We start from the raw sequence: 144,179 nt of genomic DNA, 5'->3' as shown, positions 1-144,179 counted from the left end.
AGAGGAATATTTAGATCATATTTATTTTTTGGTTTGATCTGAAAGAGGAATATTTAGATCTCCCACTAGTATGGTTTTACTATCTATTTCCTTCTTGAGCTCTGCCAGTTTCTCCTTTATGAATTTGGATGCTATGCCACTTGGTGCATACATATTGAGCAGTGTTATTTCCTCATTGTTTATACTGCCTTTAATCAGGATGTAATGACCTTCCCTGTCTTTTTTAATCATATCTATTTTTACTTTGGCTTTGTCAGAAATCATAATAGCCACTCCTGCCTTCTTTTTCTCATTTGACACCCAAAAGATTTTGCTCAAGCCCTGAACCTTGAATTTGTGTATGTCCACCCATCTCATATGTGTTTCTTGTAGACAACATATGGTAGGATTTTGGTTTCTAATCCACTCTGCTATTTGCTTCCATTTTATGAGCAAGTTCATCCCATTCACATTCAGAGTTATAATCATCAGTTGTGCATTTGTTGACATTTTCGTATCTTCCCTATTCCTGCCCCCTTTTTCTTATCCTATTTCCTTTTAAACCAGTGGTTTGCTATTAAGCTGCTATCCCTTATCCCCTCCCTTGATTAACTTCCCTTTCTAACCCCTCCCTTGTTATTCCCCTCTTTTTGTTTTTAAAGGCCTTATGAATTCCCTCTCTCTTTTTCTCCCCTCCCTTTTTTTGACCTCCCCACTCCCCTGCTACCCTTGGTTTATCCCTTCTTACTTTCTCAGTAGGGTTAGGTAAGAGTTTTATATCCCAATGGATAGTATAGCTACTTTTCCCTCTCCAGGTTGATTACACTGAGAGTAAGGTTTAAATATTACCTCTTAATGCTCTCTTCCTCTCCTTCTTATAATAGTATTTGTCCCCTCTCCTTCCCATGCCCTCTTTGTGTGTAATAGAATATCCTATTTTTCTTCTTCTCTCAAGTTTCTCTTGGTGTCCCCTGCTATTCACCCCCCTCTTTCGCACCCCCCATATCATCTTAGAGTATTTAGTATTTGCCCCTCTCCCTATGAATTATTCTTCTGATTAGTATAATAGTGAATACTTTAATAATGAATAGAGTTCACTATAGAAAATTATACACAGCATTTCTCCACATAGGAATACAGATAATTAGATCTTATTGAGGCTCATAAAAAGGCAAATTTAAAAATTATGAGTTTTCTTTCTTTCCCCTCTATTTCTTATTTATCTTTTCATGTTTCTCTTGATTTTTGTGTTTGGATATCAAACTTTACATTTAGTTCTTGTCTTTTCTGTGCAAATACCTGGAATTCTTCAATTTTGTTGAATGCCCATACTTTCCCCTGGAAATATATAGTCAATTTTGATGGGTAGTTGATCTGTGTTTGCAGGTCCAGCTCTCTTGCCTTTCTGAATATCGTATTCCAAGCCTTGCGGTCTTTTAGCATGGAGGCTGCCAGATCCTGTGTGATCCTGATTGGTGCTCCTTGATATTTGAATTGTCTCTTTCTGGCTTCTTGTAAGATTTTTTTCTTTTACTTGGAAGCTCTTGAATTTGGCTATTATATTCCTGGGCATTTTCTTTTCTGGGTCTGGTGTAGAGGGTGATCTATGGATCCTTTCAATGTCTATATTGCCCTCTTGTTGCAGGACTTCAGGGCAATTTTGCTGAATATTTTCTTTTAGTATGGAGTCCAAAGTTCTATTAATTTCTGCTTTTTCAGGGAGACCAATGATTTTCAAATTGTCTCTTCTAGACTGGTTTAGTTGGTCTGTCACTTTCTCATTGAGATATTTCATGTTTCCTTCTATTTTTTTTTAAGTCTTTTGACTTTGTTTTATTTGTTCTTGCTGTCTTGAGAGATCATTAGCTTCTAATTGCTCAATTCTAGCCTTTAGGAACTGGTTTTCCTTTTCAATCTGGTCATTTCTGGTCTTCAGGTGACTTGCCTCACTTTCTAATTGTGAAATTCTGCCTTTTAAACTGTTATTTTTCTTGCCTGATTTCTTTTTGAGCTATTTCCCATTTCTCTAGCCAAATATTTTCCAAGTTTCTTGTCATCTCAGATTTGAACTCTTCAAGAGCTTGTGACCAGTTTTCATTATTTTGGGAGGGTTCGGATGTGATTGCTTGTTTTTTCTCTTCTGTTTGCTTGGTTGTCCGGATTTTCTCTGTGTAAAAGTTGTTGAGTGTTAAAGATTTCTTCTTCTTGTTGTTAATCTTTCTCTTTTGGCCTTCCTGATTTTGGGTTGCCATTGTTAGCCCAGCCCGTTCTCAGCTTTATCCTCACTCTCAGAGTCTGCCTGCACTCAGGGTCTGTCTGCACTCTTTTGGTTGCTGAGGTGTCAGGTCTGGTTGTTTTCAAGGCCAAGCCCCCTGGTGGACCCCCTTGCTTGATCCTCTGCCAGAGGTTCCTTTACAGGTCTCAGGGAGCTGCTTCCACAGTCATATACCCATCTGCACTGCTTCCCCACTCAGGGTTTCAGAGCCTTCTCTCACACCTGTGTCTGCCTCCTCCCGTGCCTGAACTCCATTTCCACACTCAAAGTCTGTATGCATTCTTTAGCCTTTTGGGGTCCTAAGTCTTGCTGCTCTCAAGAACAGGCCCTGTAGCTGCCAATGACTCAATGGGTGCCCCAAACTTACTCTATTTCTTTTGAGCTGGCTTTGGTGTTGTAGGTGTGTGTGTGTGTGGGGGGGATTGCTCAGCCGGCAATTTAGTGAAGGCTGTTTCACCCCTTTATAGCATGGAAATGCCCCAATTCCACGTACCTTCCATGCTGTGCCCTGTTTAGGGTCCCTCCGTTCATCTGGATTTGTTTTTATGTCCCCTTGAGGAGTCCTGTATGTTTCAATTAGGAGAGGTTAAGCACTGCTTTTTACTCTGCCACCATCTTAACCTGGAAGCCTTAAATTCTTCTTCCGGGGCTTTGGTTTTATATAAGTATTGTCCTACAACAATGAACAATATGAAAATGTTTTGCCAGATAATAACATTGTACACCAGATCAAATTCCTTACCAACTCCAGAAAGGAGGGAAGGAAGGGTGAAAAGGTGACAATTTGGATCTAATAACTTCAGAAAACATATGGGGAAGATTGCTATTATATAATTGGAAAAATAAAATCTTTTTTTAAAAAGAATCTTCAAAATTCTCTTCATATAAATCTTGTCTCAGGCAACAAACTCCTTTAGTCTTGTTTTTGTTTTTTGGTGGGGTTCTTTCTTCAATTATCTCAGGAAAGTCTTTCCCCTAATATATTGAACTTACCATCACTTATAATAATGAAAGAGATGTAAAATGTGGTTGTCTGAGATAAACCAATATTTGTAAGGTGAAAGTTCCCAGTTTAAGCATTCTAACCTGAGATGAAAGAATGTATAAAAGGGAACTAGGTAGGTATTTTCCTTAAATCAAGCCTTTTGGTATGCCTGAATAGACCCCAATTGAGAGTTTTAAATCTTTAAATACTCTTTGTAATGTTTATTTAACTAGGATGAGCCTGGGAAGAGGATAAGAAAGGAAGGTCCTCTTCCAAGGACTGTCAAAGGCTTGGCCACTTATCTTTTTGAATATGTCAAAGGATGTAGAAGATGTTAAAATGTAAATCTTTCCCCTGGAACATTTTCTTATCTCATCTAACTTAGGAAACCAAGTAGTTAGGGTGTAATGTTATAATTTTAAGCTAAGCTTTGAAAGGAAGGGAGTGGCAGGGAGGTTTTGATTAGAAATCCTATAAATTAATTGGCCTTTTGAATTCAATGCATTGGCATCTCTGATCATTCAAACTAGAGATGTTCCCCTTTCAAAAGGTATAATACACTGCTGTCTTGTACTTTGGTTTCCTGACTCCAAAATTGTGTTCTCCATTGTTCATGATACCCACCCCCAATCCCACAGAACAACAATTAAGACAGTTCTGAGAACAAATTATACATTCTTCATCATTCTCTTCTTCACATATTCCTCCTATAAAAAAGTATTTCATAGCAAGCCATTTAAACTGTTCAAACTTCCAACAGAAAAAGCCTGTTGTGAAACTTTCCATTTGGCTCTAAAAGATATAGCAATTTCATCTATAGTCTCTGTAGAGATCCAAGTGAAAAAAAGGTATTACATTTCTTTTAGGCAGTACTATATTCAGGTTTGGTCTCAATAAAAAGGGTGCGGGTAGGTGGTGGGAAATATAGGCAAAAGGAACTATTTATCCATCTTTTGAAAGAATACTAAATTGAGCAAGAGGTCAAGGAAACTTGGTATCATTATATTCTAGTTTCACTTTCCTCATCCCATAAAATTGAGATGATATTTGTACAGCCTACATCTTAGGGTATCATCAAATCTTTAAAAATCAAAATAAAGCACTATGTAAATATAAGGTTCCATTATTCTTTGTCTAACACTTCCTGTGAAGTCATCTTGGGTGTGTAGTTTATTGATGAAAAATCCCTTTCACCGGGAATGTTTCCTGTAGCTATCATATACCTCAGGATGAGACATGCCATGAAATAACCTTATGACAGAGAGGATAAAGGGCAGAGTAGAGTATTTGGCCACTGCTACAAGAGATTAAGGAAAAAAGAAACAAACTGATACCTCTGGGGATTAATCTGTTGAGGCCCAGTAGGTCTATACCTTTGAACATAGATCCCAACCTTACTCCTAATCAGCTTGGAAAACCAATGGTCTATAGAACTCCCTATCCCCAAAATGGGGGTGGGGGCCTGGAATACAAAGGAGAGAATACTGAAAGAAAAAAAAATACTTTTCTCCTCTGGGCAAGAGATCTGATTAGTTAAATTTAAGATTATATGCAATCTGGCCAGTGGTGATGTGGGTCATCATCTTATTGCAGTCTGTGATTGATACTTGGTGATTCTTTTGTACCCACTATCAACATCTAAGTAGCAGCAGGATGCTTCAAATGGAAGGAGTTTTCTTCAATGAAATTCACACACAAGGCAATTCTAGGAAAGATAGTAAGCGGAAAATAATGTCACTATCCATTTGTAAATCCATGCTTCCTATAGCTTTGAGAAACTGGGCAAGTTTTGTTTTTCTTTTCAGTAATTAGCACAGAATAAGTTCTTAATAAATTATCTTCATTGCCTTCTATAGTGTTTCCATGGTACCTGCCACAGTGAATTGGACTCTTGGCATTCTGGTCTCCCACAATGGGGAAAAGAAATTCAACCGATTGTTATGAGAAGATAACTTTGTAAACTTTAAAGCATAAAAAAATGGTGACAGTGTTTCTTGAATGGATTAATTTGTTAATCACAAGCATCCAGATGCTTCTCTAAAAGTAATGTACTGAGGATTGTGAATTAAAAAGTAAGAGTCCCTCCTAAAAGGCAGGAGTCTCTTCTCAGAGGAGTTGTTCCTGAGAAATTCTATGTTTAAAGATCTTAATTTGTTCATTAGTCTCAGTATGGAAAACTTCAGCTCACAAGAAAGTTTGGTGAAGTGTTATATATAATGGACGTTTTAAGGCAAATTGGTGATAACTAAAAATCCCATTCATTTTTTAATCTTACAGAAAATCCTCCAAAGAATAGTAAAAAGAACATTACAGACTTCCTCTGAAACTTGAGTCATGGGAAATGGCTCAGTATTTTTATTCTGAATATTAATTCCCATAGTACAGAACTAGAGATAAAGGTATAAATGGAGATATCTGTGGACATAGAAGATAAAACTGCACCTGCATATAGACAAAGGCAAACTCTAGAATTTATTTTTTAATCTAAAATACACATGGAATTATTGTACAATATATGGTTGCAGCATTAACCCTCCCAAAAAACCCAACTATAAAATGTTTTCAAGAGAAGAAATGTGAAATATCATCATCCTAATCACTAATTGAAAACATGCAGATTGTTTCAGCATATATTCATATTGGTAAAGAAGGAAGACACATGCTTAAAGTTAGGACTCTGAGATGACAGGCAAACTAATAAATTAATGAGAAAGTTGCAAATTGAACTTTGGAATTATAGAATCAAAAAAGTAAAGAAGAGACTTCATTGGTCATTTGGCTCAAACCCTTGATTTCATAGATAAGAAACTGAAAGCCTGAGAGAAGAAATAATTTTCCCAAGTAGTCGAAGTAGAAAGAGAGGAAGGTGGGATTTGAACTTCCATCTTTAAATCAAGAAGTTTTTCCTTTGTCACAACTCACTTCAAACATTCTGAAAAACAACTTGTAAATATTCAAGAAAAGTATTAATCATTTGGCCCAGTCAACCCCCTGCTCCTATGCACATTTGCCTAGGAAGTAAAGGACAGGAAGAAAAGTTCCATAAATACCAACATACTCATTGCAGTACTTTTTGAGGTTGTTTGTCCTTTGTTTTCAAAGAGGACCAATGTGGTCCAATCAAAAATTGATGTTTTGACCAGCCCGTGAAGTGGATTTAAGTGAGGCAGAGTTGTACTTCATTCTCTTTTCCAGATCCCTTAAAGTCCAGTGGCAAGACAAAAAACAAGATGACTGGACATGTCACATTCAATGTTTGACCAAGCTCTGAGTGTTCTACAGCACCTGCTTCAGCCAACTTCATGGCTTTTGGAACAAATTGTTCTCCTCTGCCCATTCCAACAGGGGATGTCTTTGCATGCTTGACATAGACATCCCCTTAACTCACTGACAGTTTTGAAGTCTGTCTACCCTCAACCTATTTTTAACCTATCTGCTTTTAAGGGTAAATATTAAACACTGAGTTCACTGGGGTTTAGAGAAAGGGGAAAAGGAGGACTGCTTGGGCAAGGGATAACTGACTAAGAACAAATACCAATGGAGAATCACTTTCCCACCCACAACAGAGGACTTGGGAAATGAGTAACACCTATATGGAAAAATGGCAGTTAAATCAGTTAAGCAGTGAGCCAGACTCCAATCAGCTGGGAAATTACAATAAATCCTTATATAATTTAACTAAGGTACTTCTAGGGTTAAGGAGAGCAGACAAGAAGCAGGAAAACAATAATTTATTAAAGTTAGGGAGATGGGTAAACAGGGATTCCTTAACTGGGGTTAACTATGGACCGGAGACAAGGGAAATGGATTACTACACTAAAATCCTGACACTAACTACATCCAAGCAGGATGGGATCTCACTCCTTGGGTCCTTGTCCCTCCAGTGGTGATCTCAGATGTCCTAAGGTCCCAGATGAAAAACAGCCAGTAAATTGAAAGGGGTCTCCAACCAAGAACTGATCCAGTAATGGAAGTCCACCTTCCAAACTGCAAACCAAGCTCCAGGCCACACAGTAGATGGGATGGTCCTTGAGGAGTACAAAAACACCTGCTTCCTCTCCAGTGGCAGCAACCAACAAACCCAGACCCTTAAGTTTCATCTGCAGAGTTCCAAGGCTCCCAGGATGTTATGCTCATCCATCCTGCTTTGCACAACTTTTCTCTATCTATACTTAAAATTCTATTTCCTTATTATACTGCCAAGTTGGTTTTACTGGGATGTGGTCATTGTGCATGCTACAGTATCTTAGAGCCACAGGTTTGAGTTTGAGTTGAGTGAGAGGTAGACACCAAACTTGTATTGTTGTACCCAAATTTTAATACCTAACCCAGGTTCATGGCCGAAGGAAGAATCACACTGACAATGCAATATGCAAGAAGAGGCTCATTCTTTACTAGCAATAATAGCTAGGGTCACTAGGCAGAGAGGCGTGCCTGAACGACCCCTTGGAATTCTCAGCCAAGAGTTTATATAGAAATGTTTGGGGAAGGGGGTTGGTACATACATAATTATCAAGGTAGTGTCAGGGACAGGTGGTCAGGAAGCATCTGGGGAGGGGGGTTTCAGGGTCAGGGGGCTGGAAGCATTTGGCAAACATACATTAAATAGGCAAATATTGTAAAGCAGGCAAACATAGACAAACATTCCTCAAGACATCAGATAAGATAGCTTCAGTTTTAGGTTTATGATAGGGGGAGATAAGGAAGACTGTGCTGGGAAACCTTGGGGGCTGGGGGTAGCTTGTCCAGGCCAGAAATAGTTCAGTAGACTGCCAGACTGATTTTTAAATCCAACAGTATAAGCAGCCCTGAAAAGGGTGTGGCAATCCTTCACACTATAGGTGCTAGTCCCCTCCCTGCATACCTCATATAAGCTAGAAATAGTAGGTATTCTTCCACTGAGGAATGACTAAATAAATTGTGGTATGTAAAACAATGGGAAATCAGAGGATAAAAAACAATGAGGGATTCTGAGAAACATGAGAAGACCTCTATAAAACTGGTCACTCAGTCAATAAGCAGTTATTACATATGTACTGTTAACTTAGAAAAAATGCAGAACTATTAAATAGTCATAAAACCACTCTTTAATCAAGGGAAAGGGGGATGAGGGATACTTGGCCTCTTATGCAGAGCTGCGCCTTGTGCAGAGTCTAAATGAACACTGCTTGGCTTTGCTCCCTGATCCCCCTGGGAGTGCCACCACGCTAGATGAGGACTCCTAGGAACAAAGGAAATTGGGGAACTTATATACCTTTTGGGAAGATCCAAGGGCTGGGAGAGATGATTGACATTATACTGGTAAGGATACAATCAAGCTAGAGAAAGGGATCATAGCTAGAGGCTAGGGTGTAGGGGAAAGGGACTGCTTACACAATGGATACTAAAGGATAGTTCCTGCCCAGGTGTGTCTTCCTGGGAAGGGTCTCTGATACAAAGGGCAAGACTACCTAGGACAAAAGGGTATTTAGCATTTACCCTAGGGTCCATTATTCAGTCTGCAACTGCTAGCCTGAGATTCCCTTCAGGGTGGATTCTCATGGGAACTGGGAACAAGCACAAGCTTTGGGGGTCTCCAACCTACAAACTATTTCTAAACTTGGGGTTCATCATACCTCACTAAGCTACAAGTTTGGGAACTCTAGATTCCATGTCGACACCACTATCTATGAGACTCTGTGTTCCAGGGTGTGGGAATATAAAAGGAGAAAAAAGGTAGTCCTTCCCTCAAAGAGCTCATGATTTAATAGGGGGAAAAGTAACAAATAAATATATACAAACAAATTAAATACAAGAAAGATAGGAAATAATTCAGAGAGGAAAAGAACTAGAAAAGGAGTTGGAAAAGGCTTCCTGTAGAAGATAGGATTTTAATTGAGACTAGAAGGAAGCTGAAGAAACTGTGAGGTGGAAATGAGGAGGAATAGCATTTCAGAAATGAGGGACAGTCAGAGAAAATTCCAGGAAAACTAAGACATACAATGTCTTATTTCTGAAACAGCAAGGAAGCTAGTGTCACTGGATCAAAGAGTATGAGGTGGGTAATAAAGTGTAAAAAGACTAGAAAAAATGAGGGTAGGAAGGTTGAAGTGCTTGGAATATCAAATAGAGAACTTTTTATTTGTAGCAATCCAGATATACATTAATCTGTATATTATTTTAAGAATGCTCAAAAATTGACTCTTGTACTGCACATGATTAATTTTCTGTAACCTTGAGTTAAATTGAACCTCAACCTTGCCAAATTCCTAGCCCTTCCCTAAGGCTACACTCCAGAAGACTAGTCAGTTATCCCAGTCTCCTTATTTTACTTAAAACAATCAATTAACATATGTATCAAACAACTGTAGATGCCTTAGGCCATATGAACTCCTGATCTAGGTGTTAGCTCTACCTATTGTTTTAGGTTCCAACAGTTTGTATCTCTTGGTGATTACCTCATAGGGCCAATGTATCAGACCACTTGTTTTTTCCCAATAAAAGTAGATATATGGCTTAAGCTCTTAACCATCAGAGCTTCATCACAGTGAAGCTCTGAACCTTCTAAGCTCTTGACCATCAGAACTCCTAACCATGGAAGCTCTTGTCCACCAGAGCTTACTCACTGTCACCTTATGCCAGAACTTACTCTGTCTGTGTGTCTTTTTTCTCACCTTATGTTCTCTTTCTATTAGTCCTTAACCCGTAACCCATTTTCACTCAGTCCTTAGTTCCCCTCTCTGAGTGTCCTACCCACTAGGAATCTTCGTGGAGCTGCTGGACAGCTACATTATTTAATCCCTGGTTGTGACAGGGATTTTACTGAACAGAGTAGAATATAATGGTCAGACCTGCATTTTAAGAAAGTCACTTTGATGGCTGTTATGAAATAAAAGGGAAATATATTAAGGGTAGCTAATCAATGAGGCTTGTGCTTGAGGGCACAGGGAGGTATAAGCTGGGTCTTTCAGGCAGGGAGGCTATCTCTACAATATAAGATGAATTCGGTCAGCCAGAGATTGTATGAGTCTTTGCTGAAGATTTTATTCAGCCTCCTGCTGTTATTCTAAACTCCCTTGAGGGGAGGAGTAAAGAGGCCCCTCCCTGCCAGTGAAACTGAAACCTACCGGAAGTGAAAGCTGGCCACATCCTGCCCAAGATGGATGCCTGGTTTAGCCCTCAAGAAATAAAGAAAGTTATTCCTTCCCTCTTCAGCCTTTGCCCTAGTAGTTGGTACAATGATTCACCAGAAACTCTTTGTATAAAAGCCAAGGGGTTTATTAATGCCAAGGGTAAGCTGAGGGGAAAAGGGGTTGAGGTCTGGTAACCGCAGCTAAGAGAGAACTGGTGCTGGGGGTGGGTCACAGTAGAGGGGGTCAGACTGAGGGAGGCTGACTCCCTCAGTGAGGGATAATTTTACTGCCCTGAGGTAATAAGGTTTAGCAGATTGTTAGATGAAGTGATGGTTTGATTTAGGTTGTCCCTGCCTGCCTACAGAAGCTAATACCCACAATCTCCACCCACCAAAATGCCCTCCTCCCAGGGCCCAGTGGGGAAATCCAGGGAATAGCAGGATGTCAAGGGAGAGATCAAGGGAAATCAGGCAAAGCCCCAAATGCCCCAAAAGCAAAAGGCCCCTCAGTTGGTTCTTCAGGAATATTTATACCCCCAGGCTCCAACAGTTTTGCCATGAGGCCAGCATCAACATCCTATTCCTTCCAATTGTCAGGGCTGCTAGAGTTTCAACCCTGCATTACAATCTGCTCATTTGTCTTTTGGAAATTTGCACATTGCAACATTTCTTGGTTTCTAAGATCTCAAGGAATTCTACTCTTACACTAAACTAAATTATAACTATGCTCTTATCCCTAAGTTTTTGCAAAATAAGAAAAGGGTTTCTAGCTCCTAATCTGTGCTAAGACTAATCTAGGCTAAAACTAAGACAGGTTATGGGAAAGGCATAGGAAAGAAATGGGGATTTAAGTTTTGCAAAAATTTTGAACAGAAAAGAAAAACAGATTAGATGCCAACATTCACAAACAGACTTAAAAGCTAACATTAGCTAACTAAAACAAAGTAATACATCCTATCTATGTACTTTTCTAATTTCATGAACTAACAACAAATGTATCAACTAAGAAAATTTCTGCAAGCTTCTAAATTCTAATTAATATTCCTAAAGTTAATATATCAATATGTTAGTACACTTATGCCTATGTTAGAAGCATTAGTAAGAATAAGTAAGCCTAATCCTATTTATAAGTCCTTTTGGTTAAACCATATACTTAATCTATGTACAATATTTACAAAGAAAATTTAGACAATTCTGATACTGTTCTAACTTATCAGACTAACTAAGCTGACCCTGTGTGTCAGTAAAACTTATTGCTAAGGATTAGTAAGCAAACATTTACATATTTACATTCTTTAAAAAAGAAATGTCAGATGGGTTTGAGTGGAAGGTGTCTGAACGAAAGTAAGAGGAAAACTCAATGCTAAAGTACACAAACCCTTCTCTCTTAAGTGTAAGTTAGTGTTTCACATGTAGATGTGAAGTCAGAAAATGTTTTATGTGTTGTCCAGTGTGACCTACCTTGTAATGAAATGTTATGTACTTACTCCTCTGGAATTCTTCTGCAAATTGCATGTACTATATGGATGGAATCTCAAGTGTTGGGTGCAGTGAGAATTCTGTTGGGTGTAAGTTGTGTTCTCCAAGTGCATGGGTCCAACGCTGATCCGATGCTCTTCTTCACAGTGCAGTTGTCCCATACATTGATTGCGTATCAGGTCACAGTTATCTTTTGTAGTCCTCAGGGTTGCTGTTCTTGCAATGATCCGCGAAGTCAGCAACACCTTCCTTGTGTTGTTCGTTGTTACCACACGTGTTTGTCAACTTGCACTGGAACTGATGTTCTATTGTGTTGACTTGTGTCACAAAGTTGAATGTCCATGAAACATGATTAATCTTTTCTTCTTTCTGTTTTTCTTGCTGTTAAATAAAGATGATTACAGGTAACAAGGAGTTTGTCATAATGTCTTTTGTGCTTTCATTTATTCATCGATGCCACTGTCTAGGTTTTGGATTGATTAGAAATTTGATGTTGTGTCTTCTTCTGCCGCTGATTCTTCTTCATTGTCATGATGGTTTATGGATGTTTCTTCTAGGTTGTAATTGGGTTTGGGATAATCATTTTGGTATAAAATTTGGTATAATATCTGGCTGTTCACTGGCTCTTGGTCTAACTCTGGTTCTGATTCTTGCTCTGATTCTTGTTTTGATTGCTGCTCTGATTCTGTGGTCTTATTTATAGGTCGTGGACTTGCTGTGGAATTATTTGGCTGGCTGGTTGGTGCTAATTGATCACAATGCTGTTTAATGACTGGGTCTTGCTGTTGTTGTTGGTGGGACATATCTTTTGCTGACTTTACATGAGTGACATGGAACCAAGGATCCCTCCCTTTAACCTTGATAGCACCAGGAGTCGTCACTATTACTTGGGATGGACCATGCAACTTAGGTTCTAACACCGACTTCTTAGTGAAGTTTCTTATGTAAACATAATCTCCAGGTTGGAAGTTGTGTAGACTAAAATCAAAGGGATCCCTTTGATGTATCCAGCCTAGTTTATGAAGTTGGTTTAAACACTGTTTGAGTAATTTAATGTACTCATAGAGCTTGCATTCCATACCCAGATGTGATAGTTTATGGATACTTTGAGGTGACTTGCCATGGTACGGTGTATGGCCATATATAATTTCAAATGGTGATAAGTGAATTATGCTATTGGGTTGGCATGTAAGATGGAATAATGCCAATGGTAATGCATCTGGCCATTTCAGATGTGATTCTGCACAGATTTTAGCTACTAGGGTCTTCAAAGATTGATTCACTCTTTCAATCTGTCCATTTAACTGTGGTCTGTATACTGAGTGAAGATGCTGTTCGACTCCGAGGGTCTCATAAACTGTAGCTAAAATCTTGTTCTTGAAGTGAGAACCAGAATCTGAGGCAATGTGTAGTGGAATAGAGAATCTTGGTATTAATTCTCTCAGTAAGACTTTCACAACAAACGTTGATGTATTGCGTCTGGCTGGGAAAGCTTCTGGCCACTCAGTTAATCTATCCACTATCACTAATGCATATCTGTAACTGTGACACCTTGGCATGGTGATGTAATGGATTTGTAAACATTCAAAAGGTGTATAGGCTAGTGGTTTGCCTCCCAGATTGTGGACTTTGGTAAATCTGGTTGAATTGCATACAAATTCTGCACCTCTGAGAAACTCTCATTGCAACTTTATATATGCCCCTTACATTCTAATACCTAGTTATAGAATCTGCCAGGCCCAGACTTCCATAATGCCCTTTTTGGTGTAATGCATTGCACAAGGTGAAATACAGGGATCTGGGCAACATAGGTTTTCCATTTGCCCCCAGCCAAACTCCATTAGCTAAGTATGTACCATAATGTTTCTTCCAATCCTTCACTTCCTTTGGGGAGTATGCATTTTTGAGATCATCTTCCTCCACCAAAGATAAGTTTAGAATTGTAGGTGGTCCATACCTCACCCCAAAATTGGCTGTAATGTCTGCACGTCCATTCCCTGATTCCACTGGCCCTTGAGTTTTGGTGTAATGAATGACAGATAGTTGGGCTGGTAGTTGGACTGTGTCTTGTAATGAATGACAGATACTTGGGCTGGTAGTTGGACTGTGTCTAACAACTGATTTATTAAATTCCCATATGCTATCTGTTTGCCATTTGATGTTATGAAGCCTCGATTCTTCCAGAGAGAGTTCACCAGAATGATGCACCACTCTGAAAGCATACTGGGAATCAGTAAATATGTTAGCCTTCTGGTTTTCGGCAAGCTTCAGAGCATGAATCAATCTGACTAATTCTGCCCCTTGAGCATTCATAGTGGATAGCAATGGTGAGTACCAGAGGGTTTCAGAGGCTGTTACTATGGCTGCCCCAGTAAATCTCTGATTGTCTACTAGATATGATGATCCATCTGTGAACAATGTCAAATCAGGGTTTTCCATGGGCTTTTTGGATAAATCTTCCCTTGTCTTATGCACGATGTTAAGTGCATCCTCACAGATGTGTAGACTTTCTCCTTCCAGAGGTAAATCTGGGATCAGAGTTATAGGATTTAAGTTTCTGCACCGGTGAAAAGTGATGTTTTCATTAGCCAACAAGATTGCTTGGTATTGTGATAGTCTTTGGGAGGTAAATGCTTGTAGTGTAGTGTTTCTTAGAGTAGATTACACTTGGTGTGGTGAAAATACTTTCAGCTCACCCCCTCATACCAAGGAAGATGCTTTTCTAATCATGATGGCTACATCAGCAATAGGTCTCAAACAGCTTGGCATTCCACAGCTTACTGAATCTAGTTTCGAGCTGTAATAGGCAACTGGTCTGTATTCCCAAATGACTGAGTGAGAAAACTAGAGGCTATCCCTTTGTCCTCATGTACATAAAGGAGGAATTGTTTATCCTAGTCAGGGATACCTAGGGCTGGTGCTGATAGAGTGAGTGATTTTAGTTTCTCTATAGCATGTATATGTTCTTTAGATAATTTTAACAGTTCTGGAACTTCCTGGTTAGCTCTATCAGAGGTTTAGTGATGAGAGCATAACCTGGAATCTGGTTTCTACAGAAACTCGTTACTCCTATGATTTCCCTGAGCTGCCTCTTGGTCTTAGGCAAGTTCAGCCTCTGTATGTCTTGTGTTCTCTTTTGGGAGAGAGATTTTGGAATTCAAAATTTTTTTAAATGATAACTTTTTTTTACATATAATTGGAAAAAATAAAATATTTAAAAAATAAAATATGAAGCAAGGTTCTTAGCTGAAACAGTAGCAGAGAGGGGGAGTCACAGAAGATTTGAATAGGGATAAGAAGCTTAGAAAAGCCACTGTGGAAAATGGGGTAGAAAGTTGACACGGAAGGTACAGTAGGAGTACCTAGCAGCACTGAGAGTCCAGGTGAGGTTGTATAACATAAATTTGTAGTGAACTCAGAACTGATGAGTGATTTTCTTATTTTTCATTCAGCAGCTGTGTTTAGGAGCTAAGCCAATGAATGGTAGCAAATTCAAGGCTGAGGCTTGTCTGGGTGAAATCAGCAATAGGATAGGGATTAAAGAGAAGAGAACAGTGTAGAGTTTAACTGGTTCATGAAGGAATCAATGGGGAAAAGAGGAGAGAATGACTAGTTGAACAGAGATGACCAACCAAACAAGACATTCAGGGGTGGAGCCAAGATGGAAGAGTAACAAGAATGGATGTTCTGTGTCACCATGAATATCGCCTCCAACCAAGTATAAAATATTGCCACAAAAAGAATATAGGAGTGGAAGAACCAACAAAGAGAAAGAGTGAAACAACCTTCAAGAAAAGAAAACACCCAAAAGGTAGGCAGAGACATCTGGGCAACTGAGGTGAGAGGGGAATAGAACTAGCAGGAGGTTATAGCAGGGAGTGAAGAGCAAGCCAAGAGCAAACCACAAGCTTCCTCTCCCACCCCACATCTGCTGTCACAGGTTCCAAACTTAAGCTCTAGCTAACATACAGACTCAGAGATCCTGCCTGGGTAAATAGTGGTCTAAGACAATTCACACTCCATGAAATTTCAAACCTGTGGAGAATACTGGAGTCCCAGACAAGGGCAGTCTGGGCTTGTGAAAAGCCATTCAGAGAAATAGGGTCCTTTCATAGAAATTTTTATCTGGACCCCATAAAGATTAATGTATCCAGAAAGGCCCTATATTGATTCGTTTGGCCTGAAATGTTCAGGAGGCCAGACAGTGGACAGCATATCTGAGATAAAAATCTGGACCCCTTTTGGTGGCTCCTTCCATTATTGAAAATATATCAAATTAATCTTCTAGGATAGCCTTAAGTTTTATAGTAAACCTCTAAGTACCAAGTAAACCAACAGTTAAGGAGTTAACAATTTTTCCCCAAGTCAAAAAAAAAAAAAAAAAAAGCAGAAATTAGCAGAATCTGCTCTGTATCTTTTTGCCTGTTCCAGACATTTCAAGGACAATGTAGGCAGGCCACAGAAATTCTACACTTACTTAGGTACTTTCCAAGAACTGAATACATCATGAAATATTAAAGGCTTATTCTTCATCATATCTCTTGAAATATGGAAGCTTCTACTAAAATAACATTTAGATAAAGTGAGACTCATTTTTAACATTGGACCCTTGTCTTATCTGGGCATAATCTACCTATGAAAAAACTTGTGTGTGAGGTAATTCTGTAACCTTGGGTATTTCACAGCTGTACCTCTATTGTGCTTTGTAAATGGCTCCTGAATACTGCATAAACATCAATCTCAATGCCTGTCAGAGCAGCCTTGAGCTAACCATTAGCCTGGCTGTTTTCAATTTTTTACTCATCCTTATTCATCTGATGCCACTTACATAGCATTCTAATCCCTGTTGATATAGAACTGGACCTCTGTATGGGCTGAAGGGGATTGATTCTTGTGGGCCCAGAGCAAAGCCAGGAATCCCAATCTGGACATGAAATGAAGACAAAATTTGTGGTTTGGGGTGAGGACATAGTTCTCAGGGGGTATCCTCCTCACCCATCATTTTGCCTAGAACTAAGGACAAAGTTCCATGACAGGACAGGGCAATAAACCATGTGCCTGATTGAATCAAGAACACATTGAGACCAAAAACTTGAGCCTAAGCCTAAGGCTAGAATTTAATCAGCCCCTGACCTGATCAAGTTCAGAGTGAGATCAAAAGCTTACACCCAAACCTGAGGAAAATCTTTAACTTACAGCACCACAAGGGTCAATTGAATCTGCAAGGAGAGGGGAATCTTAGAGATCTCAGCCCTCAGACCATTGAGTAAACTAGTAACAACTCAGAAAATAAGCTGAAAATAGCATCAAGGAAGGACTGTAGTTTAAGAGGGTACCCCAGCTTCCCAGAAAACAGAGCCTACCTATAGTTAGTTAGGAAAAACAAGCAAACAACAAAAAAGCACCTAACTCTAAAGAATTTTTATAGAGACAAACAGCAAAAGCAAAAGAAACACACCCAAAGTACAAAAGAAAAAGACGGATTGGACACAGAGTCTGGAAGAGCTCAAAAAGACTTCAAAAAACAAGAGAATCAGAGAAAAAATAGGGAAGAGAAATGAAAGTGATGCAAGAAGAAAAGAAAGTGATGCAAGGAGAAAGTAAAGTGATGCAAGGAGAAAGGAAAGTGATGTAAGAATAAATGAAAGTGATACAAAAAGAAATGGACCAATTGAAAAAGGAGAATTAAAAACTGACAGGAAAACCAGGCCATAAAAACAGAATTGACCATCTAGAACAGGGGTCAGCAATTTATGGCTCTTGAGCCATATCTGGCTTTTTTGAGGGCCAGATATGACTCTTTCTGCAGGAGCCATAAAGTCAATTTTTTTTCAGGCACTGTTACAGGAGCTCACAATGTTACAGGAGTATGCACTGTGAGCTTAAAATTACATTTTAAAAAATGTGGCATTTATGGCTCTCACGGCCAAAAAGGTTGCCAACCCATGATCTAGAAACTAATGATTTCATGAGAAATCAAGAAACAATAAATTAGAATCAAAGGAATGAAAAAAGCAAAGGAAAATATAGAATATTTTATTGAAAAAAACCAACTGACATAGAAAATAGATCTAGGAGAGACAATTTGAGAATTATTGGACTACCTTAAAGCCATGATCAAGAAAAAACCTTGGATATAATAATACAAGAAATTATCAAAGAAAACTGCCTAGAGATTCTTGAACAAGAAAATAAAATTGAAAACAAAAGAATTCACATATCACCTCCAAAACGAAATCCTCAAATGACAACTTCCAGAAATATAATAGCAAATTCAAGAGGCACCAAGCAAAGGAAAAAAAAATACTTCAAAAAGCCAGAAAGAAATCATTCAAATACCATGGAGCTATAATCAGGATCACACAGGACCTAGTGGTTTCTATATTAAAGGATAAAAAGGCATGGAATATGATATTCAGGAAAGCAAAGGATTTGGGTTTATAACACAGAGCCATTAATCCAGAAAAACTGAGTATGTTTTTTCAAGGGAAAAAATTGTCATTCAATAAGCTAGAAGATTTCCAAGCATTCCTGAAGAATAAACCAGAACTGAACAAAAAATATAAAGTCTAAACATGAGACACAAGAGAAACCCAAAAAGTTAAATAAGAAAGAGATAATTTAAGGCACTAATTCATGTCAAAATGTGTATGTGTCTACATGGAAAGAGGATTTCTATAATTCTCAAAAATTACTCTTAGTAGTAGAAAAGATAGAAGGAATTTAAGTGTAGTTAAAAAGGTGGTTTGCAGAGGCTAGCATGACTACATTCTAGGAACATACTCTCAACTCTAGCTATGCATTTTCAATCGGCCATACAATAGGATTGATTTGGAAACAGAGAGGGTTTATAATATCTGGAGGGAAGCAGATAGCTCATGTTGGGATTATAACAGACTTATTGGCAGCTATAAATCTGTAATATATTGTAAAGGGCATTCTTTTGGAAAAGATCCACTGTCAAATTATAGTTATTGTGCTGATGTCAAAGCAAAATTTGCAGCACAGTGTGCTTCAGCTTATATTATTAATCTCTCAATCATTGAGTCAACAGATGTTCAAAAAGGATATCTGGACTCTGAGATTCAAAAATGGAAGTGGGAATTTGGAGCTAGGGAAGAAAATGGAATATGGGTGACATCCACCTAAAAAGCTATCTTACCAAAAGATTTTTACAATCATATATGCCAGGCTATACATAACAAAGGACATTTTGGAACTCAAGCTATCATCAATATAGTAAAAAGAGTATGGCTTTGCCCCAGGGATTACCATTATGGCTAATAAAGTCTGTTCAAGCTGTTCTCTCTGAGAAAGATTCAATCAGGGCGTATTTAAGAAAAAAAGGTCTAGAGAGGAGGTTGTTGGCATACAGCCCTTTTGAAAATTTGGAGGTAGGCTACATCAGCATTTCAAAAGCAGGGAAATGCAAATTTTGCTTAGTTTTGGTGGATAAGTTGACTGGATGTCCAGAAATATTCCCATTGGCTAAAAATATATCAGCATTTGTAGTTAAGATCTTGCTAAGGGAAATTATTCCCAGATTCAGAATTCTAATTAGACTTGACTTGGATAAAGGTTCCCATTTTACAGATGGGATTCTAAAGCAGGTATATGAGAATTTAGGGATTAAAGCAAAATATCATGCACCATGCCATCTACAAAGTTCAGAACAAATAGAACATCTGAACAGGGAAATCAAAATGATGATGGGGAAACTTTGTACCAAGACAGGTCTTAAATGGCCAGATATTCTCCCATTAGCACTGTTCTATATAAGAACTAGACCTCATGCTGATGTACACATCTCATCAAATGAGTTACTCTATGGACATCCACCTTTGCAAGCAAAAACTTGCAAAACTGCTTTCATGTAAATGTTAGGAGGGGATACACCAATTGCTTCATATATCATTGCATTGCAAGAAAGACTGAAAGAACTGCATGACATGGGGTTTTAGTCCAACTTGGTCCTCTGGACTACTCACTGCACAACATAAAGCCAGGTGATTCAATATACATTAAAAACTTTAGTAAAACATCTGTCACACAGCAAACTTGGAATGATCCTTACACGGTAGTGTTAACATCACCCTCAGCAATAAAAGTACTAGACAAAGATTCATGGTTCCATTGCTCACACATTAAATTAGTTCATAGGGAAGAAGAAGAAGAAATAGTTCCAGAAGGAGAAGAAGAATAGATAGCAGACTGATTTATAACAGAGCTGAGAAATATCCATCAGACAAGAAGTTGACAGTCAGAAAGTTCATTGATGAGGAGACCTTTCCAGGGGAAGAGGAGATACAAAGAGAAGAGGATGAACACAGAAGACAGCAGAGAAGAGTCAGACAACAACAAGTAGATGAAATGCTGAAAGGGTAACAGAGACTTGGCTCCAACACAGGAATCCAACACAGAAGAGAAGTAGATGGATAAAGGATATGAAACTGTGAGATTTTGTGTCATTGTACATTTTCACTTTAGTGCCATCCAACACTACATAAATACTACCGAGAAGTATGAAGATAGAAGAAAGAGATATTAGACAAAAAGAGAAGAGGAGAATCTGAAGATCTGATAAGTATTGTCACATGCAACATGCACATAGATCACAAGATTTTTGTAAAGTAATAATACTCATGTAAATAAATGGATGCTTTATAAATTGTATAGAATACCAGAGAAAATGTTTATACACTATAGTTCCATGAAGTCTTACCTAAATGGAAGATCTGGTTTTATGGAATTCCATTCAGGTAATATCAGGACATGTATAGGTTTTGTAGAGATGTTAATATTCTCAGAGGGTGGAGATATTTATGATGCATATATGTATATATTCTTGTACATACATGTAAATAACCTGTAACATAGTATTGTAGATAATATATATAGAATAGCAAGTGTTTAAATACCTGCAAATAAATGTGTAAAAGTGTATATATTATATATTTGATTGTGAATAGTTCCAGTAATACTAGTTTATTTTTAAAAAATCTGTACATATGTATATTTGTAAAAAAGATATTCTTGTACATATATGTATATAGGTATAGACTTTGTAAATTAGATATGTGAATAGTTATAAAGGTTGCAAAAGTTAGATTTCTTAGAATAGGATACTCAGTTTTCAAGTATTATGCAGACAGTTTTTGTTTTTTGTAATAGGATTAGGGTTTTAGTATAAGGAAAAGTTTTATTTTGAATTGTTCAACTAAGATTTTTTTAGATGTACTTTGCATAAGTTTTATATTTAGACAGATAGATTTTGTTTTATGTAAAAGCATAAGCTGCATTGAGTTTTTGTTATTTTCTCTTTTCAGTTTTTTTACATTGTTGTGAGATTTTTTTGATAAGTTTGGGTTTTCTGTATTAGCCTTAGTATGACAGTTTATTCTTTGTAACAACTGTTTGTGGAAAAGTTTTACATTTTGCATTTTGTATTTTGAATTTTCTATTATTGTTTTGTTTTTACAAATGTTTGCATTTTGATTTTGATCTATGTAACTGTTTATTGTAATTCCTTTCCTTTCTTTTCCTGATTTAATGTCCCTAGCATAAGGTAGTGGATAGAAGTAGTATATATAGATAAGTGTAGTTTTTAACTTTGGGTAAGTATAAAATAATAGGTTTGAAATAAGAGGAGATTTATATTTCCTGGCTAGCATATGACAAATCTTTTTTTCAAAAAGTTTTGGTCAATGCTCAGAGGGCAGAATGTTATGGTAGAAATTACAGAAATAGTAATGAATTTAAGCGTAGTTAAAAAGGTGGTTTGCAGAGGATAGCATGACCACATGCTAGGAACTCTAGAAAGATTCTGGAATGTGGGAGGAGAGATTTTGAAGGAGTAATGACCAACTGGGCTCTTCCTGTCCTGGAGCTGAGAGAGGAAGGAGCTGATCTCTGCTAAGCTGTTTTACCAAGTCTGTTGATGAGAGAAGGGAAACCTTTTGATTTCCTTTGGGAGTACCTTTTCTTATAAAAAGAAATATACCTGAAGAAGATCCTACATACTCTCAACCCTGACAAAAAACCCAGAGTCAGTTGTGGTGTGAAGGCTGAGGGGTGAACCTCAGGCTCAGCCTAGCTGGGTTGAACTCAGACATCTAGGGTTCATCCGTTTTCATATTGAAACCTGTCACATCTTGATAAACCAACCAGGGAGGATTTATAGTGTCAGGAAGAATAGAAAGGGCTTTGAGGATATTAGCTAGAAGTAAGGAGTGAAAGGTAGCATCAAGATCAAGAAAGGCTTTAACTCGAGGTGAATGTAGAGGGAAGAGGGAAGTGGGAGACCTTAGTGATTAGGGCATCCTCATTCCTAAATCTTGTCTCCCTACCTTTTGTTTGACCAATAAACCTCTTAGTTTTTACATCAACAGCTGTCTGTAAGACTGAGTTGTGCTCTGCCCCAGTGTGGTAAGGCCCAACTTGCTTACTGCACTAAAAGAGGACTGAGGTATCCCTTGGTGGATTTCAATATCCACACACCTCAGTGTACTATTTCAATACCTATCAAACTACCAAAATTTTTTATAGAATTAGAAAAAACTATAACAAAGTTCATGTGGAAAACAAAAGATATAGAATATCAAGGGAAATATTGAAAAAAATGTGAAGGACAGGGGCTAGCAGTACCAGATCTTAAACTGTACTATAAAGCAGTGGTCATCAAAACAATATGGTACTGGCTAAGAGACATAAGGGTGGATCAATGGAATAGACTAAGGGTATATGACCTCAGCAAGCTAGTGTTTGATAAACCCAAAGACCCCAGCTTTTTGGACAAGAACTCACTATTTGACAAAAACTGTTGAGATAATTGGAAAACAATAAGAGAAAAATTAGGTTTAGATAAACATCTTACACTTTTTACCAAGATAAATTCAAAATGGGTAAATGACTTAAATATAAAGAGTGAAATCATAAATGAATTAGCTCAACATAGAATATTATAGTTATCAGATCTGTGGGAAAGGAAGGAATTTAGGACCAAGAAAGAGATAGAGAATAATGCAAAATGTAAAATGAATGACTTTGATTATATCAAATTTAAAAGTTCTTATACAAACCAAATCATTACAATGGAAATTAGAAAGCAACAAACTGTGAAAACATTTTTATAACAAAACTCTATGACAAAGGTTTACTTTCCCATATGTATAAGTAACTAAGTCAAATTTACAAAAAGATCCAACAAACCAAATAAATAAATAAATCAAGTCATTCCCCAATCAACAAATGTTGAAAGGACATGAATAGGCAGTTTTCACATGATGAAATCAAAGCTATCAATAAGCACATAAAAATGTTCTAAATGTTTTCTGATTATAGAAATGCAAAGTAAAACAACTCTGAGGTATGACCTTACACCTATCAGATTGGAAATATGGCTGCAAAGGAAAGTGATAAGTGTTGGAAGGGATATGGCAAAATTGGGACAATAATACTCTATTGATGGAGTTGTGAATTGTTCCAAATATTCTGGAGGACAATTTGGAACTATGTGCAAAGGGCTTTGAAACAATGTCTACATTTTCACCCATCCATACCACTGTTGGGTTTATACCCCAAAGAGATAATAAGGAAAAAAAGGTTTGTACAAAAATATTTATAGTTACACTTTTTGTGGTGGCAAAAAATTGGAAAATAAGAGGGTGTCCATTGATTGGGGAATGGCTGAATAAATTGTGGTATCTGATGGTGATGGAATATTATTGTGTTCAAAGGAATAATGAACTGGAGGAATTTCACGTGGAAATTGGAAAGACCTCCAGGAATTCATGTAGAGCTAAAGGAGCAGAACCAGGAGAACATTGCACACAGAGACTGATACACTATGACACAATCGAATGTAATAGACTTTTCTACTAGCAGCAATGTAATGATCCAGGACAATTCAGAGAAACTTAGAACGCTATCCACATCCAGAGAAAGAACTATGGAAACAGAAATGCACAAGAAAAACCTATGATTGATCACATAATTCAATATAAATTTGATTGGAATTCTGGGGTTAAAAAGATCACTCTATTACAAATATGAATAATGTGGAAATAGGTTTTGAACAATGATACATGTATAACCCAGTGGAAATTCTTGTCAGCTCTGGGAGTGGGGAGGGAAGAAGGAGAGAGGGTGTAATCATGAATCATGTAACCATGGAAAAATATTCTAAATAAAAAAAAATTTAAATGAAGGGAGATGACCCGGGAGAGAATGAGAGAGCAAAGAATTAGAGGTCACTCCTTAGATGGAAAATTAGGATTATGTAAAGGAAAGCAGAATGAGAAGTGGAGAGTCAATAGATTATGGTCATATAATGAAATTTTGAAATACTTAAACATATACAGAGCAAATAAAGCAAAACCAAGAGAATATTCAAAATGATGACACTAGAAAGCAAGTCTAAAACATAACTTAACTCATTAATTATCATGCCTTTTCTTGGTCCCCACATGCCAGTGATAAAATATATCTCCTTTTTCATGAGGTAGAGGACCTATTAAATGATTGGAGTAATATATATTCTTTCATATGTTGTTATTTTATAAGTAGTTCTGCTGAACTGATTTTCTTAGTTCTGTAATAAGTGGTGAGGTTAATTTGGGAAATAACGATAGTATAAGATACAAAAGGCATTAACAAACCCTTTCAGAAAAATGAAATGTTTGAGGTTGAAGGTATTTGAACACTACCAGCACTAACATGCTGTGATGTTATGATTCTAAGTCAGTTAGGTGACTGACACATTAGATTTATTGACATGGCTTCTCTGTTTCTGTCATCAAGAGGGAACTAGAATATTGAGAAAAAAGTTCCCTTGAATTTTTGTATATTTACAAACACCCATTATTTGTGTCATAGACATAGGCAATTTCCCTCTAACCAGGAATATGAGTTTAAATCCAACCTTTGAAACATACAAGCTATGTGCACAGGGTAAGTCATTTAACTACTATCTATCTCAGTTTCCTAAGTTGCAAAATAGGTTAACAAGAACACCTGTCTCCCAAGATTATTGTAGAGATTAAAAGAAATAATTTTTGTAAAGCACTTACAACATTGCCCAACATATAAGAAGTACTTGTTTCTTTCTTTTCTACCATTGCAGCTCTGATGAAATTTATTCAGTCAAAATTAACCATAAAATCGTCTTTGAACCTACACAGGAGCCTGCTTTCACATTCAGCAGCTCTCTTGACCTGTTTGCCCAAAGGAAATGTAATTTGAGATTGGCTACTCTCCATTGGGATTAGTATAACCATGCTCATTGTCTACCCGTAATGAAATCTTTCACTCCAAAGAATTCAAACCGGACAACCAGTTATTGCAGGCTTCCAGCCCCAGCCTCATGAAGTTATTCAGGAAAGCATCCAAACAGTGAAGTTAGGGACTTTAAATTCAAAACAGCACAATAGTCGTAGATGGTGGGAACTAGAGGCAATAAAGAGATTTACCAGATTGTTTATGGTTCTTAGTTCATTTTAACCAGCAGCTTTCTACACCACAAACCAAGCCCTAACCCAAAAGATGGCTGTATAAAGATTTAAGTGTGTGCGTATTGGTGTGAGTGCAAATGCCCCCAAAATCTGGGTTACTGAAGGCATTTAGATGGGTTATAAGTACTTGAGGCATCATAACTGGCACCTAGGGGTGTAAAACATACCACTTCTCTCTGGGTTTGCATCATTCTTACACCAGTTCTTTTAGTACTATACCAATTTGCAGACATTTGCACAGTTACATTTAAATTCTCTCAGGATCCTAGGTGTAACCCCTTGAAAGGGAAATATATTTCTCCAAATGCCACCCTAACTCTTGAGGCCTCATTAAAGATATCTACATGGGGGTTTAGCCAAGATGGCAGAGAAGGTAAATAGACCTTTCTGAGCTCTACCAAATATAAGATCTCAGAAAAAATTCTGGAACAGAACCCACAAAAAAGATGGGATGAAATAACTTTTCAGTCCAAAACAACTTGGAACACTGGCCTGACAGACCTTGTGCATTAAGGTGGATATAGAGCACAGAGCAGTGTGCCAGGGCACACAATGAGTCCTGACACAGCTGAAGCAGCAACAAAGGCTTTCAGAGCTCTCAACTACAAATATTAAGGAGGGGTTAGACTATTGCTTAGAAAGGTATTATAACCTTGGCTGGTTCTGGGTACAAAACTCTTGTTGCTCTGCCTATATGCAGACCCAAGAAACAATCCTGCAGTGCACATTTCCTTAGACAAAAGGATTAATATGGGAAAATTTTTATATGATAGCACAAGTAAATCTATATGAGATTGCTTACCATCTCAGGGGTGTTTGGGGGTGGAGAAGGAGGAATGGAGAAAATTTGAGACTCAATATTCTTTGAAAAATGTTGGAAATTGTTTTTACGTGTAATTGTAGAAAAAAAATCTAGGTTTTTAGAAGGCCACTTAACTAAAATATATATGTACATATGTATATCTATCTACATGACCATCCACTCACAATAATTACACTTTTTAAATTTTAAATGTCACAATAAACTTAATGAGCAAAGGAAGTTTTATTATTTTTCCAATATCCTAAAACAAATAATGAATTATATTACAATTCGAATAAAACCCAATTCATGCTTTTTCCCTACCAATTCACTCACTAGCCATGGTAGAGAACAAGCATTCACATACAAGAACTTGGAAACAAATCATATGAGGGAGGAAAACTTACATATGCAGGACAACTCTCAAATGTAGTCTACGGGCTTCAATGTTACTGGTCCATTCAGAAATATATGTACTCCATGATTTAAATAACTCCTTTGCTCAGTGAATGACTGCTGATTCTCATCATTCTTTAGCTGAGGAAATCTGCTCTATTTGAACACAGCCTTTACAAACTCAATTCATTATTACCTTTTAAAGGGGGAATTAGAAAGTATTAGAAAGTATAAATAGAATTTCTCTTAAAGCCAGAGAGCTACCATCTTCAGGAAATTGGTAATTTTGGAGATATACAGACTATATAGCCTGGTCAGTTATTCACTCACCTGGATTCTGCATTGTCCAATCAGAATAAAGTTCACAGCAACACAAGTTCAGATTCACTAGCTGAGTTAGGTCCCTAGAAAATTCCATTCTATTTTTCTTCTGAAGCCAGGAGTGAATAGCAGAACACTAGTCTTTATGTAAAGACTCATCTTCATTTCTGCATTTCATTGATGGTCAACAGTTTTCACAGGAGCTCTTAGCCAATGAAATAATTTCCTTTTGGGCAAATCAAGAATCCTTCAGCAGAAGCCTTCTCTTAACTGATTCTCTTGAGTAGCCACAGTTTCAAGGTAGCTGCTTTTTAGTCCCACTGCTGTCTTGACTTGTCTCTTAAGTCTTTAACAAGGCACTTTGTTTCTTTGGTGTCCTTGAAACCATGCTTCTTCACACTTGTATTTCTGTAGCTTTTAGTAAATAAGAGCTCTTTCCCTTACTCTTTGTAGTATTAAGTTGTTCCCACACAAGTGTTGTTAAAAAAAGAGATCCAAGTCTTCAAATCCTTAACACTGAATCATTTTCCCTACAAAACTGTCCAAAATCCCATTTGAAAGCTGTTTCTTCTTTCACAATTGTTTTAGTTAAGATTAATACATTCATATTAGGTAGCAATGTGTTTATCCATAACTGCAGCACTTTCTTACCTTCTAATCCTTCTTGTTCATTGATAAGTATATCTTTATTTGTATTTTTATGCCCTTTTCATTATTAATTTCTCCTTATGAAAAGAGGTTTAAAGCGATGGTAAACCTTAGAGTTTATTAGACTGTCTAATCTTGATCTTTGATAATATATTTTGTAAACACTTGGTTAACCTCAGATTTGTAAGAAGAAAAAGAGATTACCATACAGAAGCTGAAACACAAGAAGAATGAGCAAAGATAACCAAGATGTTGAGGACTCCAGAGATCCTGGAATTCAAGAACAAGTTGAATGAAAAGGAAGATACCCCCAAACCAAAAATATCAGGATTAGAAGTTGAGAATGATAGCTGTTTACAAATATATGAAGGACTTTCATTTAGAGGAGGGATTGAATTTGTTATTCTTGGTCCTAAAAGAAATAGTAATAACTGGTAGAACCCTATTCAGAGGAAAATTTCCAGTCAACATAAATAATTATAGATATCTACATGTGGAATGGACTCTAAGAAGAGCTAGTAACATTACCATAAAGGTAGGTCTTCAAGCAGAGGCTGAGTTTAACTTATATTTGAAATGACATTCACTTTGGGGTGGGAGGGTTCAGTTAGATCAAATGACCTCTCAGGTTCTTTATAGAGCTACAGCTCTATGATATTACAAGGACCCCAGGCCATGATTCTATGAGGACACACTCTGGCATGTCATTCTACCGCAAATATTGACAATTAATCTTATCACAACTTCCCTTATTCTTTTGTAGAAAAAGAAATGGTGTGTGTGTGTGTGTGTGTGTGTGTGTGTGTGTGTGTGTGTTTTATTCTCAATGACTTCAGAAGATGAGATATTAGTGAAGAAATGGAAAAATATTGATACTTCTAGATTTCAATTAATTTTGACCTACAGAGTAATACATGGCACAATTATTTGGTAAATGAGAGAAGCTCAAAGATTAATAAGGGGGTTTACTAAGGCTAAGATTATATTAGGATCCAAAACTCAAATAAACTAACTTTTTTTCAATTTCAAAGGGAAATATAGGAGAAATTAAGAAGTTTTAGGATTAAATATATGGGCAATATGCACAATACATAGATTATAATTTATATTAAGAATTAAATTCTACCTTGTTAAAAGATGCTCCAACACCTTAAAAAATTTCATTTTTTAATAGAAGGTTCAACACATGTTGAACTCCTTAACTGTATTTTGTATATTCTATACATACAGGAATACAGATATGTATATGTACATGTGTATAATAAAATGAATGTATGTTTATATATATACATGCAAATATGTATGTACCCACACACATAAAGTACATATAACTGGATAGCTAGAATGTGATATTCCTTAGCAGGTAAATTTTTTATAGTATACGTTCTTAAGAACTTATCATTTCAATATGAGACAAACAGGTAGCATCTGATCCAAACATGAGTTCTAACAGTATTATATCTCCCTAAACTCGACATTTTCTATAGGTTGTCTTATATCCTAAGCACTTTAGGTATTCCAGCCCACTTCCCTGGGGCCATCTCTTCTTCCAGTATGGCTATACCTCTAGTGAGACTGTTGTTGATGTTGTTTAGTCTTTTCAGTCATGGAGTCTTCCTACTTTCAGACCCAGGAATCTATCCACTGTGATACCTAGCTGTCTTCAAGTTAGACTGTCCAGTATACCAATGTCATCATCATAATCCCTCTAAAGTGTCTGGGATTCAGAAAGTCATAGTTATGTCTCTATGCAAAATGGACAGAATTGTTTCCAGAAGAAATACAAATTTGCCAATTGTAAGTGACAAAGTACAGTCATAGTATAGGAGGATAAATGCCACAACAAAAACCTGAAATAAAGAGAGTAATCAAGAATAAGTTTCAGGACACTAGGAGATTAGAAACACAGAAAGCAGGATCTTGGGAGAAACAACTAAAACAAAGGGAATTAAGATTAGAAATAAAGAATGAGCAATGCCAGTCCAATCTCAGGAAAATAGAAAGCAGAGCAACCATTTATCAATTAATACGTTTTTGTATCTACTCTATTCTAGGAATTATACTTTGCACTTTCCTGTTTTATGTTAGATTCTAATGGAGATGACCACATGGATACATGTACACATTATGTGTTCAAGCATGTACATAAAAACACACATGAAAGTGGATAACAGCCAAATTTATATGGATAACTAGCAACTAGGGAAATCAGGCAAAAATCTCATTCAAAAGGTGATGTTTGAGCTGAGTTATGAAGGAAACTAGGGATTCCAAGAGCATTCTAGGAACACAGGGCAAGCTATGAAAAGGAACAGTAAAAGGAACAGAGACAGGAAAGGGTGCTGAATGTGAGGAAGAAGTAGAAGGCTAGTGTGGCTAGACAGTAAGTTTTGGGGAAGGGAGTTATGTATAATTAGGTTACAAAACAATCTAGTGGGACTAGTTTGGGAAGAGTCTTTAAATGCCAAACAAGACAATTTTCTTTTGATCCTTGAGGTAATAAGGAGTCGTGGGAATTTCAGTAGTAAGGCTACATGGTCAGAGTTTCATTTTAGGAAAATAACTTTGTAATCTTGTGAGGATGGAGGGAGTGAGAGTTGAAATCCCAAAGTGATTCCAGGGTAATGAATCTGGTTGTATGGATAGGAAGTGATGTCTTCCCCAGAAATAGGATTGAGTTTTCAGAAAAGATAATGAGTTCATTTATATTAGGAAACTACACTAATTAGTTCACAAGTTGTCTCCTCCCACATCTGTGATTTGTCATTGTAAGGAAATGTAGTGTGAAAACATCTTAAATCAAGGTATATATCCGATTCATCTATAATCTGTGGTTTTGAAGTTATTTGTAGTCAGAGTCAATAAACATTTCTTTATTACCCACAGTGTGTTAAACACTATGCTAAGTGCTGGAGATTCAAGGAAAGGAAGAAGATAACTCCTGACTTCTAGAGGCTTGCAATCTAATGGCAGAAGACAACACCAACACTTAAAAAAGGTTGAAAAGGGGAGAAAGGAGCAAAGGGATTATGATAGAAGTCTTGGGGCCCAAGTGGGAAATGGTATGGGGAGGTGAGTTTCAGAGTTTACTCCTTCTTGTAGAATAATGTTGGTTTCTGGCAATGATGAGTTTCAGAAAAGAATCTGGGTGGGAAATAATACAAATTCTCTGGGTGGCCTCCTCAAATGTGGAGAATCTGGAAAGAGCTCTGATCAGAGGGAGGGAGAGGTCTCAGGAGAAGGAGTTACTAAGGAAGTATGAGTTTTCAGCAATGAGAGACTGAGTTGGTGTGTCACGAGTGGGACCTGAACCTCTGTTTTACTAATCTCAAGCCTGGCCCCCTAATAATTTCCTTTGTTCCTCTCTAATAATTAGGTTAATTAACTGATAATAATAATAATAACAACAACAACAACCAGGTGAGCATTTAATGAATTCCCACTTTAAATCAGCAAATTGTCATAAAATCACTTCATCATAAAATGGTTTCCTCAAACCCATCCCACCTTATGACCACTGCCAGGATCTTCAAAAACTCAGTCTGCAAGATGAAATCAGCATTGAAACTAGGAAACTTTTTTTTAAACCATAGATATACATTTTTATTTAATGGAATGTTTTACTTAACAGAAACAATTCACTCTTTATGGTACATTAGGAATAATAGTTTCAGCCAACTGAAAATCAATGCTTGCACTAGATTTGGGAAATTCATACATCCCTTGCCCCTGGGGCTCCTCCTTTCCTCTAATTGGAGAAGGCAAAGGGCAGACATCCTTTTGCAGAGGGAATCCAGGTAATTCATGTCATCATTTCCTAACCAGCTGTACTCCTGGAGTTCATGATTTCCATGAAATTGTGATTCTACAAGATGAATTCAATTTTTGTAACTTATCCCTTTAGATCATTACCCACCTCAACTGCCTGGTGTTAGCATAGTTCCAAACAGCAGGTCTCCCTCATCCTCCTTTTAAAAAACTTTTACCTTCTGTTTTCAAATCAATACAAGTGTCAGTTCCAAGGCAGAAGAGTAGTAAGGACAAGGCAATTGGAATTAAATGACTTGTCCAGGGTAACACATTTAGGAAGTGTCTGAGGTCAGATTTGAACACAGATCATCCCAAACTCTAGGCTTGGCACTCTATCCATGGGACCAACTAGCTTCCCCTCAACCATCCTTTTTAGCTTCTTTTTATGTGTTATCTTCCCCCCATGGGATTGTGTTCTCATGAATACATCCTGAGTTCTCTGAGGGCAGGGACTATCTTGCTTTTCTTTCTATTACTAATGCTTAGCATTGTATGAAGTACATTAAGTGGGCTCTTAAATATTGATTCTGACCTTAGAGACCATGATTTCCCAAATCTAAAAAATGAATGATTTCCCAAATAAAAAAAAATCCTTCATTTTAGTTATGTTGGGAAAATTGGAGGTGAGGGCAATTCCTGGATTAAGCCAGACATCACTTATTTGATTTTCCTTGATGTTGCCTAACTTCCCTGACAACAATAAAATGGCAGTGGAGCTTTCTAACCAGACTTTCCTCCAACCCCGTGTCCTGCTTCTTATATAGAGATGTTGATTGGAAGTTGGAGGCACTGTATCTTCTTTCTTCACTTGTTATTGATCAGGCAGTTGCTTAATAGCTTGTGGCTACTGAGGGTCAGCATAACTGTTTGGGCCTAGTCAGATATGGCTGAGTAAAACTTGCTTAGAGATAGATTGTACAAAAAACACCTTATTTAATACATGTTGAAAGGGCTTATCTAGGAAAAGATAGGTAAACAAAGGATGGAGAATTAGTTCCCTAAATCTAAAAGGGGTCTAAATTTGTCCCACTCCCTCTGATTCCTAGAAATCTTCTTCTTACTTGAGTTTCCTCAAGTATCCTTATCACTCCTTAATCTATACTAATTCCCAAGGTCTATACTAAATAACCTATGCTAATCTAAAATCCTCTTAGTTAAAATAAAATTTACCTTCTCTATATCTCTGTCCAGCTTTGAGTAACTTTGATAGTTCTCTCACTCTTTCAACTGTCAGTTTCTCCCCCTAGGTTTAGGCTTCTGGGCCTAAGACAGGCTTCAAGATGGCCTGCCTCTACCTGCAGCCACTCTGAGGAAAAAAAACTGTCTCTCCTTTTTTCTGTTGGTCTTTTTCCACGAGCTATTCCCAAAGTTCCAACCTGCCTTCTCTTTACAACTGTCACTCGGTTTTCCACAGTTTTCCAGGAGCAAATTTGCTAGGCTCCTCCCAGGGCATTCACACCACCAGAAGTGAGTATCAGATGGAAAACCAACAGACTCCAAGCTCCTCAGCATTCCCTGCCAGGAACTCTAACCAAGATTCTACCTGAGCCTTAAAGGGCAGTCCTGCTGCTAAGCTCCTAATTTCCCCAAATGCTCCTAATTAGGTCTTATGGGGTTTAGTCCCTAAGAAACCTTATCTCATTATATATGTATATAAAACCTTGCCTCTACACAGAGTTACCTGGTAAACCCCAAAGATGCCAGGGCTTACCAACTGGTTTGGCAGTGAGGTGAAACCTCAAAATGCCAGCACGCCAGAAGTCTGGGACCTCCTACTCCCTCGTCCTTGAAGTATTCCTACTCATAGTTGATGATATCAATAGTAAGGAACCAAGAAAACTTTGGAGGTAGTCAGGATCCCTTCCAGACCAGAGATGGCCTAGAAAAGGTTCATAAAATCCTCAAAACCAGCTCAAGGACTTTGCTGTCACTAGCAATCAATAATGTTCTTCCCCCCAAAGTATTGAATCATAAGGACAAAACAGGTTCAAATCCCTCCAGCTCAGATGAGACATGAAAGCAAACCCCAAAACCCCAAGTCTCGACCTGGTGTGTAACCAAATCCAAATGAATTCCAGTACCCCAGTGTTCTCAAGTGCCAGCCAAAGAATTTCCCCTGGATGCCTCAAGTTCCAGACTCCTGTCACTCTTGCATGCGATCTAAAGATTTGAAAAATTACTGTGCAAACTTATTTATGTAACAGTACTTAATTACCTTATTTCTAATTCTACAACTACAATATACCCACTCAGAGAGTAGGCCTGAGAGGCAGTTTGTAGGCCCCAAATGCTATCTGATTAGTTGCCTACTTGGTAAAAAATAGTAATTGAGGTTTATTAAAATCAAGTAAAAGAGGAAAGGAGGACCAAGAATAAAGGAGTCTCTAAACTTTATTTAAAAAAATTTTTTTTTAATCCTTACCTTCCATCATGGAGTCAATACTGTGTATTGGCTCTAAGGCAGAAGAGTGGTAAGGGTAGGCAATGGGGGTCAAGTGACTTGCCCAGGGTCACACAGCTAAGAAGTGTCTGATGCCAGATTCAAACCTAGGACCTCCCATCTCTAGGCCTGGCTCTCAATCCACTGAACTACCCATCTGCCCCCGCCCCCCCCCCCCCCCCCCCCCCAAACTTTAAAATCTGGATACTTCACCCAAATTCCTACCGGCTCTACAAGGAGCTGTCTTCAAACGTCTTCCAGATGCATGACACTATACTCACTGTCTATAACTCCACACCATTTATCTTTCCTGACCTAACTGGTTCTCCAAATTAATGTTGACAAATTAAAAGTTCGTCAAGATATCATAGCTTGAACCCTTGGTGAGTTCACCATCTTTGGCCTAAGCCAAAAATGGCAGGGCCTTTCCCCCAGACAGGCTTCACTGGGTACTGGCAGCTCTTTCTCAGCAGTCAAGAAACACTGAGGACACAGGATATTACAGGAACACAGGCAGATGGAAATTGGAAACAAGGAATGATGAAATCTTTCACCAGGATATCAGAATCTCAGGATATCTGGAAATCAGGAACCTTCAGCTCTTAGGGAACAGGTATTTCCACTTCCCAAGGCTTAGACAGTTCTGCCAACAGGAAGTTACTTCTTCTATTACCCTGAAGGACAGTAACAACCGATTCCCAACTGTCTCAGTGTATCCAGTTTTAAGAAGTCCCCAGATTCTAGAATAGCTTCTTCAGTTCTGTGCATGCAGCCAGTCCCTCTTTGCAAAGTTTCTCATTGAGTTTCTTATGCATCATCTTTTCTTCTCTCTTTCTCTCTTTCTCTCTCTCACTATCCACTGAGCTACCTAGCTGCCCCCAACTTCTTAGTAATATCATAAACTGGTGAAACAGATTCTTGTTTACCTCTGAATCTTCAGTATACATTTGATTGTTCCAGAGGATAATAAGACATTTGACCCATTATCTTTAACTTGTTTTTTGAAAGGTCAGTCTGGATCCACCCCTTGAAATTCTTTTTTAATGGTCTGGAATGATGGAAATTTTCATTAGAAGAGGTCATCCTATCTGGATTCTCAGTGGGATTTTAAGAAATAATGAATCATGAAATTATGGAGTCTGAGATCATCTAGGCTAATTCCTTATTTTACAGGTGAAAAAAGTGAGTTGTAGACAGATTAAGTGATTTGTTTAGGGTCAGACAACTATTTTAGAAATAGAACATGGAACAGAACCCATATCCTGATTTCTAATTTAACAAAGATTTGTGGTTATAGAAGTATAGCATTTTGTCACAGTTTCAGTTTGATGGGAAAAGTATATATCTATGCTCCTTAAAATGAGAATCAAATTGAACTTTTACCTTCATTCAGGCATAAAATAATGAAGAGACCCATAATGAGAAAAATGGCAAGTGGCTTTACTGTAAACACACTTATTTATTATCCTTTTATTTACCTTGTTCATAGCCATTGCTGTGCCATGAGAATGATTATAAAGTACCTGTGGAACAAAAAGGTAAAGGTAAATGACTGCTCATCTAATTTCCTTTTTAAAATTGGCATCCCATCTTTCCCTTTATAAACACACGTTCTTTTTCACTGCTGGAGAGAGGTTCATTTGTGCACCTTGAGATCAGACTATTACACTGAAGCCTACAGTGAAAATAAAAGAATGGTCATCTTCCAAAGAGAAAAATCAATTAACTGAACTGTGAGGAATTCTTAGCCATTGCTAATCTTTCCCCATACCTCCCAGAGTGGCTCTTCTGGAACTGTGTACTTCTAACCAATTGTTATTCTGATCACTTCAGCAAGTGATGTCCAGGAGAATCATGTGAAATTAGGAAAGCTTTTTTCTCTCCCTTCTTGAACTATTAACCATTATAGTCATCACTGTATTTTAAAGATGAAAAACAATACTTTTTCCATCAAGAATAATGATATCCTTTTCTTAAACAATGAGAATATTATTCTGAAATATTCTCAGAATATGTCCAATATTTTCTTATTAATTACCTTCTTGTTAAGGCCAGAAAAATGCCTTGGAGGCTATTAACTCTTTCTCTCCTGAACCTTATATCTTGCGCTGATTTGTGGTAACCTTAGTGGCCCAATATATCTAAGTCCAACCCCAGCTACATTACTCTTCACTCCTCAGACATCTTCTACCAGTTCAACTCTTCTCTGCCCTGCTTTTCAAAGTTCTGATTCCAAAAAGAAATCAATTTTTCCATTGTTACTGGAAGGGGTATGTCAGTCTATTTCCTTGTGGTTCCAATCAGCATCCCCGAAATTTTGCAAACCAAAATACTCCTGAGGATCCTACCAATAGATGTTAGATACTTTGATTAGAATATAAGGTTCTTAAGGGCAGGGACTCTTTGCTTTAGTATTCATATCCCCAGGTATTAGCAAGTGTTTGGCACAAGGTTAACATTTAATAATTGTTTTTATTCATTCATAGGATTATAAAGGACAGTTTGAGATGAAGATATAGTGGCAATAATATGGAAGACAAAATTCTTATTAAGAGGTTATTGTAGTAGCCCAAGAAGATGGTAATCAGTGCGTGCTCTTGGCTTGTCTCAGTGGGAATAGAAGACAGCCTATAGGTAGGAAAGTTGTTGCAGAAGAAATATTATAAAATTTAAAATAAAACCACAATCAAAATTTAAAAAAGATGAGTACTCAATGAATATTTCCTACTACTCAAAAGAGATGCTTATTTTGATATTTCTAAATCTTATAAAGAATAAAAAAATACTAGTGCTCAGTGCTTTTAGATGTGTTCCATTGGGACTAGCATAATAGTTAATTAGTCATAATGGAAAGTATAGTACTGGAATAATCTCAAGAGTCATTCTCCTATAGATAAGGGGTTAAAGGATGAGAGCAATTTTCAAAAGAACTTCAGACCATCAAGAGACATATAAAAACTGTATCAAATCATTTTGACTACTACAAATTGGAGAATGATTGAACAAATTATGGTAAATTAATCTAATGGTCTATTATGGAGTATAAGAGATGGCAACTATGCAAAATTGCAAGAAATATGGGCAATCAAGAATTCAGAGAATAGGACTCTCTTGTATTTATGTGGAGAGACACAGTCAGACACATAGACAGAGAGAGACAGAAATGGAGAAAGAGAGAGAGAGAGAGAGAGAGAGAGAGAGAGAGAGAGAGAGAGAGAGAGAGAGAGAGAGAGAGAGAGAGGTGTTGGATCAGGGTTTCAATGATATATGCAACTTCCAGGTGAGGAAACTTTCTATCAAAGCAGGTCATCACCTTCACAACATATAGTCTTAATAGAGTTGCCTAGAAAACTTAGAGATTAAATGAGTTGTTCAGGACCCACAGCCAATATATTTCAGAAGTGAGACTTGATCCTAGTTGTTCCTGATTTGAAGGATATATATATATATATATATATACATATATATATATATATAAAAACGAGATATATCATATAGGTATATGCATATTTAAACATGTATACATGTATACCTGATGTGTATATTAATACATATACACACTTATATAAAGTTCACATACATCTATATATATAACCACATGACCACATATGTTCATATTTACATGTGTTCCTAATTAATATATTTATTAATATTTGTGTCCATGTTTATAAGTGCAGGTATTCATGTATACATGTGTATAAACCTATATGTTCATATATTTCATCTGTATATGAACATATAGGTATGTTCATATGAACACATGTCTGAGGAAACAATTCCAATGGATGTAAGAGGTTAGTATGGTCCTAGAATAACACTATTGGAAATATAAAGCTCAGAGTGAGCTGAGAAGGCTGAAAGATGGGATGACAAAATGTTTTCTTGTCTGTTTTTAATTTTACTTCTATTGGAAGAGAAAAGGTAAATCAATAAAGGGATAGCACCTTTGCTTGAGGTGGATGGGATAATGAATACTGATAATAGAGAGAAAGGAGAGCTATTCAATATTCATTTTGCTTCTGCTATTGTTGTTTTTCTGCTAAGGAGAAGGATCCTTGGACTGAGATGACAAAACAAAAATTTCCAAGTAGGAAGGATAAATAAAGAGGTGATAAAAGAGCACCTAGCTTTTCTTCATGAATTCCTAGCACATGGTAAGATGAGTTGAATGCAGAAAAAATTATCAAATTGGATTGCAGAGACACTGTCAGTGATATGCGACAAATAATTGAAATTCAAAGATGTGCCACAAGATTGGATGACAATTGTCTCAATTTTCAGAAAAAAAAAGGAAGAAAACAAAATGGACAAAATATAATCCTGTGAGCTTAACTTTGTTTTCTGGGTAAGTTCTAGGTGTATCATTAAATAAGTGGCTATTTCTAGAAAGAAAAGTAGTTATTAAAATGAGCCAATCTGGGATCAGCAAGCACTTATGCTATGACTAACACATAGTAGGTGCTTAATAAATACTTTCTAATTTGTCTTAAAAATAAAACAAAAACAGGTCATGAATGACTAAATTCCTTCCTTCCTTCCTTCCTTCTTTCCTTCCCTTTCTTTCTTTCTCAGAATTATTAATCCAATAGATAATGGAAATCCTGCAGATATAATTTTTATTTAATTCATCAAATTTTACCTACTAATATAATTTTAATCATATTAAATTATTAAATTCATTAAATAAATCATTATTAAATAAATTACTATCATCATTAAATAAATAAAGAGGTGATAAAAGAGCACCTAGCTTATTAAATATATATTACTATCATTAAATAAATTATTAAATAATTAAATAAATTAAAATATTAAATTAAATTAAAAGTAAAGAATGGTATGCTTCAATCTGGATATAAACTCTGTCAGTTCCTTCTATGGCAATAGATAGCCATTTTCATCATGAGTCTTGTGGGGTTATGCTGGATACTTGCATTACTGATAAATAGTTAATTAATTTATAGCTGATAATTGTATTTAATTTTTGATATTATGTACAATGTTCTCCTTGTCCTGCTCCCTTAACTTTCAATCATTACACACAATTCTGTCCAGATTTTTTTGTGATTATCTTGTTTGTCATTTCTTTTCTTTAATTATTTATTTATTTTGAATATTTTTCCATGGTTACATGATTCATGATCTCTCCCAGCCCTCTTCTCTCTTGCCACCTGGAGCTGACAAGCAATTCTACTGGCTTACACACATATCATTGTTCAAAACCTATTTCCATATTATTCAAATTTGCAATAGAGTGATCTTTTGAAGCCGAAATACCAGTCATATCACCATCGAACAATGTGATTGATCATATGTTTTCCCTCTGCATTTCTACTCCCACAGTTCTTTCTCTGAATGTGGATAGTGTTCTTTCTCATAAGTCCCTCAAAATTGTCCTGGATCAGTGAAATAGATAGCAAAACAATACTAGTGGGGGACCTTAACCTTCCCCTAACAGATCTAGATAAATCAAACCAAAAAATAAATAAGAAAGAGATAATAGAGGTGAATGAAACCCTAGAAAAATTAGAGTTAATAGATATATGGAGAAAAATAAATAGGGACATAAAGGAATACACCTTCTTTTCAGCAGCACATGAAACATTTACAAAGATTGACCATGTAATAGGGCATAGAAACATGGCAAACAAATGAAAAAAAGCAGAAATAATAAATGTAACCTTCTCAGATCATAATGCAATGAAAACAGTTGTTAGTAAGAATACATGGAGAAGCAAATAAAAAAACTAATTGGAAATTAAATAATATGATTCTCCAAAATAATTTAGTGAAAGAACAAATTACAGAAACAATTAATAATTTCATTGAAGAGAATGACAATGACGAGACATCTTACCCAAACCTATGGGATGCAGCCAAAGAATTTCTAAAGGGAAAATTAATATCACTGATTGCATATATTAACAAATTAGGGAGGGCAGAGGTTAATGAATTGGGAATGCAACTTAAAAAACTAGAAAATGAACAAATTGAAAATCCTCAGATCAAAACTAAATTAGAAATACTAAAAATCAAAGGAGTAATTAATAAAATCGAGAGTAAAAGAACTATTGAATTAATAAATAAGACTAGAAGCTGGCATTTTGAAAAAAACAGATATAATGGACAAAGTATTGGTAAATCTAATAAAAAAAGAGGAAAGAAGAAAACCAAATTAATAGTATCTAAGATGAAAAGGGAGACCTCAACTCTAATGAAGGGAAATTAAGGCAATCATTAAAAACTATTTTGCCCAATTATATGGCAATAAATATGGCAATCTAAGAAATATGGATGAATATTTACAAAAATATAAATTGCCAGATTAACAGCAGAAGAAATAGAATACTTAAATAATCCCATATTAGAAAAAGAAATTGAACAAGCCATTAACTCCCTAAGAAAAAATTGACAGGGCCTGATGGATTCACAAGTAAATTCTATCAGACATTCAAAGAACAACTAATCCCAATACTATACAAATTATTTGATATAATAAGCAAAGAAGGAGTTCTACCAAACTCCTTTTATGACACAAATATGGTACTGATTCCAAAGCCAGGTAGATCAAAAACAGAGAAAGAAAATTACAGACCAATCTCCTTAATAAATATTGATGCAAAAATCTTAAATAGAATATTAGCAAAAAGACTTCAGCAAGAGATTAAGAGGGTTATTCATCATGATCAGGTGGGATTTATACCAGGAATGCAAGGATGGTTCAATATTAGGAAAACCATCCACATACAAGCTAACAAACAAAAATCACATGATTATCTCAATAGATGCTGAAAAAGCTTTTGACAAAATACAACACCCATTCCTACTGAAAACACTAGAAAGTATAGGAATAGAAGGACCTTTCCTAAAAAAAAAAAATAAACAGTATATACCTAAAACCATCAACAAGCATCATATGCAATGGGGATAGATAAGAAGCCTTTCTAATAAGATCAGGCGTGAAACAAGGATGCCCATTATCACCTCTATTATTTAACATTGTACTAGAAATACTAGCAGTAGCAATTAGAGAAGGAAAAGAAATTGAAGGTATTAAAATAGGCAATGAGGAGACTAACCTATCACTCTTTGCAGATGATATGATGGTATACTTAAAAAATCCTAGAGAAACTAAAAAGCTAGTAGAAATAATCAACAATTTTAGCAAAGTTGCAGGAAACAAAATAAATGCACATACATCTTCAGCATTTCTATATATTTCCAACACATCACAGCAGCAAGAGGTAGAAAGAGAAACACCATTTAAAATCATCCTAGACAATATAAAATACTTAGGAATTTATCTACCAAAACACAATAATTATACAAACGCAACTACAAAACACTTTCCAAACAATTAAAACTAGACCTAAACAACTGGAAAAACATTCAATGTTCATGGGTAGGAGGAGCTAACATAATAAAAATGACCATTCTACCCAAATTAATTTACCTATTTAGTGCCATAACTATCAAAATACCAAAAAAACTTCGTTACTGAATTAGAAAAAGTATAACAAATTTCATTTGGAATAACAAAAGGACAAGAATATCAAAGGAAATAATGAAAAAAAAAACGTGAAGGAAGGTGGCCTAGCAATACCAGATATTAAGCTATACTATAAAGCAGCAGTCATCAAAACAATATGGTACTGACTAAGAGAAAGGAGGATCAGTGGAATAGACTTGGGGTAAGTGACATCAGCAAAACAGTATATGATAAACCCAAAGAGCCCAACTTTTGGGAAAAAAATCCACTATTGACAAAAACTCCTGGGAAGATTAGAAAACAATATGGGAGAGATTAGGTTTAGATCAACATCTCACACCCTACACCAAGGTAAATTCAGAATGGGTGAAAGGTTTAAATATAAAGAAGGAAACTTTAAGTAAATTAAGTGAACACAGAATAATATACTTGTCAGATCTCTGGGAAAGGAAAGATTTTATAACTAAGCAAGAGTTAGAAAAAATTATAAAATGTAAAATAAATAATTTCGATTATATTAAATTAAAAAGCTTTTGTACACCAAAATCATAAGGGAAACAACAAACTGGGAAAAATCTTTATGATAAAAAATTCTGACAGAGGTCTAATTACTCAAATATAAAGGGAACTAAATCAATTGTATAAAAATCAAGCCATTCCGGAATTGATTAATGGGCAAGGGACATGAATAGGCAATTTTCAGATAAAGAAATCAAAAGTATCAATAAGCACATGAGAAAGTGTTCTAAATCTTTAATGATTAGAGAAATGCAAATCAAAACAACTCTGAGGTACCACCTCACACCTAGCAAATTGGCTAAAATGATAGCAGGGGAGAGTAATGAATGTTGGAGGGGATGTGGCAAAATTGGGACATTAATGCATTGCTGGTGGAGGTGTGAACTGATTCAGCCATTCTGGATGGCAATTTGGAATTATGCCCAAAGAGCAATAAAAGAATGCCTGCCCTTTGATCCAGCCATACCATTGTTGGGTTTGTACCCCAAAGTGATCATAGATAAAACAGACTTGTACAAAAATATTTATAGCTGCACTCTTTGTGGTGGCAAAATACTGGAAAGCAAAGGTATGCCCTTCAATTGTGGAATAGCTGATCAAATTTTGGTATATGTTGGTGATGGAATACAATTGTGCTCAAAGGAATAATAAACTGGAGGAATTCCATGTGAACTGTAATGACCTCTAGGAATTGATGCAGAGTGAAAGGAGCAGAGCTAGAAGAATTTTGTACACAGAGACTGATACACTGTGGTAAAATTGAATGTAATGGACTTCTGTACTAGCAGCAATGCAATGACCCAGGACAATTCTGAGGGATTTATGGAAAAGAACGCTACCCACATTCAGAGGAAGAACTACAGAAGAAGAAACACAGAAGGAAAACAACTGCTTGAACACTTGGGTTGCTGAGGACATGGTTGGGCATGTAGAACGGAAAGGACCACACCAATGCAACTATAAATAATATGTAAATAAGTCTTGATTGATGACACATGTTAAAACCAGTGGAAATGCGCATTAGCTATGGGGGGGGAATTTGAAGGGGTGAAGAGGAAAGTAAAAACATGTATCATGTAACCATAGAAATTTTTTTTAAAAATTAAAAAAAAAAAGATTTAATTTGGAAAAGGGAAAAAAAAAGAATTAGTATTAGTAGCAAAGTCAATTATCCTTCCATGTGATTCAGTTTCTGTGTAGAATGTTCTCTTGGTTCTGCTCATTTCTTGTTTATCATTTCTTATGGCACAATAGTATTCTGTTACAAGCACATATCATAATTTGTTCAGCCATTCCCGAATTGATAGATGTCCTTCAGTTTCCAGTACTTTGACACCATAAAAAGAGCTGTTATAGGTATTTTGTACATGTAGATTCCTCCTAACCCTTGATCACTTTGGAATACAAATATAGTAGTGGTATTCCTGGGTCAAAAGATATGCATGGTTTTATGATTTTTGCATGGTTCCAAATTGCTCAAAAACCAGAATGGCTATATCACTTCCTATCTACACCAAAAGTGTATTGATGTCCCAAATTTATGATATCCCCTCTGATATTTATTATTTTTTTTCTTTTGTTGTCATATTAGTCAATCTGAGAAGTTTGAGATAGTGCCTGAGTTGCTTTAATTTGCATTTCCCTAATTAATAGTGATTTGGAGCCTTTTTTATATATGACTATAGGTAATGTTAATTTCTTCACCTAAGAATTGCTTGTTCATATCCTTTGATTATTTGTCTTTTGGAGAATGATTTATATTCTTATAAATTTACTCAGTTCTCTATATATATTTGAGAAATGAGGCTGTATTTAGAGGTACTTGCTACAAAAATTTCCCCCAGCTTTTTTGTTTTCCTTCTAATCTTGTTTGCATTGATTTTGTTTACAGCAGATATAATTTTAGTAGATTTCAGCAATTTTTTAAAGTATTACTTAACTTTCTTGTACTGGAAATGGGAAAAGAGGAAGGACACGTGCATTTTTCAAGCTTCTAGTCTTATCAGTCATCTCTTGTCTTAGGCAGCTGGGTGGCGCAATAGATAAGAATGTGGGAGACTCATCTTCATGAGTTCAAATCTGATCTCATACACTTAATAGCTATGTAACCCTAGGCATGTCACTTAACCCTGTTTGCCTAAGTTTTCTCATCTGTAAAATGAGCTAGAGAAGAAATGGCAAACTACTTAAGTATTTTTGCCAAAAAGACCCCAAATAGGGTCACAAAAAGTTTTACTCAACTGAAAATGACTAAACAACAACTTGTCAGGCACTGTGCCAAGAGGTTCATATATAATCTCATTTGAGTATCACAACAACCCTTTAAGGTAGGTGCTACTATTAGCTCCACTTTACAGTTGAGGTAACTGGGTTAGGCACAGGATGTGTGATTGACTTAGAGTCACATTAGTAAATGTCTGATGTTGGATTTGAAATCTTCTCCCTGATTATAAAGACCCAGCACTCTATCCACTGCTCCACTCAGCAGATGAATTAGATAAGAATAAGATTAGATTGATTCAGAGTTGATTGGAAAGCCAAACTCAAAGAGAGGTTGTCTCAGTATCAGTCTGATAGAAATGCCGAGTGTAATTCCATAGTGCATTGTACTTGATTTTGTAAGAATTTTAGTAAGAATTGAATAAAGACATACATGGCATTCTTATCAAATTTTCAGATTCCAAAGTGCTGAGAGGGATAGCTAATACACTGGATGATAGAGTCAGGATGTAAAGAATCTTAACAGGTGAGAGGATTTGGGCATTCTTTTTTTTATATAGACAATGAAAGCATTTTGTCTGGAGGAAATGAAATTGAATAGTGATTAATATTTTTTAAATGACTTAAAATTTGGTTGTTGTTTTTTATACTTGAAGAGGACCAATCAATGTGTTGGAGCAATGTATAGTGTTTCTGACTATGGCCAATTAGACCCATATGAGCTTAGAAGGTTCTACTACAGACCAGGTCTACAGACCAGGCACAAATAGTCCATATGAATATTTGAGAAGGAGACATCTCCAAATCTGTACAACTCACATTTCTTTTGAGCTACTGCAATTCTGAATAAAATAGTAAAATGATAAAAGGCAAAATGAAATTGCTGATATTTCTGGAGGGCATTAATTTGGATTTAAGTGAGGCGGAATTGTATGAAGTCATCAGCCCCACTTTTTCTTCCAGTCATCAAAGTCCAGTGGCAAAACAAAAGTCAAGATGACTGATGATGGCTCAGGATACTGACCTTGGTTTCTTTGATGTTTAACCACACTCTCAGCATTTCACAGTGCCCACTTCCACCACCCTCATGGCCTACAAGAACAAATTATTCACATCTGTTCATTTGACCTGAAAAAGTTTTCATGTGCTTGGATTAGACATCTCTCTGACTCACCAATGGGTTTAAGACATATCAGTTTTCACTCAGCCTGGTACAGGTTTAGCCCAAGTGCCAAGATGGTCTTACTGGGTTGTATCCACTGTTTCTGTAAAATTTCTTGTAGCCACAGGTGAGGACTGGATGTCAGATGGACATCAAAGAAGGAAAGTGACCATGAAAAAGAGGGCTAGGCAAGCCCTCACTCCAGAGATACTAATCTTCCTCAAACACCTTGTTCACAAGGTAAAGATGGTGGATATAGGTTTCAACAATATTTCTGGAAAATGTTTGATAGGTTCAAGGAATTAAAAGCTTAATGTTGGGAGAATGTGTGGTAGCTAAAAAAGCCAACATTTTCCAGGATTCTAACAAGTTGAACATGACTTATAAGATCAGGAAGGTGATAATCACCCTGTACTTTATCTTTCTAGAATTCTGAACTGTGGCACTTTAATATTTTAATGTTTGCAGAAGGCTTTAAAAGTATTGCCAAATTTTATCCTCATAACACTGAAAAGTATTATTGTTATTCCTCATTTTACAAATGAGGAAACTGAGCTAGAAAGAGGATAAGTGGCATGATCAGGCTCACACAGCTAATTAAGTGAGGCTGGATCTGAGTTCAAGCCTTACTGGCTCTAGGTCCAGTTCTCTATCCATTGCTACTAGAAGCTGTTCAAAGTTGGAATAGGCTGCCTCAAGTAGTTGCCTTCCCCTCTATGGAGGCTTTCAAGCATAGGCTGTATTATAGTAAGAATCTCTTTTGTGTATGAGTTGGACTAGATGTTACTTCTAAAGTGTAAAATTCTGTGATTTGGTAATGTTTTGCAATTCTGTGAATCTCTTACATCAGTGACTTGCTATCGAATAAAATAGTTGCTGAACTAAATTTGGACCTCAGAGAGTTAGTGGTGCATTCATTTGATAAAAGACTCAAAGCAAGAATGCCTTCTCCAGAATTTATTTCAGGAGATGAAGGTAATCATAGTGAAATTTTTTTTTAATTCTCCAGTACTAATTTTATAAGAGTGAAGGACCTACAGCTCCAGGGATAGCAAGAGCTGATCCCCACAGGTTCCCCTTTCCACCTCCATGCCACATGTGAACTACTTGAAGTAGAAACTGATTCACGTTTGATTAAATGCATTTATTTTCTACCTTTGTTTTTCATATTATTAATTTAACAACATCTCGTGGATCATTAAAATGCCCCCATTTGGAAAATAATTCAGTGGCACCCTTAGTAGTAAAGGAGATATTAAAAATAGTTCTCTCATTCTAACAGAATTTATTCTTCATAGGAAGCCAAGGTTGACACCTCAGCCTTTCTTTATATGTGTAATAACTGACAAACATAATTGCCTAAGCATTATAAGGAGAAACAGAGCCAAGCAATGAAAAGTTGCTTATGCCAGCTAGAAAGGTCATTGCTGTGTAAGTATACTTCTCTGGTATATTAGCTGTAAACACAGGTCCTGATTTAATGTAATTGATTTTAGAGCTAGATAGTTGGCCAAATTGATTTATAAGATGAATTACTGCTAAAACTGAATTGAACACTTTGTTTTAAACATAAATGGCCAAAAATCACCACTACACTATCCAAGACACCCATTTTCTTCTTTCTCCATTCCCCATCTGCTGCCAAAATCCTTTGCTAATGAAAGAGGATCATAACAAAAGGATGCGTATTAAGAGAAATAGAGCAATAGTCAGCACTTAAGATAGATTGTGCTCTTGTAAAGGAAATGACAATGAACAAACACAATAATATTAATTTTTTTCCAAAAGTGAAAAATTTATTTCTAGTTGTATTATTTGCCAAATGTAAATGAGAGTCCTTCTTCCTATGAGTTAAGATGGTCTAGGGAAGGTTTTTGTCTTTAAATGATCAAAATATCATTATATCCCCAGGTTTTACTGACTATTGTGAGTCAGGTAATTTGAGAAGAGAAATCTTAATGTTCAGAATCATTTTTGGCTAAATAGAATGAGTATTTTGATAATGACCTACTGCAAGATTCTATGGTGTGCTTTTCAGGAGCAGCTTTCTGGATATGGGCCATTTGTGAAAAAAAAAAATAGACAAGAAGGGTTTGTAAATTAAACACTTCATGGAAATTGAAAGGGACATTTGTCATAGGAAAGAAGGAACTTTTCCATTTGTAAAATTCTGCCCTCAATCTATCTTCAGTGTATCTTCCTGTTGTTTCTTAAACAAAATATTATAATTTCCATTCTCTAAAGAAAATGAATGATAATTTAGCAGATACCTCATTTTCAAGTACATCACACTAGGAAGTCATGTTTGGAAGTCCTTGAGAAGCAGATGAAGAGTAATAAAACTGGACCATCTCTGATTCTGATTGTCAAGTTCTATTTATATTATGTCAGGCTAAATTCATCTCAAATACTGGCTCCTTAGGACCCGTGTGATCATATAGGGTGATATATGTGTACCTTTCTGGGTCTTAGTTATTTAATTTATAAAATGAGAGGGTTGGGCAAGAATATCTAAATTCCCTTCTAGCTCTTATTATTCTAATCCTATGAAACCATCTATAATTTCTGCAAGAGAATTGGTGATTTCTTGTTTTCTATTTTAAGCATTCAACTGCTATTGTTGTGTACTTAGTATCTCACAAAACAAGGCTAACTGCTTGTTGGAAATGAACATGTTTCATTATTTAAGTTGGAAGTCTTGGTGTCTATAGTCACAAAATCAATGCTTTCTATTTGGGGCCTCAAGTTTCTTGAGAGCAGAGAAAGTTAGATGACAATTTTCTGATGAACACTAGTCATGGGAAGCATAGCCTACCATAAACAGCAAGCGAGATTTAGAAAAATATGTCACTGTCCTTCACTTCTTTCTCCATGTATTGGCTTATTTGGGAGCCAAAAGCAAAGAAGAAAATAATTGCAAGAATCAGCACAACAAACTACTACCAGGGCAAAGATTTAGAGCAGACCAAATCTATCTGGTGCTGAGAGAATATAAAGAAATAATTACAATGAAATAAGGCTGGTTAACATGAGAATGGAGAAGGAACTTAAAAAAAAATTCTTTCCTTCCTTTTTTAAATGTATGGTAGCATCAGAGAGTACCCAGATCACTTAGCATAGATAATAATAATAATAATAATAATAATTAATAATAATGCATTTTTATAAATAAATAAATAAATACATGTTGAAATGTACATTAGCTCTCTTGCCACACTCAAGAGAGGTTGCGAGTAGTAGCAGGTCAGAATCACTTTTCCACATTTATATCCAGGTCTTCACAGACATTGAGAGATCTGTTTCTTGGGGGCCTTATTTTGTCAATATAGTATTTTGTCAAGATTTTAAACTCACAGAAAATGTTGATATGGGTGAGTTCACATGACCCCAAAATGATGTCAATAGCAGAAACGTTTTTTGAAGACAAGAATGGTGGATTTGTGTTCCTGGCTCTTGGACCAATTTTTGTGTGATCAGAAGTCAATGAGGAATACAGGAAAAAAGGAAAGATTTCAGAGGAGAGGAATGGCAGGTAGATGTATCAAGGTTAGTTTAATATTCTGAAAATAGCATTCTCTAGACACATGATCTTAGCATAAGAGAAACTGCCCTTCTAAACCCCATTCATTGAATGGACTCTGATCTCCTCATCTGTAGCTTTTTTTATGCCTTCCTGTAAATGCAGTTCAACATCATTTTCCAATATGGTGGCAGTATCAGAGAAATCCTTACTGAAGAACTATTTTCTTCCTCATTAGAATTTTATTTTTAGAGGGCATATGTTGTGTTTTTTCCTCCTCTTTTTTGCATCCCTAGTGCTTATCATGGTGTCTCTTTGTTATAACGACTTCTTGACTTGAAGTGGCACATAAGTTGCATTTTATTTAATTTCAGAAACTGGAAACCCATTGGATCATAGGGAATGTAGTTTCAAAGTTCCCCACATGTCCACAGGAAGTTTGTGAGATACTACATATCTTGAGGCTCAATATTTCCAAATAGAACCCCAAGTGATTTTAACTAACACACTACAAAAAACTTCCATTAACACATCAGAATGATTTCTCAGTAAGAGTCTACAGAGACTCTTTCTGAGGAACTACTACAGTAGCCATGCATTCTAATATACTTGGTAAGTTCATAAGAACTGGACTTTTTAACCAGTATTAGTTACATATACACAAAGACATTTCAAGAGAAAACAAGAAATCAATAAAAACCCAATTCACAGACAATCAACAGTGAGGATACTAATAGTAGAAGGAAGACTAAAGCTTCAATGAAAGTACAAATGTCTCATAACAAGTATCATAATGCAAAGAAAGAGGAGCCAAAGTCTGGAGAAGTATAGGATCTTATTATTCTCAAGACCATATGGAACAATAAGAACAACGTGGTTAAAAAAAGAAATGAAACCCACAAAGAAGCCTTTAACCTAGGGTCTATGACTTTTTAAAAATTAAAAAAAATTATTGACAAATGTTCCAGTCCCCCCCCAGTCCTCCCTGCATCACAGAAGTTGTCATGTTTCCACCTTTTATTTCACTTTCTGGAGGTAACATTCACAATTTATTCTTTCAGTACCAGTTCTGTGGTAGTGTATGGTAATCTCATGATTCTACTCAATTCACTATTTATTATCTCATGTATTTCATCCCAAGTTTTTTTTAATTAGCCTGCTCATAAGTTTTTATAGCACAGCAGTATTCTATCACAATTGTATACCACAGTTTGTTTACTCATTCATCTTTTTATGAACATCTCTTTTATTTAAAATCCTTTGCCACCACAAAAAGAGCTGCTATAAATATTTTGGAACATGTATGTTTTTCCCCCATTTCCCTGACCTCCTTGGGAAATAAACCTAGCAATGGTATTGGCTGGGTCTATAGGTGTACACAATTTTATAACTTTCTGTGAGTAATGCCAAATTGTTTTTCAAAATGGTTGGATCATTTCATAGTGTATTTGTATCCCCAATGACATTGTTTTAAAAATATTATAACTATACTTTGACATAACAGATTTCCTTTGTAATTTTATTTAATGAATTTGAAAATATTATTCTGAAAAGGGATCCATAGTTATCAACAAGGAAAGAAGAGTCCATGACACAAAAATGGATTAAGAACCTCTTAAATAAAAGAAGGATTTAGGAATGATTAAATGCTAGCTTGGAATTCTTAATGATGAGTTTTTTAAACCCTCAAATATCAGATTAGAAAAATAAACAAATCCACAATGGATATCTAAAGAAGTGAGAGATTAGCAGATATAAAAGAAAAATATTGATAGAAAGAATTATTTGGCAGAAGGAAAATAAAAAACAACAATGGAAAAAGATTACATGAATTCCACACAAGCCAAAATGACTGATTTTCAGACAATGTTGCACAGATAATTTAAGGATAATAGATTTCACAGAACAAAATGGCAAGCTGAAAAGTCTGAATGTTAAAATGAAGAAATAGTATAAGAAAATCTATGAAAAGAATATTTTAAAGTCGATATGAAGCAGTGAATGAAAGACTCCACATTACCATAAAAAGTAGGCACATTTCAAATTCTAAGACATATATGGCTAAATTTAACAATTTCAGTGACAAAAACATATTTTGCAAGTATATCTTCAAATATGAAGGAGAAAAGAAATTCAAATAATACATAATTTTTCTGGATCCATAAGAAACCACAGAAGGGAATGGAATTTTATTCCATAAAATAAAGGTTCTCAAAATTCAACCCAAAGGACATATCCTGCTCATCAAATCCTAACCATCAAAGAAAAAAGAAAGATTTTCAAGAAAAGAATGACACTCAAGGAATTCCTAGGAAGAGGGGGAAAAAGAGAAATGAGCAGAATATTTGATTTAAAAATAACTCAATTCTATAGAAATCCAAGAGAGATAAATGAGTGTACCTTTCAACATAATAACAAGTAACGAATGAAATTGTCCATTTTTAGAGCTTAAGCAGGAAGAAAAAAGTTGAGAATTCATCGATGGAGAACAAACTCATAGGAACTTAAATAAGCAAGAGATGTAATGGTTAAAGGGAGAAGAACTTAGACAGTGATCCCACTACACATGACTAATAACTCTTTTGGGGGGGACAAAATTGAAAAGGAGGTGGTGCATAGGTAGGAAAATGGGAGGGATCATAAAATATGGTTGAACAATGAGGGGGTGAAAATGTCTATATTTCCTCAGCAAGAGAATATCTGCAGAAAAATTTGATGTGTCAGAAAGGAGGAATTGACGCTAGGGGACTAAAAAGGTAAAAATCTTATGTTAGGAGGTGGGAATCCTGCAGGAGAACTCTCTGTGGAAGAGTAGGCATATGCCCTTTGATGGGAAATAGAAACCTCATGGTGGATTTAGTCTTGTGAGGATTGTAATATTGGAATGCTACCCTTTCTGAGAAAGTTTTTTTTCTCTACAGAAAGAATCCTACCTCAGCAAAGGGATATGTGAGTTCCAAAGGAAAAATTTTATCCAGGATATTTGGGGGAATCACAGAGATGATACAAGGTGTTTTAGAATAGTTCTAATTATGCTAATGAAGAGAATAATGAACTAATCTTATATAGTGCTTGTTATGTGCCAGGGACTTAACAAACTGCTATCTTATTTGATCCTCATAACAACCAAGGAAGTTAGGTTAGACAAGTAAAGAGTAGGTTCTGCCAGGTTTTACTAAGGTATAAAGGCATGGATAACATTTTCAACAATAGTCTTTGGCTTTCCAGGGACCAGACAAGCTCAGTATGGAAAAGCTCATCAGTAATAAGCTTGCAATATAGTGAGAACCTAATGCATGAAGAAAAATCCTAAATCACCCTCAATCCTATCCATCTCCTTTCAGCTTCTATAATAATGATGTAGTAGTGAATGAAAATGTAGAACAGGTTATTAGGAATCACACTAGGAAATTACAGACCATTACAATGACTAAGAAGTTGACATATAAATGAAGGAACAGAATGATGTCAATGTTAACATTTTTACTTTGAAGTAAAACCAGAAACGCCCAAAGTAGTTTCAGATAAATAAAAGTTAGATTCATTAGTTTTCCTTGAACAGGCCAATAAAAAGGCTTATGAGGTTGGTTTAGTCATACAGCAAAAGGCAAAAACAACAAAAAAAATCAGTTCATGAGATATTTGCTCTTCATGCATTATTGTGACTCATGATATTAAACAAAACATCTACAGAGACAATAGACTTTGAAATACTTTCAATTTGAACTATTTGTCCTGTTTAAGTTATTGAAGATGAAAAATCATGAATGGATACTTGAATAGTTAAAGACATAGCAAACACTATCATTATTTCTTATGTATATTCAAACACTGTTCCCTATTTTAAGTAAAGCAGTAATCACCTTGATGAAAATTAAGAAAGAAAGAAACAAGCTTTTGAAAACAATTACTTTTAAGAGGTCACAAAAAAAAAAACAATGGTTGGGTTATATAGAGAGAATACAAGATCCCACTATCATTACTTTTCAATTAGAAAAAATATTTTATAGAAAATAAAAATATTTCTCCAAAAAATAAACTACCATATAAATATTGAAATCATAAAAGATTTCTTGAAAGAAAAAAAGTGTAACTTTTTTCAATTTTCCTCTATTTACAAACAAAGCAAAAACAGAGAAACATGTTCTTCACAAAGGTTTTCACCATTGCCTTTAAGGATATCCAATAAGAGTTGAAATGAAAAACAGATTCCATAGAGACTAGGATTCCTTAACCTTTTTATGATTATAAAATTATAATTGATCCCTTCACAGTCTGTTCAAGTCCATAGTCCACTTTCTCAGAGTAATGTTTTAAAATGCATAAATTAAAATACATAAGATTTAAAAGGAAATCAATTATATTAGAATGCTATTATCAACATATTAAAAAATAAACCCTAAGTTTTTAGACTTTCAGTTAAAAAACTAATGATATAGATGGCAAGTTTAAAGATGACCATTTACTGATTGCATCAAGGCCTAAAAAACTGTAGTGTCCTAAGTAGTTTCTCTGATAAGTTAAAAGACCTAGAGCAAGCTACACAGAAAAACCTAAGTGGATAAAAATTGGTTATTTTTCTGGTTATGTTGTATAGTTTAATGAAAACCATCAGTATGCACAAAATCACCAAACATCACAGATGAAGAATAAGTTAGAGTTAAGGAACTAACCAGAGTGCCTTTGGAAAATTTTAGAGCACATTCAGGGGCCACAAAGTTCTCCTGGGAAGAAAGACCTATATTTTTTGTCATCAATGTTTTTTCTAATGATGACTACAAGTCATAAAATGCCATAATCTCTGAGGAATCAATGTTATGTACTAAATCAAAAATAATAAAGAAAAACATAGGGACTGTAAATGGGACTACAGCATATTATCAGTGAAGAATTGTGCACAAGGAGTAGCCAAAAGGCAAACTAAAAATATGCATGGTATTATGAAAAAAGAATGGAGATGGTCATGTATTTAATGAAGGAAAATAATGAAAAATATACATTGTACTAACATCATTCATGAAATGTCAAGCAGTTTAGATACTTCTGAATATTTGATGAATCTTCTATGTAGGATTTATTTATGAGAGTAGGCAAATCCTTTGTTCATGTCTAATTGTTAAAGCAATCCAGAGAGGTTTTCTACCCCAAAGCATAGATGTTGAGAAAAGGAATGTTAAAATATAGATAAGAAAATGCAACCCAAGAGTGGTAACATTTGCTTAGACTTTCATTTCATTGAGTACTTTACTTGGTTTAAGATAATCTTAAATTAATGCCATTGCATTTGGATTTGTTGACTGACTCAATGTCTGACAATTTAAAATTAAGTTTCTAGATTCCTGAATGAGACTAGATATTTATAGCAAGAAATCTCTCTCATAAAATGAGTCTCCACAATACAGGCAGGGATTTTTAAAGTGATCAGTCTGAAATTTACAGCATCCACTTTCTATGAACCTTGTGCATTTGTTTGGATATTCATTAATGAAAACATTTAGAAATGGAAAGCCTCTAGAGAAAAGTCACTGCCTTTCTAAGATTCTCCATAGCATGCTACTCCCAAGGATGACAGTAGTAAATCCAGCTGTGGGTTTTCTTAAAAAAAAACAAAAAAACCAAAGAACAAAAAAAAAGGAGAAATGATGATCGATTGATTTACCAAAATACATATTATGATCAGCTGTTTGTCCATCATTCATAGTAACCTAACAATGGTTGCCCAAATGCAAATATGTACAAATGGTACACACTTCCACTCTTCCTTTTCCTGCATAAAAATAGAAAATTGCATAATTCGTAATAGTAATCTTATTGTATATAATGTTTTAATGTTGGCAAAACATTTTATAGATATCTCATTGATTCTCACAGAAACCCTGTGAGAGATTTTTAGAATTATTTTATTATTGCAGTCAAGTAAAAGATATATCAGGAATTGATAGTACAGGAGTAGTAGTGAAAAAGAAACACAAAAGAGTTAAACTAAAAATCAAAAAGAGAAAATGAACAGAGAGCAAATATATAGCAGAGAAGGAAAAGCTTGAGAAGAGCCATTAGCTACCTCTTGGCATTTTTGAGTAGAAAATTCAGGCCAAAGCTACTGATTGTAATCACCTTTTATGGTCTAAAGTTAAAAGGAAAAAGTCTGTTCTTTCCCTAACTGCTCAAGTCCTGTTGTACAAAAGAAACTTTAATTTACTCTAATTCTTTTATGTAAATCTTCTTGTGCTTTGATTTTTGTCTCACACTTAAAGAGGCCAGAGATTAGCCAGAGATAAATATAAATTTAAATGAGGGCAGAAGGTCAAACTTTTTCCTAATTTTTAGGGATTTTTGACACTATGAATTCTGATGTACTATGATCATTTTTCTAACTTTTAGTCATATAAATTCTATAAAACAGTAGAGTAGTGGACCACAAGGACATAAGGGTTCATTAGATTGTTCCAAGACTAAAAACAAAATTAACTAATTATTGTAACATTGTATGACTAATTAAATTTCCAGTATTGAACCTGGAGTCAGAAAGAGGTGTTCAAATCTGATCTTGGCCATCTACTAGCTGTGTGACCTGGCAAGTGGCAAGTCACTAGACTTCTACCTCAGTGTCCTTCTCTATAAAATGGGGACAATAAAAGCACTTTCTTCCCCAGGTTTGTTGTGAGGATAAAATGAGATAATATTTGCAAAGTGTTTCATAAACTTTAAAGTGTTATTTAAATGCTAGTTACAGTTATTGTTTTAATTATTATTATAATAAAAGGCCTTGGGAGGGAAGAGTGGTGATGAGTTAATGCCAGTCAATGTGATATTCTCCATAAAAATATTAATAATTACTAAGGTTACTCCTACTATTTTAAGTGGCTTTAAGAAATCTTTATTCTACTTTTGTGCTATAAAAAATGACAAGCATGATTATTTCAGAAAAACCTAGAAAGATTTGCATGAACTGATACAGAGTGAAAAGAACAGAACCAAGAGAACATTGTTCAAAAAGTGACAGTAATAGTTTATAATGATCAATTTTTAAAGGCTTGGCTGTTCCCAGCAATACAATGATCCAAGACAATTCCAAAGGACTCATTAAAAATGCCATCTGTGTCTAGAGAAAGAACTGATGGAGTCTGAATCCAGATAAAAACATGCTATATTTTACTTTCTTCATTTTTTTGGTTCAAGTTGGATTCCAGAAAAAGGATTAATTTGGAAAAATGTTTTGTATGATTATATATGTAAAATCTATATCAGATTGCTTACCATCTCATGGAGGGGAAGAAGAAGGAGGGAGGTTGAATTTTTGGGACTCAAAAAATGTTTTTATTGATTAATTAAGAAAACTTTTCCAAGGTTACATGATTCATATTCTTTCCCTTCTTTCCTCCCACCCCCTCCCATAGCCAATGAGCAATTTCAATGTATTTTACATCTTTACAAGATCTATTTAGATATTATTAATATTTGCACTAGGGTGATCATTTAGCGCCTACATCCCCAATCATATCCCTATTGGCTCATGTGATTAAGCAGTTGTTTTTCTTCTGTGTTTCTGCTGCCACAGGTCTTTCTCTGGATGTGGATAGTGTTATTTCTCATAGGTCCCTCGGAAATGTCTTGGACCATTGCATTGCTGCTAGTAGAGAAGTCTATTACATTCAATTATGCTACAATGTATCAGACTTTGTGTATAAGGTTCTCCTGGTTCTGTTCCTTTCATTCTGCATCAGTTCCTGGAGGTCTCTCCAGTTCATATGGAATTCCTTCAGTTCATTATTCCTTTCAGCACAATAGTATTCCATCACCAACAGATACCACAATTTGTTTAGCCATTCCCCAGTTGAAGGACATCCCCTCATTTTCCAATTTTTTGCCATCACAAAGAGCATAACTATAAATATTTTTGTATGTCTTTTCCCCTATTATCTCTTTGGGATATAAACCCAGCAGTGGTGTATGGATGGATCAAAGGGCAGGCAGTCTTTTAAAGCCCATTGGGCATAGTTCCAAATTGCCATCCAGAATGGTTGGATCAATTCACAAATCCATTAGCAATGCATTATTAATGTCCCTATTTTGCCACATCCCCTCCAACATTTATTTTTTTAATTTGCTCTCATGTTAGACAATCTGCTTAGGTGTGAAGTGGTACTTCAGAATGGTTTAGATTTGCATTTCTCTATAAGAGAGTTAGAACACTTTTTCATCTGCTTATTGATAGTTTTAATTTCTTTACCTGAAACCTGCCTATTCATGTTCCTTGCCCATTTATCAATTGGGGAATGGCTTGATTTTTTATATAATTGGTTTAGCTCCTTATATATTTGAGTAATTAGACCTTTATCAGAAGTTTGTGTTATTAAGATTTTTTTTCCCAATTTGTTGCTTCCCTTCTAATTTTGGTTGCTTTGGTTTTGTTTATATAAAACTTTTTATTTTAATGTAATCAAAATTATTAATTTTACATTTTGTAAGTTTTTCTAACTCTTGCTTGGTCTTGAAAACTCTCCTTACCCAAAGATCTGACAGGCATACTATTCTGTGTTTACCTAATTTACTTAGAGTTTCCTTCTTTATATTCCAGTCATTCACCCATTCTGAGTTTATCTTGGTGTAGGGTGTAAGATGTTGATCTAAACCTAATCTCTTCCATATTTTCCAATTTTCCCAGCAGTTTTTGTCAAAAAGTGCATTTTTGTCCCAAAAGCTAGGATCTTTGGGTTTATCATACACCGTCTTGCTGAGGTCACTTAACCCATGTCTATTCCATTGATCCTCCCTTCTGTCTCTTAACCAGTACCGTGTTGTTTTGATGACCATTGCTTTATAGTAGAATTTAATTCTGGTACTGCTATGCCCCCATCCTTCACTTTTTTTTTCATTTTTTCCCTTGATATTCTTGATCTTTTGTTCTTCCAAATAAACTTTGTTATATTTCTTCTAATTCAATAATTAGTTGCCAGATCCTGTGTAAACCTGATTGGTGCTCCTTGATACCTGAATTGTCTCTTTCTGGTTTCTTGTAATATTTTCTCCTTAGCTTGGAAGCTGTTAAATTTGGCAATTACATTTCTGGGGGTTGCCTTTCGAGAATTTAATGTAGAGGGGGTTTTATGAATTCTTTCAATGTCTATTTTTCCCTCTTGTTGAAGAACATCAGGGCAGTTTCTTGGATAATTTTTTATCGTATGATGTCAAGTTTTCTGTTTATTTCTATGTTTTTAGGTAGACCAATGATTCTCAAATTGTCTCTCCTGGACCTGTTTTCCAAGTCAACCATCTTCTCAATGAGATATTTCATATTTCCTTCTAATTTGTCTTTCTTTTGACTTTGCTTTATTAAATATTACTGCCTTGTGGGATCATTAGCTTCTCCTTGTCCAATTCTAATTATTAAAACTGGTTTTCAGCTATGATCTTTTGATTTTCCTTTTTGGTTTGGTCTATCCTGCTTTTTGTGGCTTCTAGTTGGTCAATTCTGGTCTTCAGTTTGTTTATCATTTCATTTGACTTCTGGGCTTCTTTTTACAAGTGGGAGATTCTGTCTTTTAAAGTATTTTTTCTTTTTGAACTATTTCCCACTTTTCTTGCCACGTTTCTTCTATCTTTCTTACTTGGATCATTATCTCAAATCTGAGCTCTTCAAGAGTTTGTGACCAATTTCCATTTTTTGGGAAATTTTGGATGTGTTTTCTTGTTTTTCATCCTCTGCTATTTCTTCTGTAGTCTGGAGTTTTCCTCCAAAGAAATTAGCCAGGGTGAGAGGCTTTTCCTTGTTTTTGTTTTTGTTGTTGTTGTTTTTGTTGTTGTTGTTGGTAGTTGTAGATTGTAGTTCTTGGGCATTGGTGGCCATTGTTTTGTTGTTTTTTTCTTCCCTTCCCAATCAGAAGTCTGAGTGAGGAGGGCAGGCTCTCTGTGTATCAAGCTAACTTTGCTTGAGGTTATTTTTCAGTCTCCACTGCATTTGCTGTGTGCAGCCCCTCTTTGCCCTATCTCTGCATCCAATCTCTGTATTGCTCAGCCTCCTAGGATCCCAAGTCTCGCTGCTCTCTGGGGTAAGTCTGTGATATCCTTAGCCAACCCCCAAGACACTGGAGATAGCCCCGTGGTCACTCTGACTCTGGTGCACTCACTCTGACTCTGGTGCTTTAAGTGGAGTGGGGGATGGGTGATCAGCTCACTGTTTGGTAGGAGTAATTTTACCCCCTTTTAGCATGGAAATGCTCAAACTGCCTACCTTCAAGGCTGCGCCATATGGATGAGCCCCTTCACTCATCTGATTTTGGTTTTTGTCCTTTTGAGGTGCTTTATATCTGTAAGTGGTGAGGAGAAGAAGTCCCTTTCATCTACTCTGCGGCCACTTTAGCCCAGAACGTCCCCAGCAGTTACAATTAGAGGAGAAAAAAGAATTGAAGGGATTAAAGTAGGCAATGGGGAGACTAAACTATCACTCTTAGCAGATGATATGATGTTCTACTTAAAGAATCCTAGAGAATCAACTAAAAATCTAATGTAAATAATCAGCAATATTAACAAAATTGCAGGATACAAAATAAATCCACATAAATCATCTGTATTTCTACATACTTCCAACACAATGTAGCAGCAAGAGTTAGAAAGAGAAATTCCATTTAAAATTACCCTAGACAATATAAAATATTTAGGAATCTATTTACCAAGAAAAACATAGGAATTATATGACACAACTACAAAACACTTTCCACATAATTAAAAGTAAATCTAAATAATTGGAAAAACATTAATTGCTCATTGGTAGGACAAGTTAATATTATAAAAATGACAATCCTACACAAATTGATTTATTTATTTAGTGCCATACCTATCAAACTACTAAGAAACTTTTTTTTACTGAATTAGAAAAAATTATAACAAAGTTGATTTGGAAGAACAAAAAATGAAGAATATCAAAGGAACTAATGAAAAAATGTGCAGGATGGGGGACTAGCAGTACCAGATCTTAAACTGTACTATAAAGCAGTGGTCATCAAAATAATATGGTACTGGTTAAGAAAGAGAAGAGAGGATCAGTGGAATAGATTTGGGGTAAATGTCCTCAGCAAGATAGTGTAGAATAAACCCACGGATCCCAACTTTTGGAAAAAGTGGGAAAAATAGTGGGAAAAGCCACTATTTGGGAAAAACTGCTTGGAAAATTGGAAAACAGTATGGGAGAGATGATATTTAGATCAACATCTTACACCATACACCAAGATTAATTCAGAATAGGCAAATTACTTAAACATAAAAAAGGAAACTCTAAGTAAATTAGGTTAATATAGAATAGTTTACCTGTCAGATCTATGGGAAAGGAAAGAATTTAAGACCCAGAAAGAGATAGAGAATATCAAAAACTGTAAAATGAGTAATTTTGATTACATTAAATTAAAAAGGTTTTGTACACACAAGGCCAATGCAACCAAAATTAGAAGGGAAGCAATAAATTGGGAAAAAAATATTTTTAACAATGATCTCTGACAAAGGACTAATTACTTAAATTTATAAAGAGCTAAATCAATTGTACAAATTATCAAACCATTCCCCAATTGATAAATGGGAAAGGGGGACATGAATAGGCAGTTTTCAGATAAAAAAAATCAAATCTATCGATAAGCAGATGAAAAAGTATTCTAAATCTCTTATGATTAGAGAAATAGAAATCAAAATAACTCTGAGATACCACCTCACACCTAGCAAGTTTGTTAATATGACAGCAAAGGAAATTAATAAATGCTGGAGGGGATGTGGCAAAATTTGGATGTGAATGCATTGCTGGTGGAGTCGTGAATTGATTCAACTATTCTGGAAGGCAATTTGGAATTATGCTCAAAGGGCTTTAAAAGTCTTCCTGCTCTTTGATCTAGCCATACTACTTCTGGGTTTATACCCCAAGAGATAATAAGGAAAAAATTCTTGTACAAAAATATATGTAGCGGCGCTCTTTGTGGTGGTAAAAAATTGGAAAATGAAGGGATGTCCTTAGATTGGGGAATGACTAACAAATTGTAGTATCTGTTTGTTATGGAATACTATTGTGCTAAAAGAAATAATGAACTGGAGGAATTCCATGTGAACTAGAAGGATCTCCAGGAATTAATGCAGAGTGAAAGGAGTAGAATGTTGTACATAGAGATTGATACACTGTGGCACAATCAAATGTAATGGACTTCTCTACTAGCAGCAATGCAATGACCCAGGACAATTCTGAAGGTCTTATGAGAAAGAATGCTATCCACATTCAAATAAAGAACTGTGGAAGTAGAAACACAGAAGAAAAACATTTGCATTATCCCATTTTTTGATGGGGACATGATGGGGGATGTAAACTCTAAATGATTACTCTATTGCAAATATTAATAATATGGAAATACATCTTGATCAATGATACAAGTAAAACCCAGTGGAATTGCTCATTGGCTACAGGAGGTGGGGAAGAAGGAGGGGAGGGAAAGAACATAAATCACGTAACCATGGAAAATATTCTAAATTAATCAACTAAATAAATACATTTTTAAAAAGACTAGCACAACAATAACAACAAAAGATCAAATTAAGGAATTTCAGACTTCATGAACCTGGAAGTGGACTTGTGGATTATTTCGCAGATATGGTAACTGAAGTTGAGAGGTTAAGTGACCACATGCATTTCTTAAATATTTAATATATGGAAATCCCTGTGCTAAGCATGGAAGATATAGATAAAGGGGGAAAGTAGTTCCTGCCCTGAAAGAGTTTTCATTCTAATGAGGAAATACATATATTTCATACATAAAATATAGTTGGAAGGTAATATAGTACTTATATTTTATAGTATACAAAACTGATACAAAATACTGTTCTAGGCTACTTACTAGGAAATTTGTAAAACTTTTTTTTAATTTGGGCACACTTTTCCCCTAACTTTAAAGAGCCATTAATTATACTTTCAGATACACCATAAATACCTCATTTGCTAGGTATATTTCACAATCACAGAGGTCTTTCAAATAATCTATCAGCTAGTATTTATTAAACATCTACTATGTGCCGGATTTTTCTGGCTCCTGGGAATACAAATATGAATAATTAAACAATCTACTTCAGAGAAGTAGAATGTGAGACAAAATTTACATATAACAATAATAATAATTATTATAATTATAATAATGCGAGCTAGCATTTACATAATGCTTTAAGTTTACAAAGACAAAGTGACTTGACCAGGGACACCCAAATAGAAAGAATCTGAATTTAGGTTTTCCTAATTTTAAGTCCAATACTCTATCTACTACTCTACCTAGTTGCTTCTATATATACATATAATAATACAAATATACAAAACAGTCAAATGCACAACAGTTTGAAAGGAGATCAATTGTAGTTGTGGGGATTAGGTAGGCTTAATGTAAAAGATGGTGCTTAAATTCTTAAAGGAAGGGAGAGATTCTGTGAGTCTGAGGTAAGGACAAAGTAAATTCTTGGCATGTAACATGGCCAGCCCACAGTCACTGAGAGATGAGATGAAGTGTACTACATAAGGAACAGAAAGAAGGAAGTATTATTGCAAAGCCAGAATGTAAGAAGGTAAGTCATGTCTAGTAAAGACAGGTTTGAGCCTGACGGTAAAGGTCTTTAAATGCTAAACAGAAATGTTTATAGTTTTTCTAAGAAGATATGGATAAAGGGAGTTAGTTGGTCTGCTAAAGTCAACCCAGAGCACATCCAGATGAGATTGAACTAGATGGGGAAAGGTTCTGGAAATCATTGTAATATGAAGAATCGTTAAGGGAATTGGGAATCTTGATCTTGAAACAAAGCAGATGTGATTGTAATCTTAACATATCTGAAGAGCTATGCCTTTTGGAAACAGGATGCATTGTTTCTCCCATACATATTTGGAAACTTATCTGTCCTGTGTCACATGTTGACTTTGATAAGGTATAATTTGTGTTTACTTGTTGATGTTGTTGTTTTTAATCTTATCCATCCTCGCCACCATATTCTTTATAGAACCATTTCCTTCATTTTGGAGGAAATTACATTTTTGAGAAAGAAAGTGGTGAAGTCTGAGCCTATTAATTCACACAATGCTTTCTGTATAAGAATTCCCATTTGTTCCCATTACTGCTCTGATATGGAAAGATGCAATTGCTGGAGTGACAGGATGGGAATAAAGGGAATCCCAATACAACTTCATGGAACTCCAAAGGAGCTTTTATCACAATTATTTTGAGTGTTCTCAAAGGAAAAGTTTATCCATGATATGAAGGCAAGAAACTCTGCTTAGATAGAGCCTTATGTAACCTCACTGTGGAAATCTTTTGGGTTCAAGCAGTGTCAATGTAACTGTTTCATTTAGGACCATGTGTACTTAGTTGCTAAAATTTTTATGATCTTGTGAACAGAACAAATTGAAATTGGTAAACTAGGAAAAACAAGAAAGAGAACTACTCTGGGGAAGATTGAAATCAACCAAATAAGCTCTGAACATTTACCCTGGAAATACTTGCTCTCTCTCTCTCTCTCTCTCTCTCTCTCTCTCTCTCTCTCTCTCTCTCCCTCCCTCCTTTCGTCTCTCCCTCCCCCTGTCTCTCTGTCTCTTTGTCTCTCTCTGTCTCTCTACCCCTCTCCTCCCCACCCCCTTTCTCTCCTGGGATAGTGGATTTGACAGCAAAACCAAAAATATGGAGAGAAGGGAAGGTTAAGAGCAAGAGTCATTTTACACATTCCTAATGACTGGAAAGTACCTTTAGAGACATAGTTTGAAAAATGTAGGATGGGTGAGTAGCCTATGTGGAAAATTTTGCCTGCTTCTCTTTAGTAGAAATCATTCTTAAGGTTCATGGCTGCTAAGGAACAATAACAAATGAAGGAGCCTTGTTCTCAAGCTGGTAAATATATAGAGATTCTTTACCCAATAAATGTTTAAGTCCGCTAACCAAGATTAGCCATGCCTAGTCAAACCAGGGATAATAATGAGATTTGTTTATAGGCTGGATCTTGCCTATATGGTGGAGAACTTGGTAGATACAGGTATATATCTCCTACCACAGAGAGAAGTATGAAAGGTACAGGTCTTAATTCCATTCCTTTGTCCACTATACCACAATATATACCCATCAGAGGCAGACAGCAGTGGCACATAGCATTTTTCTATGTACATATATTCCTAATAATTCATCAAAAGAAAGATGTCATCAGAGAAATGTATAATAGAAAAAAGAAATGGCTGGTCATTGAGTGAAGATAAGGAATGACAGGAAAAAAGTTCCAATGTCCACGAGTAATGTCTTCACAAAGTTAAGGTGTATCAATCTTATAGGCCCTTCTCATTGTAAAGTTCCCATCCCAAACTACTTATTTCATGAAGTTTTCAGTCCTTTTCATTTTACTCCTAGGTCCACAACTGACAGTCCAGACTTTTCTACATCTTCCTCAGTAGCCTTTCCTTCCTTTAAAGTATTATCTTTTCTTATTAGAACATAAGCTCCTTGGGAGTGGCCCAGTGGATAGAGTCCCAGGCTTGAAGTTGGGAGGACCTAGGTTCAAAGGTAGCCTCAAATTAGTTGTGTGACCCTGGTCAAGTCACTTAACTCCATTTGCCTAGCCTTTGTCCTCTGGTCTTAGAGTTCTTACTAAGACAGAAAGAGTTTAAAAAAATAAAGAATGGGGGGCAGCTGGGTAGCTCAGTGGATTGAGAGTTAGGCCTAGAGATGGGAGGTCCTAGGTTCAAATCCGGCTTCAGAAACTTCCCAGCTGTGTGACCCTGGACAAGTCACTTGACCCCCATTGCCCACCCTTACCACTCTTCTACCTAGGAGCCAATACACAGAAGTTAAGGGTTAAAAAAAAAAGAATGTTTGCTCCTTAAGGATAGGGACTGGCTTACTTTTCTGTCTGTTTCCCTATAACTTGGCATAATACCTTGCACAAAGTAAATGCTTAATAAGTGTTCTATCTATGTATTTCTCTTTTAAAATTATTCATTTCTTTGTTATGTTATTTCATTAAAGTTCCCATTTAAAATGCAGTTCATTCACTATAAGAATCCTATAGGCTGAGCAGACTTGGATGAGTTGTGATTTTTATGTCTTTGGAGGAATACCCAAAATGATGTGATTAGAGAACCATTTGAAAGCTTATATTCCTAATTAGATTCCTTGAGTTCCAAGAGTTCCTTGAGAGAAGGAATCTTAACTTACTCATCACTGTATCCAGCATTGGGTGACTTTATTGGCCCTAAAGATGAAAACTATTCAAAGTCAAAGGAGAAGCCAAGGTTACTCTGTTTCTTAATCAATCCTTCTAACTTAGACATTTCCCTAAATGTGTGATGATATAAAAGCTTGCCTTGGAACTAGAGTGGTTAGAGATAAAGTCCTATTCTTGACATATACTGCCTATGTTGCTACAAGTATGTCAATTAACCACTCTTTGTCTTAAACAGTACTTGAAGAACTCAAATTGAAAGAGTTGTGCTAATCAAATTGTAGAAGGGACTTCTTCATTGGGAGTTCCATATGCTAATGTATAGGTCTGATTAAAAAAAAATAATGACCTAGAATCCTTTTATTCCTTTTTACATCCTCCTTTCTTTCTTTTCCCATTTTTTCTGTTATCTATCTCTATCTCTCTCACTTTCTCTCTCTCTCTCTCCCTCTTTTTCTCTCTCTTATAATACAAAACATGACATTGTCTAATATGAAACATGGCATTTCTTATTCTGAAACATAACATAGGAGATCCTTATTGATTTGGGGTGGGGGTGAGGGGTACTTATTCATAGTTACTCATAAATAACATTTGTCCCTGCATTTTCATTTTCTGAACTGCATCCACTGTTTCTATAGCAACTTTCATTTTGGTAACCTGTAACCCACATTAAAAGCCTGTTATTTTTAGCAGAGCATTTCCAAAGTCGTTGACAAAGAGAAATGGAAAAAAGATTGCAGCCTCAAGATGAATGCAAAGTCCAATCTAAATTTTAAGATGCAGTTCATTCAATATAAGAACAACCACGTTTACCTACTGTTGTGTCTTTTAAACCATATAATAAGAGCTTTTCTATTTTTATTTTAAGAGCTTTGCCACCAACTGAATTACAGTCAAACAGAATTACTGTTTCATGGTTCTCACTTGCATAGAGTCAATTTGTCTTCATTCAATTTATTACAAAATAATTTTGTGTGGACAGGCCCTACCCATTGCATTTGCATCCCAATTTTAAAGGAACAAACCTAATATCAGCAAATGATGGTCTGAATTGCAGCAAAGAAAGGCATATGTGACAAGAAATTGAATTTGGAGTAGAAAGACTGATCATGATGAATACTCATGATGAATCAATGACAGAATCTGTCCTTCTATGTCCTCAGAATCAGTCCCCTCTCTTTCTGGATATGATGCCTTATCCTTCATAATTTACTGTTAGGAGTAACATTCTCAGTTTTCCTTTAGTGAAAATTATTATACTCACACACAGAGAAATTGTCTCTTTCTTCTAGAAATACAACTTCTCTTCTCCCCTCCCTCTCAAAAGAAGGTTTGTGTCATTTTCAGTAATTTCGAAATACATATATTTAAGTGTAACTAGTTTCCTTTGCCCTTTACTAAAGTCTTCTTCATCGTGTGGAAGTGACTGATTATTGAAAGCAAGGCACCAGTTCTGAAAGGTCCTACCAAGTCACAAAGGTATCTAGTAGAAACCCAAGGAAAGACTTATTGCATGATGTCTCAGGATCAACCTACCTAAGTATGGAGCAGTTTATCACCAAAAGGTGGACGATCAGGTGTTGAATCCTTTTGGTGACAGCTATTCATGAAATTGTGATCCCCACTGGTGAAAAGATAATAGATTAGTTTTTAGAATCCTGAAGGGTGGAGGTAAACTTCCTATGTATTTTGCATGGATTACTTTTTTTTTTTCTTTTACAGTTCACTGATACAAAAATGCATGTGGTCCTGAGACCTGAGGATTATTTTGTGAACACTAAGATAGATACCCACTTATGAGCATAAGAGATGAAAAAACCCTTCCTTTCACTGCAATCTAGATTCTTTCCCCAATACTTTAAGGATCTATGGTTTCACTGGTATGATATCTCCCTCCATTAATCCAGATTTCAACCCTTCCAAGTCTTGATGGATAGTCTTCATTAGTTGATATTCATAAGCTTTCATCACCAAATGGCCAACCTAATGATAATACCCTCTTAATTTACTTGGGATACTGTTCAGATGACAGACCCAGAATCCATAACTGGACATGTTTTTGAAATGTCTTCTTCTTGGAAGGACTGTCTAGATCAGTGCCACCTTGGATCATTGCAGCATCCACCAGGAGACAGTAGTGGTGATTCCCAAAGTGGGTGCTACTACCCCTAGTAGGTGCTGCAGCAATCCAGGGGGAGTGGTGATGGCCACAGGTGCATTTTATCTTTTCTATTAATTGGTATTAAAATTTTTTTAAATTAATTTCCAGGGGGCTAAGTAAAATTTTTTTCTGGAAAGTGAGCGGTAGGCCAAAAAAGTTTGGGAACCACTGGCTAGATTGTCAAATCTGCTATCATGCCCATTAAGGATATAGGTTCATTACTATGATAAAGCAATAGAGTAGAAAATTTAGAGGTGAGAAGCCTTTTCTATCAGCCAGTTAGAAGGTAGTAGTATTGTAAAATAATATTCACTCATAAAAGTGCTTTATAGAGTAAAAATACGGAAGTTTCAGGAGATACTGCCATTGAGGCTACTTATTCTCAAAATCTCTACTTTAATAACTCAGGGTTCAGTCTATAGTCTTCAGAACATCAGATCTCTCTTGATTTCTTAGGAATTAAATTTAACCAAGGATTTCCTCAGTTAAAAGAAGATAGATTCATGGAGACTTGTAGAACATTTATTAAGCACTATGTACCAGATACTGTGCTAAGCACCAGATATATGAAAACAAGATTGTCCTTTCTTTAAAGGTGTTTACATTCTAATAGGGAAGGACAAAGGGGAAGTTGGAAAGTGGAAGTGGTAGGTAAAGAGAGACAGACTCACTTCAGGTGATAACTCAGGTGGAATTATCCTATGGTAAACAAGGCAGCTGGCAGAGATATGGAGTACCCAGAAAGTGAGTTGAGCTTTGGTGTAAAATCAACAGTCTGGTTAATGCCCACTCATGAGATAGAGATTGCAGCCAGGAACTCACCAGTTAGGAGAGCAAGTCAAAGACTGGATTCTATGAGGGCTAAGTCTTTAGTAATTGTTAGCATTTTTGCTTACAAAAAGAAGTTTTTGTATTCTTGGATTCTTTCAGAGGATTTGTTACAACATTAAGTTGAGCAGCAAATACGTATTCAAATTCCAACTCTGAACTTCCATAAGATACTTTCCAAGAATTGGTGATCTGTGATTTTTCAGCGCAGTTTTCTTACACTGCCATGCAACTGGAAAAACAACCAGTTAACTCAGACTCCTTTTCTCATCAAGATGATATAATTCATATTTAGTCATAGATGATCCCAAATACAGCTAGAAAGATATTATCCTTTCTTGTGAACACACTGTGTGTTCACTTTCTGATATATATATATATATATATATATATATATACCAGTTTTTTTTCTAAAGCAACATCATTGTATGTCAAACTCTACAATTTTCCCATGATGTCAGAGAAAAGAGGACTCTTAAATAGTTTGAACAAATGAAGCTATAGAGTACATCAGTCCCTTATCTTTGATATTGATTTTGGCGGCAAAGCACTATAACCTGTGGGTGCCAGTCATACCAAAGAATATAGACTAGAACACTATTCCCACCCATCAGTCTCAAAGTCTAATCTGCAGAGGAAAGATAGCAACCTATGAAGACATTCAAAACAGAGGAAGGATTCCAGGATCCAATAGACAAATGAAAACTCCAAATCATGTGTTAACTGAAGGTCAGAGTAACAAGGATCAATAAAATCTATATACTAGTTCCTTCCCCTCCTCCTTTTCCTTTCCTATTCTTCCCTCCCACTAGAATCAGACAGAAAAAAAGGAACCATGGAAAGTTCTGTGGTTTTTGTGAAACACACATTCATTATGGCACTGCAATTATTATCAATTTAGGAGCCATTTAGAATTTACTTCATGTAGCTGCATCCATGCAACCCAACAAAGAGCCTAAGGACTTGCTGATTTTCTTGGCACAGGCTATCCACTTGACACCTCTCAGGGCATTTTCTCAGAGTACACTCTTTATAGCAAAAGAGCTACAAATGGAACAAATTTCCAAGTATTCTTTGCCTTGAAAGTAATTTATTTTTGCAAGTAATTCTTTTCTTCTTGTATGGCATCCCATTTTGTTTATTGATTTTTTGCTTTCTCAGTTGGAGAGAGAGTATAAGGTAGGAAGTAGAGAAGAGAATATCTTTGGGGGAAAAATATACCAAATAATAATAAGCTTATTTTAAGCCTATCAGGCAAAAAATGGATCCTAAGTTCTTCATAACTCCACAATCTTCAGTGTTAGGGAGTTTATTTTATAGACAAAAATTATACTCACATTCATTTTTAACTCTCAGGAAATTACTAACATTTAGTCAGAGGTTGAACTCTATCTAATTTTACATTTATATCTATCTCTATTTGTAACCTCTTTGTGTTTGAGGCACAATTCAATTTACTGATAATGGTTGGGTAGCGAAATGTATCATAGCAGCAGTTTTTGTTGTTGTTGTTTGGTGATGTCATGGACCTTTCTGGCAATCTGATGAAATCTATGGATCCTTTCTCAGAATATTTTTAAAAATTCATAATTGGAAGAAATCCTAAATTTAAGTTAGAGTTTGGTTAAAAATAAAAATCTTATTTTTATGTTTCCTATTCATGTTTACAGATCTCTGAGAATCTATTCATGGATTTTTAGACCCTAGATTAATAACTTATTTTTTGATAAAGAATGATGGGAATTTGAGGAAAAAGTCAAACTTTTCTTAGGATTTCCCATAGCCTGGATCTTATTCTCCACAATTCCTTTAGAGTTGATGACTCTCCTTAATATTTCTCTTCCTTTCAGAAAATGGAAATATCCCTTCCTATGGTCCTATGATTGCTCCTTGAGGATGTACTGGAATGCTACCTTTACTTACCACTGCTGGAATTTCCTAATTCAAGCTAAATCAATGCTTTTATAGAGTACTCAGAGTATGAAGAAATCTGCCATCCAATTAGAACATACTTCCTATCTGGCATGAATTCACTCCATCAAATGGCATTCTGTGGCTGTTTTTAAATTAGGCTAAGACCTATAAATGAAACTGATTAATTTATATCAACCACCCCACCCTTACACTTCTGTTGTCATGACTCCACTCAGGTTAAAAGGAGGCATGTCTTCTGTCCTTCTGAAAGAAAAGACTTCCCATTTGTGTGTCTTTGCATGAGGTTCGGTGAGACAGAAGCAGATACTGAATGAGTCAAATTACTGGAAGGAGGGCATGAGATGTTAATTATGTAGTTGCTAGAGAGAATTTACTTCATGATGGTCCACCTCCAGACATAATCCAAGAGAGAATTAATTGCTATACACACATCCATTTTATACTTATTAAGCACATGGGTATGAAAAAGTTTCCAAAATAAGGAAGATAATAATTTTCTATATTCTGCCTGGGATAAACCAAATCTGGAGTGCTGGATTTATTTCTAGTCACTATATTATTAAAGTTAGTGATTAAGTTGAATGGTCAAAGGAGGTTGGCCAAAATGGTGAGTAGACTGAATCATGTTATATGAGGATTAGTTGAGAGAATCTTTAGATTTTTAGTCTGGACATTATTAGGGGAGTAAAAAAATTCCCCCAAATAAGAACTATCCTAAAGCAGACCCCACTGTTTTAGGTGTGTGTGGAGTGAAATTTGAGGTGGGGATCATTCCCCAATGAATCACTTTAACAAGCAGACAAGAGACTTGGTAAAATGCTGGCTGAACTCATGTGGCTTTATTCAGGGTTGTGGGGAGGCAAAAGGTGGGCACTGAGTGAAGGAACACTGTCTGTAGAGACTTCTCAGAAGCAGTGGCCATTGATACTCAAATTCACTTAGAATTTATAGCGATTCAACACAATACCTTCTCCTCTTTCCCACCATCTGAGTGTGACATAATACTTTTGTATGCTATATTTCTTTATCTTGTTCTATCATCCTTAAGTTTTCCCAACACTTCCAAGCCTATGGGAATATTCTTTAAGTTTGCAATTCCTCAGTTGTGTCAAAATTTAGACGTGTCCAAGGTTTTTCAGGCTGAAACATTTAGGACATGTAGTCAAGATTATAACTTGTAAATTTTAAGGTTTCTCTCATGGGAGTTAAGACACCCCAAATCTTCCCCATAGGAACCAAAAGAAGTAGGGGAATCTCTTAGCCACATTAAAAAAGCATATATTAAAGGCCTGTATTTATGTATATATATGAAGCTGCTTAGGGAGGGGGATTTCTCTACTCTTCATAAGGAGAGACTGGCACCTAACTTTCACTAATTTTCTAGGAAGTTGCCAATCTGTGATTGCTAATACTAATCAATGTATACTGGGGAATAATGCACAATTTCATCCCAATAGAGGTGGCAGTGTTTTCCTGATCCCCAGATAATTTTATCTGCGAGATACTCTGACCTGTTATCTGTGTTACTCTCTTGATTTACTCATTTTATAATGAATAAGGGGATGGAAGAGAAGCCAATTTCACCAGTTTTAATACCCCTGATCTTCTGATGATGGCAGCAAACCATAGCCACTTTTAAAACTATTCCTCAAAACCATATTATTTTGATTATTATTTTTTCATTACATGTGTGTCAGTGTAAAATTACATATGGTTCCATAAATCATCGCTCCAACTCTGACTTCATTTTCTTTCCTTTCCAATATAAACCCTATAGTTAGTTAACTCAGCTCTATAATCTCCTCTACTCTCAAATTCCTCACCCCCTTATCCCACTGCCACTCACTCCTTGCCAGATCTCAAAACCCCATTCTGGATTACTGTCAGCAACCTCTGCTGCACAGAGATGGAGAAAAACAGTTACAAGATATGCTGATTAGGTACATTATAAATTCTTTTTGTCCGGGTTCCAGTATGCTTTCACTATAGCCTTACCCCTTACAACAATTAGCTTATTTCTACTCTAGAGGCAATATAATGTCAGTTTAATACAGTTCCTTTCTAGATTGTTTCATAGTACACAAATCAGATGAAAAGTTATTAACAAAATCAATGTGGTTCAGGCCCCCAATTAGGAAACATTCTTAACATTTGGACAGAGGTTTAATTCTCTGCCCTAATTAGAATTTGCATATTTCCCACTAACCCCTGGTTTTTTACATCCCCCTTTTTCTCAGGAAGAAAACCCTGAATATAGACATTTAAAGCAATTTTTCATGAATAACCATGCATTTTTAAAAAAATTTTTTAACCCTTGTACTTCGGTGTATTGTCTCATAGGTGGAAGATTGGTAAGGGTGGGTAATGGGGGTCAAGTGACTTGCCCAGGGTCACACAGCTGGGAAGTGGCTGAGGCCAGGTTTGAACCTAGGACCTCCCATCTCTAGGCCCGACTCTCACTCCACTGAGCTACCCAGCTGCCCCCATAACCATGCTTTTTTAATGAAAAATTTTAAGATAAAGGCAGCAGCATAGCTAAAAGAAGTAAAAACCAAGTATGTAAATAAATAAATAAAAACCAAGGCACAGGGAGGGGGAGGTAGGAAAAGTAGATATTTTTCTTCAATTCTTGAAGAGGTCATTACAAATGACATCTACAGTCTGAGTTCTCTGTTCCAATACACTCTCAGGGTGATGCTGCCATAACTGCACCATTCTTTTCTGCAGCTCAGCTAGACTTTGCTTGTGCTGGTCATCTTCTCAGTTGCCACTTCCCTCAACACTTCAGCTCATCAAGACCTGGTTAGGGCTCAGGAAGCCCCTTCCTGCTACTACCTCTGGTCAGCTTATGCAGTGCAGATTCTGATCTCTCACAGAGTGTGTGCATTTTCAAAAACTCCTAGGTAAGACATCAATCCTGCCCATGTCTTAACAATCACACAAATCCAAACCTCATCTCAGGGATAAGAGGGAAATCTGTCCTTCTTGACTATCAATACCAGAATGCCAGTCAATTCCCAAACCTTTATTAATAAATTCTTGACAGCAAGAAGTGTTTTACTCCCTCCCCCTTTGTGTTTGTATCCCCAGTGCCTAGCACATAGTAGCATTAAAAACCAAAGAAACAAAGAAACAAACAAATCTTACCTTCTGTCTTAGAATGGATATTAAGTATTGATTCTAAGGCAGAAAAGTGATAAGGGCTCGTCAATTGGGATAAAGTGATTTGCCCAGGGTCACTTGTCCAGGATACCTGTGAGGCCAGATTTCAACCCAGGTTCTCTTGGCTCCAGGCCTGGTGTTCTATTCCCAGAGCTACCTAACTAACTTGCACATAGTAGTATTTAATATATGTTCATTGACTAGATACAACCAGTAGCTGTAGAGGGTGAATAATAGACAAAATAGCTGTCATCGCTTCCTTTTAGCTTGAAAGTCCATTTTTCATACAAAATTTAGGGAATTCAATACTTGAATGGGTTTGAATGGTTTATTAATATTGACAGCCAAGCACAACATAAGAGGATATTGACAGAGGGAACAGAAATTCAGTCAAGGAAAATCTCAAATGACTTCTCTCTCCTCTACCATCCTAAAGGGTAGTTTGCTTGGTTCTGGCCAGGATGAGAAAAGAGACATAGTCTTTGGTAGAAGGCCCAGAACCACTAGAGGTTCAGCTTTAGCGTTTGCAGTCAAATGTCATTTTGTGACAAATGTCATGTTGCAGATGGGACAATGGGAAAATGAGCTAGGAATAAAAGGGGAGCAGGAAGGAATCTTTAAAAATTAACAATGAAGCCTACTAATGATGTGGAAGGTGGTATATCAGCAAGCTTGCCCAATCTAACTACAACTGGACATAGTTAAAACTTAAGTATAATAGAATTGTCTAAGAGGAGGCAGACCTAGAAGAGTAGAGACTGAGACACATCTTTTTATTCACCTCTGCTAAGCTTAAGGACAGATTAAAAACAAAGGGAAAGGGCTGCTGGGTGGTTCAGTGGATAGAGATGGGAAATCCTAAGTTCAAATCTGGCCTCAGACACTTCCTGTGTGACCCTGGACAAGTCACTAAGTCCAAAATGCCTAGCCCTTACCACACTTCTGTCTTGGAACCAATACACAGTATTGATTCTAAGATGGAAGTTAAGAGTTTAGAAAAAAAAAGAAAAAAAAAAAAACAAAGAAGAAGGGGAAGCAAGTTACATGACCATAGCAGTCACACTCTTTGGCTCAGGAGAAGACTGACAATTCATGTCCATGCCTTCTAGTGTCACTGGTAGTTATTAATAGAAAAAGAAAACTAAATTCAGATTTTCAAACATATATTTGAAAATCTGAATTTAGTTTTATATATATATATATATATACATATATATATATATATATTCTGATTTAAACAGAGAATGCCTAGTTTTTTCTCCCCCTCTACACTGCTCCACAGATGGAGATATTTCTGCCCTTAATAGATAATCTCATTATTAATATGATACAGATTGGAACTAACAATTCAAGAAGTTAGCAAGCACATTGGATCAGAGAATATAAAAGCTAGAAAGGGTTTTATATATGATGGAAACTGAACTCCTTATTTTAAAAATTAGGAAACTTAGGACCAAAAAGAGAGAGGATGTGACTTTAAGATCACATAGCTAAAGAATGAAAATTAGGAATTTTTAACTCAGATTTCTACTTTTAGGGGCAGCCACACTCCATGCTTCTTGGCATCAAGATACATGAAGAAAATCACCACCAATGCATGGCTCTCATGCTGATTCTTTCAGTGCATACATTGGGTGAAAAGGCAGGAGCCATTCCATTCCACTCTGACAACAGACACATCCATACTATCTGAAAGCATTTCTGTTTCTGAGGCATTTAATACTAATGGTTAGTCCCATGAATGGTCAATTGCTTCTTCACTAGCCTGTAATCACTGAGACTCTAAAAAGAATGTGTGAATATATACATGGCCAGTGGTGATTCATGAGCTCTGTCACCAGCCAAGGTGCTGAGAGGTAATCTTAGACATAATGTTTGGCTTATAATATAATGAAGTAAAAAAGGAAAATACATATTTAAGGCAAGAAAATCACTAAAATAAAGGTGATTCGTATATGTGTATATATATATATATGCAGATTTAATTATTAATTTTAACTTCCTTTCCTCTATTGCTCTTCCACTATCTCTTCTTTTGCTAGGACTAAAGAAGAAGACCTGTGGAATAAGGGAATAAAGTGCTTATCTTGAAGTCTAGAGGACCTGAATTCAAATACTGAGTCTGTTTTTTTGGAACTGTGTGAACTGGGGTAGGGGGAGGGGAATCACTTAATACTCAGTACTTCAGGTAACTACTCTTTAAGATTTATCTCCTATGTTATAGCAGTTACTTGTAGTCAGCATTGATGAAAGGAGTTCCCACACCAGCAAGCCCTTAAACTGAGGAAATCAAGGTCCTTCTTATGTTTGTATATTCACATTATAGGGTAGTAATGGAGCATAGGAAATCTATAAAAAACTAATCAGCTCCTAAATAATCAAAGTCTGATGATGGAAATCTTAGTTTGAGACCACTTCATATTTCTGGAGTGGAATATAGGAATTTGTTTCTTCAACTTTAAATACCTGCCTGGGATTACGGCTTCAAAGATGTCAATTTAAAGGGATAAAGAATAACTAATACCCATCTCTGTCCTATTTCCCCAACTACTCACAAAATAAAATATTCATGTTATAAAAATTACTGTCCCCCTGTTGAACTTGAAAAATTCACTAAACTAGATAAATAACTCTGACTTTCTACTAAAGTCTTAATGTAATCATATTGGGAGACCAAAGAACAATTACTAAACGGTATCCATAGCAATGACAGGTGTCTGTATTGTATATGTTGTGTGGGGAGGTGAAGAGGAAAGAATTTTTCTTTAATTTATGTGAGAGCTTAGCTCTGAACTCCAAGTGTTTCATGATGTAAAATGGTCTATTGTTAGAATAAATATTTTTTCCTTTCCTTCTTAATTTACTGGCTTTTGATTTCTACTTGATTTTTTTGTGGATAAGATTAAATTATCTGTCAAATGACTGGCTTTTAAAAATATAAATTAATAAAATAACCATTATTTATTACTGGAATATTTGACTACATTATATTTTCTGGGGACTTGCCAATGGTAGAGACTGAAGCAAGAATTGCTGGAACTTCCTCTCTTCTCAAGTATCAAATCCGAGATTTTAAAAGTTGTGTGTATATTTTTCTTACCCAGATGTCCCTGGTTGGTGATTTTTTTTTGTTTGTGCTGAAATTTCGTAAACCTTTTTAATTATCCATAATTGCAGAGCTATTTCTTTTCCTTGTCTACCTTATGTGAGGACTGGTTTTTTTCTTCTTCCTGGCCTTACTAAACCAGCCTGTTCCTAAACAAAAATTTTTCCAGTTCACTGATACTAAAAAAGCATCTCTCTTACCTGGACTTTAACCATTTCATTCTTCGACATTTTAAAATTAAATTTTATGTTTTTCAATTTCAAAAATTGAGTTTCTTTCCCTTCCCAGTCCCATTCAGGGGATAAAAGAAAGAAATAAAACTCTAGAAACAAATATACACAGTCCAGAAGAAACAGTTCTTGCATTGGTCCAAAAATATGTATTTCTTGTTCTGCACCCTTCAGATTAAGTGCAGATTACTGATTGTGGTAGTTGAAGTCCTTTAATGAGTAATCTTTTTAAAAAATCTGTCTGCTCTTATCTTATTATTTATTCCATTCCCACACTGCACTCTAATCAATTTTATGTCCTTACTGCCTGCCATACTGGAAGCACTAAATTTTACCTTGAAACCCTTTTCAGTAGTAATTTTTCTTAGTTGTAAAAATCTGATTCTTTTCTCCCATTTAATTCCAAATAAAGATTTACATCTTCAGAAAACTTAGCATCTAAGGAAATAAAGGAAAAGATATGGACTGCAAAAGCAAGGTGAAATGCACAGTATAGTCCTCAACTGTGTAAGTATATTTCATTCTGTATAAAACAATCATTCAAAAACCAAATATTTATTGAGTGCTTCTTATGCACTTTTTGAACAGTATGAAATGCCAGGGAAAAGAGGTAGGTCAAGATATGTGGAGTCCATATGTACAAAATCTATCTATATCTATATGTAGATCTATCTTTCCATCTCTGTGTGTGTGTGTCTCTGTGTTTCTCTCTCTGTCTCTCTCTTAATATATATGTCTATCTCTCTCTATCTCTCTATTTATCTATCTCTTTCTGTCTGCTTATCTATCTATTTACAGGGTTAAGTGTGTCCCATGAGGAAAGACTGCTAGTGGCCAGGCTGGATGACTTTCCTATCCCCCAAATCAACCATCTATTTCAGCACAAACCCTCACCTCCTTTTTCCAGACTAATCTAACTGGGGTGTGGAGAATATTCTGTGCAAAGAAAAGAAGGTCTTTATGCCTCTCAATCTATGTGGATCCTTCAAGGGTATACGAGGGGCATCCTTCACTCAAAGATTAATATTTTCAAACCTGGTCATATCCTTCACATCTCAGTGATGCTAAATCCCTGTAGATCATCATGCAATCCATATTCCTCTCTTCCTACCACCTGATTATTCCCACCCTAAAGTTTCATCCTAATTCTATTCAGCATTTTCATTATATGCTCTGGAATGATTGTTCCATAGACAATAAACTTCCCTTCATCACATATCTATTTCCCTCACTACTTTCATTTTATTGAAATCAAGTTCCTCTTAGATGACAGTGTCCCTAACCATTCTTTCCAGTATGTACTGCACCTTTACTCATTCTCCTCAGCTCACTAGTTGAGGGGATAGAGAATTATTTCAGATTCTCTCACTCTTCCACTATTCAATAAAACTCTCTGCAATTCATGCCACTCATACGAATTTTTGTCGTTCATTCATTTTATAATTGTGTCTGATGCTTAGTAACCCCATTTGGCAAATATACTGGAGTGGTTTGCCATTTCCTTCTTTAGGTCATTTTACAGATGAGGAAACTAAGGCAAATATGGTTAAGTGACTTGCCCAAGGTCATACAACTATTACTTACTTGACACTAGATTTGAATTCAGGAATATGAGTGTTTCTGACATCAGGGCCATAACTCTTTTAAATGCATCACCTAGCTGTCCCCTATTCCTGTTCACTACTCGATAAAAATCTTGCTAAATATTGTAAACAGATCCTTAAACCATTTCTCTTCTTTCCTCAATTTCTCTCCTCCTTAATTTCTGCTCTCATAATAAGGAATTTGAACATACATATTGATTGTCCTTCAAATACTATAACCACTGGAATTGTTAGTCTACTCATCTCCAGTGACCTACTCCTCTACCTATTTAAGTCACACAAAAGGATAGTCAGACCTTGGTCTTGCTGTCACCTACAAAAATACCACCTCCATGTTCAAGAATTTCTGAAATTCTCTTATCCAACCACAATATGTTCTTTTTTTAAATTTCTCCCTCTGTCTTTCGTTACATAACCCTACCCTTTTCCCCTGTACTGTAACCTCCAATTTGTCGACCCCTCAATTCTCTCTCCTGGCCATTTCTTTTCTACTATCCATGTTCCCCTCTTCCCACCATCTTGAGTCCTTGGTGGACCAATTCAATCTACACAGTGCCCCTATCTTGAATTCCTCACTCCCTTATCATATCATCAATTATACCTAGCTAAACCTTAGTTTTGGGTCACCTTTGCTCTTATACACTTGCTGCTGAAGAAAGATAGAAAACCACTTGACAATTTAAACTGGGTCCACTACAAATATGTTATATAACTTCTACTGTGTCCTTGCTGTAGTTGGGTAATCCTACAATGCATCCCTTATCAACTCATAATCCCACTCTCCATAGCAGCATTTCCTAATCTTTTCTTTCCTCTTTCAAGTCTTGTTCCCCCATCCCCTGACTCTCTCAACTGAAAACCCTGTCTCATATTTCACAGAAAATTAGTTCCTTCTTTTTTGTTCTTCACCATCTTCTATCATACAGGTATCTTCTACCACTCTATCCTCCTTCATCCCTATTTTACGTGATGACATGGCCTTAGTTTTTACTAAAGCTAACCCCTCTATTTGTTCAAATAATCCCATTCCATCCTGTCTCTTCCAACAGATTGCCCCTTCTGTTGTCCCCACTCTTTCACTTATTTTCAATCCTCCCTCTCTATTCTCATTTCCTTTTGCCTACATACATATCTATGACTTTCCCTTCCAGAAAAAAATTCTTTCTTACCCTTCCATCATTCCTATCTTTTTATGTCTCTTCTGCCCTTTGTAGCTAAACTCCTTGAAAAGGTCATATACAATAAGTACATCTACTTCCTCTCCTCTCATTCTCTTACAGTCTGGCTTCCAAACTTATCATTGTAACTAAACTGCTGTCTCCAAAGATATTAATTACCTCGTAGTTGCCAAAGCCAATGATCTTTTTTGCTTGACCTTTCTGTACCTTTTGACACTTGTTGATCATGCATCCCTTCTTGATATTCTCTTTTCTCAAGGTTTTAAGAACACCACTCGTTCTTGGTTTTTCTCCTACCTACCTGACCATTTCTTCTCTATCTTTTTTGCTAAATCCACCTTGCAAACTCTAAGGGGTTTATCCTAGTTCTTTTTCTCTTCTCCCTCTATACTATTTCACTTGGTCATTACAGCTGCAACCAATTTAATTACTCTCTCTATGCTAATGATTCTAAAACTTACCATTGCTGTCCCAATCTCTCAGCTGACCTCCATTGTTGCATTTCCAACTGCCTTTCAGAAACTGGAAGGGAGAACTACTAGCCAACTGGGATGAGGAAAGGCTTCATGAATAAGGTGCTCAGCTGTCTCAAAGGAAGAGAAAATCTTGACAAGGTGGAAGGAAGAAGAACGTAATCTGTTCCAGATACAGAGGAGAGCCAATGCAAAGTCATAGTGTGAAGATGGAATTAAGTCTCCCATTCTTACTTGTAAATTTAATCAACAAAAAGCAAAAATACCCCTACCTAATGTTTAAGTATGGGAAGTCCACAAACCACTTATTAAATTGGTTTGTACTTCCAGAAGCCACTAACTGCCCCCTGGACAGTGCTAAGTAAATTTAAGGACTGCAATTGGTCCCTGCAAAGTGGAGGAATGGACAGGAAGTGATGTTAAGAAAGGTTTTTAAAAGAGGCCAAAACTTCCTGTCAGGCAGGTCTTTTGGCCTAAACCTGTAGCATGGAGGACCAGGGACTCTGGTAAGACTGCTCTTGTACCTTCTCCTTTTGGAGCCTCTGCTTGGGTGAGTGAAAAGCTGACTCCTTTCTTGGCTTCTGGAGAGCTTAGTTTCAAGAGTGGCCTCCAGGTTCTGGAGGAGGCCATATGGATATTCACCCCTGGGTCCTCTGATTGAGGGTCTTCCAGCTGAGGTCTAATTAGCCCTGTCTAGTTTGAGCCAGGGTCCAGAGGAGCAAATATTTAGTGTGTTAGGTTAGATAGCCTTCTCTACCCTCTTTCACATTTCTCTACTTTCATGCTTCCTCTCTGTAAATAAGTCTGCTAAAGAGTCACTTTGACTTGAGCTATATTATTATTTTTTAAATTGGTGACTACATTCTCTTATATTTAGTCAAACCATAAATTTAATTCCTACAATAGAAATGAGAAAGAGTGTAATTTCCAAACCAGTAATATAATTTCCAATGACAGGTAATGGAGAGAAGTCCTTTAATACTTTCTTAAGACAAATGCTAGTGAGTAAGCAGCCTGAGGAATCTTTTAGATGGGGAATAGCTGTAAGAGTAGCCATTCCAGGATGCTATACCTAATATCCAAAGTACCAGTAACAACTTGAGGATTCTGAAAACAGAACCTAAAGGGTTTGCCCTTTGCTTTCCTTATAATTCTCCTAATTAGCAACAATAGGATGAACAAGGGTGGTTCTATTTTAAAAGTGGAATGTAGGGGTAATTATGTAACTCAGTGGATGGAGCTTCTGAAGAAAGGAGGTCCTGGGTTCAAATATGACCTTAATCTCTTTCTACCTTTGGCATCACTTAACCCCAATTGCCTAGCTCTTAATACTCTTCTGCCTTAGAACCAATACTCAGTATCAATTCTAAAACAGAAGAAAAAGGTTTAAAAAAATGGCCTCTAGCATTTTAAACATTTGCTCCTAATACTGGGAATTCTGATAAGACCAATCACAGAGAAATATATTTTCCAAGTCTCAAATGAGTAATTAGTATCTTAGATTCCAGGTGTAGCCATCCTTATGTAAAGCTACTCTTACTAGTATAGCTTCTTGAATCTCCACTGATGTACTTCCATTAATAATCATCCATAGACATTAATATGTCTTAGCAAAGGCATTTCCTCAAATGTATAGAAAGAATAGTAGTTATAGAAGCATCATCCTCACCTATACCCCAGAACTTTGAGTTGACTCTTCCATAAATGCACATAGATTACAATTAAGAGTATAATAGTTGATTAGCTTTTTCATTTTTATGAATGATCTTCAGCAACTCCTAGACCCTAAGAATTACATTTTTCTCTCATTTCAATTCTGCCTCAGAATGCCATTGATGGCTACATATTTAAAACAACCCTAAAAAACTATGTGTCCAGCACTCTCTAAAGCAATGGGAACATAAAATAAAAAGAAAAAAAGATGCCCTGCTTTCAATGAGATTATATTTTAATTTAAAAAAGAGAACATTACATAAAAAGATATATAAAAGATAAATGCAAAGTAAATGGAGATTCTGCTTCTTCCAATAAGCCTTTTCCAGATTCCTGTCACCTTGATAAAAATAATATCTTTTTTCTCAAAATTGTATTTGGGCAAATGTTTTGTCTTCCTTCTGCCCTCATCACACTCAGATTTGAATCATATTTGTTTATGTCCTCTATCTTCTTATTCCAGTTTTATCCCACTATAAACTCTCCAAATGTAAGAATAGTTTCATTATTTCCATTTATAGTACCTTATACAGAGCAGGTAATTAATAACTGTTCAATTATATTTGAATCCCTTTAGTCACACTCTTTCCTTTTAAAACAAATTATGGATATGAGTTTTAAAGAATAGAAATTATTTGGCAATGGCTTATATTGCTTGTAAGAGGCAGTAACAGAATTAGAACGTAGTTTTAGAGGCAGCTAGTGGTGCAGTAGAGTTGAGTAAGGAAGACCTGAGTTCAAATCCTGCCCCAGAAACTTATGACCTTTGTGAACTTGGTCAAGTCTATTAAACTCTGTGATTTTCATTTTACTCATTTAGAATATAGAAATAATAACATAAGCAAAGTGCCTTGGGAACCTCTGTGGGCAAAATACCTTATCATACTGTTTGAGGAAAACTGTTAGAATGCTTAAATTCAACTATATGTGATTAAAGAGTGTCCCAAATATAGCTTGATCCCAATAATTCTCTAGGAATGCCAAAGATGATTATGAGGTATTCCCAATTCCTCCATGATCTGGATCTACCTAAAGATTTATGGATTATTACATCCAAGAACTCCTGAGGTGTCCACCCTAAACTTCTGTCTTGAATTACAGTTGTTGTTTAGTTGTTTTCATTTATGTCCAATTCTCTGTGATTCCATTTGGAATTTTCTTGGCAAAAATTCTGGATTGGTTTACTGTTTCCTTCTATAGCTCATTTTTACAGAAGAGGAAACTGAGGTACCAATGACTTGTCCAGTATCATATAAAAATTCTCCAATGCCATATTTGAACTAAAATCTTCCTGACTATAGCCTGGCACTCAGTCCATTGTAACACCTAGCTACCCTACAGTTATTCATATCTGTTTCAAACTAGTCTGTCTTTCCTTTCATCCTGTCAGAAAAATTGCCTAACTGAAGTACATATGATTCATGGGTAGATGATTTTGCCAAATATCTTTATAATGTAAATCTTCCAGAGCTAAGGTAGAGAGAGGCATTCCCTTTCTGTCTCAATCCTCAGCCAAATGACCAAATACATTTCTTTTTTTTTTTAAATTAATTTCAGATTTTGGAGTCTGTTCTCATAAACAAACCTTTAAATGTCATTAAAATATGCATTATTATAGTTATTAGAGTCTAGTATTTATTCTACATATAGTCCAACACCCTTATTTTGAAGATGAAGAAACAGTAGAAAGATATTGTTTCCATTTTAGATGCTTCATTTAAATGAGAAAAAAGAAATTGTGTCTATTTATTCCATACATTTAAGTTCTTGCTATGAATATTCAGTACCTTTTTGCTGAATTCTAAGTGAAAAATGCCATTGAGTCACTGTTCAGATTAAATGCCTACTATGTGCCAGACACTGTGCCAAGTTCTAAGGAAACAAAAAGAAACCCAAAACAGTCCTTATCCTCAATGAGCTTACAATCTAATGGAGGAGACCACAAGCAAACCAATCTATAACAAGCTACAGAAATATTCTCCACAAAAGTTAAATCATTAATGAAGGAAGCAATTAAAGAGAAGGAAGGCACTAGAATTAAGTGGGATCAAGAAAGGCATCCTGTAGAAAGTGAGATGAGACTAGAAGGAAGCCAAGGAAGGCTGACTGTGCTGCCTGTATTTATCAGTTAGCATTTCATTCTTTGCTAAGAACATCATTTGCATGCAGAATATCCTCACACATGTAGTTAACAAATTCATTTATTTTTCACAAAGATATTGAAAGGATTTCATAAAAATGAAACTGCAAGTAAAGGGAAAAACTATTAGGAAGGTCCTATTTTATATTCAGAATCATGGTAATGGTATTTTGCTGTGACTTCTGAAGCTTTAGTGGAGAGGAATGAGGAAGTGCTGATGGCTATAAGAATAAAAAACCCAGGTATCTCAGGATCATAGAATTTAGAATTTGGCAGGGATTTTAAAAGACCATGTAATCCAACCCTGTTGTTTCTGGGATACAAAGGTATGTAGCTATCTGGAAGCAATCTTGTTATTAGCAAATCTGGACCCACCCTACTTTTTATCTACATTTTTATCTCCAACTCCTTATTGGAAATATTTAGGATAGACCCAGAGGTGTGCTGTTAAATGTTAAACAATTAGCTATACAATGGGAAAAAATTATGCAATAATACTTGGGGGAAAAAACCCAGAAATACTTCACCCTCTGACTTTAAATGAATACTGAGTATTGGGTGCAGAACAAAAGAGGGATATGGGCTTGGCAAGTGGAGTTAAGTGACTTGTCCAGTGTCATGCAGCTAAGAAGTATTTAAGGCCAGATTTTTAAAATTCAGGACCCTCCTTCTCTAGGATTGGCCCTTTATCCAAAGAGCTACCTAGCTGCTCCTACTTTTAAATTTAATCTGCATTATTAACATTTTTTCAAATCCAGAAATCAATAAAACAATAAACCAAGTCTTTATCAGTAGCATTTGTCAGTTTCTAAGGTATACACATGCTGAAAATTTAACAATTGGCTCCCTCATTACTACCACTCCACTTTGCATCTGTTGCTCTGCCAGATGTCAGCTCCACCAAACAAAGTCTCTCTCATCCTTTCTACTTCCTTTTTTGTGTTGTCTCCTCCCTCCTATCTTCCTAGATTATAAGGTCCTTGAGGGAAGGGACAATCTTATTTTTAATAATTGTGTCCTCAGCCCTTGGAACAGCATCTGTCACATATTCAGGGTTTAGTAAGTGTTTATTGGTTTGGATTATTGGATTGCCACCATATTTGGAGTTGTGGTCTATTTTTCTGTCTTTGTAAAAGTAAATGTTTCCCTGAAGGTCAATATCTCAGACATCTCCTATCAGACATTTCTCAGGCGTTGACTCATGTGGGAAGCCGTTCGATATATTAAAGCCTTTGGAGAAATAGGATCAAATTTAGGGCCTGTTATCTGGATTCCCTACATGACCAATCCAGACTGAGGCAGTCTTTGTGTTTGGTTCTGGTCACCTGAGCCCTGAAAAGCTCTGGTACCAGCAGGTAGGTTAATCCAAAATCAACTTGATCCCTCCAAGAGGCTATTAGGAGTCATTTAGAGAAACAGAGTCTGTAACAGATACTTTATCTGGATCCCATTACAAAATCATCGGCAAGTAAAACTGTGTGTATGATTTTTCTGCACTGCATGTCAGGAATGCATACAGAATGGGCCATCTAAGATAAAAATCTGAGGCTCCTCTTTTGACTCAGTTTTGATCCCCACCTTTCTTAGAACTCCTATTGGAAAACTTTGAAGTGGCAGACCAGCATCTACTGAGTTAATGATTCCTCTCCTTGATAATTAAGAAGCTTGAACCCTAACAAACATTACTTAAGATAAGACTGAATACTTAGATAAGTATGGTGCTTTTAGTCTTGACTTTATTTGTCCAGGTGCCTATAATCCTGGAAGACAGAACTCAATAAGTGAGCATCTCCATAAAAATATTTCCTCTCCCAGAATTATCCCTACTAATTGATGGTTGGAATTTGGCCATTGTCTTGGTACTTATACCTTTACTCTTTAGACTTTAATGGGTTATGTATGATCTGTTACCCCTTCATAGCTGTGTTCTTTGTTTGAAATCAGTATATAATAAACTCCCAAGCCCACAGAATTTGGAACAGCATGGGCTCACCACTAGTCTAGTTGTTCTCATTTTCTTTCTCCTGCTTTAACCATCCTATGCCACCACGCCACTCAGGACCCCAAAAAATTATATAGAGGCATGGCTCCCTATAGACTCAGAAATTTCTTCTATCAAGTATTAGCAACTTACATTAGCTAGTATCACATGTTACTTACAAAAAATAAAAAAAAACAGATATCTTTTGGAAATATATAGGTGCAATATCCTAAATCAAATTCATTGGCCCGAACTAGGTGAAATATAAATGAGATATGACTAATGACATAAATAAAAATGTAATACAATAAGATAATGCTAATTTGTGGTTTTCTAAGTCAATACAGGATGGCAGGAATCTGTTTCTGAATTTGAAACTATTGCTGTAGAGAACAGAATGTTTAATAAGAAATTAGAAATTATGTTCAAATTCTACCTCTGAAACTTTTGAGTCTAGGGGCAAGTCAGTTAAGTACACTGAGCCTTAAGCAAGTCTTGGAACTTATAAATGATAGCATGAGTGAAAGATAAAGATTTTTGATATATTAACATCTGCCTGTCTCAGTACAGTAGATGAATGACTATGCAATTAAGAAAACAAATATTTGTGAATGATGATAGGAATTTACTGTCCTTTATATTGAGAAATTTTATTACTAAGAAGTATAATCCATAAAGGATTCATTTTTAAAGAATTTATTGGCATTTGTATATTATGGTTTTAATTTTTGAAAAGCAAGAACTAAGAAGTAATATCTTTCTTGTTTGCATAATTACAATAAGGCTTTGAATTGGTTTTAGGAGGCAAGGAAATTTAATCCTTTCTTATTAGATATGTCAATATTGACCTTTAAGAAGTTGTTCATTTCAATTTGGGCAGATACCTTAAGAAACTCCAGAACATCATTGATTACACTCTTATTTTATATTTGATTTTCTTTATCCTTTTTTATTTTTCCTTCATTTTCCTCTATATTCTATTCCCTTACCTGGATTATCTTGCAGTTCACTTTTCTTAAGTTTTTACTTGCTGTTAAGGAAAATTATGGATTTATAATTACATTTTTCTCCAATCAACATATCCCTTCTCCCCTATGCCTGTATAAAGAAATATTTTTTTAATTTTATTTTTAGATAAATTTTTCCATGGTTACATGATTCATGTTCTTACTCCCCTCTACCCCCATCCCTTCCCCCATAACCAACGTGCATTTCCACTGGTTTCTTCATGTGAGATCATCTATCAAGACCTATTTCCATGTTATTGATAATTGCTCTAGGGTGGTTATTTAGAGTCTACATCCCAAATCATGTCTGCATCAACCCATGTGTTTAAAAAGTTCTTTTTCTTCTGTTTTTCAACTCCTGTACTTCTTCCTCTGAATGTGGGTGGCTTTCTTTTCCATAAATCCCTCAGAATTGCTCTGGATCATCCTTTCCCCTTATCATTGAAAAATCCATTATATTCTCCTAAATCTTCAATAAAATTGATCAAATGACATTAAATTTCATGGGCTTGGGACCTGACAAAAGGTAACCCCCTACCCATAATCTGTGCCAGCCTCTACTCCTCCATCTGATTTATCCCACACATCTAATCTTGTGCCAAATCTTGTCAATTTTTATCTTCATAAGATTTCTCTCCTAAGTCATCTTCTTTCCAGTCAGAGTGGCAGTATCTTAGTAAGGACACTACTCACCTCTCACTTGGACTATTAAAATAGCTTTTGATTTGGTCTCCCTGCTGAAGCCTCTCCACACTCTAATCTATCATCTACTCAGCTGTAGAGTTAATTTTTCTTAAGTGAAAATCTGACCATGTCATATCAATGAACTATCTGATTAACTCTGTGATCAGATATGAACTCCTCTGTCTGGAATTCTTAATCACTTCCTACTTTTCTGGTTCTCTTATGTTTTAACCCTTCTAAACACTGTACAGACCTCACTTTATGTAAGTGAACCATTCAACAGACGTCTATGTAAAATCATTTTTATGGAATGCAAATTTGCCTAAACACTGAGCAAAGGGCTCACTCTGCCATGAAGGGTGAGGGCTGTGCCCTGCCTGGCCACATAGTGAACCTCACCTAAACCAAGAGGATAAACATTGGTTGGGGGAAAAGACTCATGGGGAACAGGCAGGGACACAAACAAGAAAACACTGGAAACATGCAGAGGATGGAGGACAGGGACAAAGGTATCCTCTCTTTGTAGCTAAGAGATCTGAAGCCAAGTCTCCAGGTTCCCAGTTCCAGTGTTCTCTCAAGTCTCTCCAATTGTCCATTCTGCTTTTATTTGGAGGAGTTTTTTGGGTTGTTTTTAGCGGGGGTTGGTGGGAAGCCCAGGGCAGAACCAAAAAGGAGGCTGGAACATAGAAATTTTGTGTAAATCAAGAACTGTACAACACATTTTTACTGGATTAATTACTAGTTCTTTTATATGTACCATGTTTAGAAAACTCGTTCTTCATTCTCACCTCTTTGTTTCTCTGGATTCCTCTAAGATTTTACTCAAATCCCACTTTCTGTAGGAGACCTATCCCAGTCCCTGCAACTACTAAAGCTTTTTCGTCCAAAATTACCCGCCATCTGCTCTGCACATATCTTATATGGGACCTAATAATTTACATTCTTTTCTTCCTCAGTAGAGGTGAGCCACAATACCTTGTTCATAGGAGGCACTTAATAAATATTTATTGATTAGTTGAAGTGAGAGACTTTTTAAAAAAACATTCTTTGTATCTCTCAAGTGCACAATGCCTGGCATATAGTAAATACTTAATAAATGTTTGTTGAATGGTTGATTGATTGATTGAAAGGTGAGAGAAACTAGGAAAGAAGGAATAGACTAAGCGAGAATACTCAGTCTATGACCCAGTGCAAATATCCATTAATTCCTTGTGTAGGAAACAAAGGTAGTTCCATAGAATAATCATTCTAGGGATTGGGAACACAGATAGGAAGTATATAAATAGCCCAGAACATGGCTGGAAACACTCACCAATTAATAGATGTCATTGGGTTGGGCCATCAAAGTCTGAATAACCTCTAATAGTAAGAACATGGGAATAAAGCTGACTATGAGCAGTCTTAGAATTGATTCACCTGTGTCTATCCTTCTTTGAATCTCTATCCTTAATCAGAAAAAGATTGTATCAACATGAGTGAATGGCTGAGGAAGATTTGATGATAGTGATCTGACTGATGCCTCCTACCATACCTGAAGCAACTGTAGATTGAATTAATAATCAGTTTTATATTATGAAGGACCATTAAAAGATTTGTCACCCCCAGGAATGCTTCACCCTTAAAGTGTCTAATTTGTTCATCAGTATGAATTTATTTGTATACTTCCAAGCCAAAGAAAAGGATCTAAGTTTTGTTTCTGAGGATAGTACGAAACCTGCTACTCTACCTGCCAATACAGTAAAGACAAGTCGAAGCTCATTATGTTACTATTGGTAGTGCTCAGTGGTTAGATTTGACCCTATAGTAATATAACTGATAAAATTTGCATCTGAGATGGGATCTCTCTTCTCCTTAATATATGTAACATATATAATTATAATGTCATTTAGTCAAGAGTTGGAAAAAATATTTTTTCTATCCCTAACTACTCAGGTTATTTTAAAAAGTAATTTGAGAGGGCAGCTGAGTAGCTCAGTGGATTGAGAGCCAGGCCTAGAGACAGGAGGTCCTAGGTTCAAATCTGGCTTCAGACACTTCCCAGCTGTGTGACCCTGGGCAAGTCACTTGACCCCCATTGCCTACCCTTACCACTCTTCCACCTATAAGTCAATACACAGAAGTTAAGGGTTTAGAATAAAAACAAAGTAATTTGAGATATAGTGGTTAGAGCACTTGCTTTGAATTCATGATGTGGGTCCAAATTATTGCTCTTAATTCCAGTGTGACCTTAGATGAAGCAAGAGGGTTTCTATGGTTTAGTTAGTTAATCTGTAAAATGAGAGAGTTGTTGGACTAGATGATTGTTAAGGCCTCTTCTTGAACTAAATATCGGATCAAAATTAAAACCTAGCTGTTGAATGGTATCATCATCATCATTATCATCACCAACAATTATAAGCAATTATATAGCCCTTTTAGGATTATGAAAGGCTTTTAACAAGTAGTGTCTCATTATATCCTCATAACAACCCAGAGAGATTGATGCTATTATTATCCCCAATTTATAGATAGAGAACCTGAGGCAGAGGCTAAATGATTTATCTCTAAACAGGTAGCTAGGAAATATGAGACTAGATTGCAACTCAGGTTTTCCTGACCCCAGGACCATTCTATGAATACTATTCACTGTTCCACCAAGCTGAAACAAAAAGAATATGTATAATCTGGGAAATATGAAGGTAATGAGGCGCCGAGTGGAAGACCTAAAATGTTTATTACACATCATCTAAGCATACCTAAAATCTGAAAAGAAAAGCCTAGATTTAGAGATAGATAGATAGATAGATAGATAGATAGATAGATATAAACACTGAGTTTTGCCATGTTAAGGGAAGACAAGTGAACATTGTCCTTTAAATCTCAGCTTCCTAGCATTGAGTCATTAACTCTAAGTGAAGAATTTCCTCTGAAAGGTGTAGATTCATAATCATGGAACTAATTTATAGTCGTAGAATTTTAAACCTTCTGCTTAAATCAAAAGAAACTGGTCTGACTTTCAAGAAGATAAACCAGCAGCCAGGTCGTCTTCCCATAATCTATGTATTAAGCTAGCCTGGTTGGCTTAAGTTGAAACAATGAAGAAACATAGTAAACATGCACTTTACATGATAGATAGATAAAGGGAGGGAGGAAGGAAGCAAGAAAAGAAGGAAGAAAGGAAGAAAAAAGAAAAATAGGTAGACAGAAAGATAGATACATATATACGTACATAGATACAGAAATGGTTAGATGCAGATATAGATACACACAATATATGTACAAATTATGTATATATGCACAGTACATACATATATATTTATATATAAATTTTGTAGCATTCAAGGAAAAGCATTCTGAGTGATTAGATTAAAACTAAATTATAACACTAGATTCATTCATTTCAATTCAACAACTATTAAGCACCTACTTTGTGACATTATGCTAGGCTCTAAGGATTCAAAGGCAAAAATGAACCCCCTCTCTCCTCAAGAAGCTTACTTTTTATTCAGGTAGACACACAAGTGCAAAGTATAAATATGAAGCAATTTCCAAGATTAGGAATTTTATTTTGAGGATCAGGAAAAGCCTCACCTACAAGATGCTTCATAAGCTATGCTTAAAGAAAGTTGGGATTTCTTCAGGTTGGAGTGAGGAAGTACATATGTAGGTGACCATTTGGGGAAGTGTGTAGAGATGCCAGGATAATAAGCAAAGATAGCTTTGTCCTTGGACTTGAACTTGAAGTAGGAAGTTAGAAATGAATTATTTGATTGTGAAAATATTCTTCCTTCACAGGAGAGGTTAGTCCATTAGAATGGAATCCTTTTTATATTAAAATCTATTCATCAAGATTTGAACCTTTTAAACCAGAAGCATAATCACGGCTGTTCAGAAAGCTAGCTTTGAAAATGAGCTGAGGCATTAGCATGGACTACACTTCTTACATTCTGTAAGCCATGCTGAGTATTCATCTGTTTCTCTCTTTTAACTTCTGCATTTAATTAATCCTTGTCTGAAGGGCATGTTCCTGTTACTCAGAAGCATGCCTCAATGGTGCTAATGTGCCAGGGAGGTGACCTTAAGTTGCTTAACAATTATTACCCAATAGTTTTCCAGCCAATTATCTCCAAAGGTAGTGGAAAGGATTATTTATTATATTTGCCTCTCACTAGGAATAAAAAAAAGCCTGAAAATTAATTTAATTTCCTTAGGGAAGATTATAAATCCTTGGCATAACACATTAGAAAAGGGCTATGTAATGCTACTGTTTTTCCAATTCATTTCTGGATCTTTCAGGCCATCTCAAGGAGGTATGAGGGTACTGTATAGTGTTCAACTACAAAGTATGCTGGGTAAACAGGAAACAGCAAAAACAATGTGCCAAGGATTGGTGATGGAGGTTTTTAAAATTAGACAGCAATGATTTTTAATAAACACAGACCCAGGGATCCCTGGTTCCATCAGAACCGTGCTCTAGCAAAGCCAAGAGTCTTGAAAAATAAAATCTATGACCCCTCAACACTTGCCCTGTGCAGCTTTCAACTGACTGATATGACCAAGTAAGAGAAAACCTAGTGAAATATTGCTAGCTGCATAAAATTCTTGGGAATTTGGAGATTTGTCTTGTTACATGTTAGGGGAAATAGCCAACTCTAAAAATTAGGAATTTTTGTGCTTAGAGAAAGGGGTGTGAGCCCAAAATTTTACCTTGATCCCAAATTGAGAGATGAGGGGAAGGTAGGGAAGGAATAGGCATGACAGGAAAGAGCTAACCCCAGCCTACAAGATTACTATTTAACTGATTATTTTTAAACTTCTGTAATATGAACATAATTATCAAAAGTGTGCTTATATATTAATGATGTTGAAAGAGAATTGTATGGAAGCCATAAAAATCTATAATATAGCATGCTTTTTTAAAAATGCCTATTAAATTTAATAAGGTAGTAACAAAACTGCCACACTTATGTCTCCTATGTAGTTTTTAAAAATAACAACAAAACCTTTACCTGCTGTCTTAGAATCAGTACTGTTTATTGGTCCCAAAACAGAAGAGTAAGGCATAGGCAATGGAATTAAGTGACTTGCCCAGGGTCACACTGCCAGGAAGTGTCTGAAGCCAGATTTGAAACCAGGACCTCCCATCTCTGGGCCTGACTCTCAATCCACTGTAGTCACCTAGCTGGTCCCTCCTGTGTATTTTCAAAATAATGATAATTATTACAATATATTTTTATAATTATATGTTACATATAATTATTACTCCTAAGTGCTAAGTGATATGATACTGAACATGCAATCTTCTAAATTAGGCACTCTTTTAAAATTTGTCACCCTCAGAAAAGGCTTTAATTACTCTGCTCAAGGTATGTCTCTGGTCACATGAGGGGCACTATAAAAAATATATGAATAAGAACACACTTACCCAAGAAAATAAATAGCTACAACTATGGTGCTATTTCATCAGCTCACTACACAAAGCCCTTCATTATGGCCTTTTAATTCTATTTATGCTATCATTTTCTATATCAATATACTCACTTTGAATTCAGTGACATTCACTCTAGTCCAAACCCTTGTAAATTCTCACTTGGAATATTGAATTGCTTTCTACACAGATTTAACAACTCTACTTTCCATCCTTTGTTCTATCCTGCATATTGCCACCAGATTAATATTGATATTATGACATAATTGAACTACTTTAAAATGGTAACAGCTCACATTTAAGTAAAGCAACTTTAGTTTTTAAAAACATTTTTCCTCACAATGTCATGAGAAAGTTCGATTAATATTCCCATTTAAAAAAAGAAATTGAGGTTCTAAGTGAAAGAGGAGGGATTCAAACCTTAATACTGGACTGCAGGTTTTATTGTTCTATCCACTAAATATCACAACTCCCTAAACTTCCCAACAAATAAAGTTCAAACTCATTAGCTTAGGATTCAAGTTCCTTCACAATCTCTTGTTGATCTACTTTTCCAGGCCAGATATTCCAAACCTAAAAAAGCACTCCCTCTGTTGATTCAAATTGTGACTTCTCCATTCTGTATTAAATGTATATTCATTGATGTGGAGTGAAGTAAGCAGAACCAGGAGAATATTATACACAGTAACTGAAACATGGTGAAACAATCAAAAATGATTAACTTGGCTACTAAAAGCAATGCAACAGTCCAGGACAATTCTAAGAAACTTATGAAAAGAACGCTATCCACATGGAGAGGAAGAACTGTGGGAGTAAAACTGCAGGTGAAAACATATGATTTATCATTTGTTTGCTTGGTTATATGATTTTGGTTTTATAAGATTATTCTCTTACAAAAATGAATAATATGGAAACAAGTTTTGAGTGATAATACATGTATAACTGAGTAGAATTCCTTGGGGAAGAGAAGAGGGAGACAACATGAATCACATAATCTTAGAAAACTGTATAAATTTGTCAGTGGAATAAAATAAAATAAAATAATGAATTAATTAAGTAAATGTATGTTCATGAGTTCCTTTGGTCAAAAATAGATATCAATTGATGGCCAAATCTCTGGTGAGGTTTCTTTAAAGTTAACTTGGGAGGTGGAGCCAAGATGTCCATGTAGTAGCAGGAAAATTCTAAAGATGCTCTGAATTTCCTTCCAAACCAATCATTAAAAAGCATCTCAAAAGGACAGAAGTCAAAGCAGGATGAGTAAAAGGATTCTTCCAATGGGTACAGTGTGAAAGGTAGGCAGTGAGAGGGGATTTCCATGTTATAAGGCAGCAAAACTGCACAAGGGAAAGCACAGTGACACCCCATCCCCACCCCCCAACCCCCCACTGCACGAGAGGCAGAACCAGGGCTGGGGCAATCTCTGACTTCTAGGTGGCTAGCTCCACTAAAGAAAAAGCACCACAGATCTGCTCCTGCAGGCTCCAGGCCCTGGTAGTGAGATTCAAAGCTTAATAGCACTGGACTCAGTGGCAGCAGAGATAGCAGCAGGGGCAGTGAAGATAGCTTCAGAGCAAAACACTGCTAAGTCTGCTACATCTACAAAAAAAACCACAGTTGACCTACCCCTGAAAATCCCAGGCTCTGGAGGTAAGGGTCAGAGCTCTATGGTGCTGGGCTCACTCAGACCTCTGACAGAGAAGGGAAGATACCCCCCAGATAGAAGCTAAGATAGAAATGACCAACAACATATAGGAACTCTAGTCTTCAATTGGAAAAATGAAGAAATGAGAGCAAAAAAAAAGCTCTTGAACATGGACAATTTCTGTGGAGAAAAAGACCAAAAAACAGAAGCAACAGAAGAGGTGAGAAACAATCAAACACATGCAAACTCTCCAAAAAAATGGAAACTGGTTACAAGCTCTGGAGGAACTCAAAAAGGAGTTCAAAAATCAAGGAAGACAAATAGAAGAAAAATGGGAAGAAAAGTGGGGAAAATAAATGAAAGTAATACAAAAAGAAAATAATAGCTTAAAAAGCAAAATTGGTCAAATGGAAAGAGAGATACAGAAATCAAATGAAGTAATATGCAAATTAAAAATCAGAATTGACCTCCTGGAAGAACAGGCAAAGAACTCCAATGATGATAAAAGTGCCATGAAAAGCAGAATAGATCAAACCAAAAAGGAGAATCAGAAGATCATGGAGGAATATCAGTCTTTAAAGACTAAAGTTAACTTGGCTAATTCTCAGCAAATAGACTCATTACTAGACACCTAACTTAAAGTCTTTTTAATTTGGTGTATCCCTATATCAATTCCAATAAAGTCCCATTGGTCTACGAACTAGTCCTCTGAGAGAGTGAGCTATCTATAATGACTTTTGGGCATGGAGGATAGGTTGAGAGGTTATGAGCCTGGTGATGCTTGAGAAAGTTTGGGATATGAGAAGAGTAAAGAAAGGGCAAGGTTGGAAGACAAAACAGCCATGGCCATGGAGATCAGAAAGTTGGGTACAGACTCTTCAGTGGAATAGAAAATAATACAGTTCCCCTTAATAGGGCCAGTATTATCATCCACAGCAGGCATATAGGTTTATAATAGCCTGAAAAAGGACCTGATGAGCATTGGATTCTTGGATATGAAGATCATTAGTTAAACCATGTCTTCTTTTCTACTTATTGTTCCAAACATATGCTTAACATATAAAGAGGAGAACTCTTTATATGTTAAGCATATGTTTGGAACAATAAGTGAGGAATGGAAGAGGGAGGAATACAAAACAAAAAACAAAACCAAAATATCTTAAATTCTATTTTGATGTCTACCACTACTATTTTGTAAAAGGACTCTTTTTATATTTTCCCCCATTGCCTGTGGGCATGGTGTTACTTGAGATCAGAATATTCATGGAATAATAGTCCTGAGAGGTTTTCTTTTTCACAAACTATGTTAGGATAGTACAGTTTTAGCATGGTAGGCTAAGACATCCCTTGAGGCTGTCAAGTTACAGTTTCATTTTATGAATGGCACTATAATTCTCCCAAGAACCCTAAAACTTGAACTAAGGGTTTAATTGGATTTCTGTTAGAAGAATGAGTCATTGGAGCATGTTACTATTGAGTATAAAAGCCTATGTCTTAGAGGCTAAAATCTATCCCTATCACCCACAATAGGGGAAGCTAGGTGTTACAGTGGATGGAGCACTGAGCCTGGAATCAGGAACTCATCTTCATGAGTTCAAATCTGGCCTCAGATACCCTGGGCAATTCATTTCATCCTGTTTGCTTGAGTTTCCTCATCTGGAAAGTTAACTGGAGAAGGAGATGGCAAACTACTCCAGTATCTTTGCCAAGAAAATCCCAACCAGAGTCATAGGGAGTAGGATAGGTCTGAAAACAACTGAATGACAAAATTACCTAAAGGAAAGGAAAAGTAAGGTGAACAAAGACCCTCACACTCAGCGTGATTCCTATTGTTGTTATACTCTATTGCATTAACCTTTGAAAGCCCAGGTACATCATACTGCAATGAGGCATCAGAGTATGAATTTAATGGAGACCCATATACAAAAGCTGTATGCTCCAAATAAAATATATTAGCCCTCTCTCCCACATGCTTTCTCTGCTTTCTTAACCATATGCCTATGTTTCCAAGTTCTCTATGCTTTCAATCTCTTTCCTCTCCATTTCCAGAATTGAAATTAAATCCATCTTTCAAGGATTGACATCCCTCAAATAGCTTCTATGATTCCATTAATCAGAAGTTAAACTTCCTCTCTATGACACATATAAACAGAAGAAATTGAAAGATATATAAGGAGGACTGAAATTGTGAGGTGAAAAAGTGGCTGTGATAGAGTCTTTCATAGAGTCAGGAAGGGTTTCTGGGGAGGAATGAAAGAGTGACTAAGACTGGTCTTATAATTTTATAGTGGACTCCTAGGAATGGCTGATTGATCAGAGGAAGGATCCACAGTGATCCTGATCTTCCAGGGTCAGATGGTCTAGGTCCTATGTCAATCTAGGAGAAAGAGTAAAATTCCAGGGCAAGAAGGCTCTCCTCACCAAAATGGTACTTCAGGTATAGATGATTATTCATTGACATCATTCCTCTTTTTTTAACCCTTATTTTCTGTCTTAGAATTGATATTGATTCTAAGCCATTAGAAAGGTAAGGGCTAGGCAATTGAGCTTATGTGAGTTGCTCAAGATCATATGATTAGGAATACCTAAGGCCAAATTTGAGCCTGTGGCCTTCCAACTTCAGAATTAGGGCTCTACCACTGTACTACCTAACTGTCCTGTCATCCTTCCTCTTCAAGAATTCTATCCTAGGACCACGTCATCATTAAGAATGCTCTTCTGATTGTGTCAGTTTGCACACTCTTCATACTATAAACAGTGTATATCTCAATCGTGAAGCCAGGTACACAGTGATTCAGATAATCTATAGGAATTAAAACTCTACAATAGTCCAGATCAGTGAAAGACTTTTAAAAATGTGATTGCCACAGTGTGATTAAAAACTATCCACATTCAGAATGAAATGTTCCAGACTTGGACTTGGCAGTACATAATTCTTTTCCAAATTGCCTGTCAAATTCTCTAGCAGTTCCACATCTGGTTTCTGACTCTTTCCCTCCATTTCTGTGATCATTCCCATTAAGCATCTGTTCTGGGTAGATGTCATGGCTTCCCTTTACTTCTTTTGCTCCAGTATCTGATGTTCCTATCTGACCCTTATCTCCTTCAATATCTGATAAAGCAGAATTTTTTTAAATTCAGCTTTGTACATAGGCAAAATTTTACTGAAGTAGACTTGATAAATTTTTATTGAATTTAACATAATTAAGCATTATCTGAGGCTTATTAATGTCAGTAAAAAACAGTGAACAAATTCACTACAATAAACTGGTTCTGTTTATACTAATAATTCAAAGGCTAATCATGTATTTATTTCGAAGTAAATGACCCGCCTCCTGAAAATCATTAGTTCAACAGTAGTTGACTATCTTTTTAATACTTTATTTTTGTTAAGTGTCTACTTTATAACCATAATTCTATTAGGTGCTGAGCAGTCCTGGGAGATTATAAGTCCTGGTACCTGCTTTCAGTGAACTCAATACAAGGAATCTAGATATGGCTGTGCATCTTTCTGCAACACATTCTCATAGGTCATATCACAAAATTCATCATTATACAGTTACTCAAACTTGCACATGGGAAGAATATATTAGTACATGGAGTTGAATTCCTAATTAAGGACTCAGTTTAAAATTAAAAATAGGTCTGACCAGTATCTGGTGATAAAAGCAAAGATACAATTATAAATGCCTTTACTAAAAGTTTCAGTAATTTGGGAGTTCCTTAAAAGAATATAATTCACAACTCATCCATACTTATCTATCCCGAACAAATATTGTTTTTATTCCCCACAAAGTTTATCCCAGGGGATCCATGCAATATGTAGAAGGTCTTCCTTGCTTTCTCTTTGCATTTTAAGGGTATACTAATGGATCACTCAAAGCAGTCTACCTTCTTACCATGTGACTGAACCATCCCCTCTTCTTGTCATATGTACAGTTCCTAGATGATGCCTTTGTTTGTCTTGTGAGTTCTTCACTGGTTATATGTTAAAGCCTGCTTATGCTCACCTTTTACTTGTGTCTTACCCTCAGGTGATATTCTTCTTGAATTCTTTAGAGGAAGACTCATTATCATAGTGTGGAAGTGATTCTGCATCGTTGAGGTCTATACTAGCAGAACATAAAAACTCAAATTTATTCTACCATGGTAAAAAGCTATTGAGTATGGTACCAGTAATAGAGTAAGAGTGTTTTCTAAGCATCAAACTAGATACTTGTGGAGAACCATGAGGCTGGTCACATGATTAATGAAATGTTTTCACCATGGCATCCTATAAAACAAATAATAGTCTATAATTTATAAAATATTTTATTATAAATATTTAAATTTATAAGATAATGCCAAGTTGTATGAAATTGCCTTAAGTATACCTTTGCATGAATAATGAGTCCAAAAAGAAGTTAAATTACATGTAGCATATGTATGTATGTATGTATGTATGTATGTATGTATCTATCTATCTATCTATCTATCTATCTATCTATCTATCTATCTATTTCTATCTAAAACCAAAAGCCCATTTTATGAGACTCTTTCCTAATTGGTGGAGATCAATGCCCTCAGCCTAGATGAGGGAGAGAGTAGAGATGATGACAATGAGAGAGAGAACAGAGCTTTTCAGTTTTTCTTCAAGCTTCTTTGGATTCTATATTTGCTTCTGGAGTGCTGGCTTCTAACTTTAAGGGTAAAGATGAAAAAATTCAATTCTACTTCAAGTTACTGAAGGAAAAGATTCTGGAAAGAAAATGACATGAGAGGAACTGTCAGTCTCAGCTTTGGGTAAGATATAAGACTCTCTTTCATGGTTGAATTGAGTTATATTGCTGTTCCCAATGGGAGAACTCTTCAACTTTGTATTGTCTAGTATATATTCTCCTATGCGTATTTTCTCTGCTTTTTGTATGGCAATCAAATTGGATAACTGAGTTTCCTTACTAATTGCTCTGCATGTTCATTGTCAAATGTATTTGGTGAGAAAAGAGTCAGGTTTTAGGAAAAGAATTTGGGATCCTACTTCTCAATAATGAGACATCTATCAGAAGTTAGACTGTACCTGAAAACCACATTCTCTAGGCTAAGAGAACATATATAATTTTGTCCTTGTACCCCATCTTTCTGCGAGGAGAGAAGTCAAAAATTGGTCCACAACCTCCTGTTTCCCCTTTTAGTAGAAAATAAAGTTTTCCTTTGAGAAGGATGTGGGGAGGTGAAGTAGGACTGCCACTAGGGTAATTGTAAAGGACACAAACAAATTCAGGACACACCCACACTCCCACAAGTTTCAGGAGTGACACAGGACAACAAAGGATATTCGAGGAATATGGGAATTGGGAGAAATCACATTACCTTGGGAAATGACAGTTGATAGGTTTAGGTATATGATAAGCTAGAGGAAACAGTGATATATTGATGTTTCTTTTCCTGTGGGATCTTTGGGGTTCAGAAAGGTACAGGAAGCTTGAAGAAAACAGTTTATTAAGTAGGTTTAGGATTGAAGGAATGGGAATGGTTTTACTAAACTAGGAGACAATGGGCAGGTTTCTGGGTCAGGGAAATGAACCAAACTACACTATGCTACCACAGGCTATCAGGTCTAGTTGGGCAGATTGGAAGGGAAGTGAGTGTCTCACAAGTGAGTTCACTTCAACTCCAGCATTGTTATGGCTTTCCAAGGTCCTCAGCAAGTAATCCACAGAATTGGTAAAGTCAGAGAGTTGAACCAGCCTGGGATGTCCACCAATCCATGACAGGTCTTGACACACTCAACCTAAACTTTCCACGGGTAGATGGGTCTTCTTCTGGGATACAAAAATCCACTTTTTCCCTGAATTCTACCACTGAGACAGTTGAACAGCATCTTATTGTCCTCAGCCAACATGGAGTCCACCTCAAGAAGCACTTCCTTCTTCCCCGCTTCATTTGGAATTCTCTAGCCTTGCCTGATAAACCTAATGAGCTAACCTTAATTGTCTACATCTTAATTTATCAATTTGCCTATAACAGAGGAAAGACTAGTTAGAAATGTTTATTCTGACTCCGTTTGAGTCACATAATGACATTCCCATGCTATATATGAGGAATAGCCCTGATATAATATGTATCATCTTTCTATGATCTATCCATAAATCTAATATATTATATATACAAATAAAATGTATGTTTCTATATGTGTGTATAAATCCTCTACTGGATTTGATAGTGTTGTGTAGGGGAAAGTGTATGGGATTTGGAGATAGAGGTCCTGGGTATAAGTTTTACCTCTGCCACTTATTAACTATGTGAACTTGAGAACCCCAAAGATGTGACGACTTACCCCAGCAGAATGGGTGGATGAGGACAATTTATTCTACTTGTCATGAAGGTATCTGAAAGAGATGCTACACTTAATACTTAAGAGATTGGGAAGACATAAAAAATATCATGTTTATCTACCATATCATCAATCATTTTGACTTTGTATTGCCACTGGACTTGAATGACTCTGGAAGGAATAGTGAGACTGATGACTGAGAAACTCTACCTCACTTAAATCCAGTTCATATAGGAGTCAAGACATCACTCTATGATGTCATTGGTCCTCTTCAAAATGAATGAACAATAACATGTGAACTTGAATGACATAACTCCTCTAGTTTCCTCATCTGTAAAATGTGGATCTTTATCTAGATCAGGTTTTTCCAAACATTTCTGGTTCCTATATGCCTTAGTTTTCAGTAAATCTTTCTGCACTCCTTATTCAATATTAAAGGAAATAAATTCTAGAATTTATTATGCATATACACATGAGAAATAAAATTTTAATTTTTCATAAAACTTTGATACATGACTTTCTTGTATGATAAGGCTATCAAATGTTTATCTGAGCATAAATTAGTGAAACTCATCATTCTATTTCTCGTCAAACAACAATTTAAGTCTCAGCATAGTTTTTGAAAAAAATTCCCCATTTTAAGTTCAGCCTATTTGTTTCTTGCTTCAGTTCGTTGAAAATAGGACTGAAAATCCTGATTCAGAGACAAGTTCTTAGAAATGAAAATCAAATCATCATGAATATGATAATCAAAAATAGGATGTTTCTCTAAGAGCACACCAAAAAGGTTTTAAGTTCATTGTTGATTGGAAATCAGTTGGGAGTTTGTGGTTATTGCAGAAATCTATTAGCTTGTCTTTCATTGGGTTGCTGTTAATCCTTTCTTCCAGCTCAAAATAAAAAGGTTTTCCTATTAAAACCTCAGTTGACTGTATTTGGTAAGCATTATTCTTTCAATAATATCAATAATATCAAGTGCAGTTTTAGATGTACCTTTATGCCTCCATTTTCCCAGTCTCTTACCCCCAAATCATTCTCTTGTTAACCCACAATTATCTTTGTATTTATATTGTTATATCATTTCATTAGGCTAACAGTTACTAAAATTGTTACTATAAGCAATTGAGAAAAAAACTTTTGAATAAAGAAAAAGGGGGATAATATTTGCCATATATTTTCAACAATCTCTTAAGTCTTCATCAGAACTTGGATACACTTGGAATAGATGATATCTATTGTCCTTCCTCAGCTCTAAAAACCCACTGTTTGTCAATTATATTTGACTTAATTTAAACTAAAGATAATATGCTCACTGTAATAAAATCAACTCACTGTTAATAATTTTCCTTGTCTTCTAGGAATTTAGAAGAATGTTTAAAGAGATGGTTTGGATGACTCTCTTAAAAATATGACTAAAGAAGGCCAAACTTATGTCATGTTGATAGATTTTCCACAGTAAGCAGAGGCAATCAAAATCATTCTGTAGATCCTAGCATATCGCTCGATGTTATATACTTAACAAATGTCTGACAGTTGTTAATAATAACCATATTAGACACACACACACACACACACACACACACACAGAAGATTAAATAAATTCTTCTCTTTCATTTCTTCCCTTTACATTTTCCCACCTCCACAGCTGCTTAGTCAAAGTTTTAAGTGCAGCTACTTTAGTATGAGACCAAAGCAAGGCAACAGTGAACATCAAGTCCCTGAAAATTACCTTTTTTCAATTTTCATTGCTCTAACAAGGTGACTTACTTATCAACAGTGATCAAGAAGACCTCACACTTTTTGAGGAAACCACAAAAACAATTACCAAGTTATCGACACTGATTTTTTTTTAAAAGGAACTTCCAAATATTCCTCACAGAATTGCTAAAAATAGACACAAATTTAGACTTCCCACAAAGGGGTTGCCTCTGACATTGGCAGAAACTGCCTGGTGACTGGATTAATGTAAAGAGGGTTAATTATGTAGCAGCAAAGAAATTGAGAAAATCATTAAAATGGGGGTAGTTTCACAGAGAATTCAATAATAAATGATGTGGTATATATTGGAGTAAAGGAGAGAGTACTGGCAAAGGTTCCAAAGAAAACCTGGATTCAAATTCCCTCTCTGTCATTCATTTGCTTTGTGACCTTAGCCCAAGACTCTTTACAGTTGCAAACTTCAGTTCTATCACCTATGAAAGGAGAATAATACTTATCTTGACAGGGTCTTTGTGAAACTCAGTTGACCAATCTAATATACCTTGTGAACTTTAAAGTCATATAAAAGTCAGCTACTTTTTTTTTTTTTTACTAAAAATGCTTTTGGAGTTCAAAAAAATCATTTTTGTCATCTATGAAATAAGTGGGTTAGACTAATTTTCCTTTAATCTTTCATCTGTTCTAGGGCTAAAATTATTTGAGTATATCATCAATAATAAGTATCAGACTAGAAGGTAATGGAACAGAATTTTTGTTCTGGTTGTATCATTCACTGTTTGTCTATTTAGGGGCAAGAACCTTAACCTCTTTTGGTCCCAGTTTCTTCACCTGTTAAATGGAGTTACATGAGATTATTCTTTCTAGCTGAAAAAATGCTATGCCTCAGAAGGCTTTATGGAGAAGTCAGAATTTAAATTGGTCCTCAAAATATGTGTAGTAGGAGTAAAAACATTCCAGTCAGAGGGAACAACACAACTGAAGACACAGATACAATAAAGAGACCAACCTAAGCAAAACAAAATATTGGTCAATATTTTCTATCTTAATTGCTATAAGCCAAACTGTAAGTCTTGTATGAACTACCAAATGTTTAAACTTAACAACCAAAGTTTACAGAAAATCCTGGACTCACGCATTTAAAAAAGTAATGACAAAATAAGATAATCTTTGTTTTGTTATTCTGTACAAACAGAATAACAGATGAAAGGGATTGTACATATAGCTATAAATCATTCTGATATATAACTCATATTTTTAAAAAGACTATATATAATAAACTCAACATATTAAAGATTTAAAACTATCCTTGTCTGTGTCTTCTTCTGTACTGTCTTCTGTTCTGTGCACATTTTTTAAAATTGCTGTAATAAATTTATTTTCTTTCTCTTCCCTCCCCTGCTTTCTTTTTGGTACCCATATTGGGGTAACTTCCCCAAACTTTAAAACTCATCCTTATGAAAAATGACCATAAGAAAGCAAAACAAATCCACACATTGGTCATGAACAAAAAGGCATACAATTTTTGTTCATTATTATTTTCTGCTGAAGGCCTAAGAGGCATTGAGTCTATAGTTATATTCTTTGCAAATTCCACATTCAGATATGATGTATTTGTAGTTTTGCTCTTTTCCTGTTGGGGGGTTCTAGATTTCCCTGTTAATTAGAAAGAGCCAAAGGATATATACAAGGCTTCCTCAGCAACACATCCATCACTAGACAAGGAGGGAGCAGACAGCACATGCAGTGAAATGAGCCCTGGAAGTTTCCATTGTAGTTCTCCCGCTTTCTCATTCCTTAAGGCCAAGTAGTAAACTTCTCGGTGCCTCAGTTCCCACATCTTTCAAAGTAAAATGATAGTGTTTTACCTAACTTTGTGGGACTAAAACATGATCTGTGTATTCAGTGGCAAGCATAACTTCTGCTTACGAAAGGAGGAAGAATCATCAAATGAAACTCCTAGCAATTCCTTTGCCCCTGTGATTTTTTTATTCCAAGAGAACTGTGACAACCACATACTCAGGTAAAAAAGTGAGAAATTACTTTTCACAAAAGTTTGGGCATTGCCCCCCACCTCCAGGACTTAGAAGTGCTGAATTGCCACAACTGATGCAAATCCTTGCTTGTCTCTGTAAAAAATACCCTAACTCAGTATATTGAGTAACTAAGCCACAAAAGTAAAAATATAAAGCTAATAAGAGGTGGGAAAAGGTATAATCCATGCTCCATTCATCACTGAATTCAAGCAAGTTAGCAAAGGTTCAGATCAAGATGGTGCTTTTTTCAATAGCATTTTACTTATTTTGTTTTCTTTGCTTCCTGAGTTAGAAACTAGAGATTTGTAAAATCACTCTACTAATAAGAAGAAAGCCAAAAGAAAAGCTTTAGATTAGTAAAACACTTTTTCTAGACTGAAATAAATAGAGAACAAAGTAAAGAAGGAATTTGCATTTAAGTCTCTGATGTTCTTTCCTCCTACATATTCTTTCTTTATATTCCCAGTGCTGTATAGTAGGTCTTTTAGAATAGTTTGGAGAATAAATTCCTTCAATACTGACAGATTCAGAAAACAAATCTTTAGTTCAGAAATCTTAAGCTATTACTTGAAAATTGTTTCCATCATTCTATGACACCCTCTTTCTCATATATTTTAGGTAGCTATAAGCTTGACTGGCACCCAACAGTGCTGGAGGACAAGGTTACATTTATCTTTACATTGTCTTGGGCTCACATTTCTCTCCTTGTGGTCATAGACACAAGAAGCAATAACTGGTTCTCTTCACCTTCCAACCTCCTAACATAAACATCCCAGGTGGCATATATGCAGGCTTATGGGAAATGAAGTCCTTGAAGCTTTTTCAAATATTCACATGCTCTAGGTGTGGCCCAGCTGAACAATATAATATATAATTGGATATACCTGTTTCAGAGAAAATAATACCTAAATAAAGTACCTGAAAGGGCAGTTCCAACTGGAACTATCAAAAGAGTGCTGCCTTTTATATTTGAAGATTGCTAATTCATCATGATTCTCTGACTTTGTCCCCATTTTGGCTTCCTTATGTTTATGTTCATTCTGTGCTAATCATAGAACTTTAAAACAGATAGGAAAATGTTGGGTTGACTATTGGCACCAGTGGTAAGTGATTAACTAAGGAGGACAATTCTCTTTTGAAGTATTGTATATAACATTATTCCTAATTAGCCAAAAATAAGAGAACTATGTATCAGAATACGTTGATATCTGTTTCTGTTAGCTTAGAATTTTTCAAACTGAGAGCTAACTGCTTCTCACACCATAGGAAAGTAATGGGGTTCACAAAGCAAAGGTAAAAAACATTTTGGGAAAATTTTGAGTACAACCCTCATATAAAAACAACCCTTTTCTCATGTTCAAATCAAAACATTAAAAAAATAGGACTAACAAACTTGAAAGTAAATATCAAAACCTTTGTGTGGAATTTAATGGTGCCATCATATATTATGTTTCTCAGGGTAATTTATTTTAAGTACAATATAATAAACTTTTCTACAAAAGTTAAAATAAACTGAGAAATGATTATTACATTATATTGAATATTTGAAGTGATCAGAAATGAAATTGACTTACATTTTTCATAGTTTCTATGAGAAGTTATTTTTATAGATTGCTTTATGAAAATTGCAATATGTTTTTCTATAAAAACAGAGGAGGCATCTTCATTTAAAATTTAGAAACCACTGCTTTTTTCTATGAGCTATAATTCAGAAGTTAACCTGGTGATCAGCTCACCGGGATTTGTAAACCCAATCTAAGGGGAGTGGTGACAGTGTCACACTGTTTTGCCAGAAGGCACAAAACCTCAGCAGTGTAAAATGCTACTTTCTTTTTCTATATGATACTAGTAGTCTACTTGGGCCTGATTCCTAATCTCTTATTTAGTTCTGTTATTGGAGAACTTCCATTTTGTTTTGCAGTCTGCCCACTCAAGTGACTAATTTATATAATTAGTATCTTAGATTCACTCTCCAATTTATCCTGTCAATATGTGACTTCTAGCCATCCTATTCAACAAATATATAGAAAAACTTAATATGTGCAGAGCACTGAGACAGAACCTGAGGGGGATCCAACGTTTAATTTAATAAAACATAGTCATTGCTCTCATAGAGCTAATAGTAGGAGATAATTACATAGAAAAGTACCTATACCCAATAATATAATACAAAATAAGTGGTATCTATAATTGATAGATAGAAAGTGAAGTCCAAAGAAGAAACTCAGTATTAACAGATTCAAAGAAACTAAGATAAAGTGGGAAATCATCAAGTGGGAAAAACATCTTCCTATTTAATATCTAATAAGGGTCTGATAAACAAGATAATTATGGAATTAGTAAATATGAAAACAAGAACTATTTCCAAATAGGTAAGTGGTAAAAAGATATGAACAAAAGTTCTCAAAAGAAGAAGAGTAAGCTACTAATAACCCAAATTTCACCAAATCACTAAAAAAAATGGAAATCAAAACTCTGGAGAGAGCAGTTTTAGTAGAATGGAGAAGTTGGAAGCCAAATGATCAGGTTAAGAAGAGATGGAGAGAAGCAAAGACACTTATTGTAAATTACATTCTGAAGGAGTTTAACCACAAAAGACAGGAAAAATAAAAAATTATGACTTTTTTCTTTAAAAATTTTTTCCAGATTACATGTAAATACAATTTTTAATAATTATTTTCTGACATTTTGCAAACCATGTTCTTTTCTTCCCCCATTCCTGAGACAGCAGGTAATATGAGAGAGGTTAAAGACGGTAATTTAGTAGCAGTGAAAGCTGAAACTGCTCTGAAAAACCTTGCAAATAAAACTTTAAAATCACCTCAGAACATCAGAAGCTAAATCTAACAGCAAGATGGAGTAAGGGGACTCTCCCACTGTACACAATTTGAAAGGTAGGCAGAAAGAGTTGATTTTTATAGGATAAGGGGTATCAGAACCAAAACTCCCCCCATTTACTGCACCACGTGCCAAGCCTGGGCATAGGCCAACTTTCGGATCTCTGGATCCTGCCTAAACCAATAGCAGAGTACTCCACACCCCAGACCCACCCCTTGAAGTCCCAGAAACTGGCCCAATCCCTCAATGAAGTCCAGAAGCCAATAGAGCAAACTATTTCAGAGTGTTGTGTCTCTTACGCCAACAGTATAGGAGATAGACAGAATCATCAGCTTTCAGAACTCCCAGTCCACAGACAAAAAAAAAGACCAAGAAAATGAGAAAAACAACAAAAGAAATACCTATCCCTAGAAAATTTCAATTGAGACAAAGAGCAAAGCACAGGGTCAGTAGGTGAAGGTGAGATCTAAGCAATCACATGCAAAACTTAAAGGAAAATGGGAATTAGTCTCAGGAGTTGGAAGAACTCAAAAAGTAATTAAAAATTAAATAAGACAGGTTGAAGAAAAATGGGAAAAGCAAATGAAAGTAATGAAAAAGAAAACAACAGTTTAAAAATAAAAATTGGTCAAATGGAAAAAGAGGCACAAAAATCCAATGAAGAAAAGTGTTCCAAGACAAGTAGAATGGTAAAAATGGAAAAGGAGGATCAAAAGATCATAGAAGAAATTCGGTCTTTAAAAATTAGGATTGGGCAAAAAGAAGCTAATGACTTCACAACACATAAATAAATAGTAAGACAAAACCAAAAGACTGAAAAAATGGAAGAAAATATTAAATATCTCATTAAAAAACTTATTTGGGAAATAGATCCAGGAGAGACAATTTAAGAATTATTGTACTACCTGAATGTCAAGTTCTGCTCAACAAATTATTTGTGGGTCAAAGAACCAGGATGAGAAAAATGAGTTTTGGAATTACAGGAGGGTTAAACCTCCATACTGACAGATCAGACATGCAGACATCCTCTTGCTTGGCAATGACAAAGTTTATTGATTCAGGGTGCACAAATTATAAGTAAAATGATGTAGGCTAAGGTATTAGGTAAGCCTTTTTCAGGAACAATGGTTAGTAAAGATTTATAAGATGGAAACAATGGAGATAACTTGCCTTAGTGGCTCTAAGCAGTGTTTTCTATAGGATAATAAATCACAGGGAGCATGCCAATTAAAAATGTCAACGTATGACCCAGTTTTGTATAGAATACTGTATGTTCTCACAGAACTCCTGCATAAGTAATTTTCTTGGCAGGACATCTAGTATTTAGGGAGGGGGAAAAGTTTGCTTTTCTCATGCTGGGGAGCAGACTATGTGCTTTTCCTAGCTGATGGCTCTGATTTTAATGGGGCCTCCATCACTACTGAGGACTACACCTAGAAAGAAAAGCTTAGACATCATATTACAAGACATTATCAGACAAAACTTCCCTGATATTCTTGAACAAGAGGTTTAATAGAAATTGAAAGAATCCACAAATCACTTCCTACAGTAATTCCCCAAATGACAACTCCCAGGAATGTTAGAGCTCCAGGGTCAAGGAGAAAATACTATAAGCAATCAGAAAGAAACAATTCAAATATCATTGAGCCCTAGTCAGGATTACACAGGACCTGGCAACTTCCACACTGAAGGACCAGAAGGCTTGGAATTTGATATTCCAGAAGGCTAGGTTTACAACCAAGAATTAGCTACCCATCAAAACTGACTTTTTCTTTCAGAATAGTGTGGTCAATTAACAAAGTAGAAGAATTCCAAGCGATCCAGAAGAAAAGACCAGACTTAAACAGAAAATTTGATGTCTGAAAACAAATTCAAGAAAAAATCTAGTCCAATCTCACCATCCTCATTTTACTGATGAAGACTCTAAGTTTATTTATTCTCCAAATGTTTGTCATACTAGACTTACACTTTGAAAACATATACTCTATCTACTCTATTAGAGGTATAAACAGTGTTGGGATGGAAGAAGCTAATATCAGGAAACTACTTATTAAGTTTTCAATATGTGTGATCACATATACCTCAGAAATAAGATAATTGCTACCAATTTGAATTTAAATGATGTAGAAAATGTTAGTGGTAAAGGATACACTTTAAAATATATCTCATGCAAATATATGTATGTATATATATATATATATATACATATATATGCAAGTATACATATACTTGTTCGTAACATGCGTATAGGTGTATTGTGTATGTTTATTTGGATACATCATTTTTTGAAAGCCAGTTTTAAATACCATACCAGCACAATCCTTTGAAGATAAGTAAACCATGGTCTCTAATGATAAAAAAAGATTTTATACATTATACATGGTATACATATTTCCATGTTCATCATGTTGTGAAAGAAGACACATTGCTTGAACAAGAAAAAAAATTCAAGAAGGAAATAAAGTGAAAAATGTTATGATTCAATATGTATTCAGATTCCATCAGTTCCTTTTGTGGTGGTGGATAGTCTTTTTCATCATGAGTCCCTTAGAGTTGTCTTGGATTCTTGCATTGCTGATAATAGTTAAGTTATGCATAGCTGATCATCATACTCTTCTGATACTGTATTTAATGTTCTACTGGTTCTGCTCACTTCATTTTGCAACATTTCATTTAAGTTTTTTTAGGTTCTTTTTTTGATCATTCTGTTCATCATTTTTATGACACAATAGCATTCCAATACAACGACAATTTGTTTAGCCATTCCTCAGTTTATGGACAGATATAAGATTAGAGTTAGTAGACATGAAGGTTTTTTAAAGTATAGATTAGGTATTATGATGTAAAATGTGACCAAATGTTCATATCATTTGTCTCAGAGATCATTGTTCAGCACTCATCTACAAAGAATTCAGACAGAAAGAAAGGAACCACATAAACAAAATATTCATAGCAGCTCTTTTGTTGGGGGCAAAATACTAGATATAAAGTAGATTTCCATCCTGTGGAATAGCAAGATACCATAAGAAATTACAAATCTGAAGAAATTCCAAAAATTATGGAAGGTGAGTGGCATAATGTATCAAGAAATGACCTCTGGGTCAGATCAGGACATCAATCTCTGGGACATTGTAGGGTGCCTTACATTATCATTCAAAAGAGTCTTATCTAACTATCCACACAGAAAAATAGAAGATTGTTTATCATTCAGGTTATGACATGGAGTTAGATGGACAATTGGTTGCTTCATCAGTAATTACATATGTATCAAATGCTACAGATGGATGATGAGCTGGTAGAAAATCAAATATGATCATAAGAATGGTCTAGATTTTATATGAAAAATTGTAAAGCACTTTTCATGAACCCAACTTTTGCCCTGAAGCAAAAGTTAATTTTAACACTAATATTCTTTCAGTTTATGATATGATATGATATTCAGTGAAACAAAAAAATTAGAATTGTAAGTCACTCAAAATGAAAGGTAAACATTCATAGAGTATAAGTGTATTGCAGTGTACCAACAACAAAAACAAGAGAAGTGATATAAATTTATTACAAAGAAATAAAATTTTTGTAATTTTGAAAAAAGAATTATCTCCTTATGCTGCAAAATTGAGACATTACAGTCTTGTGTTTTACCTTTTATTTGCATAATTCTAAGACATCTAAAATTAAGTCCTTCAGTATCCTGAGCATCGGACCTGTAAAGAATTTACAAAGGCAAGCATGAAGGCTACAAAGAGTGAAAAGGTATAGGTGGATTTCATTCTGAACCTCAAAAAAGTGTTAATTAGATTTTATGAATTCCCTGAAGTAGCTAAGAGGCTACCTATTTAGAGGTTATTGATTAATATTTTGCTCTTAGCCAAATTCCTAGAAAAAGCTGCCTACTATACTCACTGCCTGGGCTTCCTCTCCTCTCACTCACTCCTTCAAACCTTTCCTATTTGGTTTCTGACTTTATCACTCGACTGAAATCACTCTGTCTAAAGTTTCTAATAATCTTTTAATTGCCTTATCTGATAGCAGTTCTGATTGTCTTGCCTCAGTTCTTGTTATTCTTGACCTCTGCAGTATTTTTCACAATTTAAATATTCTTCTCATGGATACTCTTTCCTTCATGAAACTACAGTCTTCTAGTTCACCTCCTCTCTATCTATATCTATCTATATTGATATAAGGCTCCTCCTTAGTTTCCTTTTCTGTTGCATTATCAAAATATGCCCCGTATTGTGAGTATTCACCAAAGTTCCTTCCAGGAATCTTTTCTCTTTTCTTTCTACATTTGTCTTCCTCATGAGCTACAGTGGGATTAATTATAATTTCAATATATGATTTCCAGATTGATATCTAGCTCTAATCTCTTCCCAAAGTTTCAGACTCATATATTAGACATTTCAAACTGAATATATCTGAGACATACCAAATTCATCATATTCAAAACATAATTCATTATCTTTTCACCAAAACCCATCTCTCTTCCAAACTTCCCTATTTCTGTCAAAGGCAATACTATTCTTCCTATTACTTAGGTTTGTCAACCTCAGTGTTAGCCTTGATTCTTCACTGTCCCTCACCCCACATGTCATCTAATCAATTGCCAGGTCTTGCCATTCCAACTTCCATAATATCTCAAGGATTCAACCTCTTCTCTCTATTCACGTAGCCACCAACTAATACTACTAGCCTAGAATAGATTATTGCAATGACCACCCAGGTGGATTCCTTAGCGGCAGTGTCTCCTAACACCTACCTATTCTCCACAAAAGCTGCTAAAGTAATTTTCCTTAAGCAGCAATCAGACCACACCATGCCACGTTCCTATCCGGTAAACTACAATGCCTCCCTCTTGCCTTTAGGATCAAACATAATTTCTTCTATATACCTTTCAAAACCCCCCACAACTTATGTTATTTTTAGCCTCATTAAATATTACTCCTCCTGCTGCATTCTATGATCCAGTCAAATTGACCTCACTATTTGATATTTTCTAAACTCTTACCTTCTATCTTAGAATTGATGCAAAGTATTGATTCACCCAACTATTAAGTATTGACTAAGTATTGATTCTAAGACAGAAGAGAGGTAAGGGCTAGGCAATTGGAGTTAAGTGATTTGCCCAGGGTCACATAGCTATGAAGGGTCTGAGGCCAGATTTGAACTTAGATTCCCCCGATTCCAGTCTTGGGTCTCTAACCACTGTGTTTCCTAGCTGCCTCTGACCTCACTATTGCTCATACATGCCATTTCAATGCCAGGGTCCATGATTAATCCTAGATAGTAATTCCCTTATGTCTAAATGCACATCCTTCTCATCTCTCAACTGACAGGATCTCTTTCCTTCATGATGTAGGTTTAGCCAGTCTATCAGTCAATAAGTATTTATTTAATACTATGTGCCAGGCAGGGGATATGGGTCAAAAAATCCCCTACTCCCTGAAACACAGAAGAAAAACAATTGCTTGATCACATGTCCTGATGGGGATATTATTGAGGATGTAGAAACTAAATGATAACTCTAATCCAACTATCAATAATATAGAATTAGGTCTTAATCAATGATACATGTGAAACCCAATGGAATTGTGTGTTGGCTATGGGGGGGGGGTTGGGGGAGAGGAAAAGAACATGAAACATGTAACTATGGGAAAATATTCAAAATAAAAATAAAAATTTTAGAAAAAATCCCCTACTCCCTAATATGAGGGTTAAATTTTAATGTTAGCAATAGTTTTGAGTTAATCATAATTATGACTTTAAGATAAGGTAATTAATGATATCACAAATGATAATATTAATAAGTTTGTGATTATTTTAGTATTAAGTATTAAGGTTTTGAATTAAGTAAATAACTGCTTTCACAAAGGCTTTTAGGCCTATGTGATAGCCTCACTGTCAGCCTTTACCTTAAAATTTGCTATATCATGCACCCTCAGCAATCATGACCTTGAACTTGTGACTTGGCCTTCAGATTCTCCACTCCTCTTTGTCTATCAAGTGACTTTTTCTACTAATGAGAAGTATTTTCTGATTACTTCAACCAATCCACATCTCTATTTTTTATCACTGTCCCGAATTATTTTTGTACTGCTCTAAAAGTTTTCTAATTCTTTGGGTTATGTAAGAAGGTCTCTTACAGTGCTTGAGGTCTCTTGGTCTTGACCAGAAGGCCAGCTTTATTGTGAGGCTTGACCCTCTTACAATATACCTAATTTCTTTATGGCTTGGAGACTCAGTTTCTCTTAATTATGTTCTTGTGGTTAGAAATTATGTGGTAGTGATAAGTTAATAAAAAGACAGAAACATGGTCCTTGTTGTCAAGAAGTTCACATTCTAATGGGATAGTTTATTGCTTTTTGGTTGTTTTCAGTCATGTCTAACTATTACCGCATTTGTGGTTTCTTGGCAAAGAGACCATAATGATTTGCTATTTCCTTCTCCAGATCATTTCACAAATAATTAATCTGAGGTAAACAGAGTTAAGTGACTTGCTGAATGTCACCCAGCTAGTAAGTGTCTGAGGCCAGATTTGAACTTAGGAAGATGAGTCTTCCTCGCTCCAGGCCTAGTACATCCACTATGCCACTTAGCTGCTCCTAATAGGATAGATAACATGCAAAAAAGTACCCTCATTCAAGATATATGTAATGTAAATGGTAGACAATCTCAGAGGGAAAGCAATAGCAGTCAAGTCAAGGAAGATTTGGGAAAAGCCTCCTATAAAAGGTAGGAATTGAGATAAGTCTTGAAGGAAAATAGGAAGTATTAGAAGTAAGGAGGGAGGAGGCAATTAGGTGGCTCAGGGGATAGAGAACCAGACCTGGAGATAGAAGATCCTGGGTTCAAATCTGCCCTCAGACACTTCCTAGCTGTGTGATCCTGGACAAGTCACTTTACCCCAACTGTCTAGCCCTTCCCACTCTTTTACCTTGCGACCAATATTTAGCATCCATCTAAGACAGAAAGTAATGGTTTAAAAAATTAAAAAAAAAGAAGGAAAGAGAGGAGAACATTGTAGGTACAGGAGAAAGATACAGAAAAGGCTTCCTATAAGGAGATTCATTTTGTGTTAGATGAAATACCAAGTGCCAATTGTCAGGAAAAGCAAGAAAGACAGTGTTACTGGATTGTAAAGTAAGTGGAAGGGAATAAATCTGGAAAGGTAGAAGGGGCCAGGTTGTGAAATGTTTTAAACACCCAACAGAAAACTTTATATCTCATTCTGGAAGTAATAGGGAGACAATAGCTAATTGAATAGATATGTATGTGTATTGGGGGTGGGGTGACATGGCTACGCTTTCATTTTAGGAAGATCATTTTGGTAACAGAATGAGGGAAGCCTTTCCTCATTCCCCCAAATATGTAGTAATTATTTATACTTAATCTCTTTGTATTTCTTCTGTATACACTTTGTATGTATTTATCTACATTTAGAGAGAGAGTCTGAGAGACAGACAGAGAAATAGGGGAGAGAGAGAGACAGAGAGAGAGAGAGAGAGAGAGAGAGAGAGAGAGAGAGAGAGAGAATGGATGAAGTTGATCCCCACATGAATTATGGGTTTTTTTCACTTTTTACATTTTTATCCAAATGTAAATTGAAATGAGGATGTGTGTATATATGAGAAATATTTTGTATACTGTAAGTTAAGTTTTCTCTGAAAGAAAATTTAACATTTTATTTACACATCATACCCACTGTACCAGGCCCTGATTGACTCTTGGTGTCTTTTTAGATTTTTAATCTCTCAGTTTACAATTTTTCCAGTAAATCAACTTTGAGCTGGCTAAAGAATACTTAAAAAAATAGTGACACTAAGCTGTGAATGATTCTTTGGTCTACTGTCTCTACTGTCTCAGCATGACATGCTAAGGCTGGATATAGCTTTTGTTTTCCCTAACTGCCCATTATCCCAAATCTCCAACAGCATGATTAACATTAAATATGCAGTAAGGATTAGCTGATGATATTCTGTTTATATAAGAGAGGGATAACATGTAGTGAGGATAATAATAGGTGACAAATGGGAGAGGGGATAGTCTGAGAATATAGTAGTCAGATCCAAGCGCTTGTATCTACAATGAGTCAGGAGCAGCTTTAAACTTCTTCTCATGGTGAAGAGTTGAAGTAAAGCTCCAGAAGGGTGGATCAATTAATGGTAGCTGGCAGTGAGGTGAGGCATTGGATAGAGAGCCAGTCCTAGAGTCAGGAAGATCTGAGTTCAAATATAGCCTAAGATACTTAAGAGCTGAGTGACCCTGGACAAACCCTGCTTGCCTCAGTTTCCTCATCTCTAAAATGGGCTGGAGAAGGAAATGGCAATTCTAGTATCTTTGCCAAGAAAACCTTAACTGGAGTCACAAAGAGTCAGACACAACTGAAACGATTCAATAGCAAGCTTCCTTTGATATGACTTGGAGTCAAGTGCAAAAGTATTTGACTCTAAGGAGATCACTCTGGGATTATTTTATTAGCATTGTCTCCACTCAGTTAAGTCTCTCTCCTGGTAGGGAAGTTGGGGAGAAATAATTTCTGGTAATAAGGAACTAAATGATTCCGAGGTACAGGATGGACTCCACACTAAACCAAGTTTCCTTCCTTTTTCTTTTTCCAAGAAATCTCATAAAAATATCAACAAATGCTAGTTCCACAATTCAGAATTATTGGATTTTATGAGAGTATCTCTCATATCCAATGGGAATGTGGATGGAAAGTTTGGCATATATGTTTTTGTTTTCTCAACTTTGTCCTTAGAAGATAAGCTTCTTGAAAACAGGGATTTTTTTTTTATTCTTTGTATGTATTCTGTCTCAACCTGGCACTTATTAGGTGTTTAATAAATGCTTGTTGATTGATTAGGTCTATAATTTTATCACAATTATCTGTGTATAGATAACCTATACATCAAATTTTCTATCAATCTATCAGTCTGTACCTTTCCTTTCCTTTCCTTTCCTTTCCTTTCTTTTCCCTCTTTCTTTTTCTGTCTCTAGTCTACCTGATAAAACATGCCTTCTCATTTTAAATGTTACATTTCACCTTACCACATCCAACAAACTCTCAAAAAAAACCTCTTGCAAAGTACTTTTTCCCAAAAACAGGTTAAGCAAATCACCTAACTGAAGAAATTGCAACAGATTTTAGATGCTACATCACACTTTTCTTAATTTATTATTATGAAAAACTATCTTAGTTTTAAAATTTTGGTATGATCATTAACTTTTACATTTAACCTTAGTTTTATGGCTTTTGGTGTTGCCAGTATGCCACTGAACATATGTTCTTTTGGCTGTTTTCTTCATTCTGCATTGCTTTATATAAGACTTTCCCTGAAAAATGAATATCCTTGATTATTAATGAATTAATATCATGTCAATATATTCTCATATCAGATTGAAAAAATTAAAGAAAAACAAAATTCTTGCAACATGTTTATAGTTGAGCAAAATAAATGCTCATGTTAACCATTTCCAAAAATGTATACATATTTAGGTTCATCACCTCTTGTCAAGAAGTGAATATAGCATGTAGCATTTACCCTCAGTACTCTAGAAGCCTGGAGGGAGGTCAATTCTTCAATGAGGACTTTTTAGTATTCCCAAGATATTTATCTTCACAGTGTTTTTGTTATTTTATAAGTCTATTGGAAAATGATTCTGGTTTCTCACAAACTGTAAATCATCCCACATAAGTATAATATACACGCAGATAGCTTGGAAATGAGAACTGTACCAGAGAAATATTGCAAAGATTTTTTTCACACCTAAATTTTCTCCCTTCTCATTTTAGATGTTTTGCTTTTACTTGTGTGCAAAAACATTTTAATTTTATATCATCATAATTGTCCATTTTTATCTCTCGTAACCCTCTCTTATCCTTTGTTTGATCATGAATACATTTCTTAATGATATATCTGAAAGGCAATTGGTTCCTTACTCCTCTGGTTTATGATATGACCTTTTATCTCCTAAGTAATTTATCCTTTTGGATATTGTCTTGGTATATGGTGTGAGATGTTAAACCATATCTAATTTCTAGATAATTGTTTTCCAATTTTCCCAGAAATATGTTTTGTTAAATCCTGAGTACTTATTAGCTATGGTATTTTAAAAAAATGCTATACTAATAGATTTATTTATTTCTGTATATGTAAGTTAATCTTTTTTCCATTAAGTAATTTTTCTTTTTAAATTAATATCGGATAGTTTTTATGATTACTTTCTTAAAATATGCAGTTCAGATCTGATACTATTGATCCACCCTACTCTAATCTTTATTTCTCTTGAGAATTCTGAAACTTTTGTTCTACCAGATGAATTTCATAATTTTCTTATACTTTTGAAGTAATCCTTTTGCGATTTGATTAGTAGGGTACCAAATAAGCAAATTGAATTAGGAAATATTAATTTTTTATATTGACTCATTCTAACAATAATTAATATTTATCCAGTTATTTAGCTGTCTTTTTTTAACTCTTACCTTCCAGCTGTGCAAAGTAAAACATCTAAGGGATCTCCATTCCACTTTTGATCCTGCACACCCCAGTGGTGCAACATAGGCATCACAGATGTCTGATGCCCTGAGACTGAATACTGGAGCAGCCAGCATCAGAGCGAGAGTCCCAGCATCCCAGCTCAGGTATTACCTGTTTGAAAGCCATTGGCCTATGACTGGGAGCTGGGAGGAGCTATAGATTTTAAAAAGTGAGAGTGGGAAGGAGAGGGGACTCTTCACTTCTGCTCTGGAACTAACCTGCTCCCTGGGCTGGTCCCTTGCTCTCTCTTTGCTTTAGTCCCTGTCTCTGGGCTGGTGTTTTCCTCTGAGCTCTTACCTTATGTCTTGATCTCTGGTAAGCAGCCAGCTGGCTCCAATAGCACATTGAGTCTTTCTCTAAAGGTAGAAAGGCTGAAAAATCTTCTTTCTATCTCTCTCTTAACTAATAAATGCTTATAAATCTAGTAATAAGGCTCCAGATTGATTTTTATTTATAACACATCTTAGAATCAATACTGTGTTTTGGTTCCAAGTTATAAATATGTTAACTGCTAGGCAATGGCACTTAAATGATATGCCCAGGCTCACATAATAGGAAGATTCTGAGGCCAGATTTGAATTCAAGAACTTCTACCTTAGACCTGGCTCTCAATCCACTAAACCACATAGCTACTTTCCTCCAAATGTCTTTTTTTTCCTGTAAGGTATTTTGTAGTTGTGTTCATATCATTCCTCTATTCCCCAGGATTATATGCATTTTATAAATATTCTGAATGTTATTTAATTTTCTATATCTTGATTCTAAGTTTTTTTGGTAATATACAGAAATGCTGATGACAAGTAGTTGTATTTTATAGCTTATAATTTTGCTGAAGTTATTATTTCAATTATTTTTTATTCATTCACTGGAATTCTCCAAGTATACCATTGTATTATCTGAAAAAATTATAATTTCATTTCATCTTTGGCTATGCCTTTTTCAGTTTCTTTTTATTATCTAGTAATTAACTTTTATAGGACTAGATGACATAATAATAGTAATAATGGAGAGCCTTGGTTTGCCCCTGATCTTATTGGAAAAAATTATAATTTGTCTTTGTATATATAATGATAGAACTTCATTTTAAATAGATACTACTTATCATAATATTATTAGGTCCATTTATTGCTATCTATGTTTTAGTTGTATTTTAAAAAGAGATTTGCATTATGTTTTTTCCAATATTTATTCTCCATTTAGCGATACAATCATGTGATTTGTCTTTCTTATTATTTATGTAAAGCATTATGTTCATAGTATTATTAATATTAAACCAGCCTTGAATTCCTTATAAAAATCATACCTAATATATAATCCTTTTAATATGTTGCTATAGCTTCCTCGCTAATATTTTAATCAAAAATTTTGAGTTGATATTCAATAGGACTAATAATGGTCTAATTTTCTGTTTTAATTCCCTTTCATTTAAGTATCAAGACAAGATTTACATCATAGAAAAACTTCAAAGGATATCTACCCTCTTTTCATGTGTAATACTGAATAAGTTACTTCTTTGAATGTTTTATTGAATGCAATCATAATTCCAATTGGTTTTCAGGATTTTCCTTTGGCTTATTCAATTACTTTTTTGACTTGATTATTGTTTTAGTCTCTTTCATCTTCTTTTAATTTGGATAATTTATGGTTTTTAAAAAAATATCCATTTTTTGTTGCCAGTTTTGGGGGATAGAGTTTAATAGTTTCTAAGTTTCTAAAACTTCCTATGTTTATTCTTTTGATAACAGTTTTCATATTATTCTTTTTTGACATTGATAATTGAGTTTTCCTCTAACCAGTGGTTTGATTTTTAAAAAATTCCTGGTTTTAGTCATGTGAAAATTTAACATCAGTTTACATATCTTTTTCTTGGTACCCTAAGATCAGTCTTGGGTTGTTAAAAGGAAAATTTCATATTCTCTAGGGAATTGGTTTTAGGTTTAGCCCTACCTCTTGATTTGATGAACAAAAAGGCTTGAGGCTTACCTGTATAAGGTGGGAGGTATGTGTATTCTGAGAGGATGCCAGAAGCCTCAAAGCTACCTGGCATCCCAGAAGACAATTGCCTCAAGAGCCCACAGGACTCTTGGTTTCCAGGAGATCACTGACATGGAGTTATGTCAAGTCTTTTCCATCAGGGAGACCCAAAAAAAGTGGTGTAGGGTAGGAAGTATAAGTTATGGATCAAGGGAGCTTTGGTAGTCATTCTGACCGAGCAGCAAGAGTGAAAAGAGATGTGAGGTTAGTAGCTAGCTTCTCAAGTTAGCTAGGGAAGAAGGTATGTAACTGGCCATGAAGCTAGGAGCCTTTTCTTTCTCTGACATGGTTTTCATTATTTAATATGTAATTAAAATAATATATAGCCTTCAGAAAAAAAATTTAATTGATGTTACCAGTCTTTAAGACTTTTTGATTTCACTTTTGTTAGGAGAAAAATTCATAGAGGAAATAGAGTGAAGAAGGATATTTTCAATCTGCATTTGGATTCTGTTCTTTTTATGGTAGTAGGTATCCTTTTTCATCATGAATCCTGTAGAGTTGTCCAGGATCTTTGCCTGTTTTGTTGTTAATGAGAAATAATTTTTAGATTTCCAAGAACTGCTTGTTGTTGTTCAAGCATTTTCAGTCCTTTCTTCTACTCTTTTTGAGGTTTTCTTGGAAAAATATTAGATTGGTTTGCAATTTCCTTTTCTTGCTCATTTTTACAGATGAAGAAATTAAGGCAAATAAAAAATTAAGGATATTGTGCAAGATTACATGGCTAGTAGATGTCTGAGGCCAGGTTTGAACTCTGGAAGATGAATCTTCCTGACTCCAAGCCCTCACTCTATCCCTACCCAGATGCCACGCTAAGTAATGCAGAAATCTTTTATCTGGGTGGAAATTGAGGCTTTTACTTCTGAATAGTTTTTACTTCAAATGATTGTCTTACCTGAGAGTTTAATATGTCAAATGCCAAACAATGAAGATATGTACTCCTTTACCCATGTATTTTGATAGCTCTGATAGCTGAAGAAAACAGAATGAAAGTCAACCAAAACATATAATTTTCATTGCTATTCTTAAGAAAACTAGAAGGGCTTTATCTTTCCCCATTGTGACTGCTTAGCAAAACCTCTTCCCTGGGAAAGTTAGTTTTGAGGAACAATCAAGATATTTATTCACTTTTCCTTTAAGGTTCATTATTCTATATTCTATTTAATGAAATATCAGTAGAATTAATTTTTAGGTGTGGCTAGTTTGGGAATTTACGGGTCAAAAGGAGTGGGAATTATTCCCAAAGAGCAACACTGCTCCTTAGGGATTGTAGCAATAGGAGAGCATGGTTACCAGTGAGGAACAACATGATGAGACATCCTCTCACCTATTTCCACTCTTCAATTCAACAGGGAAGCTATTCTTTTATACATCCAAGAAGCTCTGAAACAAGGTCTCAAGCTACTCAAGGCTCAAATATATGATTTTAGACAAAAAGCTGATAAGGTATTCATCATTGATGGGAGCAAGCAGTGGGGCAGTCTGGTTCGTGGAAAGAAGGTTGCAGTGTATTTTCAGATTTGCCTAATTGGAAAGAAGAATGAATTTGGAGGAAATTTAATCAAACTGTGCCACAGTGGCTGCAGAGGGGAACAATACTTGGTCACTGGGTCAGTTGATCTTTAGTGTACATATATACAGAGGACTAAGGTCAAGAGTCAAACCAATTTTCAGGAGCTCAAAGGAATATGAAAGAAGGAATTGTTTTGGGAAAAGGTAAGAAAATCTGTGATGTGGATTCAGGAAATAAACAAAAACAAACATAAGAAGGCAAGACCAAAAAAAAAAAAAAAAGACTTTTATCATCCCAAAGTACTTTTAAACCCAGTATTGAGAGTATGAATATATATATATATACATATACATATACATATATATACATATACATATACATATATATACATATATATATTTCCAGTCTCAACTCTTATTTTAATAAAAAAAACCCTAAAGCTTCTATACTACAATATAAACACAGCTGCTTTAGGGCTAGAACAGAGGTTTCTAATATTGGAACATTTACAGCTTTTGAGATAGATCAGCAGCAGACAATCACAAGAAGGACTGGAAACAATTCTCATTACTGCTTCTAGGAATTACTTATCTAATCTGTCCTACTGATCTCCTTTTCTATTTTTATAACAAAAGTGTTTTCCAGAATGAGAAGACAAAATTCTGCTTTCAAAATGAAACTGGCCACAGGAAAATGCCCCAAACTTTTTAAATCAAGGTGTTACCTAGGCCTTGGTGGCTTAGACTGAGACAGTACACATTCATTCCATAAGTGAACCATCACAATAAAAAAATCAGTCTGGAGAGGAAAAGATCCCCCAAGTTTTCCCAGAAAATTTGTAAGCTTACAAATGCAAAATGTAAAACAGGTTATTTGTAGAAAATAATTGCTATTTTAACTCATTTCTAGCCATCAAATCTAAACAATCTGAACTTTATGAGGTTTGGGTCTAGGGGCTAAAAGTCTGAAGTGAGTCAGCTCAAAGTTGTAGTCAAGTAGTTAATTTAAAACACAATGAGCTGGTTTAGAGAAAATAAAATACTTTAAATAAGCCAGGGACAGAAAGATTATATCTGCTATTAGTAAAAAAAGACAAAAAAACAAAAAAACTATTAGATACAAAACTAAATATTGCAAAATCACCAAAAATTATATTTCCTATGGCAAGCTTTCACATGTAAAGAAAAGGAAGAACTCAAGTGCAAGAAGAGTGGATCATAGGAGAAAAGAGAGGCCCATCTGTATTGAGGCCTGTTGTTGTGTGACTTAAATGTAGGGAGAAAAGACATCTTTAGCCTCTTTTCTTTCCATTCTTCTCTAAAGGAGAATAATTCCCATCAGCTGGAGAAGCAGAAGGATGGGGCCATAGGACATCCAGTTTTCCTCAGATGGAGGAGATAGTGGGATAACAGTATAACTATATGCTTTTGATGACCTCATTTTTAGTTAATCCCATTAATGACTCTTCCAGAGTCTTAAAAACAAAACACTCAAAAGACAAAGATTAATATGATTAACACGAACTGCTTTTACTTCTTTCCCAGGTCTTAGTTAAAGAAAACCATCCTTTCCCATCACCCTACCAGGGGTGTGGGCAACCTATGCCTCTCTAGCCATATCTGGCTCCACCTCCCAACCAGCCAGTCCGGGCAGAGCCCCAGGATGTGCCCCAGAGGGCCCTTCAGCCCCCACCCCATATTCCAGTGCCTTCCGTCTCCATCTTCCTCCTTCCACAGGCATTTATGGCTCTCATGGCCAAAAAGGTTGCTGACCATTGCCTAGCCTCTGGTTAGGCTATATCAAGGCTATTCCCAGCACTCTAGACTTTGGCTATTGCTATTTCCTAAACTTTTGTGAACTCAAGTAACCTAACTTGTTGCCCTTTTTCAAAAGATTATTTAAGCACCCCTTTATCTATAATTTCAGAGAAGTCCCAGTGCTTCTTATATTATGTGGCTCCCCAAGATTATAAACTCAGAGATGGTTCTGTGTGATTATCTGAATTATAATCTAAACCAAATTAAAAACCTGCTATTATAACTGCTTTGGTAGTTCTGTATTTTTTTCAAGTTGCTAACTTTCTTACATATTAGTAGTCTAGGAAATGTGGTATTCAGCTTCATTCTAACTTCTGATTTGTTTCTTTATTGAGGAAGCAAAACTTCAAGTTCTATATCTAAGATTAATTTTTCCCACCAAATAACAGTTCCACAATGAACAAATTTAGCAATTTAAAAAAAGACCCATTTATCTATGTTATAAAGAAAGGGTGTTACCTCCTACTAGGGGAATATGGATGGATACTGGTGAGGGAAGCTGTGTCTCTGTATTCTCCCTAGGAGCTGGTGATGGGGGGAACACCAACCCCAATCATCCTAGCTAGATGTTATAATATCCCTTCTAGATAACAGTTGCCCAGGAAGGACCCCAAATGGTCAGGTGGATGGGTAACCCCTTCAGGTTCCACTTGGTGTTGGATCAATTGTTAATATTGGGCTCTGATTAGCCTTGGATCACATTGTTCACTGACTGTGTTTGCTCCCTCCCCAAAGGTAGTGATATAATGACCACTCAAGAAGGTACTCATTAAATACTTTATCTATGATCTTAATTAGGGAAAGGATAATCAGGATACAGATTGGGGATAGGAGACCCTGTCAATCTAATATCTATAATCTATAATCCCTCAGGGCTGGAGGCTATTGATTCAGTAAAGCTGGAGCTATTGTTGTTGTGAACAGCTTGGCCACTGCCAAACCAGAGAAAGTAATCTGTTCTGTTGATGCAGCTGTCTTTGATGATTTCCTCTCAGCTTTCTTATTATTAGTTTGTGATTTTTTAGCCTTGACAGCCTTCAGGAAGTATTCAACCTTAAAAAAAACACCCTCTTCTTCTCAGACCTCCCTTCCTCCCTTTCACCACCCAAGAACCCAGAGACCTAAAGAGCTATGATGATTCAGATACCTAAAGATCTAGGGAGATTCAGAAAGAACAAATGACCAACGGTCAAAGACCCAAAGATCAATGGTCAAAGACCAAGACCCCTCCCAGATGGCTGTTAGGGATATTTATACTCTCAGGCCAACTGACTTTTGCCCCTGGCTCAAGGCATCTGGGAACATTCCAATGTCTCCAACTGTCTCACCTTTCAATCAAGGTGAGACCAACATTTCTCAGTATTTGAATATAACATCTGATAAATCAGAAAAAAAAACAGAAATCAGAAAAGGTATACATAGGAGAATATATATACATATATAATATTTATATTAATATGTAATATATAATATGTAAATATATATACATATATTTATATTACAATTTGCAGGCGCTCTCCCATTGGGAACTAGGTTGCTCAACTCAACCAAGAGAGAATCATACATCTCACCCAAAGGGAAACTTCCCTGCAGTCTATAGTAAAGTAAATTGGGAATAGGGACATGAAGAAAGCCTGCCAACTTCTCTCATACTGACTTCTTCCCAGAGTCTTTTCCTTCAGGAAACTGAAGTGGAGTTGGCCTTTTCTATCTTCTCTCTCAAAAACGGAAGCCAGAAATGCTCCAAGAAACTACAGTCTTCCCTCCCTATTGTTATTTTTAAAAATGATGAAGGCCAATAATATAAGGGAAAATAGTATTTTAATTAAAGCCATGCTGATAGAGATAAATCGACCACACACCTGTAAGAAATCTATTCAAAATGCCCGCCAGTACCTATCTCCTTCCATCTTGTCTCTCTCAAACGCCAACTAGTCCACTCAGGTAGCAAAGAGGCCCGTCTCAAACCTGTCCTCCGAATTTAAGCTGTGCTATACGTTGGTTCACATTGTCTGACATTATCCCGTCAGAAACTGGAAACCCATTGGATCATGGGGAATGTAGTCTCAAAGTTCCCCACATGTCCACAGGAAGTTTGTAAGATACTTTTAAATGGCACCTCCCTGAATTCCAAACACACAGTATATCACTGTTCACTTATTGCACTTTCACTGTATTATGGGTTAAATATATATATATATATATATATATAGTATTATATATTAAATTAAATATATTAAATTTTATTATAATATACAAATTAAGTATATATTTATATATTGTATATTTTAAAATATTTTACATGTATTATATATATATACATACAATTCTGTATTACATAATTTTCTCTATAATGTGGGATTTTGTGGATGAATATTGTACTGTACACAATGGAAATGTAGTACATCACTACTCCTTGAGGTAGTTTGCCATTGTGAGATTGTCCAAGGCACACTATTGGCTGATGGAATAAAAGGCGACCAACCATAGCTCTTTGTTCTATATCCTGGGTGTTGATTGGCTCAGTTACTGTAGCATCAGTCTGTTTGCTCTTCTGCACGGTACCCATACCTTCAGCATCTTTCCTTGTCCTCTTCACATGGATGTCTGATCACTGCCATAGTGTTTTTTTTTTGTGAAGTTTTCATAAAAGTTTGATTTCATTTCAAGCCCTATGCCATCGAAACGTTCTGTACCTTCTAAGGTTTCTGGCAGTGAACCCAAGAGCCAATACAGGTTTAAGAGAATAGAAAGTGTTTAAGAGCATATGAAGTGTTTATGAGTGTGGGAAAGGTTAATAAGAGTGTGGAAAAAGTTTATAGGAGAGTGGGGTGGGTTTATAAAGCCTTAAGATCTCTATGTACATAATAAAATAAATGTAACATTGCTACTTTGTAGATTTTCACCTATTGCTAGGGTCTCTGAACTGTAACTCCCATGATAGATGAGAGATCGCTGTAGACTGAAAGGACTGGTCCTGGAGAATGCAGAAGGGGACTGGAGAAGGATGGAGCTCTCTTGCTTCCCAGTTTCCACCTCACCCTGCACACAGGACGGTGCCTTCATCTCCACCAACAGGGAGAGAGTTTCATACCAATGAGATTTGGATGGGAAAACTGAGTTTTGATAATAATTGCTTTGTAAAATAATTGAGATCTCTCTTTCTCTCTTGACCCCCTATTCCTCTGTTCACTTCATTATTTTCTTTGATATTCTTGACCTTTTGTTTTTCTAGATAAGTTTTTATCTAGAACAAAATATTCACTTGGCAATTTGATTTAAGTAGCACAAAGTCTGCAGAATAATCTGGAAAGTATCAATATTTTTATCATTTATTAGCATGGCCCAAACATTAACTTTAAATATATTTCCAACTATATAAATCTTTCTTTCTATTGAAATTATTTTGTAATAGGTTCTGTGTCATATGTCTTGGTAGGTTAACTCACAGATACATTATATAATTTTAAATTCTTGTATTTCATTTATTTATTTGTTTGTTTGTTTGTTTGTTTGTTTTTAAGCCCTTCCCTTCCATCTTAGACTCAATACTATGTATTGGTTCTAAGGTAGAAGAGTGTTAAGGGCTAGGCCAGTGATGGGCAACCTTTTGAGCTTGTGTCAAAATTTGCCCAAAAAATGAGCATAACTTGGGTGGTGTGTCACTTTGAGAAAAAAAAACATAATTTCATGATATCTATAGTTTAAATAACAAAAATGTATAATTGTAACATATATCTGTATTTAATAAACCAAACACTAATTATTTAACTTACCTGCTTAGTGACAGTTGTTTTGGCCTACAGACCTCCAGCACAGAGTATCTACACTACACTACAGCAAATGTTTCATCCTTGGCATGCGGCCCCATACTTCTCTGTATGCACCTGTCATCGAAAATGTGCTGACACACATGTCATAGGTTTGCCATCAGGGGGCTAGGCAATGGGGATTAAGTGACTTGCTCAGGGTCACACAACTAGAAAGTGTCTAAGGTCAGACTGGAACCTTGGACCTCCCATCTCTAGGTCTGGTCCCAGCTGCCCCCTTACATTCTTTTAAATATAATGTCTATTTTTATCTTGTCCTCCTGGTTTTAATAACAACAATTATATGGAAATGCTAATGATTCTAAGGATTTATTTTAGATCATGCTTCATTATGAAAGTAAAATATTCTCTTTCTTGATTCTCATTTTTCTAAATAAAGCATAATAACATCTGCAAATAGAGATGTTTCTTCCATTTGACTATGTTTATTCCTTTCATTTCTTTTTCTTATATTATTGCCATCACTAATACTTCTGGTATTATGTTAGTAGTAGCTTTCTTTGCTTCACCATTGATATTTTTGAGATAAAAAATGCTTTCTATTATAAATTATGTTAGCTCTTGATTTTAGATAATTAAAATTTTCACATTAAATCCTACAATTTAAAAATCATATTAATAATCGTGTTTAAATCATTAAAACACATTTCCATTTTTAATATGAATTAGTACTTTTAAACATAAATGAGTAGTATATGACAAAGGCTTTCCCCCCACAAGTATTGATGTAGAGTTTTATTTCTGTTACTAATATGAATTAATTAAATTAATTCCTAATGTTGCATCATTCTTTTATTTTTGGTATAAATCCAACCCAGTTATTCTGAGTTATTTAACATTTTATGTGAATATTCATTAGTGATATTTATCTGTGGTTCTCTTTTCTTTTTTATCCATTCCTGATTTAATCATAAGTGATGTATTTCTCTTATAAAAGCAGTTTTAGAAAGTACCTTATTCGCAATTTTTGGCAATAGTTTGCATAAAAGGAGTAATTTATTTTTTTAAACCCTTAACTTCTGTGTATTGGCTCCTAGGCAGAAGAGTGGTAAGGGTGGGCAATGGGGGTCAAGTGACTTGCTCAGGGTCACACAGCTGGGAAGTGTCTGAGTCCAGATTTGAACCTAGGACCTCCTGTCTCTCAATCCACTGAGCTACCCAGCTGCCCCCCAGAGTAATTTATTTTTAATGTATCATGGAATTATTTGTATATCTATCTGATTCAGGAGTTCCCTTCCTTCTTTCATTTATGACTTATTTAATTACTCTCTCTGAAATTAAGATGTTAAAGTTTGCTCTTGTGCTATTTTGGTTAGTTCATATTTTTGGTGTTTTTATATAGATATAAATATACAGACATATATATCTAGTTTTTTATTTTGTTAGCAAATAATTAGGTATAATAGTTTATCATAATTTAATTTATTTATTTTCCATCTGTCATTAATTCCTTTCATGTTTATTTTAATAATTTGGTTTTCTTTTCTTTTGGAATAAAATTAAGTTCTGTTCTAAGCAATTTTTTTTCAAATTTAAGTAGGAGGCATTGTTTAGTTTGCCAATATAATAGTAATGTAATTTTTTTCTCTCCTTTGATTTTCAAAATTTTTCTTTTGCATTTGTTTTGCAGTAATGTTTTTTTGTTGACTTTCTACCTGTATTTTTAAAAAACATTGATTTTTGTTTTATATTATCTTTATTTCCCAAATATATTCTCCCATTCACTGAAATAACTCACATATAACAAAGAATTTTTTAAAAGGAAAGGGGAAGAGAAGCAGTTCAGTAAATTTAATCCACACATCAGTCAAGTCTAATAATGTATGTTGTGTTCCACCTCAAGAATTCTTTACTTCTTCTAAGAAAGCAAGGAGGTGCATTCTAAAATCCCTGCCAAGCTTATTTGTTATCAAGTTCAGTATTGATTTTTGTTATTGTCGTTGCTGTTAATCTTTCAATTTATGCTGTCAAAGCCATCGTGTTCACTATGTTCCTTATTTCTAAGTACTTCATTTTGCATTTCCCACTTGTCCATATATTCTTCACATTTGTCATTTCTCAAAACGCAATCTTATTCCATTATCATCATGTAGCACAATTTAGTCATTCCTCAAACAATGATCATCTCCTTTGATTCCAGCTCTTTGTTCCCCAAGAAAGCCGTATGCACAGTGGCCATGCCTTTGAAAACAACTTGCAGGTGGGCTAAACCAGGTTGAAGGTAACAGACAGGCTGCAACCTGATGCTGAATGAGGCTTAGGGGTGCTGGTTACCCCAAATATGTGAATATATCCACTGGAAGAATGGTAGATGAAAACACTTTATTCCAACAGTCATGAAAGCAGCTGAAGTAGATCTTATGGAGTCCTTAGAACTTGGTTAGACATAGAAGATGCTAAAATCATCCACTACGTCTAGGGCCATTACCAGTTGTCTTTTGTCATTTTGTCCTGACTTTTGTCTTGCTACTTGTGTCTTTTGTCGTTTTGTCCTGACTTTTGTCTTGCTATTGGCCTTGGATGACTGAAAGAGAAAGTTGCTGACAACCTTGCGGAACTCTGACTTACAAATCCAGTTCACAAACAAATTAAGACATCACCCTGTAGTATCATTGAACATCTGAAAATGAAGGATGAAGATCAACAACTAAAGAAAGAGTTATTAAGAGTAGTTTAGTGTACATGATACCTTTCTATCTTTAATGTGCTTGGGATATATATGTAATAGAGTTATCTTTGGCCAAAAACAAACCCTTTAATTCATTTTCTTAGTATAATTTGAGATCTTTTCAGAAAGTTTCACCCCTTTGCCAAGGTACTATGTTGTTTATTTCACCAACAACATTTTCAAAATTGACTATTCACATCTTTTATCATCTTTTCCAGTTTTCTGAGTGTGATTTGAAGCCTCATTTGTTTTTATTTACTTCTCTTTCATTATTATTAATTTGTAGCAATGCCACATAACTTTTAATAGTTTGAAATTCTTTTGAAAGTTTTTCTTTGTAACCTTTGACCACTTAAAAGGAAGAAACTTTTGGTCTTACATATTTGTGTGTTATTTGTATTCATATCTATGGATGTCAGATCCTTATATGAGATATTAATGCAAATATTTTTCTAATTAATTTATTTTCTTTCTTATCCTAGTTAGATTGATTTTGTTTGTGTAATTTTTTCAATTTTATAAAAAATATCCATTTTGCTTTTGGTGATCACTCCTTTCACTTATCTGTTTAAGAATATGCCCCTACTCACCTGATCCCCAGATTTATTAAAAAGTATCTTATCTGGTTCTTTTCTAATTTTTTTAAATGATGACTGATTAATTTTTAGGTTATTAGTCATTTTGAGTTTATATGCAAGATGTTATTCTAAACCCATTTTCTGTAAAACCTCCTTCCAATTTTCCCAGGGCTTCTTATCAAATAGGGAATTCTTTCTTCAATTTTTTTATATTCTTAGGTTTATCAAACCCTGGGCTATTTAGTTTAGTTTTTTAAATTCTTATTTATTTAGTTTCTTCCACTTCTCTCTTTTTTTAAAACCAATATCAAATAATTTTGATGTTTGCTATATTATAGTATAATTTGAAGTATAAAAGTGGTTTTCTCCCTTCAAGTTGCTGTTTGCTTTTTTAAAATTTTCCTTGAGGTTCTAGAACTTTGTTTCCTTCAAATCAATTTAATAATTATTTCATATAGGTCCATAAAGCATCCCCTTGGTATTTGATTAGTATAGAATTAAATTTATAAATGAATGTATTAAGTATCATTGCATTTATTATGTTGGCTAATCCTAGCCATGAGCACTAAATATTCCTTTAGTTAATTTAGGTGTTCTTTACTTCTTTTAAGAGATTTATTGCCATATGTGTACAAGTCTTGAGTGTATTTAGATAGATTGAGTCTCAAGATTTTTTTTTTAATGAATTTTTTAGTTACTTTAAATCAAATTATCTTTTCTATTGTTTCCTCCTGAATTTTTTATTGCTGTAGAGAAATACAGCTGAATTTTCTGAATGACTTTTGTATTCCAATACTTGACTGAAGCTATTCATTGCCTCTGGATATTTTTTTTCTTATGGTGCTCCGTGGTTTTCTTTGCAAACCATCTTGTAATCAGTAAATAGAGATAGTGTATCCCATCTTTACCTCTGTTTCAATTTTTAATTAATTTCTTTTGTCTTATTGCTAATGTTAGCAATTAAGAATTATGTCAAAAACAGCAGGGAAAAGGAAAACTTTGCTTTACTCTTTTTTTTTATTTTAAACCCTTAACTTCTGTGTATTGCCGTATAGGTGGAAGAGTGGTAAGGGTAGGCAATGGGGGTCAAGTGACTTGCCCAGGGTCACACAGCTGGGAAGTGTCTGAGGCCGGATTTGAACCTAGGACCTCCTGTCTCTAGGCCTGGCTCTCAATCCACTGAGCTACCCAACTGCCCCACTTTGCTTTACTCTTGCAGCAAATCTTTTAGCATTTCAGATTCCACATTTGAAATAATGTCAAGCTATGATTTAGTTATATTCTTTTTATCTTCTTGGATTAAGGGCCCTTCCATACTTAAGAGTCTTCACATTCATGAATATTTATTATGATGAAGGCTTTTTCTAGATATATTTGTATAATTATGTAGTTCTGGATATTTTAAAGAAAAATATGATTATTTTTTGATAATCATTTTCTGTATCTTTGTTATGAATATACTTTGATCACAGTGAGCAATCTTTTGAATAAATTTATCATAATCTTTTTTGCCTTGATTTTACTGAAAACGTTTGAATTCGCATTAATTGAAATTGGTCTATCGTTAACCTACCTTGCTTTAGACTTTTTTATTAAGACTAGATTTGTCTTGTGAAATAATTTAATATAGTGTTTTCTTCTCCAATTTTTATAGAAATCAATTTTCATTTAAAGTTTGATAGAATTAATTTGTAAATCTGTATATGTTGTGATCTTCCTTCCCTTTTGGTTATTATTTTACCAGCCCAATTTCTTTTTCCAAAAATGTATTGTTTGAAATCTCCTATTTCATAATCTGTTCATTTTAATATTTTTATGTTAAAAGGTATCCCTTCATTCCTTTTTACTTCTCAATTTTGCTGATTGATAATCTTGTATGGGTGGTTTTATTTAGATTTTAAACTGGGTCTCCCTATCTTGCTAGGGTTCAAAGTACCTCCAGCATTCACTTGCCCCACCCATTGCTGTTCACCCCCAAAGTTTCAACTGTAGATTAAGTGTAATCGCCAATCATAGGTTTGCCCTTGTTTTGGGTGCCTCTCAGTTTTCCCAAATTGAACTGATGCCAGCTTCACTCATCCTCCCCTCATAACATGGATTACACATGTGTACCTACAACCCTGGCTCTTTATTGGAAGCTTTAATAATTCTTTTATTTTTTCTTGTTATTATTTCATTTTTATTTTGACAATTTATTTCAAATTATCTCACTTATTTTTAATTAGATTGTCTAAGAATTTATTGATTTTGTTACTCCTTTCAAAGAACCAGCTTTTGGATTAGTTGATCAAAACTAAACTTTTGATTGCCAATCTATCCTTTTCTAATTTCCAGATTCATTTTCTATGCTCAACACAGATTTCTTTATTTGATGATTTTCTAATTGTTGAAATTGCATGTTCAGTTTACTTTTCATCTTTTTTTCCTCACTTTGATATTTTTCAGAAGCATATTTTTCCTTTTGAAGTACTTTAGTAGCTCACAAAATATTTGTTATGTAGTCCCATTAATATATCATTCTTTTTCACAGTTATTAATTATTCCTATTATTTGTTTTTTGGCTTATTCATTAATTAAGATGTCATTCTCTTCTCCATTTAGCTCTATGTCATTTGCTTGTGTCATCTGTATTAATTAGTTGTTTATTATGTTATGGTTTGTAAAAATTATATTAAATATTTAAGTTTTTTTCACTTTTAAAAAATGCTTTCTCTGTGGCATATTGTAGAGCTGAAGAAAAGCAGCAGCTGGTGGTAGCAGAAATGGTAACGGGATGGATGCTATAACAGCCAGAACAGTGCTACCTCTCCCAGCAGCCTACCACTGGGTTACAAGAAATATTACAACAAAACTGTTGGGAACTTTTGAATAAAGCAAAATATTGATCAAGAAAATCTATGGAGAAGGGCAAGAAGAATAAAAATAACAAAACACCAAAAACATGCATTTATAACTCCAAAACATGTACTGGTTTGATTGAAAATTTTCAGTGACAAAAACAAATTTTATAAGTAACCAATAGAAAGGTCTTGAACTATGAAGGAAAGGAAATTTAACAACATAGTTTTATTCTTACAGTTATAAAGATTACATAAGAGAGTGGAAAAATTACATAAAATGGTGGAATTCATGGTTTAAATCAAAAAGAGACATCTAGCAAAACTGATTCTAATTATTATTGAAAAAGTGTAAAGTCAACAGAAAAAAAATTGAGGTTTTGAAAGCAAAAGGAAAAGTTGTTACGTTGCTTGACATGCAAACATACCCAAGCAAAGTCCAAATAATAATGGCAGTAATCTCAATAATTATCTTAGGTTAAGTCAAACTACCAACACATCCTTTCCTCAGACCTCTTAAGGATTCTGCCAATGATATCCCACCTGTCTTCTTCCCTGGATTCTGTTGGTAAATACTTAATAATCAACTCTTTAAAAAAACTTATGTAACATACTTTTAAGTTTAATTTTCACTAGTTAACATTCTCCAGCACTTTCTTAAATCTAGACAATTAACAGTAAAACAATAATTCTTTGCATCATTTGTCAATTTCTGTAGTATATATGTTCACTTTGAAAATTTAACAATAAGCTCTCATGTGTTGGTTTATTTTAAGCACTCTTAACCACTCAACCTGCCCCTCTACCCCCAGCTCCACTCTCACCTGGGATAATTTTCTTGTGCCTCATGTAGGATTGGCTCTAATTTGGTACTCCATTGCATAATTCCAATTTTTGCCACTTCCTTGGTTACAAGGACCCTATGGAGAACTAAGACAGACTTCTTGAAGATCATGGTCTATACTACTTCTTACAGAACTTTATCCTGCAGGAGAGTAGAGAGTGGTTCCGTGTTACAAGACTGATGGCTTATTTCTGGAGGGAGTACTAGACTCTTAGGTGTGTCTTCATGTAGAAGCAGTCCAGTTTCCTATATATCATATAGATATCCATCACTCCTTTTATTGAGATCACCAAGGATTCTGATGCCAACTTACTATTCCATATACACAATACTCCATCTCTGCTTTCATATTGCCTGTCTCCCAAGTCTGGAATACATTCTCTTTGCTTTGTGGAATTTCTGGTTTCCTTCAAGACTCAGCTCAAACTCCTTCTATGGAAAGCTTTTACTTTTCTTTCTAGCTATTAGGCCTCTCTTTTTCCAGATTCCCATTTATATATATTCTTTACAAATTTATGAAAAAAATAAATTAATGAATGCATATATAGTCTCTCCTATTATAACAGAGTCAGGAACAACACATTATACTTTTTTTTATTCCTAGAACTTTGCATATAGTAGGTTCTTAAGAAATGTGTATTTATTTATTGGTTAATTTACAGGGTCTATAAGATAGCTCATCTGCACTATTCTTCCTTGGCTCATAATGCACACTGAATTAATAGTCAGTCAGTGTTGTTACCCATCCCTAGCTCTTGACACTAAATGTAGTACTTGTCAGAATGAAAATCAGTGGAATGTTGTCAATCCATATTTGGAATTGAGCTCCATACACATTCTCAGAATTTATCGGCAACAACCTACTTCAATGCTAAGAATACAATTTGTGGATGAATAATGGAGCACCACTGTCAGTGAGACTTCTTTGGGAAAATTTAATAGGCCTCTAGTGACCATCACTCTCCAGGAATAAAACTGCTTCCACAAAGGACTTGCTTGGAATTGCAAAAGTGACATAATGCATGTGTGGGCCCAGTAATTAAGCCCTTAAAAGTCTGCTTATATTTCTTGTCACAATAACCTCCAAATATTGTTAGAATTTTAAGCCATTCTCCATAGATCTCTCACATTTTCCAAATATGAGTATTCTGCCTAGACTCACTTTTTAATTAGTAAAATCCCTTTCTCATATATTTAATCCATTCCAAAGATTCTGAACCACTAGGTTCTGATATAAAAACTCCATTCCTCCCTCCCTTCTAGCTGCTCCCTTACTTTTATCGACTTTAACCCTGATCCCTCTCTCTCTACTTATCATTTCAGGTCTATATAGTCCTTCCTCCATATTCCCTGGTATGCCTCCTGAATAAATACCAAACTTCCTTTCATCTTACTCACTGAGACCTAATTCTCTCCTGATGACACCATTTCCCTCACTACCCTTTCTAATACCAACCATACTTTTTACTGTAATCCCTGACTCACTTGGTTATGGTAGAATACTTCTTGTCTCTCTCTTTCTCTACTGCCATCATTTAGGAACAACTATTCCTTTGAAATTCGTGTTATTCAAATTTATTGCCCAAGTCTGATCTTGGTGGTTGGTAGTCATTTCCAGGAGCATTCCTACCTCAATTAGGTCAATGCTATGTTCACAGTCTTTTTCTCTTCCCCATTTCTTGTCCTGATTCTAAGAGATTTCAACATGCACATACATTAAGTTTCTTGTTCTTGGGAAGCTGATTTTTACCCCCCAATATTCGGCCCTGTCGAGGTCTCTCAGAGTTTTAGTTCCTTCAGAATATGCTAGCAAATCATTCTTAATTCTGAAAAAGAAAATACTGGGAATGGAGGACTAACTAGATGCCAGACAAACTCTCACACCTCACAAGGGAAGGATTAACAGGTAAACACAAGGAAACCAAATGGAAATGTAAAGTTTGGGAATGACAGTTGGTCAGGTAACTGACAATCTATCAACCAGGGAAAGCCAGTAAAGTGGGTAACTTCAAGATGTGGGTTCTTTATGGCTTAGAGGAGTCAGGAAGTACAAATAAACTCGGTTTATTGATATTAAATGAGGGAAGTGGAAGAGAGGGGTTTCCTATACTATGGAATAGCCCAAATGATTGAACTAAACTAAGTTCTAAACTAAGCTAAACCTCTAAAAAGAATAAAAGGGGCTGGAGAGGTGGGCTTCTCACTGCACTGGTTCATGGTGCTCCAAGAAGATCATAGATGTCACAGGAACCAGGAACAAGTCCAATATGCAGCCAGTCAATCTAAAACCACTCTAGGGAGTAAGGTAGATACATCTGCTGTCCACCAACAGTTAATCCAGACCTTTCCTCAACCTAGGCCATGATAGTTGCTTGAAATATCTTCTTCTCAGTGAAATCCAAGTCCTACTCTATCAGCTTCTTGGATACCTGGCAAAGTTGGAACACACAGCCAATACCTCCTCTTTTCAGCTTGGTCAAACCACCCTCTCCTTTTTCAAACCCCAGCTTCATTCCATTATGGAACTCTGAGGTCTTTAGAGACAGCCTGACAGCCTGGGTGCTAATTTCCTAATTTACTCATTACAATTCCCACCCTAGTCTTTTGCTTTAGACTCTTTCCTTGCACCTTAGCAGTGTCTCTTTTCCAAAAAAAAAATGTTACGTTATTATGCCCTTAGTATTCTTGACCATTTCTACACCATTTGCAACCAAAAGGTTATCATTACCCTTCATGACTTACCTAAACATTTGTGGTTTTTCCTTTTATATCCTGCATAACCAAAGCATGATGGGCCTCCTTGTATCAAATATATGTGGGGTCCCAGCTCTTAAATCCATTATCTGTCCAAAATAAGTTATTTAATTTTTCCTGAATCAATTTCTCTAGTTTGACATTCCTCAGTTCTCATACCTACTTCTTCATTCTACCTCAACTGTACCCAGAGATGGCCATGTCCTTGATCCTCACATCAACCCAAAAGCTTCTATTTCTATCTTTGTGAACTTCAAAATTCCTTTAACTGATCATCACATTTTATCATTATCATTTCATCTTTCCCTATTATTTATGACCCCCTAACCCAGTGATGGGCAAACTATTCCCAGTGGGCCAGATCCAGGCTATAGTTTGCCCATCACTGCTAACCTTTTTCTTCTTTACAGTAAACCACATTTCCACTATCCAGTGTTTTTCCCTAGGTCATTATCCTTGTATTAACTACACTCTCCTCCCATCACTATCTCAAACTTATGGTGATCCAAATATGCTGTATGTTATCTGTTATTGTCTTGCCTCCTTTCCTCTGGTTCTATCATGATCTCATCTTGCCAACTCAATCCCAGATTACTACTTTCATCTGTGTCTTTCACTCTTATTTAGTTCCCCTGAATGGAACTGGGAAAAAATCACAAATTGCTGACTGGGCTCATTATAAATTTATATTATCTAATCTCAACAGGGCCCCCATAGCAGCAAGGCAATCATTCTTCTCTTCCACAGTCAATTCATTATTCTATTCTCTGCAGCAGCTAAACCTTCATATCTTTCCTCAAGCTTCAGATGGCACCCTACTCTCTCAGCTGAGGATCTTGCCTGATAAACATTCTCTGAAAAACATTGACATTATTTGCCCCATACTTCTTCCCTTCTCATCTCACATCACTGATATCTTACCCAACAAGTTCTCCTTTACCCTGGTCATCTTGCCAAGACCAAACACTCTAAATGTATGAATTCTTGATTTTATATCCCTTCCAGCAACGCTGCCTTACCATTTATATTCTCTTATCTTCATTCTCTCCCTATATACTGCCTCCTTCCCAGCTGTCCACAAAAGCATTCATGACTCCTCTATATTTAAATAACTCTTACTTGATCCTACCAACTCTACTAGCTATTGAGAGATCCCTCAATCCTTCTCACTTGGAGATCTCAGCACTGTCTTGCAGATGATTCCAGGTCTAACCAGGTTTTCTCTCTTTTTGTGAGCTGAAGTCACTTCACTTCATCCCTGACTTCCCATATGCATCTCAAACAACTCCCAAAATCTTCTCATCTTTCAAACTTTTCTATTAATATAAAGGAAATTATCAACCCTCCAGCCAACCAGGTTTACAACCGCAGAAATATCCTCCTACTACATATTCCCACTGACTTCATATCCAGTTAATTAGTTAATCTTGTTACTTTCATCCTGAAAACATCCCTTGTTCTACTTCATTCAACATTCCCTGGAAAAGATGAAAATTTGGTGACTCAGTGTAAAGATCTGTGTTCAGCTCTCTCCTTTTGGGGCACTTATTGTCTGAATGACAGTTCTTAAATCATTTAAGCTCTATTTGCCTCCTCAACTGTAAAATGGGGATAATAATATGACCTACCTTCCAGGATTATTGTGAATATTGAATGAGATAAAATTTGTAAGGAACTTAATACAGTGCTCGGTATATAATAGGTGCTTAATAAATGTATTCTCCCTCTCCCCTCTCCCCTTACCTTCTATCTCTACTCAAATAGACACTACTTTAGTTCATGCTCTCATCACTTCTGTAATTCAGAATCTGAGACCACCGTAGTCATTTCTGCCTCTTTTCTTGGATTTAGTTCTCTTTGAATTACTGGTTGTATCTACCAGTATTCTTTCATATTGTATCTATCATTCTATATAGTTTAATATGGTAGATGAATGTTTAGATTTATAAAACACTAAGTAAACATATTTTTCCATCATGATTAGGCACATTCTAGTTCTGGCCAAAAGCATGCTATCATCATATTTTATGCTTTGAATTCATATCCTATTTTCAGACCACCTGCTCATTTCCCGAATATTCTTCTCTGATCAGGGGCCACTGGCTTTAATACATTGTCGAAAATGCTTCTAGATTATTTTATCTAGTAAAAATTAGAAAAGAACATCTCTTTGTAGCATATTGTCAACCTCAAAGAAAAATGAAATTAAAACACATTGAAATGCTACTTGTTCAGTGTTTTCAATTGTGTCTGACTATGACCCCTTTTCTACACAAAGATACTGGAATAATTTGCCATTTCCTTCTCCCACTAATTTTACAGATGAGTAATCTGAGGCAAACAAGGTAAAATGACTTGCCCATAATAAAGATCTGATGTCAGATTTGAACTCAGAAAGATGATTCTTCCTGTCTCCAGGTCTATTGTTCTATCCATTATACCACCTAGCTGCCCCTGTAATACTGCTTTGCTTAGGTATTTTTGACTGCATAGATATAATAATAAGTGTAATTACCTAACAGTATAAATATATATATATGAATATATATAAAACTTTCCAAGTCTTGAAGTATTATATAAATGTTAGCAATAATTATGATTAAGTAGTGAAACATTACTATCCTTAGGTATGCTGGTGTCTGTAGATTGGATTATTCCTATGCCCCTTCCTGCATTATCCGTTCTCAGTCCTAAAAATTATGCATTGCCAGGAAAACTATTCCTCCCCTGTTAACCTGTAGTTAGAGCCAGCTGATATTAATTAGAATATCAGTGTGAACTACGCAAAGGATATTTCAAAGGGTGTTTGTTGACAGTATTCTGCAAGTATTCAAAACATTAGTCCCTGGTTCCCAGCTCTGGACCAATGTAAAGCCTATTGAATTCCTGGGTTTCCTGGATATTCACTTGACTACTCTTTAGGTGGTAGAGGTAGGAAGAGCCATTTTCCTTTGGGTATCTTGTGATTGTGTGCTGGAGTCAGCTTATAGCTCAGTAGAACTAATTGTTAAATGTTCATGTAAGCATTTACACCTCAGGAATCAGCAAGCACTAGAAACCAAGGCTTGATTAATTGTTTTGTTCATTGTTTAAACTTAAGAAAATGAAGGAGAAAATAGTCATATGAAGATTTTTAAAAATTGTGTGAGCATGTTTTTCCCTTTCAGAACTGTTTTTTCCCCACCATTATAGTCCTAGGCTCCTCCTATTTTATTCCAGATAGATTTCCAACTGAAAAACCATGACTTAAACTCAACAAGCATTCATTCCCACCCAATTTCCAATTCAGGGAAGGTGAAGAATAGACTGAAATAGGTGCCTATCTCTGGAGTCAGAAGACTAGGATTCATATTAATCATATTCAGCTAGGTAGTACAGTGGATAGAGTTGTAGGTCTGGCATCAGAAAGATGTGAGTTCAAATGTGACATCAGATACTTCTTAATTATAAGACACTTGACAAATCACTTAACCTGTATTTACCTTAGTTTCCTCATCTATAAAATGGGAAACAAATACCATCTACTTCCATGGTCTTTGGGAAGATAAAATGATTTTTTTAAAAAAATACTTAGCACAGTATTTGTCACATCATAGGTGTTATATTAATGTTTATTTTTATTATTATTACATCCTATCCCTGATATTTACTATCTATATAGCAAGTCATTTAACCCTCTTGGAACTCAGTTCCCTCAACTATAAAATAAGGGGTTTGGATTAGATGACCTCTGAGGTCTCTCCTGGTTCTAAAACTATAATCCTGTGATTCTATAACATCTTCTGGTTCTAAATCTATAATCCTGTGATCCCATAACATCTTTCCCAGTTTTCCCTCCTTCTTTTCCAATAAAGAATGATTTCCTAGTAAAGGCTCAGATTCAGAAGCCTTTTGGTCCATCTCCTGGCAGAAACAGCAGGTTGTGCCCCTCTGCTGAGATGAACTAAGCAGACACCAAACACTAACCACAGATGCATGGACAGCATCTAAGATTCAATCAGAAAGAGCATCACTCAAGTTCCTAATAAGAAAAAAGGGAGTCTTTCGTAGCAAATTGTTTCCTATTTACCTAGTTTCCCTTCCTTTATGTGGACTCCTTTCTGTAAACAAATCTCAGTATTGAGACCAGTATTTCATCTGTCATTTTAAATTGCTGCTTCATGATGCAACCTCAGAGGAGGAAGATGAACCTGCTTTGTCATGGTCTGTGCTTGCAAAGGCTGCAGCTAACTGCTAGCTTAGCTTTTACAAAGCGAAAAGAAGAGGAGCTTGCTGTTTTGTCCCTGCATGTTCAGGATGAGTCCACAGTCACAAGAGAAGAGGGAGTCACATTATTTCATCTGAGCCTTCCAGGCAGGAGGTTATGGTGATGGATACTTTTTAATGCATTAGTATGTAGAGAGTCTGAAAGTAGAACAGAAATCATGACCTATTTCCTTAAAGCTGCTGGCTCAGAGCCTAGAAAGAGAAAGGCCCTAGAAAAAGCTGTACCAGCTCAGAGGGGACTGTATCTATGGTACAGTCCTTCATCACTCAGCAGAAATGTTCCAGTTGTGCTCTGCCCTCTCTGCAACATATTTGGGTTAAAATAGAATGGCTGCACTTCTGTCCCCTAATTCTTCCTTGTTCTGGATTTTTCTCACCCCTAAGATATTGACTTTCCTTCCTCACTTTACAACATGGAAGTTTCTAATAAAATGATTTTTTTCATTTTTTGTCACATAGAACTACTGCATGGATGGCTCCTCATTTTGAAAATACAGGAGCTAGAGCTAATGTGGAAAAGGGGAAAGAGAGACCTGATTTGACTAGGTAAAGAAGGGGGAAACTGCTTTGGTTTTGTTTTCTCTAGGACTGTAGATTCAAATTCTTTACCTCCTTGGACTTAGGAATACATTATTATTAGGATTAGGAACTTCCCTAAGAAGTGGCCCAGGCCACTGGCAGATAAGTGCTGCAGAGTTTTGCATAGGCTAAAAGTAGAACCTCGGGGATATGATGAGAGCATGGGAGGAAGAGGATGAGGGGTGTGCACATAACCCAATTGTAAAGTGAAGGTAAAATCCATGACTTTATTAATTCATATATTTATTTACCCCTTCATTTGACAAAAGCACCTCTGCTGTTCCATGCAGTTGTTTCCTGTTGACCACTGAGATCTATGCTGAAAGAAGTGAAAAGGCATCTCATTCTGTAGACAATGAAACAGCTACTTTATGTAACTGTCATTTTTCCAGGCCACTGAATGATGGGTACTGTGTCATGAGTGACCCAAGTCGAGGTGTCATTCATCCTTCAGGCTCACCTCTAGCTCACTTTATCCTTCTCTAGAGAATATTTTTAGAAGAAAGAAACTGAGATGAAAATGAAATAGGAGGAAACATTTGGACAAAATGGAGTGGAAAGAAGCTTTTGACAGGGAGAAGGAAAAAGAGGAAGGTTTTTCAAAATGAGATGAGAATCTACCAGAATGATTTGGGCATGGAGACAGTAAAGAGATTATTTCTTTTCAGAATTAAATAGGAAAGAGGAGTAGGCAATGTGCCAGGTTTGGGAAAATTACTGATGTAGATTGGTTCTGAAATAGGGTTGTAAGACTAAGAAGTGGAAAGGACCCCCAGTCATCTATTGAGCCTTCATATTATAGATTAGTAAAGTCCAATGCCAAGTAATAGAACTCCATTTATTAAGCACTTACTATGTGTCAGAGGAAAGGGGAAGGCTTTAGAAATATTTTCTCATTCTATCTTCACAACAACTCTGTGAAATAGGTGCTATCATTATTATCATGTTAAAGATGTGAAAACTGAACAGAGGTTAAGTGATTTGCTCAGGATTGACACAATTAGTGTCTGAGGCAAGCTTTGAACTCAAGTCTTCCCAATGATTCCACCTCATCTACTGTACAACCTAATCATGAAATAGCTAGTGTTTTATTCCCAGTTAGAAAGCACAACTCTAGGGATTGAGATCCCAGGAAACAGAGCAGTAGGAAAAGTTCCTTTCTCCATTTTGACTTCACGCCCCAAATAACAGGACCCCAGGCAACATAAGAACAGTGCCAACTACAAGTGTTTATAAGAAGTTATATTAAATCTGGCAAATGTATTCTTTAACTGAATTTTTAAAAACACATACATAATTAAATGGAATTACTGCTGGGCAGGGATGGATCAATTCCTCTCCTCTGGCTCATTTCCTTCAGCACTTCTGCAACTAGAATAAGCCCACAATAAAAGTGTGATAGGGCACATATGACTCTCACTTTATCCACTTAAAATTCATCTCTCGTGATCTTATTAAAAAGAACTGCAGATGTTGTAGACACTGGCTGCTGTTGCAATAGTCCTATTGCCAAGGAATGATGGACATCTCTCTCTTCTCTCTGGAAGGAGCTCAGGAGTTGGAGAGCTCTTCCAAACCATTACAGAATCTACATGATTTTGGACAAAATGGGAAGTAGAATAAAAATAATCAAAGAAAGTCTTCTTTTTATGATATTCCTCCTTGAGGCCTTAAAGAACATCTGTAGGTTTCTTTTTTTTTTCAAATGAGACCTCCCTTCTTTTAGAACAAGAAACCACATTTGTATTCAGTTCTTAAATGCTACACATATTTCCTCAGCCACCTAACTGAATACCATCCCTTAGGACAAAGGGATTCATGTGCCAACTGTCCAGTTGTTAGACATCTGGTAAAACTGGAAATAAAACATGATTCCAAGTAGATAATCCTCTGATGGGTGGCTTTGGGGTTCCCATTACATTGGCCTATTTAGATCTTCCAAACAGAGAAGATGCAATAATTTTTCATGCACAAATAAATGAACAAATCAATTGCACAACTCTGTTATCATGGCAACATCTCCCTTTTTTGTAATCAGACTCTTCTACATCATTGTCTCTCTACCAGCCTGTTGGTTATTGGGTTGAAACTTTCCATCTCTTAGAAGTTTATAAAAGCTTCTTAAAACTCAATGAGTTTGGCAAGTTCTGATACTGTCATGTCTAAAATAAAATTTCATCATGTAGAATTATTTTATGTATATGGAAATATGACTGATCTTTGCCTTTACTTTTAGTCATATTTTCTATCATTATATGAGTTTAATGTTGCATAAAAGAAGTCATATAATATTTTTTGCTGAATATATGTCTGCTTTATGGAGCACTCATCGTTTGCCAGTACTACTAGAATAACTACCCTTATACCAAAGATCTACCAAATTGGTATTCCCAAAGCAGAGTACTGACTGTGTTGTTCCTTTGCTCAAGCAATCAACTCTAATTGTTCTTTTTTTGCCTCTAAGACAAAATATATGATCTTCTGATTAGCATTACAGCCCTTCAAATCTGGTTCCACTCTTTCTAGGTTGGTCATATATTATTGTTGTTGTTCATACTCTGTTTTCAAAGAGAACCAATTACATCATAGGGTGATATCTTGACTTGTGCATGAATTGAATTTACGTGAGGTAGAGTTGTACAATTTGTCAGCCTCACTCTCTCTTGCAGAGTACTCAAAGTCCAGTAGTAAGACAAAAGTCAGGATGGCTGTTGATAGCCCCAGATGTACTGGATGACCATGGTGTCTTTGATGTCTGACCTAGCTCTAAGCATTTTTTTCAACCTTCTTCATGGCTGTTGGAACAAATTGTTCTTATCAAATCACACAGTATTCCAATTCACTTCCTCTATATTCTATCCCAGATAGACACCCCTCTACATTTTATTATATATATATAT

Source organism: Gracilinanus agilis, chromosome 3, assembly GCF_016433145.1.
Source record: "Gracilinanus agilis isolate LMUSP501 chromosome 3, AgileGrace, whole genome shotgun sequence".
Lineage (NCBI taxonomy): Eukaryota > Metazoa > Chordata > Mammalia > Didelphimorphia > Didelphidae > Gracilinanus > Gracilinanus agilis.
Note: the sequence above shows the minus strand (reverse complement) of the source record.